Below are 140,016 nucleotides of genomic sequence, written 5' to 3' on the forward strand. Positions count from 1 at the left end.
CCTTTGTGCCATTACTGGGGCTTGAACTCACGACCAGTTCCTTAGCTTTCTTGCTGAAGGCTGGTGTTCTTCCACTTGAACTACAGCACCACTTCTGGATTTTTTTGGGGGGGCGGGGTGGCTAATTGGAGATAAGAATCTCATGGATTTTCATGCCCAGGTTGGTTTTTTTATTTTATTTTTTTACCCAGATTAGTTTTAAACCTTGGCCCTCGGCGCTCAGCCTCCTGAATAGCTAGGATTACAAGCATGAACCACTGGCATTAGGCTCAAATGTGTCTTAAAAAAATGAAACAAACAAAGCACACAGCTTGAGGTGTGGGCTCCAAGGAGAAAGGCTTGGCTGGTGTTTCAGGTTTGCATATTCTTCTTGCATGAGCTGAGACTCTCCTTGTCTGCTCTCTGCAAAGCAGTAAGCATTCATGCTGAACAGTCTCTGTTTCCCATACTCCTCCATGGGGAGATGGGAAAAGCCATCTTATTGCCTTCTTCTCTGACAGGGACACCAATGGGACCTCATTAGAGAGGTCCCTCAGCCCCAACACACTGTGCTGGTGAAGGAATCTGATAGAAGCTAAGCTAAACACAGCATGCCCGACCAAGTCTTGCAATTCCTCTCTTCCTGTCTCCATGGGATTCCTAGCTGGAGTGGGACTTCCACTCAGCTGAAGGGCTGGGACTTGTCTGTCCACAGGGACTTCTCTACCCTTACATCTGCTCAGGTGTGGCATGGTGGGAGGGGCTGCCCAGCCAGCTGGGGGGAGGTTCCCATGGAGCTTGGACAGAGTACTGCTTTTTCCCAGTGTTACCTCAACAACACTCCTCGCCCAGCTACCTGCCACCCCCACACTGCTGGTCCCTGGCACCTAGATCCAAGTGTGGAGCACTATAGCGATTCTGAGATGGCCCAGAGTACATTCCTGTCTGGCCAAGCCCTCCTTCACAACACAGCTGGAGGAGGATGAATAGAGAGAAGAGAATGCCCCTGTCAGGAGGTGGTGAAGCTTCCCAAGGGCAGTGGGAATTGTACCTAGGACCTGTCTCTGTGTGTGGCAGGATGTGCCCAGATAGCCATCTGTTGGGGAAAGGAGAGAAACTCTTGCTAGGAGTCCTTACACACACTCGCTTCAAGTTGGGATCTGTTCTGTCAGGGCTGAAAGCATCCCAGTATGTCTCAGACACTCACATCTGACCTCTAGGAGGCAACTGGGAATTAAATTGTAAACTAAGGGGTTTCAGCCATAGTTTAGGCAGGGAGCCATCCAAACCTCATTGCCTAAAACCTACCGGGCCGGCTCTGGCCACTGTGTGACTATAGAATCCACCCATAGGCTGCTCTCTCCCCACAGCCTCTGGTGAGCACAATCAGCGTCTCAGCAGATCTCCAGCACCAGGAAGTCATTTCCCACAGCCTCGATTTCCTTGTGGCTCAGCCACAGGCCCTGTGCCTGAGCTGGGTCCTGATTTTGTACTTTAGAGAACATGGCCCCTCAGCCTCATGGCTTAGAACCCTTCCCCTAGCTTCCCCACTCCCTCACTCTTGTAAGGGGGAGGCAGAGGGTGATTTCATTTAAGTCTGCAGCCAGAAAGGGGTGTGGTTTAGGATAGACACTTCCTAAAACCTAACCAGAATCCCCTTTCTTCTACATGGTCCCACAAATAGCCCAGACCAGCTTGTCAGAAGAGCCTCTGGGAGCGTTCCTGAGAGTAGCTGGTGGAGTGTGAGGCCAGCTCCCTGGTATCCTGAACCTGCTCTGTCTAGCCTCTCTGGCAATCAGTCCACATATAGAATTCAGTTTTCCATCTCTTTGGCTCTGAAGAAGACTGGGCCGGAGCTCAGAGGAAGCAAGGGCCATTCCCGCTGCTCAGAACAGGATGGTTCACCGTTATAACAGGCCCGCCAATTCTCAACATGTTCCCTGATGAGATTAGAAGCTCCTGTAGGTATGTGTTTGTGGCAGCCTTCAGCCTGTATCAACAGATACGATGACTCATTTCTCCCCTGGTGGAATAACTGAGAGCTTGCTGGAACACACCTGGGGGGAGGGAGTTGGGGGTAGCCAGCAGGACAGCTCCCCCTTGAAGAGAGACATGCCTGCCAGCCCAGTGTCAAGATGTTTTGTAAAGGGTCACAGAGACCCCTCATTTCCTAAACCCCCACAGGGTTCTGCCAAGGAAAGATCAAGGGGAAGTTCAGAGAAACACAAAATGCTGAGTTAGGAGGAGCTGTAGAGGGATAGGCCTGGCTGTAGAGAGAGCAGAGTGGTGCACTACAGGGCTGTATGTCCAGACTGGAGAGGCATTCTCTAGTCCCCAATCTCTGACCCTGTGAGAGCCTTTCTGGCCTGAATTTTGCAGACAATTCTTCCTGGTGGGGTTCTGGAATAACTGAGCTTCCCCCACCGGTGGGGGTAGGAGGGTTCTACTGGAAAGACTGGATTCCATTTTGCTTTGGGTACATGCTCAAGATATAAGGCCACAGATCACCTTTCTAAGAGCTGAAGGCCCTTCAGAAACTTCCTGCCTAGCTAATGTAAGAAGAGTAGGGAAGGAGAAACCAGGGAGGGACTCACTTTGGGTTCCACTTATGGACAATATCCCCTAAGCTGAGTAGCCAGCATTACCACGCAGGGATTGATGGCTAATGTCCCTGGTTCTGTGTGGATCTTTAGGACAGTAGCCATTGGCAAATGCCCTTACTGTGGGGTCATTCTTGGGTGCTCACAGACCCCCCCCTCCTCAAGTTCCATGGGGAAGAGAGACTAGCTGGCTGTCTCAATGCCAAAAGATGAATGCTGCAAGGCAAGGTTATTTCTACCTAAGCAGAGCCTGCCAGGAAGAGCGTTTGCACCCCACACTACTGTGCAGGTGTGACGGGGTGAGCTCACAGCTGCCCCCCAGGCATGCCCAGCCCACTAATCATTCACAGCTCGGCAGCTCTCCCGCCCAACCCATGTTCTGAGGGGATAAAAGGGGCATTTCAGTTCCCAGGTAACAGAGCCACCCACTGCGTTCCGCTGAGCTCCGTTCTTTCCAGCACCTCCCAGCCCACCAGTGTCCGGTACTTCTGCCCTGCCAGGAACAAGCCATCATGTCTCGCCAGTCCAGTGTTTCCTTCCGAAGTGGGGGCAGCCGCTCCTTCAGCTCTGCCTCTGCCATCACCCCATCTGTCTCTCGCACCAGTTTTAGCTCCATGTCCCGCTCTGGGGGTGGTGGTGGCCGTAGCAGGATCAGTCTTGGAGGTGCTTGTGGACTGGGTGGCTATAGCAGCCGGAGCCTCTACAACCCGAGTAGCTTCAAGATGTCCATCAGCACCGGAGGAGGCAGCATCCGGGGCCGCAGTACTGCTGCTGGTGGAGTTGGCTATGGCTTTGGAGGTGGAGCTGGCAGTGGATTTGGTTTTGGCGGTAGTAGCTTTGGTGGTGGTTTTGGTGGTGGATCTGGCTTTGGTGGTGGCTATGGGGGTGGCTTCGGTGGCCCTGGCTTCCCCGTGTGCCCCCCTGGAGGCATCCAAGAAGTCACCATCAACCAGAACCTCCTGACTCCTCTGAACCTGCAAATTGACCCCACCATCCAGCGGGTGAGGACAGAGGAGCGTGAGCAGATCAAGACCCTCAACAACAAGTTCGCCTCCTTCATCGACAAGGTGAGCTGTGGCCCTTAGGAATATACCCTGTGAGTGGAGGGTAAAGGCCAAAGGCAGAGGGAAGAGGGAAGATCCTCTCAGCTTTGTGTAGATGCCTTCACCAGGTGCAGCCCTTTTCAGTTGTTTCTGTGTCTTGACCTCAGACACTCTTTCTGAACTGCACTGGCAGGCTAGGGACTGAGTCTAAATTGTTCCCATCCAGAGGCTGCCCTCTAGGGGTCCTGGTTTCTGCAGGGCCCCGATGAGCTCCCAGCCAACTGTGAGGTGTGGGTTGACCAGCAGGGCAGATGTGTTTATCAAACAGAAGCCTGACAGCCTTTGTAGAAAAGCAAAGGACAAGGCCATGCTGCAGCCAGTGGTTCCTGGTACAAGTGGGCCCCACCTGCCCAAAAGAGAGGCTGGGGTCTCACCCTAGACTCTCCCAAGTGGCTCTGTGAGGCACCCTGTGTGGGAGGCACAGCAGTGAGTCTGTCATAGACAAAAGAAATCTAAGGGCCTCTTCACACTTGTCTCCCTCCAGGTGCGGTTCCTGGAGCAGCAGAACAAAGTCCTGGATACCAAATGGGCTCTGCTGCAGGAGCAGGGCACCAAGACTGTGAGACAGAACCTGGAGCCTTTGTTTGAGCAGTACATCAACAACCTTAGGAGGCAGCTGGATGGGGTTCTAGGAGAAAGGGGCCGCTTGGACTCAGAGCTGAGGAACATGCAGGACCTGGTAGAAGACTTTAAGAACAAGTAAGTTGGAGCTGGGAGGACACAGGCACTTTGATGTCTTCCTGGTACCAAATAAACTTTATAAGCAGACTTCTGCATGCCCCTTGCCTGTGGGCTAGAAGTCCATAATGTCTATGATATCTACAGTAATTTAAAAAACCATATCTGTGTTTGGAAAATTTTAGCCCAGCTCCAGGCTTAGAATCTGGACAAGGCATTTAGCTAACAATCAGAGCAGTCCACGTGAACTCAAAATTTTTGGATGGTTGCCCCTCAAAGCTGGAACTGATGACAGAATCCAACTTGGTGAATCTAAGATCTTCTTTTGTCATGTGAAGCAGTCTCTGAGCTGCTACTGTTTGCTTTCATTTCTTTACCTAAAACCATTCTGAAAGTTAACTAAAAGCCCCAAAGATACAAGGTTGGGGAGAAAAAAACACAGCTTATCCACAGGAATATTCTTGAAGCAACTGAATGGTAGTGATAATAGAATGAATATCTGAAACTGGGTATATTCCTAGCTACTCAAGAGGCTGAAATCTGAGGATCATGATTCAAAGGCAGCTTAGGCAGGGTAGGAAAGTCTGTGAGACACCTGTCTCCAAATAGCCAGCAATTAGCTGGACGTGAAGCTGTGGCTCAAAGGAGTAGAGTACCAACCCTGAGTGAAAAAGCTAAGGAGAGTTCAAGTGCTGAGTTCAAGCCCTGGTAATGGCACAAAAACAAAACATAAAACAAAAAGAATGAATATCTGCTAGGTAGTTAAGGAGAAAGTAGCATGCTAATAGGTCAGGTCCTTGCTCTGGGGCTCATCCTACCGGAGTTCAGCCTGTGAGATGTGAGAAGACTCTTCCCAGGGTGAAAGCAGGGTCAGTAAAGATCCCTTTACTGTTCCTCGTTGTCTGATGAGCATTTCCCCTCCCTTAAAACCAGGTATGAAGACGAAATCAATAAGCGTACCACTGCTGAGAACGAGTTTGTGATGTTGAAGAAGGTGTGTGTGTCAGAGTCCGGAAGCCTGGGGCTATGATCTCCTGGGGGTGGAGCCTTTTAAGTTAGAGAGACATCCTTCAGTGCCATCACCTCTCTTTTTCCTTAGGATGTGGATGCTGCCTACATGAACAAGGTAGAGCTCGAAGCCAAGGTAGATGCTCTGATGGATGAGATCAACTTCCTGAAGATGTTCTTTGATGCGGTGAGAAACATCCCATGATGGATGGAAATCTGAATGGAACGGATGTTAAAATAATACAGAATCAGGGGGTTGATTTCAAGTGTTCCCGCAGGAGCTGTCCCAGATGCAGACACACATCTCAGACACATCTGTGGTGCTGTCCATGGACAACAACCGAAGCCTGGACCTGGACAGCATCATCGCTGAGGTCAAGGCTCAGTATGAAGACATCGCCAACCGCAGCCGGACCGAAGCTGAGTCCTGGTACCAGACCAAGGTGAGTGCTCTGTGTAACTGCCCCCCTAAGTGAGCAGGTGAGCCCGTCGCTAGGATTGCAGGCCTTGACAGTGCTAAGGGTGGAGCCATGGAGGCCTGCTCAGGCCAATTAGGATGAATTATGGGAATAGCTACATAGAGATTTTCCAGTCTGAAAAGCATTTCATATCAGTTTCTAAGAGGAGAGGCAAGGAAGAAGAAATGATCTAAGTCAGGCTCTTACCTTGGAACTACTGGAACCAGCTCCAGATTGGAGATCACAGTACCACTTGTTACGGCTTAGGAGCCTCTACCCATGAACTTGGGGAAAGTTCTCTTTACCTTCAGGTAAGTGAGATCATTCCTTTTTTTTTGCTGGCTTTAGTATGAGGAGCTGCAGCAGACCGCTGGCAGGCATGGTGATGACCTTCGAAACACCAAGCACGAAATCTCTGAGATGAACCGCATGATTCAGAGGCTGAGAGCCGAGATTGACAACGTCAAGAAGCAGGTAGGGCGAGGCTGGAAGAGGACAAGGGAAGGGCCTGAGCTCTGAATGGGATACTTATTTGCTTTACTTCTGCTAAACACACACACACACACACACACACACACACACACACACACACACACACACACACTTAGGACTCTGATCATTGGCTTTCTCTGTAACTCCAGAAAGTTTGTCTGACATTGAATCTCAAAAAGAGTCATATCCAAGCCATTTACTGAGGTCTCTCCACTCTTCCTTTCTTTCCCTTTGTAGTGTGCCAACCTGCAGAATGCCATTGCTGATGCCGAGCAGCGAGGTGAGCTGGCCCTCAAGGATGCCAGGAACAAGCTGGCTGAGCTGGAGGAGGCCCTGCAGAAGGCCAAGCAGGACATGGCACGGCTGATGCGTGACTATCAGGAGCTGATGAACGTCAAGCTGGCCCTGGATGTGGAGATTGCCACCTACCGCAAGCTGCTGGAGGGCGAGGAGTGCAGGTGGGCTGACATCACTGGCCCAGAGGGGCCTCAGCTTTGATAAAGGGGAGCTTCTCCACTTCGGGGTACAAAACCCACATACAAGGGGCCACTTGTACAAGTATGCATCATAATCACACGTCATCTATGCTGTTTCAGTCTTACACATGGGCAGTTTGTAGGCCTCGGTATCCTTTCTGACTGATTCTCCACATCAGTATTCTTGGGCCACTACCTCTCCTTCAAACCACTGAGCAATTTAGTAGGTGCATGGTGAAGGCTGTCTCCTTTCTGCTAGACTTCTATGATGGTGCCACACTTAGCTCCACCCTTCCCTTCCCCATTTTTCAAGTACCTCTTCCTTCAAATCTTCTGTGGTTAGTCCCTCTGACTTGAACTTACTAGCCTTTGAGTTGTCCAACACCATTTCCTTCTGTCTTCTGACCCTGTGTATGGCTGTTCTATTCTTTGTTTTAGGGATTTCTATCTGTGCTGAGTTCTCTCATACAGTATAAACCCTTACAAGGCAAAAATGCTTCATACATATTCGTATTTCTCAGAACTCATGACTCATGTTTCTGTAAAATGGGTGGGGGAGAACATGAATTGTGCTCGTTGACAACCTGGTTGAAACCAAGCTTTCTTCATTAGAAAGTCCCTCCAGAGAGCACTCCCTTTCTCTTACTTAAGGAGGTATCTAGACGCCTGACCTGGGATTAAGCTCTCATTATGACTATGAGAGTTATCCAAAGAGACTAATACTACCTTTGGGAGAAACTTGAACTCTCATTTCAATGTTTTTCTCTTTCAGACTGAGTGGAGAAGGAGTTGGACCAGTCAATATCTGTAAGTAATTTTGAACAGGCATTCATAATGATGGATACTTGATGCTATCTTTGAATCCCACTGAGCCAGATATTCCCCATCCCAATATATGCTTATTTAACATGGGAAGCAAGTGATGGAGGGGCAGAAGACAGACAGAAAAGGACATGAAGCGATGTCACTCATATCTTATCTCTTAAAGTGCAGGGCCCTGTATCATTCACATATTGGACCCTGTCCCCTTACCTTACCCCTGTTCCAAGGCCCTGGGACTAGGGCCTTAAGCAGATGACTCAGTTCCTCTGGCCTCTATGGCTTCTGAGTGAAAGGGGCCAGGTGTAGCCCTCTTCCATGGACCACATCAAACAAGTTGGTCGCATAAAACCAATCTCCTCGGAGTCTTAACCTTCTTCTTTTTTCTGCAGCTGTGGTTACAAACAGTACGTCCTCGGGCTACGGCAGTGGTTCCTTCGGCGGTGGCTTGGGCTACGGTTTCGGCAGCAGTCTTGGTGGAGGCGGTGGCAGTGGAGGCTACTACTCCAGCAACAGTGGAGGCGTGGGAGGCGGTGTGGGCCTGGGGGGCGGGCACATTGCAGGCTTCAGTACAAACAGTAGCCGAGGGATGGGGGGAGGCTTAAGCAGTGGTGGGGGCAGCAGCTCCAGTGTCAAATTTGTTTCCACCACGTCCTCCTCCCGGAGGAGCTTCAAGAGTTAAGGAGAGTTGCAGCAGCAAGCCCCTGACCCCTAAGGGCAGTTGTTCCCCATCCCCCCACCTCAGGACAACTGTCCCTGCTAGGCAATTGTCCAAGCCAAGTTTTTCCCTTTTCTGGAGAGTAGTCTAGTCCAGGTCTACCATGGAACCACCTTTGCTTTCAAGGTAAAACCCCATTTCCAGTCTACTCTCCCACATCATCTCTTTCTATTCTGCAGCAAATTGGTCTTTCAGTCCCTCTAGCATGGTTCCTGACAATATAAAAATCCCAACTCTTCTAGAATGTAAGCTAGTGAAACAGAATCCCACCCCAGCCTCCACCTCAATTTTGTCCTAATTCTGACTGTCTCCAGAATGTGTTCAATAAAATGCTTTTATAATATAAGCCGTGGCATTGACTTGGTTTTTTAGATTTACTACAACCAGCCTAGAGGCTCCATGAGGACCGATCTACCCACATGGGATGGGATCCTTTGATGACTTACAGGAATGGTGGGAAGACCTTGAAGGGGTGGTCTATAGGGTCCAAGAAGAGGGGAAGGAGGTTGAAAAGCCTCTGCAAGAAAGAAACGTCTGCAAGGCATTCATGGGGGTGTCCTTTGCATTGCATCTTGGGTGGATTTTAGAACCTTTAGCCTGTTTGCATAAATGTATAAATGTGCTGAAGTAACAATGGATAAAAAAATATGTTGCCTCTAGGACCCAAGAAAGCCCAAGATTTTGGGTCTCTTCTAATATTGTAGGTGCTGAGAGGGTTACTAGCTATTTCTCGGCAGTATCAAGGATGGAGCAGCCCCTAGTTTACCAAGGAATTTCAGGAATTTAACTGAGATGGCAGATCTCTTGTTGTATATAAGAGAAAGCCCTTCTCCTCCCCTCTCTTCCCTCCCCTCTTCTCCTCTGTCCCTTTCCCCCTCCCCTCCTTTCCCTTCTCGTCCCCTCTTTCTCCCTCCCCCTCCTTCCCTTTTAACCTTTCCCTCCCTCCCTTCCTTCTCTCCTTCTGTCCTTCCTTCCTTCTTCCTTCCATCATTTCCTGTCTCTCTTTCACCCTTCCTCTCTATGTTTAAACCCTTCCTTTCTTTCTTGTTTCAGGATGTCCTTTTAGAAAGGAATTCTGCTCATATTTCTAAATGTCTTTCTTCCAATTAATGCAATCAAAGCAAGAGGCCTCTCCCACAGAAGTATCTGAGTTAGCGCCTTGGCTGTGGCACCTGAGGATGCTGGTCCCTTTTGTGGGAACAGCAGCAGCAGTAGCTTCAGTCAAGGTATTTTATAAGATCCTAGTCAGTCATAAGACCGCAGGACTGTGGTTTCAGCACTCTGTATAGGAATTGTTCTTCCTCTACATGGACCATGAGCTGATAGGACCCTGTATGGCACATGTTATAAGTCTTTTCCCTGAACATTCCATTTTTAAAAGGCCAGCTCCTACCTTAGATACAACATCAATATCATGGGGGGTGGGGTAGGAGACCTTTCCCTGAGCTCAACATCAACTTTGGTTTATACTGGAACTGAGAATCACATTTTTGTAAGATGTACAGATAGGTCTGCTCTGAGCCAATAGGACCCAGGGCCACTTTAAAGAGAGACTTGCCTGATGCCTGTGGCTCACACTTATAATTATTCCCAGCTACTCTAGAGGCTGAGCCCTGAGAATCACAGTTTGAAGCCAGACTTGGCAGAAAAGTCTCTGTGAGACTCTTATCTCCAATCAACTATTTTTAAAAAGGAAGTGGAGTGGTGGCTTAAAGTGTTAGAGCACTAGCTTCAAGCAAAAGAGCTCAGGGGCTGTGCCCAGGTCCTGAGTTCAAGCCCCAAAACTGGCAGAGAAAGAGAGAGAGAGAGAGAGAGAGAGAGAGACAGAGAGAGAGACAGAGAGAGAGACAGAGAGAGAGAGCCCTCACTGCCATCTCATGGGCATAAGCCATGAACAGAAATCTCTATAGGAACCAATACCTGGGAGGAGAATGGATATTGCAATGGACAAATTGCATCCACACTTTGTGAGTTTTACCTCTAGGGGCTCTACTGTGCTTCCTAAAGAAGACTAGAGAAAAACCCCCTTTTGCCTCCAGCAGGGGGAGTGAAGAAGTGAATCGCTTTGGAATAGAGTACTCTGTTCAGTCTATCCCCTAAACTACTCCACCACAGCCTAACCTGCTGAGGTTCTATCAGCTCCTAATCCACCCAGGGTAAAAATGCAAGAAATACAAAATAAATTCTATAGATCAATCCTAACTGATAGGAAGACTGTTGCTGATATGTACTCATTAGAAAATTGAACACAGTGAAGAGTTCTTTGGCCCAGATTCTCTGAGATTGAGGATAGGATACTTACACAACTGAAAAATAAAAAGACTGAAGAAAAAAATGGAACAGAATATGCAAGAACTGCAATGGTAAGAATATGTGTAAAAATGAGAATATTGAAGAAAAACGCTGTCACTTGAGTGAGCCACCACTCCTCTTCTGGCTTTTTATGGGCTTGTTATGGGCCTTGAATCTTGTTTTGGTCTATAGTATTGGTTCTTATGGTTTTCAGGTCTTGGAACTGGGTCCAGAGCAAGATTATTGCTTGTTCTGGGACTCTGTACAGATCTTGGTATTTGTTAGCCTCCAAATTTAGATCTATTAGTTCTTTCTCTCCTCCCTTCTCCTTCTCTTCCTTCTCCTCTCCTCCTTTTCTTTCTTCTCCCCTTCTATTCCCTTCCTCTTCCCTTCTCCTTCTTTCATTTCCTTTTTTTTTTCTTTTCTTTTCTTGTGGCACTAGAGTTTGAAATCAGGGTATGAGCTTATAATGTTCAACTCACCTTCCTTCTTTCCCCTTTCCCATCTTTTTTTTTTTTTAATTTTGATCTTTTCTTTTCTTGAGGTACTCAAGTTTGAACTCTGGGTAGGTGCCTGTTATGTTCAAGTCTTTTATATTCAGGGTAACAACAAACTGGAAACACCCAGAAACTTACCTGTACGACTGAGTTCCAAACTGTGATTCCTTCATCTAGGGCACATGGCTTAGTTGCAAACACAGTCAACTGCTAACACAACAACCTGGATAAACTGCAGTGCATTTGGTTGAGTCAAAAATTCCAGACACATCCTAGCTGCTTGTAAGCTGGAGATTGGGAGGTTCAAGACCACCCTAAGCATACAAGTTTATGAGATTTCATCCCAATCAATGACTGGGCACAGTGGATTGTACCCTGTCATCACTGAAAATTAGGAAGATTATAGACCAGGCTAGCTCAGACTTGTGAAGCCCATCTTGAGAATAACCAATGCAAAAAGGCACTAGTGGAGTGGCTCAAATGGTAGAGCACCTGCTTAGCAAGTGTAAATCCTTGAGTTCAAAGCCCAGTATTGCTAAAAACAAGAAAAAAGTAAGGTCCAAACAAAAGCAAAGAATATATAACACAACATAAAATAATAAATATAAATATACTGCGTGTGGTATATGGTTCAGTGGAAACATTCTTTGCTTAGGACAGTGGGATACATAGGGAGGAGGCTCAAAGGAATTTTTTCCAGAGAAAAGGTAATAGTCAATAGAGAGAGAGAGAGAGAGAGAGAGAGAGAGAGAGAGAGAGAGAGAGAGTGTGTGTGTGTGTGTGTGTGTGTGTGTGTGTGTGTGACTGCCTTTCCTGGGGCTTGAACTCAGTGCCCAGGCACTGTCCCTGAACTCTTTTTTGCTCAAGGCTAGTGCTCTACTGCTTGAGCCACAGCTCCATTTTTGGCCTTTTGTTGGGTAATTGGAGGTGAGAATTTCATGAGCTTTCCTGCTCAGGCTGGCTTTGAACCTTGATTTTCAGATCTCAGTCTCCTGAGTAGCTAGAATTACAGGCGTGAGCCACTAGCACTTAGTTCAAAATGATAGTGTGTGTGTGTGTGTGTGTGCGCACACCTGTCCTGGGGCTTGAATTAAGAGCCTGGGCACTGTCCCTGAGCATCTTTTGCTTATGGTTAGCACTCTATAACTTGAGTTAGCACTCTATAACTTGAGTCAGAGTTCCACTTTCAGCTTTTGAGGGAGTAGTTTATTGGAGATTAAAGTCTCATGGACTTTCCTACTTGAGTTGGCTTTGAACTGTGATCCTCAAATCTCAGCCTCCTGAGTAGCTAGGGTTACAGACATGAGTCACTGGCACCCTGCTCAACATGATATTTTTAAAAAGAGGAAAATATTTTTTCCCACCTTTTCCCAGTGCAGATGGACAGAAGGAAGCTTTCTGGGAATTGAGCCTAGATTGGCCAGTCAACCATTCTTCACTGGGTTTCTTCATTCTTCACAGGCTTTCCTAGTGATGTTGTGTATTCTTCTGTGCCACTCTCAAAAGTCCTGGCCTATTTCTCTTTAAGGGCTGAGAGAAGGGCAGAGGGTGAAGAGAAGGAAACGATCAGATCTCCCTGAGGCTTCCATTGCAACATTGATTCCACAGACTGCGCCAGAGTTATCAATGATCTGTCATTAATCCCACCCCGAGGCTTCAAATGAGATCATGAAGGATTAAGGCTCGAAGAAGCCACTGCATGCCAAGACATCTCAGCAGATGGCTAGAGGCTTGTTTGCTGTCTAGGATATTGTACAATGGGGAATCAAATGGCTTTTGACATAAATAGTTTTTTTGGGGGGGTTGTATTACATCTCTTGATAAAATCATCTCTTGATCCCCATTAGAAAAGGTGACTGAGAATCTGGAAGTTTGGACCCCAGTTCCAGAAGAACATTAAGGCCTAGAACCAAGTATCTTGCCAAGCCCTGTGGAAAACATCTTTTCAATGACCTCTGGATTCTCTAATCAGGCTAACCTGATATAGACTTCCATTGTGCTGGAAAATGAAGTTGTCAGAGACTTTTTGCAATGTAGAAAAATCTACTTAAGAATCCTTTCCAGGAAATGAACTCCAAGTTATGGAAACAAGTGGTTTATCATTGTTTTTGTTATCTTCAACATACTGTGTGAAATTATTCCCTTTTTCTTTTGTCTTTCTTTCCCGTGGTTTTACCTCTGTTATCACTGTAACTGATTTTAGTACCCTGGATATTGTACATACATGTATTGGAACTAAGGAAGGGAAAGGGAATACCAAAATGGAGAGACAGGATAAAAAAGACAAACCAATGCAGCAGCAATACTTACAAAATTATATGGTGTAAACCAATTGTACATCACATGGGGGGGAGGAAGGAAGTGGGGAGGGGGAAGGAGGGGGAAAATGAGGGAGGAGGTAACAAGTTGGATAAGAAATGTGTGTACTGCCTTATATATGAAACTGTAACCCCTCTGTACATCACTTTAACAATAAAGAAATGAAAAAAAAAAGAATCCTTTCCAGATACTTGAACGGGTATCCATCTTGTCTCAAAAAAAAAATGGCAGACAGGTGGGCATGAATGCATGTGTGTTGAGAAGTGAAAGGAAGTCCTTCTGTTCAGTTCACATTCGGTTCACAAACAGCCTAGTTACTACTACATGATATGGTTTTGTGAATGTCAATGCTTTCGGAAGCACTCTATTAGGAGAGTGCGCACTGCACTATTCCACCCCTACAGCTGTTCCTAGCCTCCTCACGGCTGTCTGAGCTTCTCTCTCCCTGGAGCTCCCCAGGGCCTAGACCAGGTCTGTGGGATTCCCTCTGGACAGTGTCATGTTCACTGTTGCTTGCAGGGTTAGGCACTTAGTGTTCAGATCTCCATGATGGTGACCATAGCCTGTCCTTCCTTCTCATCACCAGCTCCACCCAGGCATGCAAATCATCTGCAGGTGACTTTCCCATGGGCTCAGGCTTCAGGATCTCCCTCCTGCCCTCCCTTCAGGCTGGGGACAATGGAAATAGGGCAGACGGAACCCTAGCCTGAGAACCAGGCTTTCTGCATTCCATGGCAAACACAGGTGGCTCCAGACTAGATTGAATGAGGGGGTTCTTCTAGCAGAGCAAAGAAGCTGGGTTCAGCAGCCTGCTAGGGAGGAGGCCCGCTGTCATTGACTTACTCACGCTGCTTTGCTTCCCTCGCATACATCCTTGAACTATTGTCCTTTGTTCTATGATGAAGGGTGGCCCTATCTCACCTGTTCCTCTGGGAAAACAGAGCTCCCCTGGGCTCCACCATGAGGGATGATTCAGGGTCAGCGTATTTTATTTTAGAAGGTAGTTCTTGAGCCTCCTAGGGGTCCCCACTGCCCAGGACCACGTCTAGATGCTAAGGCTGGAGAGAAAAGGCAAGACTGGCAGATTCCACAGGAGGAGAGAAACAGTCCAGACAGGATTGCACGATGAAAGTAGGCTGGGAAACATTGAACAGTTCCCACGCCCAGTCCAGGAAAGACAGAAAACCAGCAGCAAAGGAGTCAAATACACCTGAAGGTGGTGGGCTGTGAAGAAATGGATCTGGGTTCCTGCCAAAGACTGGTTCTCTCTGATCATCTTGTTTCCTCCAGATATCCAGTCAATACAGTCCATCTTTTGCTCTGTGCTGCTGCTCTTGCAAGCTTGCAAGTTCCTCCTTGGATCCTGTTTGCTCTCCTGCTTGCTGTGGCTCTTGCAGGTACAAAGGCAAACTCTAACACACGCTTCTTAGGTCCTTAGTACCACACCCCAAATGTGCATGGTTGGACTTCTTCCACTATCTTTCAACTATCCCCTAATACATATACATGCTGCATCTGCAATCCTGTTCTTTGAAGCTTTTATACATCAAGCTTTCATCCATGGTGCTCCTTTTCTTGAAGATGCTACTACATCCAGCTTCTTTGTGATTCCTTATGGTAATGAGTAGCTCCTCCTCACTGAGAACTTAGATGCCAGACATAGTGCTGCGGGTTTCACATCTTCTTCCAGCCCCACAACATTGGAGGGTAGGTACTATTTCTACCCCCATTGATGAGTATCCAGCATAACACAGAAAGGTTCTGTGATTTGCATAAAGAACCCTGGTCTGACTTCAGGGCTCATGCTCAGAAATAAGGCTTGACAAAGTGTTTTTTTCTTTAAAAGAATAGAATACTTTCAGCTTTGCAAGTCACAAGCCACAATCATTGCCCTAAACTACTCTACCCTGCCCTAGTAGTAAGGAAGTTGCCATTGACAATGGACTCTGACAATGATATAGAACCAATGCGGGTTGCTACCACCACCCAACTTGCCTATGATTCCTTCCCTTCCTAGCGCCATCCATGCCACAGCTAAAGCCCCTGACCCAAGAGGATAGAGTGAATCAGTGCACTGGACCATGAGATGGAGCACTTGTTCCCAGAACTGGGTGGGAACACATTCTTCCTGAACCATTGTGCAACAGGTGTGGAGGGAGGACAGCTGCTTCCGTTGTCTGGAGAAGGTGTCTCTTTCCTGCCAGATACTGAGTTAGCAGGAAACTCCCTCCTCTACTGAATGCTGTGTCTCCAACAAGTTGGGGAGAAAGATCTGCATATCAAACAGCTTCTGTAGTCTCATGTTGATGTGGGTAGCCACATGGTCCTAGAGAAGAAAGCACCTAGAATTGTTCTCAGTTCCCCCCTTGTACTATATGTACTTCATGGGTGCACTGGAAAAAAAATGAATCTAATTCTTGCCATAAAGCAAGTGCTATTTCTCATTGGATAGCCTGCCTTCCCTTAGAGAACATGTCTAGAAGATTTCAGATATCCAACACGGAGTTAGAAATGTCGGTTTAAAACTTACTTGTGAAATCATTGTACTTGTAAGAACACATTTTGGTGATTCATTGCTTCTGTGTACCCCTCAATATTTGATACACACCCTACTGATTCTTGATTCTTGTCTCCTAAGAAAGTCAAAATTCTTGGGAATTCCTTAATGATTTTTTTTATCTTCTTCACTTATGGGTACATTAAGATCTAAGCACACATTCCAGAACACCAAAGAGAAAATTGCGTATGAGTTTCCACTAGGAAGATAACTTTCCATGAGAATCAGACTGATGTATGAATGGACAGTGGTGAGAGAGGGGCCAGAGGATGGAGACTTCCTCAGAGGTCAGCCAGCATCTACTCCTGTCCTGAAAATCCCAGGTGGGCAATGTATCATACAAGACACGGAAAAATGTTGCTTAGAATGAAAAAGGGATCAATGTCATCTCAAGGAGGATTATAGCTGTAAACAATCCGCAACTCCATTGCAATCCTCCAGGAAGAACCACCAAGAACAACAGAAAGGACTGGTTCAAACTTGGTGAAAAAGTTCCGCAGGCCATTTCTTGTTCAGTTCCTTGTGACAGAGAGTCCCACTCAGATGGAAAGGGAGGTGCAGGTGGAGGAGAAAACCTGTGTGGTAAGGGGGTACACAGGGAGTGGCTGAATAAGCAGAAGGAAGGGACAATTATCACAGATCAGCTCCTTGTCTCCTTTGTTTGAGAAGTGACTAACTCATGACTTCAGTGACTTTACATCCAGGCTCATTGTGTTAAGATCAAGTCAAGGCTGGAAGGCAAGAGAATTTCTCCATGACTAAAGGAAGCCAAAAAGCAATCTGCAGTTTCATTCCTTTCTAGAAGGTGGGGGTGATCTCATTATTTGTAAAGCCAGGCCCTTCCCACTGTGCAAGCTCACCTTCCAGGACTCAGCCCAGCCCATCAGCACCCCATATAAGCAGCTGTCCAGGGCACAGCACATCCATCTGTTCCTCAGCTCGGCCCTGCAGTCTCTCCGCATTCTCCAGCCTCCAAATCTCCAGGAACCATGTCTAGCAAAACCACCATCAGGAGCCAAAGCAGCAGCCGCAGGGGCTTCAGCTCTGGCTCAGCCAGAGTCCCGGGGCTGAGCCGCTCTGGCTTCAGCAGTGTGTCTGTGTGCCGCTCCAGGGGCAGCGGTGGCAGTGGTGTGGGAGCCAGCTTTGGCAGCAGGAGCCTCTATGGCCTGGGCGGCTCCTCGCGGATCTCCATGGCAGGGGGCAGCTGTGGCATCGGTGCTGGATATGGCAGCAGAGTTGGAGGCAGCTGTGGCTTTGGAGGTGGAGCCGGCAGTGGATTTGGTTTTGGCGGTGGTAGCTTTGGGCTCAGTGGTGGTGGAGCTGGCTTTGGTGGTGGCTATGGGGGCTCAGGCTTCCCCGTGTGCCCCCCTGGAGGCATCCAAGAAGTCACCATCAACCAGAGCCTGCTGACTCCTCTGAACCTGGAAATCGACCCCACCATCCAGCGGGTGAGGACAGAGGAGCGTGAGCAGATCAAGACCCTCAACAACAAGTTCGCCTCCTTCATCGACAAGGTGAGCAGAAGGATGAGTCCTGCTCTGGGCATTCAGACTGCCCGGCTCCAGATACAACAGGCCTCCTGCGGAAGGAAGCTAGGACAGGGCACCTCAGAATGTCTCCTCAGATGCTGGACATGAGCCCAGGAAAGGGAACACGTAGACCTCTTCAGGGTCCTTCATGGATCACAGACCTGCTGATAATGACTGTCACTACTGACTGTCCAGAAGTGCCGAGGAGGCAGAGATGATGGAAAAGGCGACATCTCCCTTCCTCAGTACCTAAGAGATTACAGAGATGCCAGTGTTTTGGGGGGGAGTATGTCTACTCAGGGGTCTTACAAGAGAGAGTTAAACAAGAAAGAAAAGCAAAGGTAAAACAAGCAAAGGATTTCTCTGGCTACATTAAGGGAAAGATAAAAACACTTATTTGATATGTGGGAATGCCAATCTATTCTAGAAACAGAGGATAACTATAAAATGAGATATAATGAGTCTATTCTCAAAGAGACACAAGCACTCACTGGGAAAGGAGGCAGGAACTTAATCCTTAGGCCATTTTGCATTCCATATACCTGAGGTGCCATCTGTAATAATAATAAAAAAACCACCTTTGTACATTGATGTAAATATGACTTTAAAACTAGACTGGGCCATGTGCCTAGGAACCAGGAGACAAAATTGACTTCATAACTGGGAATGTGAAAGGCCGTCAGTGGTCTGTAGGAATTTCTCTGGTCGGTTTGTGTGATGCCAATATAAAAAAGATTGGCAAAACAGAGCTCTCAGCCTGAGCCCAGGATTGTAGATGAAAAAACACTGAGAACCTGCTCACAGACACACTATTCTTCTGATCTTTGCCTAACAATTGACCACCTTCTTTCTCACACTCCCTCCTCCACCTTAGGTGCGGTTCCTGGAGCAGCAGAACAAGGTCCTGGACACCAAATGGGCTCTGCTGCAGGAGCAGGGCACCAAGACTGTGAGACAGAACCTGGAGCCTTTGTTCGAGCAGTACATCAACAACCTCAGGAGGCAGCTGGACTCCATCACTGGGGAGCGAGGCCGCCTGGACTCAGAGCTGAGAGGCATGCAGGACATGGTGGAGGACTACAAGAACAAGTAAGCTGAAGGGAGAATGGCTGTTTCCAACACTCACACCTCACAAACAGTGGGCTGCATTCCAAAGTGAAGTATGCTCATAGAAAAGAAAATGAAACACTCTGACCAGAGAGTAGTATATGTAAGATCAAATATGGTTAGGAGAAAATAAAGAAGTGAAGTTTTAGTAAAAATTAATTATCTTCTACATTTTGTGGGGGCAGACGGATGGGCCTAGACAGTGTGGGATTGCAGGCTTTCCTTTTCATCCATCCCTGGTTTAAACATGTTAACCCCTTCTTCTCTTAGATATGAAGATGAAATCAACAAGCGCACAGCAGCAGAGAATGAGTTTGTGACCCTGAAGAAGGTGAGCTGATTGACTCACAGGTTCAAGTTCTCTGCTGAAGGAGAAGCCATGGCTCTGTCTTTCTGGCCCATCCCACAGGAAGGTGGCCAGGGAGATAGAGATGGGGCCTGGGCTGGGCAAGGGGCGGGGTGGGGGGGCTCAGCTGACTCCACCTGGTGGGTTCTGTCTCTAGGATGTGGATGCTGCCTACATGAATAAGGTGGAGCTGCAAGCCAGGGCAGACAGCCTCAGGGATGAGATCAACTTCCTGAGAGCCTTCTATGATGCTGTAAGCTGCCCACCTCTCCTCTATTTACTCTGCACAGTGGGAAGAGCTGAGAGTTGGGATGCTCTGGTTCTTCACAGGCAAACTTGACCATTGTCCTTTGTGTTGTGCAGGAGCTGTCTCAGATGCAAACCCATATCTCAGACACTTCGGTGGTCCTGTCCATGGACAACAACCGTAACCTGGACCTGGACAGCATCATTGCGGAGGTCAAAGCCCAGTATGAGGAGATTGCGCAGAGGAGCCGGGCTGAGGCTGAGTCCTGGTACCAGACTAAGGTGAGCAGGGAGGTGGCACTCATCAGGGCCTCCTATGTTTTTCACTCTGAATAATGGAAAGATCTGACTTCATTCAGAAAGGAAGATGAGTCTTACCATAAAAACTGTGAGCTGACTTTTATGGAGTTGAGTCTTATAACACTTGTGTCCCTGTCTAGGAATAAAAAATGAACTCTGAGTCAGGATGAAAGCCACTATAGATACGGACATAGATATCTTGAAGATTTACTCTGAGGTCTAGCTCTCAGAACACAGTGCAGACTCTGTGAGCCCCAGGAAAACTTTGCTCTCCATGGTCTCCCAGTTATGATGCCTGTGGTTTACACCTGTGAATTATTAAATGCCCACATCACAGGAGCTTTCCTAAATATTTTATTTTTAGAAAACTTAATTTTGTTGTAAATTTCATAAAATTTCTCGAGGAGAAGCCATTAGGTCCACATGTTGCATACCTACTTCAAGAGTAAGACTCTTCATCTGGAGGGGGCGGACTGCTCTCATTGACTTTTTTCTTTCCAATTGACTTACAGTATGAGGAGCTTCAGGTCACAGCTGGCAGACACGGGGATGACCTGCGCAACACCAAGCAGGAGATTGCTGAGATCAACCGCATGATCCAGAGGCTCAGATCTGAAATCGACCACGTCAAGAAGCAGGTACTGTGAGCAGAAACATTTAGAGGTCATTGTTAAATCATTTCCTTGGACTCTGTTGGGAATGAATATCCAAATCTAACCACCCCAAGCACCCCATGTAAGTATACCTCCCTTGTTTCCCCCTCCCAGTGTGCCAGCCTGCAGGCCGCCATAGCCGATGCCGAGCAGCGAGGCGAGCTGGCCCTCAAGGATGCCAGGAGCAAGCTGGAAGGGCTGGAGGATGCCCTACAGAAGGCCAAGCAGGACATGGCCAGGCTGCTGAAGGAGTACCAGGACCTCATGAATGTCAAGCTGGCGCTGGACGTGGAGATCGCCACCTACAGGAAGCTGCTGGAAGGCGAGGAGTGCAGGTGGGTGCCACACACCTTCCCCAAATTCTGAGACATCTCTGGTATGTCAGGCACAGAACAGAGCACCAAAGACCATGTGACTACTCTGATATAACCCTTTGGAAGATGGTTCCTGGTGGGCCAGCCCTAGATTGCATCTTCCTACGAGGGTGAGGTGACAGCTCCCTGGGCCTCACTGCTCTGTTCTTCTTCCAGGTTGAGCGGTGAAGGCGTGGGACCAGTCAACATCTGTAAGTAGCAAGTTCTGTGTCTCCCTGTCTCAGCCCTTGTGACTGACTAGGTCAGCCACAGGGAGCTCACTGTGTGTGTTGTGTCCTTGTCCCCTCCCACAGCCGTGGTGCAGTCCACAGTCTCCAGTGGTTATGGCAGCGCTGGTGGTGCCAGCAGTGGCTTAGCCCTAGGCGGAAGTGGCGGCTACTCCTACAGCAGTGGCCACAACCTCGGAGGTGGCTTCAGTTCCAGCAGTGGCAGAGGCATCGGAGGAGGCCTGAGCACTTCTGGGGGCAGCACCTCCACCATCAAATACACCACCACCTCCTCCAGCAGGAAGAGCTATCGGCACTAAAGTCCACCGCTGGACTATGGTCCCTGGGTGCTCTCCTTACCTGTGGCTGCGGAGCCCTCTGCTCAGGTGCTTGTCCTTCCCTGTTCTCCTGCCTCTGCTCTCTAGTTGGAGCTGAGAATGCCACAGGCCTTCGGTGTTCCTCTGTCTGTCCCCACCATTCCAGACCTCATGGCTCACTTGTAGAATGTCAACCTCTGACTACACATCACAATTCATGTACATCTGGTGCTCACTTTGTTACTAAGTCATCAAGCTCTCACCTTCTAGTTCTATGTGTGAGGCCAAACCTGACAAGAAAAAGGATCCCTGACCACTATATTCTAGAAATCCCTCTTGGGTCTTACTCCAGAACAAGGAGCTCCTCTATAATTCCCATTGGCCCAACAATGCCCCATCAGACACTCGTGTGAACCACCTGGGTGATGGTTGTGATTGCACTGTGATGAGTCCTGTGACTTAGAATCTCTCTCCTTGTGATGTTGTCTCTTTGCTTTGCTTTCTTGTAATTGCTGAATAAAGCAGATTTATAATATAATTCACCCCTCATTGTTGCCTTTCTTTAGTTTCAAAGGTTCTTAACTTTTTTGTAGAAGTGGTTGCTTAAAAGGCTTCTCCATGTTCCATGAGCTTGTCTTCTCTCCTTTAGAGATACTTAATACTTTAGAGATACTCTGGAAGGTGTGTGGATGAAGATGTGTATCTCAACATTCTCTACAACCCAGTTTGCTTGCTATCCTGATACTCAAGATCCCTTCCCAGATCTAGATTCTTAACAAACAAATGGAAGAATCTGGTTAACTTAACAGTCAGTGGACATTCTGTTTCAACTTTCCATACTTGTGATTCATAGCATATTCCCTCTCAGGTGAGCTCTAGGAGCTTTCCTCTTTTGTCAGTCAGTGCTTGATCATTATGTTCAATTTGAGAACCATATCTATGGTTAATTACAACATGTCAGGTGACCAGAGTATGAGATATTAGCTGTATGATGATGTATTCCCTCATGACCAAAAAGCCTACCTGATGTCAAGTAACAATAGTCACAAATAGCTTCTGAGCTGGAGCTGTACTTCTAGATATGATCCTATGGAAACAGTATGAACTCAGAAAGGTGTGTTCATGGGGATGTGTATCTCAACAGTCCACAACTCAGCAAACTTGGAGTCATTGGAGTTGGTCATATTAAGGATCCAAATAGTTAGGTAATATTCAACTTCTTATTTCTTCATGTGGGAACAAGTAAGAGAACATTCTCTGCTTGTCCTACTCTCAGCACCTCATGGACACACACACACACACACACACACACACACACACACACAAAAAACTTATTTTCCAGTTGATAGATCAGAAAGGATAGTTCTATTCCTCTCACAGGAATGATGATTTTTCCTGGTTTAACTTCTAAGAAATGGCTAAGTGAAAATCAAGAACAAAGGTTGGGATAGATCAGCTGGCTTTGTCTGTCTTAGGGTTGGCCAGTGACTTTTGTCATCCTAACTTTCTGATTCTCATACCCACACACAAAATACTAACTCTCAGATTCTCATAAAAAGTAAATAAACTCTCAGATTCTCATATCATAGGATGTGACTAGTACTTCTGGATCTTTCTGTGTTATTATCTGCTGTGTTCATATTTTACTGCTTCCCAAGTAACATGGGCTACTCCTTACTTTCTGCCCAGACCTTCTCTGGCAGCAGAACCTAAAGAAGGTTCTGAGGAAGCTACATAACGGTCTCTATAAAGACCGTTTCTGAAATCTAAACCTGTTTTCCATATGCATGTTTCTATGAGAAAGAATAGAAAGGAATATTGTCTAATAAAAAGATTATTGTCCAGCAAGACACCAAAAGGAAGTTATTAATATATGGGTGTACATAAAATTAAAAATTTACAGCCCATGAACATAAAAATATAATAAAGGGATATAACAAAGAACTCGATGTCAAAATCTGGTGACTTATATTAAACAGGCTATGTTCTAGAAGGTACAAAATACCAAATTTCACATCAGCATAAATCAATTGCCCTAATGTCCATAGAGCTGTTGAACATATTAAGTCTAAACTCTACATGACTCTAAAACTAAGCACTGGGTTATATTTTGTTATTTAAAAAATCAACATTTTTTAAATGAAGTTGTACCAAACCGTGTGTGTGTGTGTGTGTGTGTGTGTATGTGTGTGTGCACGGACGTTCGTGTACATGTATGCTGGTTTTGAACTCAGGGATTTGAATGTTGACTCAGCTTTGTCAATCAAGGATGGCACTCTACTACTTGGGCCACACTTCCAATTCTGGCTTTTTTTTTCTGGTTAATTTGAGAAAAGAATCTTTCCAATTTGTCTTCCTGGATTGGCTCCAAACTTCAATCATCAGATCCCCGCTTCCTGAGTAGGTAGGATTACAGGAACTTCTGGCATCTGACCATACTAAGTCTTCATAATGTCACAGGAAATAGAAACAGAGGGAGCAATGGCTCATCTCCACAGTGTCACTATAACACCAAAACAAGATGGTAACATTCCAAGAAGAGCTACAAACCAAAACTTCTTATATAGTCACAGAAATGTTCAATGAAATGTGTCAAATTGAATCCTGCCAATATACAGAGAACTAGATACCATGAATGAGTGTTATGTATTATAATTATGTGAAGCTATTCCAACATTCAAAGCAATCAACAATGCCTAATAGGAGTTATTGGTGTGTGTGTGGGTGTGTGTGTGGGTGTGTGTGTGCACGCGCACGCGCCAGGATTGGAGCTTGAACTCAGGGCCTTGTGTTCTTGCTTGCTTTTCTACTTGAGACTGGTACTCTACCATTTGAGCCACACTTTCACTTCTGTTTTTCTGTTGGGTAAGTGGAGATAAGAGTCTTACAGAGACCAGGTGCTGGTGGTTCATGCCTGTAATCCTAGCTACTCAGGAGCCTGATATCTGAGGAAAGTGGTTCAAAGCCAGCCTGTGCAGGAAAGTCTGTGAGACTCTTATCTCCAATTAACCACTAGAAAACCAAAAGTGGCACAGTGGCTGTAAGTGGTAGAGTGCTAGCCTTGAGCTGAAGAGCTCAGGGACAGCACCTAGGCCCAGAGTTCAAGCCCCATGACCAAAAAACAAAAACAAAAAAGAGTTTTACAAATTTATCTGCCATAGCTTGGCTTTGAACCCTGATCCTCACATCTCAGTCTTCTGAGTAGCTATGATTACAAGGTATGAGTCACCAGTGCCCAGCTTAGTTATATGTATTATAACTGATGAATATACTACAGTGATATGTCATTACTATCCCAAGTCCATAGTTTGCATCAGAATTCAATCTTGTTTTGCCTTTTGGGGGTATACATTTATGTATACATTTAAACATGTATCACCATTATATTATTGTACAACAGAATCTCATTATAGTATAACAACATCATATAGTCTCATCCTAAAGTCTGCTATACACAATCTACACATCCCTCCCTCTTCTAACCCTGGTTGTTGTTCACACTTTTATCATCTCTAGTAAAATTTAGGATTGCATAGTTCATAGACTTTTCAGATTGGCTTCTTTCACTTAGTACTATGTGTGTCCTGTCATAGATTGGTAACTCATTTTATAATGTTTCATAATACTCCACTGTCTTGATGTCTTGATTTATGTATCCATTTACCTACCAAAGGACATTCTGTGCCTCCAGGTTTTGGCAATTAGGAGAAAGCTGCTAAACACACACACACACACACACACACACACACACACACACACACACACACCCTGCACAATATCAGCAGGTAGGTTTTCACCTCATTCGGGAGGACTGTGGTTGCTGGGCTGTCCAGCACAAGTAAGCTTAGGTTTAGAAGAAACTGCCAAGCTGTCTTCCATTATGGCTGTGACACCTTGTGCTTACCCAGCCATGAAGGAGAAAGCTGGTATCTCTCAGCCTCACTAGCATTTTGTGCTGTCATGGCTTTGGAGTTTGGACATCATAACAAACACCATGTAGTGATATTTCATCATCATTTTCATCTGCATTTCTCTGATGATCTATTGAGCACCTATCCATAAGTTAGCATATGCTAATTTGTCAACTCTCTACTTTGTTCAGTGAGGTGGGTTGTTTTTTTTTTTTCTTTTTTTCTTTTTTTTAGCTAGCTCATTTTGCTGGGATCTGGTAGCTCATGCCTGTAATCCTAGCTACTTATGAGATTAAAATTTGAAGATCATGGTTTGAAGCCAGACCAGACAGGAAATGCTGTGAAACTCTTATCTCTAACAAACTGTTCAGAAAAAGCTGAAGTAGAGCAGTGGCTCAAGTGATGGAGCACTAGCCTTGATCACAAAGAAGCTCAGGGCCAGTGCCCTGTCCCAGAGTACAAGCCCAAGGACTAGCAAAAACAAAAACTAATGAAAAAATCTAGCTCATTTTATAATTGCTTTACATCCTTATTGTTGCATTTTAAGAGTTTTTTGTACATTTTAAATAATAGTCCATCATCAGCCAATATTTTCTTCTAGTCTGTAGTTTGACTTCTCCTTTGCGTAACATTGACTTTCATAGAGCAGAACTTTTAATTTTAATGAAGTCTAATTTATTGATTATTTTTTTCACAATTGAAGACTTTCTTGGCCATGCAAAGATCAAGACCCAGTTCAAAGATAGCAAAAGACAAAAGGTTGGGGCCATGGCCTGAGTATTAAAGCATCTGTCTAACAAGCACCTACCTTGAATTCAAACCCAAGTACTACAAAAAGACAAGATAGGAAGAAAAGGAAAGAGAATAAGAAGCAAGCAAGAAAGAAGAACTTGTAGATCTAAATGAGGAGGTTAATGAGTCCCAATATCTGCACACAGTAATCTAGTCCCATAGCAATCAATGACCCTCTTCCGGACTGAATCCTAAGACTGGAAAACCAAAGCAGTCAGTACTGCAATCCAAAACACAACAGGCACAAGACCAAGAACAAGCCAAGGTTTAAGCTTAAGTTGATGGTAGAAAGAGCAATGTCTCCGCTCAGAGGTGGCCCCACAAGGAGGATTATCACCTAGCCTTTTATTATAGTCATGCCTTAAACAGAGTAAAACAGCCTATCCACATTAGGACAAAGAGGCGGCCTTACTCAGTTAACCAGTTCAAAATTTGATCTCATCCAGAAATACTCTCATAGATTTACCCAGAACTATGTGTAACCAAATATCTAGGCACTCCTGGGCCCAGTCAAGTTGGTGTATCGTTGCTTACAAGCAGCTTTTTAATGATGAGGCAAAGAAAGTAGAGAGTCTGTGAGATACAGTACAATGATCTTTGCTGGGTTAGCTGAATTAAACAATGAAAGAATTACTCAGCTGTGTGTCATATGAGAATTCCTGTTAGCCAGGACATAGCCCTGGTTCTTCCTTCTGAAGCCCTAGCTCTTCTTGCTTCTGAAACTGATGGGTCCACAAGATGTCTGTTTCAAAAACAAGAATGGCTCAGAAAGGAGCCATTGCAGGACCCACAAAAGAGCTGTGGATCCAGACAAGAAAGCAGTAGACAAAACAAAAGACACTTAACACTCAAGAAAAAAAAGGCACAATGAAATATTGGCAAGAGATCTAGTAAGTTATTTCAACCGCAAAGTAAGAGAATAAAAGAACAATACACTGAGAGCACAAAAGATTAAACATTAGCTAGCAGAGTTTAGAAAAAAGACAGAGAAAAACATGAAGGCACAATGGATGAAGACCAATTTGAAAGCAGCATGAAGAGAAACACAAGGCTGAATGCCACTGAGGGACATGCAAGGAAAGATACACAGTTTACGAAAGTACACAGCTCAAAAAAAGGGATCCAGGATGCTTAAAGCACGCAGAGAAAATAGAGAGAGCGGATACAACTAGCATAACTGGAAAAGACAATATACATAATATGTACTTATGTAACACATTTTCAATATTTATACATCTATGCAAATGTATATACCTGTCAAAAAAACAGCCCAACTCATGCACACACATACAAATGACCACATCTCATATATTCTGGAGAAAAAGCATAAAAATATAACCAACTGAAGTTCCCAGAAGGATGCATGAGGAGCGAAAAACACTGTTTGCTGACATATGCAGAAATTGGATTGGTGAGGATGACCTTAGCACATATTTTGATCCTTAAACACTTATTACATACTCAATTTGTAAATAGATAAAAAGAATAAATGTGCATTTAAATATACTTCTGAAGCATTTCAATAAACAGGAGAATCTTTTATTAAGCTTCATATTTTGAATATAGGAAACAGGAAAGAAAGAGTAGCATGCTAAATAAACAACATGAACAAGTAGACAGATACAAAGATTAAACATTGCACAGAATAGTTAACTTGCAGTATTTTTCCAAATAAACTGCTAGGAAAAAAATATGAGGGGTGGAAATTGTAAATGATTTAAGTGGATATTGTTGATCACATGAAGCTTATTGTGCTGATTTGGGCAACCAAAACCATTTTTTTTAATCAGTAAAACTACCAGTATTGGTGGCTCACACCTATAATTCTAGCTACTCATAAGGCTGAGATCTGAGGATCGCAGTTCAAAAACCAATCCGAGTAAGGAGTCCTTCAGATTCTTATATCCAATTAATCAGCAAAAAAAAGCTGTAAGTAGAGCTGTGGGTCATGTGGTAGAATGTCAGCCTAGAGCAAAAACGCTAAGGGACAGTGCCCAGGCCTTGAGATCAAGCCCTAGTATCCACACACACACACACACACACACACACACACACACACACACACACACACAGTAATATTTAGAAGAATACTGGAATATTAGTTGAATAATTCTTAATATTATCAGACTTAAAGGTGTAAAAATGATTTAAATCTATTTTGTTAAAGAGGCCATCTTTACTCATAATATTAAAAAACAATCTGATTTCTCCTGGAAAAACAATCAGATTTCTGGGATCTGGTTTCAAGTAATTTATGGTCAGTGAGTAAAGAGGAAATTAATGTGGAAACAGTAGGACTGGAGATGACCTAGCAATTGTTAAAATGAGGTGACAGGTATATAAAGCTCATGATGTGGCTCTTCCTCTTTCCCTCTGTTTAAATATTATCTAAATTAATACAAGTCATATTTAACATTCTGAGTCGCTGAAAGACAATGGTCAGCTTTCTGTTAGCATAACTTGATCTCTAGTATCTTCCCTGGGAGAAAAGATGCCAGGCAGCACAGTCAGTTGTTGGCACACTCGGCAGCACCAGGAGAATAGGCAGCACCTTTGTGTCATCAGTGACTAACTCCGAGCTACGGAGAATTAAGAACTGACTTAGCGTATTCAGATCAAGTCAAAACTGGAGTCATGAGCATTTCTGCCTGACTAAAAAAAGTCAAAACTGCAACCTCAATATTTCATAACTTTTCTAGTAATCCAGGTGTGATCTCATTATTTGTAAAGCCAGGCCCTTCCCACTGTGCAAGCTCACCTTCCAGGACTCAGCCCAGCCCATCAGCACCCCATATAAGCAGCTGTCCAGGGCACAGCACATCCATCTGTTCCTCAGCTCGGCCCTGCAGTCTCTCCGCATTCTCCAGCCTCCAAATCTCCAGGAACCATGTCTAGCAAAACCACCATCAGGAGCCAAAGCAGCAGCCGCAGGGGCTTCAGCTCTGGCTCAGCCAGAGTCCCGGGGCTGAGCCGCTCTGGCTTCAGCAGTGTGTCTGTGTGCCGCTCCAGGGGCAGCGGTGGCAGTGGTGTGGGAGCCAGCTTTGGCAGCAGGAGCCTCTATGGCCTGGGCGGCTCCTCGCGGATCTCCATGGCAGGGGGCAGCTGTGGCATCGGTGCTGGATATGGCAGCAGAGTTGGAGGCAGCTGTGGCTTTGGAGGTGGAGCCGGCAGTGGATTTGGTTTTGGCGGTGGTAGCTTTGGGCTCAGTGGTGGTGGAGCTGGCTTTGGTGGTGGCTATGGGGGCTCAGGCTTCCCCGTGTGCCCCCCTGGAGGCATCCAAGAAGTCACCATCAACCAGAGCCTGCTGACTCCTCTGAACCTGGAAATCGACCCCACCATCCAGCGGGTGAGGACAGAGGAGCGTGAGCAGATCAAGACCCTCAACAACAAGTTCGCCTCCTTCATCGACAAGGTGAGCTGTGGCCTGTGAGTGGAGGGTAAAGGCCAAAGGCAGAGGGAAGAGGGAAGGTCCTCTCAGCTTTGTGTAGATGCCTTCACCAGGTGCAGGCCTTTTCAGTTGTTTCTGTGTCCTGGCCTCAAGGCACTCTTTCTGAACTGCACTGGTAGGCTAGGGACTGAGTCTAAATTGTTCCCATCCAGGGGCTGCCCTCTCAGGGATCCTGGTTTCTACAGGACCCAGATGAGTTCCCAGCCTCCTGTGAGGTGTGGGTTGACCAGCAGGTCAGATATGTTTATCAATCAGAAGCCTGACAGCCTTTGTAGAAGCAAAGGACAGGGCCATGCTGCAGCCAGTGGTTCCTGGTGCAAGCGGGCCCCACCCGCCCAAGAAGATAGAGGCTGGGGTTTCACCCTGGCCTCCCCTACGTGGCCCCAGGAGGCACCCCATGTGGGAGGCACAACAGTGAGTCTGTCATAGACAAAAGAAATCTAAGGGCCTCTTCACACTTGTCTCCCTTCAGGTGCGGTTCCTGGAACAGCAGAACAAGGTCCTGGACACCAAATGGGCTCTGCTGCAGGAGCAGGGCACCAAGACTGTGAGACAGAACCTGGAGCCTTTGTTTGAGCAGTACATCAACAACCTCAGGAGGCAGCTGGACTCCATCATTGGGGAGCGAGGCCGCCTGGACTCAGAGCTGAGAGGCATGCAGGACATGGTGGAGGACTACAAGAAAAAGTGAGTTGAAGAAGGGAAATAGGCTCACATTTCCAAAACACAGTATGAACGCTAATGGGTGTTCCTGTGAGCATGATTCCTTAGCAATCATGTCCATGCAAGTAATAATCAATACTAACAGAGGAGAGTGTAGATGGATGGGGGAAAGCAAAATAAGGAAATATGAATCATGGGGAAAGACATCTTCCAGCATCTGTGTGGATTAGCAAGATGGATTTATACACTTGCAATCACAAGAAGTGTGGGATCATGGGCTACCTTTGATTTCATCCAACACACTGATTTAAACGTGTTAACCCCTTTTTCTAGATATGAAGATGAAATCAACAAGCGCACAGCAGCAGAGAATGAGTTTGTGACCCTGAAGAAGGTGAGCTGATTGACTCACAGGTTCAAGTTCTCTGCTGAAGGAGAAGCCATGGCTCTGTCTTTCTGGCCCATCCCACAGGAAGGTGGCCAGGGAGATAGAGATGGGGCCTGGGCTGGGCAAGGGGTGGGGTGGGGACTCAGCTGACTCCACCTGGTGGGTTCTGTCTCTAGGATGTGGATGCTGCCTACATGAATAAGGTGGAGCTGCAAGCCAGGGCAGACAGCCTCAGGGATGAGATCAACTTCCTGAGAGCCTTCTATGATGCTGTAAGCTGCCCACCTCTCCTCTATTTACTCTGCACAGTGGGAAGAGCTGAGAGTTGGGATGCTCTGGTTCTTCACAGGCAAACTTGACCATTGTCCTTTGTGTTGTGCAGGAGCTGTCTCAGATGCAAACCCATATCTCAGACACTTCGGTGGTCCTGTCCATGGACAACAACCGTAACCTGGACCTGGACAGCATCATTGCGGAGGTCAAAGCCCAGTATGAGGAGATTGCGCAGAGGAGCCGGGCTGAGGCTGAGTCCTGGTACCAGACTAAGGTGAGCAGGGAGGTGGCACTCATCAGGGCCTCCTGTGTTTTTCACTCTGAATAATGGAAAGATCTGACTTCATTGATTAGCTGGATATGGAAGGAAGGAAGAATCTACTGAAAGAAATTTGTGAGTTTCTTTCAGAAAATAAATATTCACTCTGAAGTGTTTAAAGCAGATTTTCTCCTAGCTGTTAGTGTTGATTATCATTCACATAGAGTTGTGTCCCCATCTTGAATGCATAGAGTCCAGAAGCAGGAGGAAAGCTGACAGAAATAAGAATCCAGGCATCTTTGCTTTCAGCATCATCCTGCATGCTAGTTCTGAGTAGACAGCACACGCACTTTCAGTTCCTAGCACGTTGCCATAGTCCTAATTAGGATGGTCTGCAGACCTCTGTTTTACCCAAAGATCATGTAGCATCAACTTGTCCTAATATATCTTGAGAAAAAAAAACAACTTAGGTTAATGGCATTAGATGTCTCATTACAAAGTAAAAATCCTCCTTTGCATGTGCATGATCACATAGATTTCTCTCTCTCTCTCTCTTTTTTTCCAAGTATGAGGAGCTGCAGGTCACAGCCGGCAGACATGGGGATGACCTGCGCAACACCAAGCAGGAGATTGCTGAGATCAACCGCGTGATCCAGAGGCTCAGGTCTGAAATCGACCATGTCAAGAAACAGGTAGGCTGGGGCACAATGGTGAAGAAAAGCCTCAATTCTTTCTAGGCCATCCAGGAGTTAGTTACCAACTACCACTTGGGAAAAAATTTCCTAGGGATTAAAGAAGCTAAGAGAGAAGATCCACTGGTTAAAAGACATAATCATAGTCTCAGCCTAGGGACAGAACCAGTTGCAATGGTCAACGCTTTAAGTAATATGTATGTAAGAAAGTTGCTTGGCTTCTGAATTGCAGAGACAGGCTGAGAAATAGAGACACAAAAAATTCATAACAGTGCTACAATTCTACTCAGAATCTCAGGTGAGAGAGAATAAGAACAGTGTAGCCCATATTCTTAGAGCCTCCCCAATGGGAAGAAGACTAAGGCCCCAGAATTCACATGAAGACCTATTCTCTACAATGGTGTTCTCTGACAATGGTGATCATTTGTATAACTGAGTCTGGCATCTCTATGTGATCACCAAAATGGCCCATGGATGTCTTTGGAAAAAATAGTTCATACAACTAGTAAGATTTAGTTCCTCCAGTACTTCTAATTTTGCATTCACTATTGCATCTACCATGGCTACTATCTACATCAGCATGTGGATGGTTAACCCAAAGGGTAATGGCATGATTCACAAGACTAGACCAAATCTCATTCTGCATACACATTAACCAGCAAGGGTGAAAGTGCCTAAGTTCTGAGTTCTAGGAACTTTCCTCAATGGGAAAGAAGAAGCAAGGCTACTGTCCTGTGAGGATTGGACTCTTAAGTCCATTGAGCTTGTTTCCTCCTCCCAGTGTGCCAGCCTGCAGGCTGCCATCGCCGATGCAGAGCAACGAGGCGAGCTGGCCCTCAAGGATGCCAGGAGCAAGCTGGAAGGGCTGGAGGATGCCTTGCAGAAGGCCAAGCAAGACATGGCCAGGCTGCTGAAGGAGTACCAGGAGCTCATGAATGTCAAGCTGGCGCTGGACGTGGAGATCGCCACCTACAGGAAGCTGCTGGAAGGCGAGGAGTGCAGGTGGGTGCCATATACCTCCTGTCAACTATGAAGATACCTCCAGTATGTCAGGCACTAAGCATAAAATTTCAGAATACTGGCTAGGGCCATAAGTAGTATGGGAAGAGTCCCTCTGCAAGGTGGTTCTTCATGGATCCTATATTGGTCAGGACTTCCCTCAAAGTCCAGGTGACAGCTCCTTGGGTCTCACTGCTCTGTTCTTCTTCCAGGTTGAGCGGTGAAGGCGTGGGACCAGTCAACATCTGTAAGTAGCGAGTTCTGTGTCTCCCTGTCTCAGCCCTTGTGACTGACTAGGTCAGCCACAGGGAGCTCACTGTGTGTGTTGTGTCCTTGTCCCCTCCCACAGCCGTGGTGCAGTCCACAGTCTCCAGTGGTTATGGCAGCGCCGGTGGTGCCAGCAGTGGCTTAGCCCTAGGCGGAAGTGGCAGCTACTCCTACAGCAGTGGCCACAACCTCGGAGGTGGCTTCAGTTCCAGCAGTGGCAGAGGCATTGGAGGAGGCCTGAGCACTTCTGGGGGCAGCACCTCCACCATCAAATACACCACCACCTCCTCCAGCAGGAAGAGCTATGGTCACTAAAGTCCACCACTGGACTATGGTCCCTGGGTGCTCTCCTTACCTGTGGCTGCGGAGCCCTCTGCTCAGGTGCTTGTCCTTCCCTGTTCTCCTGCCTCTGCTCTCTAGTTGGAGCTGAGGATGTCACAGGCTGTAGGCATTCTTCTGTATGTTTCTGCTTCTTTCTACCCCATGGCTCACTTGTAGAATATCATCTTCTAACCAAACATCATGCTTCACTGACATTTGATGCTCTCTTTCTCACTTGGAATATTTTATCTTTGAGACCCAGCATGAAAAGAAAAGGATATCTTCCCCCTTCATTCTAGAAATCTCTCTCTCTCTGGGTCCTTCTCCAGACCCAGGCAGGCAGCTTTGTTTCAATGCCTACTGGTCCATGTAAATCTGATCTGACCTGTGTGAGAGCCTCTTTCACAGTATCTAATGTGAACAAATGAAAAGCATTATGATGTGCTGAATCTCTAGCCATGTGGTGTTTTGCTTCCTTTGCCTTCTTGTAATTGCCAAATAAAGCAGATTTATAAAATAATGCACTGAAGGGTTTTCAATTTTTTTTAGAGTGACAATATATTTCTTATTTTTGATCCACATTATGGCCTCCTGACATTCAGGGCTCCTTCGCAGACCATAGTTCATCCACATTTTGTATTAGAGGAGTTGGAGGTGTGGGGCCCTTTCACCCTCACGCGTGTTCCGGAACAGCTGGAGTGCGGCCCCACGTGCAAGCCTTGGGCTGTGTGTAGACGCGAAGACGACCCTCCCCCCTCTTAGGCTTAAATGAGGACACAGGGCATGCGGGCATTCTCGGGAAAAGATTCTTGGAATTCCGACTATTTAATCAGGGGAGGGGTTTATCTGACAGTAATGGTGGCAGGAAGGGATGGTATCTGGAGTGGCTAGCTAGACACTAGTGACAGGCAGCTCTGAGCTGTCCATCACAGTGATGTCACGGAACTTCCCCCAGAGGCAGAGATCACAGCCCACAGGACCGCCCCCTGGGTTCTGCCCGGTGCCATTTTGACATACATGTGCTCCGAGACCGGAGGCGGGGCTAGTTAGAACCGCCTTTCCGGTTCCAGACCCGGGGAAAAGGTAGGAGTAAATAACAGCCATGCAGCCCCAGGGCGGGATAAGGGGGGCCTCTCGGGACTGCCCCCTCAATGCCTAGCCGATGCCCAATAGGAGGGATTTATCTCATACTACTGCACACAATTGTATCTCAGTATCCATGGCAAGTTGGTTATAGTTCATGTGCAGATACCCAGTCACTGGGCCTCTGCTTTGCTCCATGTCCTTGTACACAACAGCAGAGTATTTTCAAAACACATGTGCACATTTTCCTACATTCTTTACATATGCTCTGCATCTTATAACACCTAACATAATGTAAATATGTAGATAATCCTGACAAGAAGACTCTTGAGGCTTGAACTAAGGTCCTGAGTACTGTCCCTGAGCTTTTTGTTGTTGTTGTTGTTCAAGGCTAGTGCTCTACCATTTGATGCATAGTTCCACCTCCAGCTTTTTGGTGGTTAATTAGAGATAAGAGGTTCACAGTTTTCCCATCTAGGTTGACATTGAACCACAAGCTTCATATCTCAGCCTCCTGAGTAGCTAGGATTACAGGTGTGAAACATCTGTGCCCGACTAGATAGAGTTATTAAAAGCATTTTCCATGCACTGGTGCTGAATTTGAAGAATTGACTCCACATATAAAGGATCACTGACTGTGATAATTGGAGCCAGGAAGTAGTGGTCAGATACAAGGTCAGATGCCTTGGTCTCTGAGACCACCACAAATGGCAGTGTTCACTGCAAAGACATTGCTCTTGTCAGTCACATCAAAAGGCATCTGAGATGAAGAATACACTTTTAGTTTTTATTTAAAATTGCCTTAGGACCAGTAAACTTACCTGACAACGAATCGGAAGAAGGATTAAGTGTGCATACTTCAGAGCTGCAGTTGTACTTCCAGAATGCAGTCTGAGGAAACACCAAAAATTCAGGAAGATGCACACACCTGGATATGCACTGCATAATCTCTGGCACAGGAAACACTGAGATATTTCAGTTTTAAAATCCAGGATTAAAAGAATCAGATACAAACTCAGATAGTTTTTTTCTTTGGAGTAGGGGTGCACAAAAGCAAAACTAGTATGGGAATCCTCTCTTTCTCACTCTCTAAACTCTCAGAGACTCCAAAAAAAACCAAGTTGGTGTTATCAGAAGAGATGACCCCATTCCCCCACTGAGAAGTGGATCACCTTGGTTTCCACCTGTGACTGAGTAAGGAAAACCTCAGGTCATGTTATATGGGTCAGTCAACATGAACTTTTTTTTTTTTTTTTAAGTCATATAAGCTTCTTTTTCCCCAATGCATGACACTTGTCTCCCTAAAATTCTTGAACTGGTTAATTTATAGAATGTATTTCCTTATTCAATTCTATCAATATCTTTTTCTGTTATTTATGATTATCTCCTCAGTGATATGGAGCACCCTCTTACACTGATAGCAGCTTCTCACTTCTTTCTATCCAGACTTTCCTAACAGCAGACATTAGATGACTCATCTAAAGACCCCGCTGCCATGTGCTGTCATGGATCCTTGACAAACAAGAGAAAAGAAAATAACTTTCAAGGGGCAATCATCTTGTGAATGGCAATATATGAAATAGGTTTAAAAAGTTTGTGTAGTGAAAGAAACAACCAAGATTCAGAACACTATAAGGAATACTTTTCCAACCTTTATGCTAAAAATTTGAGAATCTGGAAGAAAGGGATGGATTTCTAGCAAACATTGATATGCCCAAACTTAACCAAGAAGATTTAAACCAATAAATAGACACATATCAAGTAATGAAATTGAAATGGCAACAAGAGAATTCACATCCAAGGAAAGCCCAGGTCCAGACAGATTCACAGCAGAATTCTACAAGGCCTTCAAAACAGAACTTACTCCAATACTCCTCAAACTCTTCAATGAAATTAAAAGTGAAACTTCATTACCAAACTCATTCTATGAAGCCAGCATAACCCTCATCCCAAAACCAGACAGGGTCTCATCAAATAAAGAGAAATATACACCCATTTCTTTGATGAACATTGATGCAAAAGTTCTCAACAAAATGCTGGCCAATAGACTTTGACAGCTCATAAAAATATTATACCCTATGATTAAACTTGATCCATTCAATAGTTGTAAAGCTGGTTCAATATTTGCAAGTCAATTAATGTAATTTATCACATCAATAGGAGCAAGGACAAGAACCACATGACCATCTCCACAGATGCAGAAAAACCATTTGACAAGATCCAACACACATTTATGATGAAAGCTTTGGAGAAACTAGGAATCCATAGAACATTCCTCAATATAATAAAGGCTGTGTATGACAAGCCTACAGCTAGCATTATACTTAAAGGTGAAAAGTTAAAGCCATTTCCTTTAACATCAGGAACAAGACAAGGATGTCTGTTCTCTCCACTCCACTTCAATATAGTACTAGAATTCCTAGCTAGAGCAATAAGGCAAGAGGCAAATATAAAAAGGATCCAAATAGGGACAGATGAAGTAAAACTCTCTCTTTCTTTACAGATGACATTATTCTATATTTAAAGAACCACATAGACTCTACTCCCAAGTTACTGGAGCTGATCTAAAACTTTGGCAAAGTAGCAGGGTATAAAATTAATCCTCAAAAATCAATGGCTTTTCTGTGTGCCAACAATGAGAAGAGCCAGGCTGAAATCAGGAAAGCAACTCCCTTTACAGTACCTAGGAATATACTTAACTAAAGAAGTGAAAGACATTTGTGATGGAAACTTTAAAAACCTGAAAAAGGAAATTAAAGCAGAACAAAGGAAGTGGAACCTCCCCCCCCCACATGTTCTTGGACTTTCACATTGTGAAAATGGCAATACTGCCAAAGGTTATCTACAAATTCAATGCAACACCCATCAACATCCCAACACAATCCTTTCAGGACATAGAAGAAGCAATCTAAAAATTTATATGGAACAATAAAATACCTAAAGTAACAAAAACAATTACTAGCAGGGAGAACAGTGCTGGAGGAATATCAATACCAAACTTCAAACTCTATTACCAAGCTATAGTAATAAAAACAGCTTGGTACTGGCACAATAACAGGCCTGAGGACCAATGGAATAGAACTGAAGACCCAGAAATGATCCCACAGACCTATGCCCATCTAATCTTTGATAAGGGAACAAAAAAAAATGGGATGGAAGAAAGACAGCCTCTTCAACAAATGGTGCTGGCAAAATTGATTAAACACCTGTAGAAACACCTGTAGTTAAACACTTGTAGCTATCACCCTGCATCAGAATCAATTCCAAATGGATCAAAGATCTCAAGGCAAAAGCAGATACCCTGAAAACATTACAGGAATGAATAGAAGAAACACTACGGCTCTTTGACACAGGTAGAAACTTTCTAATACAGATCCAGAAATACAACAAATCAAAGAGAAGTTGGACAAATGGGAGTGCATTAAATTGTAGAGCTCCTGCACGGCAAAGACATAGCTAGCAGGATAAATAGAAAGCCCATAGATTGGAAGACGATCCTCAATAGCCATACAACAGACAAAGGCCTTATATCTAAAATATATTTGGAACTAAAAAAATTAAATCCCCCTAAAACAAATCTTCAAAGAAACCATGAATAAATGGGCTAAAGACTTAAAGAAAGACTTCCCTGAAGAGGAAATAAGAATGGCTAATAGATACATGAAGAAATGCTCAACATCTATGGCCATAAAAGAAGTGCAAATCAAAACAACATTGAGATTCCACATCACTCCAGCAAGAATGGCCATTATCAAGAAAATGAATAATAACAGACGCTGGTGGGGATGTGGTCAGAAGGGAATGCTACCACACTGTTGATGGAAATGTAAACTTGTTCAACCATTCTGGAAAGCAGTATGGAGGTTCCTCAAAAGGCTAAACATAGAGCTCCCCTATGACCCAGAAAACCCGCTTCTGGGCCTTTACCCAAAGGATCACAAACAAAGGTGTAGGCGATGGCTATACCTTTAAGACCTGGGGCTGCTTGGCTGCTAGCCCCTCTACCCCCTTCTGGGTTCTTTCCGAAGAGATAGCAAACCAGCCCCGCCTTCCACCTTGGCCACGTGTGATATCATAATGGCTCCAGGCCGAGCCCAAGGAGGCGGTTCTGTGGGCCGTGGTCTCCGCCTCTGTGGGAAATTCCGTGACATCACTGTGATGGACAGTTCAGTAGCCAATCGTTAATACCCAGTTAGTCCCTCCCCTTTCTGCCGCCATTACTGTTATATAACACCCCCCTCCCATAAACCCGGTGGGAGTTCCAGAAGCTCACCCCGAGATGCCCGCACTCGCGTCCTGTGTCTTTCTTTAAGGGACCGAGGGGAGGAGGGGCGTCTTGCGACTACACAACCCCAAGGTTTGCACACTAGGCCGCACTCCAGCTTTTCCGCCTGGCGGGATGGGGTGGGATATGCGCGAGGGTGAAGAGGGGAGCCCAACAGAAATGGCGCCCTATGTGTGGCACACGGCAAGCCTTTGGGTATTGTCCGGTATTGTCCAGGCATATGTGTGTGTAGTACCCCCAAATGGTGGGGCAGAGCTCAAGTTGATCCACGCTCCAAAGATACTGGATCAGACTTGTGGGACCCTCGGGCTGAGGACTGAGGGATTTCAAAACATGCTGCTGGCCCTTTTGGACGGGCTACTAGGGAGAGGAGAGGATTTTCCACTGTCTGGGGCAGATGGACTCATGTGCAGGTCCCGCCGAGGCCTCACAGCGAGCGGGGAAGGCGATCCAGGTCCCGCAGCCGGCGTGGCAGGGGGGCGCTGGGGATGGCGGCGCCCGTGGCAATGGCGGTGGCCGCTTCTGGCCTGGCTGCCTGTACTCGCCCCTCCCCCTTTCTGCCAGTGGCGGCCCAGGAAAGCGGCGGAAGCGGAGGGAGCGGGTGGGCGCGAAGGGCCACCTGGGCTCTGCGCAGCCTCAGGCGGCGGCGGTGGGCAGGAGCCTGACCTGACTCACCACTGCTCCCTCCCCACGCTTCTGCGCCTGGCCCCTGCTGCGGGCATGGTCATGCAGGGTTCGTGTGCCCGGTCCTGGCAGGGAGTGGTGGGGCAGAGTCAGCCCAGGGGTGCCCTTGCCCCGGAGCAGCTTGTCCTCCCGCGATGGGCGTGCCAAATTCCTGGAGGCTGAGCAGGGACTTGGAGTCTCCAGCTCCCGGTAACCCTACCCCCACTCTGAACTCTGTAACTGGGCCTTGCATTTCAGGGGAGTCTTGCAATTTCCCTGGGCTGGGCAGGGGCTTAAAGATATCTTGCTGTGTTAAGCCGTGCCATGTGTCTGTGTTTTATTCATGTCCTGTCTCCAAACTGGTTTTTTTTCAAAATGTGGCTTCTTCATTGCCTTGCTAGATAAACTGAAAGTTTTTACCTCCTAGAAAAGGTTTCTCTTGTCTTTTTATCTGACCATGTGGTTCTGTTATGGGCAAAATAATATCATTTGCCACTGGAATTCCAGAAAACTTATATGGCCAATCAAAAAAACAATTTTAAGAGCACTCAAAGTTTATGCACATTGTCTGTATGTCCATATGTCTATGTCTATCTGTTGCTAAAACTTAAAAGCAAAACATAAACAGGTATTAAACCCAAACTGGTCATGTTTGGGTACAAGCAAATGTGTCTAAGATGCAAAACCAGTGTGTTAAAAGTCAAGTGTGCATCTGATACTGACAATTCTTTGGTATAAATTAAGATTTTACGTTCCCATTTTTCTCTCCTGTGCTCTCATAAATTCTTAAGATCGAGGAATCAAAATCGTTTTATACAAGTGTGACTATTAACCTAAATTTTCCTGATCCAAAATTAACGTTTTGCTTCACAGAATACAGGTTAAAAAAATGTGAGCTAGCCGTGTGGATTTTGTGATTAGAAAAATCCTTTTACCCTGCTTGAACCAGAAGGGCATCAGCCTTCAAAAGGCAGAGAATACTCAGAACAACCAACCAGGAAATGCTGGGGGATTTTAAATGTCTTTAACCAGTCTGTGTAGAATTTTGCAGGTAATCCAGCAGGAGGTGACGGCCTGTCCAGAGGGTTCTGAGAGGTGCCAATACAGTCTTACCCAGATCCAGCTCATCTCTCCTGCCTGACTCCATCACGCATGGCATGAAGCCTGCTAATTTGTGATGGAAGACACAACCACTGCTAAAGCTGAGACTTTTACATTTTTCCTGAATCTTTTCCCTCTCAATTATTATTCATTTGTGCTCTTTTCCACCTGCCGGTAAGATCAAATGGTATGATTTAAATTGATGGCACATAGATCTCATGTTCTCTAAGTGTTAGAGCAAAACTTTGACAAGTGGTTTCTGGTCAGTTCTCAACAAGTTACAGATGGGCTCTATTCCTGGTGCTCTCCTCATTGCTAAATGGATATAAAAAAGGGCTTATGACTAGAACTCCTCGGAATGCAGTTCAAAGCCAGGCCGGGCAAAAGAAAATCTCTCTAAAATTCCATCTCCCAATTAACCAGCAAAGAGCCAGACTGGAAGCTTGGCTCAAGAGAACCAGCGAAATGCTGAAAGCAGCACCGTGGCTCAAGTGGTAGAGCACTAGCCTCTAGCAGAAGTACTCAGGGACAGTGCTCAAGCCCTGAGTTCAAACCCCGTGAATGCGGATGGGAGCATGCCATCCCAGCAACAAGTACCTGAACTCCTGGGACTCAGCCAGTCCAGGAAACAGGGATATGGAGAGGAGTAAGAGGAGAATGATGTCACATCCTAAACGAAGTTGCCTTGTCTCACCCTTTCAAAACTAATCAGAGCCGGGAGATCAAAAGGAATAGTTACCTGTCCATTTTCCTTTTTCCTGCCAGTTGTGTGTGTATATATATATATATATATATATATATATATATATATATATATATATATATTTTAGCCTCTGACTGGCTACTCCAAACCGGTTCACTAGCAGTAAACATTTCCTCCAGTTATTCCTCCTTCCTTGTAATTGACCACAATTGGGGTTATGTTCTGAATGGAACTTTCCTGGCTTATGCCCAGGGTATGTTCTCCTATGCCATTCTTGTTAACTAGCTCTGAGAACTTGTCAGTCTTTTACTTGATCTTTTCAAAAGTCTCTTCTAACAGAATAACATCCCTCACTGAGGTCACCACCTGGGAACTTGCAGTTAAAGGCCATCATCTTTCTACACTGCTGTGCCCAAACTACAGGAGCTGGCCGGGAGATCATGACACCCTGGCCGTGATGACCATTCTCGTGGTAATGATGAGGACTTTTGCCAACCAAACTGGACGGTGCCAGGCAAATCAGAGGCCCCTGACCACTTCGCCCCCTTTCAGCAGGAAGTAGTTTCAGAAGAAATGACCTTCACCCACACTCCCAGCCTGGTGCCCTCCTGTGTCATTTAAAAAAAACAAACAAAAAAACAAAATGAGGGGACAGCCCCCATAACTAGTTAAGGACAGCTATGCTTACATTAATATCTTAATATTAATATTAATATTTTAATATCTTAAATTTACACAAAAAAGAAATTTTAAATCTTCCCAAAACAGTGCGGGAAGGAGCATTGTATGTGCCTTTCCAGATTGGGAAATTAAGCCTGGAGCACTTGCTCTGGAGAAATGTCTCTCCTTGCTCTCTCCCTAGGAAAACAGAGATCATGGTGGATTTTTCCTGTTCTCTCATGGAAGTGTGCAAAGCCTGCCTATGTACATTTGAAGTGCCAGACTTTGAAGTCAGGCCCCACTTTACCACGCAAACCCCACTTTACCACGTGAACCTGGGATAAGCAGGCCCTGTGAGCAGACCAAGGGAAAGCTTATTAGGGCCCAGCCGGTCAAGAACTCTAACCGCTGGGAATGCTTAACTCTGCCCCCAGAATGCCTTGAGCCCTGAGCCAATCAGATTTGTACCTGTGTCCTAATCTTGCTTGCTTGAACACCTGATTGCTGTAACTTTGTTTTTGCCTTTATAATCCCTGTGTAACTGCAGCTGGAGGCTCCCTCCTAACCTCCGCTGTGTCAGTGGGTAGGACGAGGCCCAAGTTGCAGCTCTCTTGAATAAAGCCTTGCCTTGCTTTTGCATTTCGGAATGTCTGAGTCTCGGTGGCCTTCTTGGTGGTTGTCTCGTGACTTGGCACAACACATTAGAGGTGGACCAGTGCCAGCCCTGCTTGCTCCCTGGACCCCGCCTGGCGTCCCTGGTGCTGGGCTCAGGTCGCCTCCCCTGGCGCAGGGATTCAGGCTCTGCTCTCCTCTAACCGCTCCCTTTCTCACCCTCTCCCCTGGTCACCCGACCTGCAGGTAAGGCCAGAGTGGAGTGGGGGGGCTCAGGAAAGACCTCAGGTGCACACGGCTGTACGAGATTGCTTTACCTCCCTCCTTACCCATGAAGAAAGCCAGGCATACGTGGATCTCAGAGATGCTTCAAGAGCAAATATGATTTAATAAGGGAGGGGCTAGCAGCTGATATAGTAGATAGTGATGAGAAAAGGGGTCATCGACCAGAGAGCTGGCGATAGGCTGGCGAGCTTGTCATAGGACCCCCTCATGAGCTAACGTCACTTGGATAGCGCCACCCCAGGGAGAAAGCCCACGAACGGGGAGCACATGGGCTGGCGAGAAGGTTTGGGGGCTGGTTGCAAAGCCAGTTCTTCTGGTTCCGGACCCAGAGAATTGTGGCCTGCTTCCGCATTCCCCCAGGGCTGGGGGAAGGGCGGCGTCTCGGGCGCGCTCTCTGTTGCCCTTCCCCCTCAAGGCCAAAGCTGAACCCCTACACCTTGGTGCAATGTTTTGCTGTGACAATATTGCTCACAGCCTTGCAGAAAATTGGAATGGAGTATTATTACCCTGTTGTTTCCCTTTTGCCTTTCACCCTGCTGCTGAGTTTAGGGGCACACGTTGGAAAAAGATAGGTGTGAGGATTTAGACACCTTACTTCAATGTTTATGATAAAAATGTTTTACTAACCACATGTGTTAAGTTACCAGCGGTGGACCAACAGAGATGCCAAAGCTTCAACCTGCTTTTACCTCACTGCCAGAAGAGGGAAACGATGCCTGCATTATCCTGAGTGGCGCAGAAACGGGCTAAGAACTCCAATTTCTCCAGACTGAGCCAAATGGATGGCCCCTTCACCTACCCCTTCCCTTGTGGAAGGGGCCCCATATATATCTTATGTCTGCATTTGCCTCATGCCTACATATGCCATAAGTTTACAGTATCTCCAGCTAATTAAAAAAAAAATCAAAACAGAGGGAAATGTAGGTGCTGGCTATACCTTTAAGACCTGGGACTGCTTGGCTGCTATCCCCTCCTACCCCCTTCCGGGTTCTACCGGAAAAGATCGCAAACCAGCCCGCCTTCTGCCTCGGCCACGTGTGATATCATAATGGCGCCAGGCCGAGCCTAAGGAGGCGGTTCTGTGGGCCATGGTCTCCGCCTCTGCGGGAAGTTCCATGACATCACTGTGATGAACAGTTCAGTAGCCAATCGTTAATACGCAGTTAGTCCCTCCCCTTCCTGCCGCCATTACTTTTATATAACCACCCCCCTCAGTAAACCCAGTGGGAGTTCCGGAAGCTCACCCCGAGATGCCCGCACTCGCATCCTATGTCATTCTTAAGGGACCGAGGGGAGGAGGGGCGTCTCACGACTACGCACCCCCAAGGTTTGCACACTGGGCCGCACTCCAGCTTTTCCGCATGACAGGATGGGGTGGGATATGTGCGAGGGTGAAGAGGGGAGCCCGACACAAAGGATCACTAAAGCTACTGGCACAGTCATATTCATTGCACCATTATTTACCATAGCTAAAATATGGAACCAACTCAAATGTCCCTCAGTAGATAAATGGATCAAGAAAATGTGGTATATATGCACAGTGGAATTCTATGCTTCCATCAGACATTGCTCAATTCAGAAGGAAATGGAAAGACTTAAAAAAAATTAAGCTAAGTGAAGTGAATCAGACTCAAAGAATCATAGAGTCTATGGTTTCCCTCATTGGTCATAATTAGTATATGTCTAGGATTGTCCTAGTGGAGGATCACAATAGCTCAATAGTTATGTACATATGATTATATAAGATGATGCTAAGCTAAATGAACTCCAAAATATGGAAACAAGAGGTTTTACATTGTTGCTGCTTTTTGACGGCCTTCGCTCTGCCCCCCCCATCCACGTGGGGGGTCCTGGGCTTCTCTGCCTCTCCCATATGGTACTCTCTCACTCTCTCACATTCCCTGGTCAGTAGGGATTAATCGCGGGAGCGGAGACCCCAGGTAGCCTCAGTTCGCGTGTGGTTGCAGGACGCCCTGTCCCCTTCCCATCTCAAGGAAGACATGGACCCGTGGGTGTCCTGGAGAAAGCCTCTGGGGCATTTCTGGTTTAAAAAAGGGAGGGGCCAACAATTTATACCCCCAGTGGAGAGGGGCTACTGGATCTTAAGGATTGGCTTGATGGACTGTCCATCAGGTGATGTCACGGAACTTCCTCTATGGGCGGAGACCACAGCCCCCCAAGGACCGGGTTTCTGGGGTCCCTGCCATTACACCCGTGGTCGAACTGAGAGGCAGGGGCTGCTTTGCTTCTCTTCCAGTTGAAGCCGGATGGTGGGGGCGGGACGGGCTAAGTGGGCCATTCCCTCTTAAAGGCGCAATTGTGCCCAACATCTGCCTCTTTTTTGTTTTTTGTTTTTGTTTTTGTTTTTTAAATTAGCAGTGGCTGCTGTAAACATATAGCATATATAGGCATGAGGCAAATGCTGACATAAATATATATATATATATATATATATATATATATATATATATATATATATGGCCTCTTCCACGAAGAGAAGGGGTAGGTAAAGGGGCCATCCATTTGGCTCAGTCCAGAGAAGTTGGAGTCCTTAGCCTGTTTCTGTGCCATTCAGGATAAGTGCAGACATTCCTCTTTTGGCGGTGAGGTAGAAGCAAGTTTAAGTTCTGGCATCTCTGGTAGTCCACCACTGGTAACTTTAAACACATGTAGTTAGTAAAACATTCTTTTCTTGTAAACATTGAGGTGAAGGCGCTAAACCTTGTGCTTACTTTTTAAAACATTTTTTTCATGAAACATTGAGGTTGAGTGTCAAAACCCTCAGCTCCTATTTCCCTCTAACGGGACCCCCCTAAGATAAGCAGCAGGGGGAGAGGAGAGGAAGAAACACGGTGCAAAATTTCTTTAGTTTTTGTACAAAACTGCAAGCAACATTGCCACAGCGAAATATTGTGCCACGAGAAACGCTCATGAAGAGTTTAGAAAGCAAAGAGGGAGAGGAAGCGGGTTGCCTCCTACTGTTACCGCTGTTGTATGCAGGCAGACTTTCTATATTCCCTTTGGAAGAGCAGAAGAAATCCAGCATTTCCTTGTTTTCCTGAAGAGAATAAGAAGAGACATTTCTCCAGAGCAAGTGCTCTGGGTTTAGTTTTCCAATCTGGAAAGCATGTACAAGGCCCTTTCCCATTGTTTTGGGAAGATTTAAAATTTCTTAACATATTTCTTAAGATATTTAATATAAGCATAGCTATTATCCTTAATTAATCATGGGGGCTACTCCCCCCTCTCTTTTTTTTATTTTATTTTTTTCCATGACATAGAAGGGCACCAGGCTGCTCTGGGAATATGGGCGATCATAAAGAATAACAATAAATAATTATCTGCCAACAAAATTTTGAGTTTTGATTAAAAAAAAACAAAACACCAAATCCTTGAAAAATACCAGGTTTCACATGGGGAATGAGAATCAGAATATTCATATGCTAATTACAAAAACTAAGCCAATAATACGTAACCTTGTAATGGGACAGCACCAGTCACAGATATTTCCACTGATGAATTCCCTAATACTTGAAAAATTAAATGGCACCAGTTCTCCACAAGCATTGACAGGAAATAGAAGCACAGAGAAGTCTTTTTGTCTCATTTTATGGAAGGAACTTTGTTTTACCACCGGAGCTGCATAAAATCATTTTGAGAAAACAGTAAGTATCTCCTATACACAGAAAACAAAAATCTCAAACACATAGCAGCAACTTGTACGAAGTATTGAATGATGCATCTTGGCTGAGAAAGATTTATTCTAATTATGTGAGTCTAATTTAATATTCAAAAGAAAACAATACAATCTAGTTCCAGGGAGTACTAAAAAGTACTGTATGATCATATTAATCAGGGCAGAAAAAAGTATATAGCATGTGATCTGCAAATGTGTTAGAAGTTACATTAACTTAATTGTAACAATTTAACAAGTAACAACTTAATGATAAGACACTAGACCCTCCTCACTAAGTCTGACATTGAGACAAGCATATCCTGTCTCTCCACTGTTAGTCACATTGAAATATTTAGTCTATCTAGAGCAATGAGATGAGAAAAAGACATTAAAGTTACACACGGTAGAAGTATATTTTGGAGGCAGAGACGTGGTTGATCTAAGGAGCACTGGGAACTGGGGTTTGTTTAAGACTACAATCCAAGGAGCTCCGTGTAAGCACTGTGTCGTCAGTGGGATGGCAGCTCTCCTGGGGTTATGGCTTAGAAATTCTGAACCTACTGTGCATGTGGATTAGTCAGTGTTCCCAGAGAAACAATATATTAGATGTATGTACTTGTATACATATAATACATCTATGTGTCTATATCTATATTATATATGATTGTGTGTATATATATATATATATATAATCCATATCTAAATGAGAAATTTAGACATCAAAACCAAGACAGAGAGATGACAGAGAGAAAGAGAGAGAGATTTATTGTAAAAAATTGGCTGATACAACTTTCAAGACTGACAAGTGATAAGATTTGCTCTCAGCCAGTTGGAGGCACAGAGCAACCAGTGTTTAATTATGAATCCAAAGGCAGGATAAAATCACATCAGAAATCAGTCAAAAAGGCAGCAGGCAAAAGGGAATATTTTCTGACTCAGTCTTTTTTGTTTTCTTTTCTCCCTGTTTTACTCATGGAATGAAGCCTGCTCACATCAGCTGGGGCAATTTGCACTACTCAGTCATCCAATTCACATGTTAGTCTCAGAGAAACACACTCAAACACACCCAGAGTAAGGTTTCTTTCATGTAAAATTAACCTTAGCAACACAGAATGTGCAATAGAACAGTTAAGTAAACAGATGGCAGATAGCGGGAGCCAGGTTTCTCCCTGATTTGAGGGAGGGTGCCAATAAGCCAGGGAATTAGCTAGAAAGATCTCCACAATGATTTGGAACTGGACACATCGACTTGTGTTTAGCTTCATAGAAACCCAGTAGGATACAAAGAGCAATAGACAGAATTGTGAGTGTGTGCTCAGGTGAGACTATGGACACATGACCTCTTCTGCTAGCTCTCAGGACCTAGACTGTAGAACCACAGACTGGATAAAGCAGATTGACTAGCATCATGAGTTCAGTTGAAGGCCTGAACAGGAGAAAAGAGTGACTCTTCTCTTAGGAGTAGAGAATATTGAAGCTCCTGATCTTTGAACCAGCTCACTAGTAGCATCCAGAACTGGTAGAGAATTTGCCTAGTAAAACAAAAATGTGATGTCTTTTCATGTTTAATATATAAAGAGATGGCAACATGGAGCCTTGTATATACACTTGGCATGTCAGACTATGTGGGTTTTCCTGCCGCAATACAGTGTGGGTTGATTCTTTAAGTAAACTTCGGATTAACAGTTTCCACATAAGTTCCAATATGTTCATAAGAATGTGAAAACAATTTAAATAGGTGAGTGCAATAAGGTAATCATTTAGCCTCTTGATTAATATGAAGTAAGACTGTGACATTTAATGTTAGGTAAGACTGTGAGATACATGTGCAAAGTTCACACATGTTCTTTGGGTTGTTATTTCTAGTAGAAAGTTTGGTAAAAAAATCTTTTCTATTTACACAAAATGAGAATAAAGTCTCATCTTCCAAGAAATGTATTTAACTCTTAAAAAAAATAAAGCAAGCCTCTGCACAAGCTCATGTCCTGCTGGTTGTGTGAAGAATGCTGGCTCACATGTGGTAGGATCCTTTGGAGATTGGCTAGGTATAAGGCCAGGGAAAAAATGTACAGGGGCTGGGAATATGACCCAGTGGTAAAGTGCTTGCCTCATATACATGAAGCACTGGGATTGATTCCTCAGCACCACATATATAGAAAAACTCAGAAGTGGCAATGTGGCTCAGGTGGTAGAGTGCTAGCCTTGAGCAAAAAGAAGCCAGGAATAGTACTCATGCCCTGAGTTCAAGCCCCAGGACTACCCTCCATATGTGTGTGTGAGTGTGTGTGTGTGTGTGTACATGTATGCATATATACACATGTATGTACACATGTATACATATATGTACATACACACATATGTGTATATATGTGTATACATACGCACACACACGCACAAGAACCTGGAGTATGTAGCTATGGTGTGAAGTAAGGAAGAAATTGCATTTCACTTTTTGTGTTGTTGCAGTAAATTACACATGTCAACTTGAACATTGAGCATGAAAACACACCCAGTCATTCATTAGAATAAGAGTGAGTTATGCTTTTAGAAGGGGAAAAAAAAACAACCCTATTTTCCCAAGGGCAAGTTCCAGCAGTAGCAGTAACATAATTTAATTTTTGTTTCGTTTTAGAACAGAGGCCTATCTGTGTAGCCAAGGCTGGCCTTGAGACCAAGATCCACTTCCTCTGCCTCCCTGCACCTGGGAGGATACAAGCAGGCACCTCCATGCCTAGCCCCACACACAGTTCCCTCCTTTAAGGACCACTGCTGGTCCTCAAAGACCACTCAGGAGATGCCTTGCTCTCTCCAGGACCATATACAGTGAGGAACTTCACTCTTACAAGTGATGAAGCACCTCTGTAGGCCTAGGGCCTAATTCACTTCTCACAGAAGTAGCCCCTGTTTCCAACACATTTGCATTTTCAGACACATTCTCTGCTACTCCACTTCTAGCTTCACTATGAGGTTTTGGGAACACAAGGCCAGGGGTTCACTCTGTATTTTAGACCCACCTATGTCCTCCAGCATAGCTGAAATGACAGGAGCATGCCATTACAATCAGTGAATTTGTGGAGATGAGGGTCTCACTATGTTTTTTCCAGAGCTGGCCTCCCATAGCCATCCTTCTGATGACCATCTGGATCTGTATTACATAGTTTTTATACACAAAGCAGATACTCAGATATACACAAATATAAGTAACACTGATTTACTTGTATAACTTTCTACAACTACAAGAAGGCACTTCTTCTGCACAACACGACCCACATACTTTTCTTACATGGTCTCTGTGTCTCATATACTATACATATGAATGCACACATGGGCACATATACATGCATGCAGGCATATCACACAGGTCTTAGGGAAAGCAGAGCAACGTACCTATCTAGAGCTATTCCAAAGACATATGAGGAACTGATCATTTTCCTTGCCTCCATCATAAGAGCTGGGTAGCTAGAAATGGCCTTGAGATTTATTTTCCCCTTAAACAGGTACTTTGGGAAAGAATGTAGTACATTTTTTTCAAATAAACTTATGTGACTTATTTGTAGATACGTAAATCAACATAACTTTCGTATTACTCAAAGGACCAATGTATTTAATATATATATAAGCATTTCACATACATACTATGTTTAACATACATTTATTAAATATATATTGAATTACTAAATATATATTGAAGATATACCAATAGATGTGTTAATAACATTATTCAATACTAAATAGATAATTAACTGTATCTATGCTTGTAAATTTCTAATTGTCACTGTAAAAAAGTGGCAGGAAATGTGAAGGTGACGGTAGCATATTAAGTGATCACCATGAGCACACAAGTGGAAAAGCCCAAAGGCTCCATAGGAAAATTGTCATGATGTCTTGGACAAATGTATCACAAGGAGAGAAATACAGAGAGGTCCCAAATGTTTATTGTTTAAAAAGATAGGATGTCCTCTGTGCCGGGCTAAATCTACCCTCTCCTTTGTGGAGAGACCAAGCCTTTTATCCCCTTATGTGTTCCCTATCACTCTCTTCCTTGGCCGCCTGACCTGTGGGCGATCCAAGGTGGAATGGGGCCACAGGTAGCCTCGGTTGCATGTGGCTGCGAGAATGCCCTCCCCCTCCCTATACTCGCCAAGGAAGACAGGTACACGTGGGCCCTCGGAGTAAGCTTCAAGAGCTTTCTGCTTATTCAAGGGAGGGGCAATCAAACTTATAGCAGTAATGACAAGGGAAGGAGAGGGACTGACCAGGTGCTAACGATAGGCTGGTGAGCATGTCCATCATGGTGGTGTCACGGAACTTCCCACAGAGGGGGTGGGGGATTACAGTCCCCCAAGGACCGGCCTCTTAGCTCAGCCGGCGCCATGGTGGCACACATGCTCACAGATGAGAGGTGGGGCTAGTTTGGCTGCCTCTTCCGGTTTGGGACCCGGAAGGAGGTGGGAGTGGCTAATAGCCACACAGTCCCAGGTCTTAAAGGTATAGCCATCCCCTACACTCTGTATATCAATTTTATAATGACACACACACACACACACACACACACACACACACACAAATAACACAATGATTCTCCAATAGCACAGGCATAAAACTTACTTGGATCTTGTTAGGTCCTCTCCCTGAGGGCTACATGCAGATGCCCCCACCTCATTAAGTCTCCACCCAGTTACCTGGGTAACCTGCAGACCTGGAGGCAGTTACCTCCCCTTTCCCTGAGGTGACATCCTAATCCACCTGGCCACACCCCTTGCCCCTGCCCTAGATGTAAGGCAGGGCTGGGTGGGGGTCGCTCTCTCTCTCTCTCCCTTCTCTCTGGCCATGGATCATCTTGGCCACAGGCCAGCAGTTAGGTAATAAACTTTCTCTCCTGCCTGAATACCGCGTGGCGTTCTCCTTTACCGGCTACCTACTTTAAAAACCTAACAGATCTTTTATTTTCTGAAAAAAAAATCTGATTTATTTTCTGAATCAAGAAGAAGTCTATCAGAGTTAAATTTCGAAAGTTTAGCTTTCCATTGATCTTTCTAGATACAGTGCTCAGAACTGTGCAGTTAGCATTCAATACCACGTTTTCTAAGAACTCCTTTACAGCATTGGTGATTATAATTGAACTCAAAGAATTTAACCATCATGGAAAATCTAAGCAACAATGGGTTTCAAAAGTTAAAAACCAGATGTCTTTTAAAACAGAACTTTTTTAAACTTCTGAGTGACCCCTGTCTTGACAAATCCAACTGAACACAGTACCTCCTAAACCCCAAATGCATTATTTTTGTATCTTGATTTAAATAACGAAAGCATAAAACAGGTGAACCCAAATGCGTTATCCACTGACGTGAAAGAATGCTTAAGAATTTAAAGTACAAATTGTGACTTGGCTATATTTTTAGGTTTTTATCACTTAGATACTAATACAGAATTCCTTCCTGAGGGAATCATATGGTCTCTGAGATTCTTTCCTTTCAAATAGTTTAGAGCTGATGAAGGATGAGGGAAGAAGCATGGAGCAAGAAGGCTGGCAAAGGGACCCTGGTGGCTCAAGATCAGTGACATGTGCCCTTGCCTCATGGTTCCTTCTACTTCTCTAGCTGACTTACCTGTTACATAAAAGGCAAACAAAGTTGATGGAACACGTGAAATTATTGCGGGGAAGTTAAGCCATCTGTGGAGGCATGTGCAATCCATAATTTTATGATCTCTGCTATCTCTGAGGCAGAAAAGACAACTTCACAGAGCAGAGGACACCTAATATGTTTAGACAGATGGGGGAACCTTTGTTAGGAAGATGACTTAACTACTTGCTACAGAGAATGAGATAAAGTCAAAACTGGGGGCAGGAGTATTAGCTCTCAATAAAGTAGACCAAAGCTGCAATCTCAATATTTCATAACCTTTCTGTTCATCCAGATGTAATCTCATTATCTGTAAAGTTCAACTCTTTGCTCTCTGCAAGCTCAGGACTCAGCCCAGCCCATCAGCACCCCATATAAGCAGCTGCCAAGCACACAGCACATTCATCTGTCCCTCAGTTCTCCATGTGGTCTAGACAAATCAACCTTAAGAGCCATGTCTAGACAAATCAACCTTAAGAGCCAAAGCAGCATCCGCAGGGGCTTCAGCTCTGGCTCAGCCAGAGTCCCTGGGCTGAGCCGCTCTGGCTTCAGCAGTGTGTCTGTGTGCCGCCCCAGGGGTAGCAGTGGCAGCCCTGCAGGATCTGGCTTTGGCAGCAGGAGCCTCTATGGCCTGGGCGGCTCCTCGCGGATCTCCATGGCAGGGGGCAGCTGTGCCATCGGTGCTGGATACGGCAGCAGAAGTAGAGATGGCTTTGCCTTTGGAGAAGCAATCAGTAGTGGAGTTGGTTTGGGGCTCCATCATAGAACCAGCCTTAGTGGAGTTTATAGGGGCTCAAACTTTCCCGTGTGCCCTCCTGGAGGCATCCAAGAAGTCACCATCAACCAGAGCCTGCTGACTCCTCTGAACCTGGACTTTGACCCCACCATCCAGCGGGTGAGGACCGAGGAGCATGAGCAGATCAAGACCCTCAACAACAAGTTTGCCTCCTTCATCGACAAGGTGAGCAGGAAGCTGAGGTCTGCAAAGGCATCTAGAGTCCCAGCTACAAACACCAATGTCCTGTGAGGGTTGGCTACAACCAAGAGGACCCCAGACCACCTCCTCACAGGGATGCTAGAGTGGGTCCTGGTCAGAAGAACATAGGAAATAGCTCTGATTCCTGCTGTCACTGAGGCTCACTTTATTTTTTTCAAATTTTTATTATCAAACTGATGTACAGAAAAGTTACAGTTTCATATGTTAGGCACTGGATACATTTCTTGTACAGTTTGTTACCTTGTCCCTCATACCCCCCTCCCTTCTCCCCCTTTCCCTCCCCCCCCACCCACGGAGGTGTTCAGTTCACTTACACCAAACAGTTTTGCAAGTATTGCTTTTGTAGTTGTTTGTCTTTTGTTACCCTGTGTCTCTCAAATTTGGTATTCCCTTTCAATTTCCTACTTCCAATACCAGTATATACGGTTTCCAACATACTCAGATAAGATTACAGAGATAGTGTAGGTACAACCACAGGAAGGTGATACAAGAACATCATCAATAATAGAAGCTACAGATAGACATAGGACGTTGAAAGTAGTTACAACTGTTTCCAAAACATGGAGTTCATTTCACTTAGCATCATCTTATGTGTTCATAAGGGTATAGCTATTGGGCCTTGTGATGCTCTGCTATGACTTGCCTAAACCTGTACTAATTATTCCCAATAAGGGAGACCATAGAGTCCATGTTTCTTTGGGTCTGGCTCACTTCACTTAGTATAATTTTTTCCAAGTCCTTCCATTTCCTTACAAATGGGACAATGTCATTCTTTCTGATAGAGGCATAAAATTCCATTGTGTATATGTACCACATTTTCCTGATCCATTCGTCTACTGAGGGGCATCTGGGCTGGTTCCAGATTCTCACTATGACAAATTGTGCTGCAATGAACATTGTTGTGCTGGTGGCATTACTGTGATTTTGTTTGTGGTCTTTTGGATAGATACCCAAAAGTGGGGCTGCTGGGTCATAGGGGAGTTCTATATTTAGCCTTCTGAGGAATCTCCATACTGCTTGCCAGAGTGGCTGAACCAGTTTACATTCCCACCAACACTGAAGTAGGGTTCCCTTTTGGCCACATCCCCTCCAACAATTGTTATTGTTAGTTTTCTTGATATATGACATTCTTACTGGGGTGAGATGGAATCTCAATGTTGTTTTGATTTGCATTTCTTTTATGGCCAGTGATGTAGAGCATTTTTTCATATGTCTCTTGGCCATTCTCATTTCCTCATCAGAGAAGTCTCTTTGTAAGTCTTTAGCCCACTTGATGAGGGGGCTATTGGTTCTTTGCGGTTTTGTTTTGGAAAAAGGCAATTTTTTTAGTTCTGCATATATTTTAGAGATGAGGCCTTTGTCTGTTGAATGTCCGGTAAAGATCTTCTCCCAGTCTGTGGGCTTTCTGTTTATCTTGCGAGCTATGTCCTTTGCCGTGCAGAAGCTCTGCAGTTTGATGCAGTCCCATTTGTCCAACCTTTCTTTGATTTGTAGCCTTTCTGGGTCTTTGTTAAGGAAGTTCCGTCCTGTGCCAAGGAGCCCAAGTGTTTCTCCTACTCCTTCCTTTAGTGTTTTCAGGGTGTCTGTTTTGATTTCAAGGTCTTTAATCCATTTGGAATTGATTTTGGTGCAGGGTGATATATAAGGATCTAGTTTTAGTTTGTTGCATGTGTTGAGCCAGTTTTGCCAGCACCACTTGTTAAAGAGGCTATCTTTCTTCCATACTATTGTTTTAGCTCCTTTATCAAAGATTAAGTAGGCGTAGTTCTGTGGGTTCATTTCTGGGTCTTCAATTCTGTTCCATTGGTCTTCAGGCCTGTTCCGGTGCCAATACCAAGCTGTTTTTATTACTATAGCTTTATAATACAGCTTGAAGTTGGGTATTGTAATTCCTCCAGCACTGTTCTTTCTGCTTAGGAGTGTTTTTGCTATTCTAGGTCTTTTATTGTTCCATATGAATTTCTGGATTGCTTCCTCTATTTCATTAAAGAATGGTGTTGGGATATTAATGGGTATTGCATTGAATTTGTAGATAGCCTTTGGTAATATTGCCATTTTGATTATATTAATCCTCCCAATCCAGGAGCATGGGAGGTTTTTCCATTTCCGTAGTTCTGACTTAATTTCGTTTTTCAAGCTTTTAAAATTCTCATCAAAGAGGTCTTTCACTTCTTTGGTTAAGGTTATTCCCAGGTATTTTATGTTTTGGGGGGCTATTGCAAAAGGAGTTGCTTTCCTGATTTCAGTGAGGCTCACTCTTGACAGCCCCTCTCCTTAGCATGTAAGCAATTACAGAGGGATGCTGGTGATATTGGCAGTGGTTATCCCAATGGTAGTTATTTAACAGAAAAGTGAAGACTTCTTTAACTGCATTAGAAAAATGAAACTAATTGTCTAATATGTAGAGATGCTAATTCATTGTAGTTACTCATAATGAGTACGAAATTGAGCATAATCCTTTGGCAACATTGGCGTCCTCTCTAATTGAGATTTTTATCCCCAATAAAGAACCCTTGCATGTTTGTCAGTAGTCCCTACCTTAAAACTAGATTTGACATGGTGCCTGGAAAGAGAAGAAATATTGAAAACCACTGATTGGCTCCTTCAGCAGCAGTGTGAGTTCCCTTTGGTGGTCCTTGGGAATTTTTCTAGTGTGTTCTCTGTGGTACCCTGGAAGAAGCCAAGGGATGTGGCAACCTCAGCCTGAGCCTCTGCATAGGTCAGAAACAGCAACACCAGAGAGAAGCCCACAATGGCTGAGAACCTGCTAATTGTCACTCTGTTCTTCTAACCTGGGCCTCACAAATAAATGTCTTATCTCAAATGCAGGTGCGATTTCTGGAGCAGCAGAATGAAGTGCTGCAGACCAAATGGACTCTGCTGCAGGAGCAGGACACCGAGACTGACAGGCACGGCCTGGATCTTTTGTTTGAGGGGTACATCAGGAATCTCAGGAGAAACGTTGACGCCCTCTCTACAGAGCAAGACCACCTGGAATCAGACTTGAAGAACATGCAGGGTGTGGCAGAGGACTACAAGAACAAGTGAGTCAAAGAGGAAAAATGGGCTATTCGTTAAATGTTACACCTCAGTACAAAGGGTGCTCAGGTCAAGAGGTGAGACCAATCCTTAATAAATATGATCATGAATAAAGCTGAGAAATGACAGCAAAATACCCAAGTGGGCTATGGGACTTTCAAAGGAGTAGAGAAGTAAAAAACCAAGCCACACAAAAATCATCTGAGCCTCTGTGGATCAAGAAGGATGAATGCTGTGGTATATCTTACAGATGGATAGATATCTATCTAAGATAGATTCACTACAGCTTTCACATCTATTGATATATTGATGGATAGATAGGCAATTGTACAATCCATCTGGAAGAATGATGCCTGTTTCTGAAAATAAATGGATAGATCTGGAAAAAAACTACATTAAGTGAACTAAGTCAGCCCCAGAGGAACTAAGGTGTGTTCTCTATGTAGAAGTTACATCTAATTTGTAAACATACAGAAAGACATATACAGGATCAGATGCATATATATATATATATACACATATATATATATATATTTACACACACATATGCTAACTAGAGTATGGTATATGCAAAGGAAATTTCCAATCCCTTTGAATTACTAACCTACAGTCTAACAAAATGAATGCCAGGAAGCTAGAACTTGGTCTCAGAGGAGAAGAGGTCAAGAAGAGGGGAGTACCTCCACAGATTAATGGATCCAAAAAATATGGTACCTATACACAATGGAACACTACATAGCGATTAGGAATGGTGAAATATTGTTATTCGCAGGGAAATGGTAAGAACTTGAACAAATAATGTTGAGCGAGACAAGCCTAGAACACAGAAAACAAAAGGGCATGATCTCCCTGATATATGACTGTTAAGATGGGGTGTTGGGGAGACAGTAGAGACCAGGTCTGTGAAACCAAAAACTTCTTGTCAAATGGTATTTCCCACAGGATTGGGTCAGCGACCCAACATTATGTAACTAAAACCAAACAACTACTCAACACATAAAGGTCAAAAATTGACCTCTCGGGGCTGGGGATATAGCCTAGTGGCAAGAGTGCCTGCCTCGGATACACGAGGCCCTAGGTTCGATTCCCCAGCACCACATATACAGAAAACGGCCAGAAGCGGCGCTGTGGCTCAAGTGGCAGAGTGCTAGCCTTGAGCGGGAAGAAGCCAGGGACAGTGCTCAGGCCCTGAGTCCAAGGCCCAGGACTGGCAAAAAAAAAAAAAAAATTGACCTCTCAGTGGAATACAATAGCTCAAAAGCTATGCATGTACGTTCATATAAGACTATTGTCGACATATTGTCTAATGTCGACATTACATTTAAAGCCCTAGGTGAATTTTCTTTGGCGTAGGCCATGTGGCTACTGTATATATTCTTGGTACATTGTGTATTGTATATATGTCTACCTGACCTAGGGAAGGGAAAGAAAAACAGGATGTAAGATATCACAAGAAATGTACACACTGCCCTACTATGTAACTGTACCCTTTTTGCACAACACCTTGTCAAAAAATTGTTGTTTAATTAATAAATAAATTACAAAAAAAAGAAGAGGGAGTAGGCAAAAAAGAGAAAGGGTAAGAGAATGTAGTCATAATATTCAATGTATATACGTGAGAATGGAGTGGGGAAAAGTCCAATAGACTCAGAAACTGACATGTTGAATTAAAACCCCTTTGTAAAATGACTTGAAGAAATTTGTTTTTTTAAAAAGAGGGATGCATGTGGATGTTTCCATTTATGGAAAGGAGGATCACAGGCTGTCTTTGATTTTATCCACTACAGGCTCAAATGTGTTATTCCCACATTTCTCCCAGGTATGAATATGAAATTGACAGGCATGCAGCAGCAGAAAATGAATTTGTGACACTGAAGAAGGTGAGCTGATTGAATCAAAGATTCAAGTTCCCTGCTGAAGAGGAGTCATGGCTCTGTATCTCTGGCCCACCTGAGAGGAAGTTTGCCAGGGACCTGGGGCTGGGGGCTGGGCAGGAGGGCTTGGCTGACTTCACATTATGGGTTCTGTATCCAGGATGTGGATGCTGCCTCCATGAAGAAGGTTGAACTGCAAACCAGTGAAAATGGGCTTAGAGATGAAGTCACCTTCCTCACATCCATCTTTGAAGCAGTAAGGATTGCCACCTTCCTTCCATTACTAAGACAAGACTGCACAGTGGGAAGGGCTGGGAGTTGGGCAGCTCTGGTTCTTCACAGGCTGTTGTCCCTCATGTTCTGCAGGAGCTGTCCCTGATGCAAACCCACATCTCAGACACGTCCGTGATCCTCTCCATGGACAACAACCGAAATTTGGATCTGAGTAGCATCATTGCGGAGGTCAAAGCCCGGTATGAGGAGTTGGCTCAGAGGAGCCGGGCTGAGGCTGAATCCTGCTACCAGACCAAGGTGAGCCGGGAGGTGGCAGAGTTCAGGGGCCCCCATGCCCACCCTAAATACTCCAAGGCTCTGAGCTCATTCAGGGTGGTCCAGTGAAAGGAAGGCAGGGTCTTATCACAGCAAATGTTCCCTGCTCTGTTAGAATTCACTTTCATAGGATTTATATCCCTGTCTAGGAATCAAATCACTCAGAGGCAAGAGGAAAGTTACAGTAGATAAGGACTTAATCATCTTTGCTTTAAGATTCACCCTAAATTCTGGCATTCTGAATGCTTTTCAGACACTGTGGGTCCCAAGAGAACTTTGCTCTTTGTAGTCTCTCAGTTAAGATGCGTTGTGCCTTATTTATAGATTCAAGTGGCCGTGTGACACCATTGTTGCCTAAATGTTCATAAAATTTCCTAAACAGAAGTTCCCATTCGCATGTGCATGTTCACATTTATTCACACCTACAGTATGAGGAGCTTCAGGTCACAGCCCGCAGACACGGGGACGACCTGCACAACACCAAGCAGGAGATTGCTGAGATCAACCGCATGATCCAGAGGCTCAGGTCTGAGATTGGCCACATCAAGAAGCAGGTACATTTAGAGGTCATTGTTAAATCATACCCTTGGACTCTAGTAGGAATGAATATCTAAATAACCATCCCCAAGTACCCCAATGTAAGTATACCTCCCAGTGTGCCAGCCTGCAGGCCACCATCGCCGATGCCGAGCAGCAAGGTGAGCTGGCCCTCAAGGATGCCAGGAGCAAGCTGGAAGGGCTGGAGGATGCCTTGCAGAAGGCCAAGCAGGACATGGCCAGGCTGCTGAAGGAGTACCAGGACCTCATGAACGTCAAGCTGGCACTGGATGTGGAGATTGCCACCTACAGGAAGCTTCTGGAAGGCGAGGAGTGCAGGTGGGTGCCACACCCCTTCCCATAAACTCTGAGGACATTTCCAAGAATCAAGCCAAACACAGAAGAGTATGAGATACTGGCTGTTTATAATAACTAATCTATCACAACCCTTTGGAAGGTGGCTCTTTGTAAACCACTCCTAGTTTGGGTCTTCCTGCGGGTTCTGGGTGACCCCTTCCCTCTCTCTCACTCTTGTGTGCTTCTAGGTTGAGTGGTGAAGGCCTGGGACCTGTCAACATCTGTAAGTACTGAGCTGTGTGTCTCTCTGTCTCAGCCCTTGGTGCTGTGGGGTACTGGGAGCTCACTGTGTCTGTTGTGTCCTTGTCCCCTCCCGACAGCTGTGTCGCACTCCACTATCTCCAGAGTTTATGGCAGTGCCAGTGGTGCCGGCAGTGGCTTCGCTCTGAGTGGAAACAGCAGTGGCCAGAATCTTGGAGGTGGCTTCAGTCCCAGCAGTGGCCCAGGCATTGGGGCTGGCCTCAGCCCATCAGGGGGCAGCACCTCCAACATCAAATATACCACCACCTCCTCTAGCAGGAAATACTGAAGTCCACTGTGTCCCTTGCTCCAGGGTGCTCTCCTCAGCTCCAGCTGCAGAGCCCCCTGTTCAAATGGCTGTCCTTCTCTGGTCTTCTGCTTTCTTGCTGGAGCTGAGGCTACCATAGGCCCTTGTTATTTTTGTCTGTGCCTGCTCTCCTGGCCCCATGGATCACCTTCAAAATGACAACAATTATGAATATCTTTTTGATGTTTTATGCATGCTAGTCTGCCATGATCCTGAGATGATTATATCATACATTTTCCTTATGAATTGATATCAATCTCGTGAAAACAGAGAGTCCCCCGTGACACTGATGATGTTGATGTCCAGTGTCAGGGTCTCTTCCTTGTTATCTGTTCTCTCTGTTTCACTTTTCTTTCTTTTAAATAAAGTAGATTTAAAATATGAAATATCTTGTTTGGTTGATTATATTCCTCTTTTGATTCAGAAACTTCATCTTGAAAGCTCTGTCCCTCACCATGGACAGCTGTTGCTGCTTCTCACCCAGCCTCTGACTAGTCAACACTGAATGACTTCATAGAAATTTTCTAGGTGGATGGTCATCAACTCAGTCCCCCGTACTTGGGGCTTTTCTTCAAAGTAGTCTTTGTAAAGCACTAAGGAAGAAAGGCAAGCTGGACCCTGGAAGGGAAAGCTGCACAATCATAGTTGAGTTTTTATTTTCTTTTGGCCACTATTAATTGGTGGCTTGGTGGCCTCCCCAGCATCTGAATTAAGCTGGCTAAACTCAGAACCATATGCCTAAAAGCAGTGAATTTCACTGTTTGTTCTTTACACCCCAATATCCCTGAAAAGGAAAGCTGTCCAAAACATCATGTAATAATATTCTCATAACAGAGAGCTCTTTCCCCCTCACATCTCTTTTCCACTGTATTGAAATTTTAGTCAGAGTAATAGAAGCCATGACAATAGGAAGAAATGAAAGGGATGCCAAATTCCATCTCCTGGGAGACTCAAGGCATTGGAGTTCTAATTATAAGTAACCTATAAGACCAAAAAGAAAATTACACACGAGAGTTTTTGATTTTAAGATTTGGTGAGAGAATTTTGTTTTGAAGTGGCGCTGGCAGAGATGAGATTAAAAGATGCTCACCTTTGGTAGACAACACTGAGAATCAAGGCCTTGCTTAATTGAAGTAGAACTCCTTTCCTGCAGCCGCAGTGGTGCATACTTATCATCTCCATTGATTTGTCAGCACAATGTAACCATCAAAGCTTTATATGACATGTTGGTTTCTGATACAGAAAACACTACTTACTGTTTTGTTTTCAGGTTAGTCTCCTTATTATTGTTAGATACACTTTGGTGTCTTAGCATTTTTATGTGTGGGATAGAACTTTTTTCTCCATTATTTTTCTTATTAAAAGGTAGTAGTACATGAAAAATCATTGACCTTGTAACCCAACCATCTCAAACTTCATCTTCATTTTCAAGATAAGAAAACCAGAAGAGATCACATTAATCATGATGCATTGTACTCATAAAACTGACTTGTTTACTTTGAAACTTCTTTGGACATCTACTTAATGATAATAATAAAAACAATAAATTAGCTGGATATGAGTGGCTCTTGCCTATAATCCTAGCTACTCAGGAGGCTGAGATCTAAGGATTGTGATTCAAAGCTATCTCAAGCAGGAAAGTCCCATGAAACTTTTATCTCCAATTAATCAGCAAAAATCCAGTGGTAGGGCACTAGCCTTGAGCAAAAAAGCTCAGGGGCAGCAACCCAGGCCCTGAGTTCAAGCCCAAGGACACACACACACACACACACACACACACACACACACACACACACACACTAGTTTAAAAAATTAAAGTAGGAAAGACAGAATGGAAGAGAAAGAGAACGAGAGAGAGAGAGAGAGAGAGAGATAAAGAAAGAAAGACCAAGTCCCAGAAAACTAAGGTAAGTATGGTAGGATCTAAGGGCTGATTGGCCTAAATTTTAGAATCTATGCTCTTAATACTGGGGAGGCATGATTTCACCATAAGCTGCTCCATTACTTCCTCTGCCAGCTGTTGGACCTGGAAAGTGATTGACCTGTATTTTATCTTCTGCTCAGCCCTTCTGTCTTGCTTGCCATCTGGTGAAGATATTAATGCCATGGGGTGCAAGGGCAGAGGAAGGAGTGGGCTCCTTACCTAAGTGGGGCATGATGACATCAACTGATGACATACCGTAGGCAGACACCAAGCAACGCTTCCCTTTACCCTGGGAATTCCAGCCCACACTGGGAGGAAGATAAATGTTTGCTTTACCCAAGCGAGTTCTGTTGCCACTCTCTCCTTCCTATGCTCTGGGTGAAAGCCCAGCTTTATTTTTAGCTTTCTTCTTTAGGGAAGTCCTTACATCTCTGAAGCCATAGTTCTTCTACTTTTGGTTCATCCTTGGAGATGAGGGAGTTGGTTAGTGACCCGTGACTGTCATCAGCCTTGGTTACGTTGCTCAAAAAATACCTTCAGAAACTTATTATCTGCTTCTTTGTGCCCTCAGCCATTCAGCATCCCAGTGGTCACTCAGCAAGCCCAACTTCAGACAAACCACGTGGGTACTAGCTTCCTCAAGGGAAAATTTGTAAAATGTAGAGAGACCCTACATCAGTAGCAAGTCCATAAAATCCTGATTCGAAACAGTATCAAGAGGATAGGAAGTGTAGATGCTTATATGGTAGAAACATGAAGAATGCTTAGAGTCAAAAATGAACAAAGTACACACTTCCATTTACTACAGAATCATATCACCTAAATCATCCTAGAAATAACAGACATAAGTCTCTACCAGAGAGATTATTTCCTGTTTGCAATTAGAACACAGAAAAGAAGCCCTTTTTGGCACTTAATGGAAGCCTTTTTTGGTGAAGTTCAAGTGCCTTTCCTGGTGGTTTCAATAGCAACGAGAAACAAACAGACTTGATCCCCTGTCATCATTCCTTTTCCCTTTCCTCACACCTGTTTCCCAATTCATTTGTCATTTTCATTCATTGCTGGGCTCACTCCAGGTTAGCCAACCCTTGCTTAATAAATCAGTGCTCAGGGGTGAATGAAACGTACTTTCAGGAATTCCCTTTAAAAGTCTTTCTCATTGGCCTGCTGGGAGCACCGCCAAAATGTGCACGCGTTAGAAGTGACACAGAAGGTTCTGGTATATCTCTGCACTGGAGTGTCTTCCCATGGGGTCAGGAACCATTTTGATCTTTCTCAGGGAGAGAGGGGAGTGTAGTGTATTGACCCGTCAGATGTACCTTGGTCTGCTCAATGGATATAATTTCCCCCATTAGATCCCAGCAGTGTGTCTGGTTTTTCACTTTGCCAGCTACATGTGGATCAATTATACTTCGATTGCACACCAAGAGGGCTGACTAATTGTAAAAAATCCTCCCTGGCAAGTCTTTGTTCAAAGAGGCCAATTCTCTTGTAATCATGAGTCATTCGCCCAACCTTTCCATTCCTTTTCATCCAGGCCTTTGAATATGTACCTCTTAAGGCAGTACAGGGAGAGGCTCTCCTTCTCTAGTTACCTCAAGGAAGTGCAGGTGTGGCTCAAGTGGTAAAGCATCAGCCTTGAGCAAAAAGCTAAGAAACAGTGCAAAGTCCTGAGTTCAAGGCCCAGTCCAACAGTTTTTATTTTAAAAGAGAGAAAGAAGAAGAAGAAGAAGAAGAAGAAGAAGAAGAAGAAGAAGAAGAAGAAGAAGAAGAAGAAGAAGAAAAGAAGAAGAAGAAGAAGAAGAAGAAGAAGAAGAAGAAGGAAAGAGAGAGAGAGAGAAACTATCCAGTTACTTCCAATTACCTCCCCCGCCCCCAACACACCTTAATGGCTCTCACCATTGTCCTTATCATTATCATTGTCTTTGTATGCTAGTTTGGTTCCTGCATCTCAGCTGGGCATCATGCAGGCAAAAGGAAATTGGGGACTTGGTACCTTATATTTTTATTTATTTATTTATATATTTATTTTTAATTTTCAAACTGATGTGACTTGGTACCTTATGAGACCACTTTTCCTGGGGATCATGGAAAATACAGTCCCACCTCAAGATGCTCCTGTCCTTAGAAGTACAGGTAAATAGCACACCATCAGCCTGTGACATGTAGGGGTCAGATTGCACAGGCAAGCCAAGCATGCATTTAGCAAATGAATGCAATCCCATCTGAAATGTCTGTGGGTGGATTCACTCTGTGATTTATCCATGATTTAAGCCAAGCTGGCCACCTCAGCCTCCCTCCAATGCTCAGGGGCTGCTTCCTGCCTGGCTCTAATCTGTCCAAAATGAGACATTTGAAGCCAACAGGAAGAGCAAGGCTCATCTAAAGACACCCTCCTCAAAGGGATTGGTCTCTTATCACTCACTCCAAATGGCTTATGACATGTCACGTGACTCTATTGTTTTCTATAGCATGCTTTTTGTTTTTGTCTTTCTTGTAGCCTATCTAGCCCATAGCAATGGGAACTTGGGAAAACACTAGGGCAGGTGGGGGGGAGAGGGGCGCCCATGTGGCATGGGAATTGAGGTTTTGTGAACTGTGCTGGAGTCTTTGAACAGCGAAGGCCTGGATACCAATCACATGATGGCACCTGGTCATGAGACGCTCTCCCAGTTTGCTGTGCACCACCAGGGTCTTCTTCTAAGGTGATGCCCTATTGCTATGGCTCATGAGGGTGACTGTGCCTCCTCCACTGTGTTCCAATATCTAGGATATCATAGGCCCCCAATCAACACTTCTTGAAAGAATAATGAATGAATGCACTATGCAGCTTGCTTAAGGGCTCAGGCTAGAAGTGTCTCTCAGCTGTAATTTGGGAAAGAGGGGGCCAGAAAGCAAAGAGGAATGAGTTTTCAGGATGTCTGTTTTCCCGAATACTGAGCCCGGAGGTGGGGGATGAGGCGGGAGAGTGCAGCTTGGGGCTCTTCCTTCCCAACTGGTGACACACAGCCCAGCCCTCAGAAGCTGCCTCCAGACCTGTTGCAAGCCAATGGGGTGGTGTCAACAGCGTCTCTCCATGAGCCAGTATCGCCCGGCCCACCCAGTCTGTGCCCACAGGCAGTGGCTCCGTGCCAGTGTTCCTTGTGCTGGGTTTCTAGGTATTGTGTTTCTCGCTGCCTTCAGAGGGTTGCAGGGCTCACATCTCTGAGGAAGAGTGGAAGCACACCCCACTTCTCTCCTACTTTCCTCTCTCTTCCATTGCCCTATTTGGGCAATCTCCACATCTGCAGGAACCAGAGAGGAATGACAAACAAAGTATTCTGATCTTGAGGACAAATAAAGCCAGGCAAGTGGTCAACTGAATAGCCAAGGCACAGCTGGAATCATATCTAAAGCCTCCCGGTGGCTTCCTGCTGGGTTGCATAGAAGAGCCCAGGTATGTGTCACAGGCAATAGTAATTCTCTCTGGGCTTGCCAAAGTAGGAAAGCAAAAGGAATCAGGCAGGTCTGGCTCAGCTACCACACAGCTATGAGACTCTCAACAGTTTTCTTCCCCTCTCTAATCCCTGGTCTCCTTGTCTGTGTGGCTCTTTCAGGCTTTCTTTTTATTTGTTTTTTATTTTTGCCAGTCCTAGGGCTTAAACTCAGGGCCTGAGCACTGTTTCTGAGCTTCTTTTGCTCAAGCCTAGCACTCTACCACTTGAGCCACAGTGCCACTTCCTCCTTCAGGCTTCAAGGATTAATTTGTCCCTTCACTTCATTTCCTTATACACATGGTTGCCTTCACATTGGTAGGTGAGTTGCTGCTTTGTGAGTGTTCTTAAGATGTGGGAAGCCAGGCGCTGGTGGCTTCCCTGGTGGTAATCCTAGCTTCTCGAGAGGCTGAGATTTGAGGATCCAGGTGCAAAGCCAGCCTGGGAAAGAAAGTCCAAGGGGCTCTTATCTCCAATTAACCACCAGAAAACTAGAAGTAGTGCTGTGGCTCAAAGTGGTAGAGCATTTGCCTTGAGCAAAAGAGCTCAGGGACAATATGTAGGTCCCAAGTTCAAGTCCATGATAGACAACCACAAAAACAGATGTGCAAGTCTGTGTGGAATCTTGTACCACTGACATCGATGTGTGCTTCGGGTATGTTCAAAGCACTTGATTATGGGGCTTGGGACTGCTCCATTTTGCCTCTTGTGAGCATGTGTTTGAGTGGAAAGAGCACCCCATTTTGCTGCTGAGATGGACGGAAGTGACCTTGGGGCCTGAATTCCCATCTACACAGAATTCTGCCCCTGCCCATCCATGCAGGTTCATGTGAAAAGCCAGTGGAAGGGAGCAGACTAGGTGAGTCTGGCACACGTGGGTGGATGTTCCAAGTCATGAACTTGACAGATGGCTGAGACTGACTGGACCATCCAGTCCTTTTGGAGAACAATTATAGACATTGCAGGGAGAGCAAAAGGGGACCTGGAGGTAGAGAGTCTGAGCTCTTACAGGCAGAATGGCAATGGCTCATAGACCCAGTGAGTACTGAGGAAGTACAGATCCCTCACACACTATCAAGGTGGAGAATAACTTCTGGCCTGGCTTCCCTAAGTACCACCCAAACAGAGTCACCTTCACCATCCCCAGACCCAAGGGGTATGTCAGCCAGGTGTCCCTGGAGGGACAGTACCCCCAGACCATCCCAGCTCCCCTTTCTTTTCCAGCATAAGCTCATGGAGGGAGGGGAGCCCTGTCTGCTTTGCTCACATCTCCATCTAGAAAGAGATACCTGGAAGATGAAAAGTGCTGATGAGTAACTGCTCATTTAAGCCATGACCCCCCTAGTGAGCAGAAGGCCAAGAGGGATCTGCCATGCTGGACAATGGAGGAGCTGGTCTTCAGATGCTGTGATTAGGACCCAGTCTGCTCTAAGGCGGCCGACCCCTCAGTTCCAAAGTGCTACACATAGGTTCCTTCCTCTGCCCTAGCTTGACTGAAAGCTAAAGCTCCCTAAGGCATCCTTGACTTCTCATCATTGTGGGGGTGGGTGGGGAGGGTGCAGATCTTCTTCCCTTCCCCATCTCCTTCCACACCTCACAGTGCCAGTTACCACCTGGCCCAGCATCCTTGCACTCAACCACCTGCCATGGGTCATGGGCCTCTAAGAAAAATGGTCATCTCCCCTTGAGCAAAAGGGAAGTGTCAGGGTTTGGCTCTCCCAGTCTTTGAGAGCAGAGTAGACACGTGTCCTTAGATTCACCACTCCCAACCCTTTCCCTCAAAGCTGTAGAACACTGCTAACAGATGGGTTCAGTCATGGGGTCAGGGAAACCGAGGAATGCCGTGAGGGAATTTGTAGTTCTCCTTAAGAGACCATCACATGACCTCTACCCCAGTTTTATTTGGAGAGCTTAGGAGGCATACTGAACGAAAAGACACACCCCAAGTCACAAAGGTAGACTTATACCAGACCACCAGTAAACCAACTTCTTCAAGTGCATCCACCCACAGGTGTCTCAAGATGGGGACAGGTTGTGGTGTCAGCACTTGGGCCCACTTTACCTGAAGAGGCTTCTTGGAGGTGAGGGTTTTAAAAACATTTATTTATTATTATTGTAAAAATGATGGACAGAGAGGTTACAGTTACATAAGTTGGCTAAATGTTCTTCTCTTGTTCTTTCCTAGTTTTTCCCTCCCATCTCCACCCACAGTTGTATAGTGGATTTTCAACATAGGGTCTAATGACTATCACTGATGCATTTGTTCACACCCATTTCTGCACACCCCCTTACCCTCCCAAAGATAGATAAATGAACAAACAAGACAAAGGGAAATGAAAACAAAAACAGCAGCAAAGAAAAAAAATCCCTCTTGTTTCCACTTCCTGGAGTTCATTTTGATAAATATTATTTTTTATGATGAGCTGCACATAGCTACTGCAACCTATGTGATCATCTCCTAAGAATATTCTCCTTTGGTCTCACTCTGTGTGAATGCCTAGAGACCTGTAATATATATGGAATTCTACACATCCATCAGAAAGAATGACATTGTGCCATTTGTGAGGAAATGGAAAGACTTGGGGAAAAAACGACACTAAGCAAAGTAAGCCAGATCCATAGGTTGCATGGTTTCCTTCATTTGTGGTAACTAGAATGTGCCTAGAAATCTACAAGTAGGGCTGGGGGTATGGCCTAGTGGTAGAGTGCTTGCCTTGCATACATGAAGCCCTGGGTTCGATTCCACAGCACCGCATATATAGAAAAAGCCAGAAGTGACGCTGTGGCTCGAGTGGTAGAGTGCTAGCCTTGAGCAAAAAGAAGCCAGGGACAGTGCTCAGGCCCTAAATTCAAGCTCCAGGACTGGCAAAAAAATTTCTACAAGTAAACACACTGGATGGTAAAAGACCAAAAAAGGAAGTGGTGCTGTGGCTCAAAGTGGTAGAGCACTAGTCTTGAGCAAACAGTTTAGGGACAGTGCCCAGCCTGCAAGATCCAGCCCAATGATCAACAAACACTGGAGTAAGTTTTAAGTAGAATTACAAAGGAGTTTAAAAACAATACACAAAGAAAACTTGCCTTTGCAGAAAGCAAAGATAAACAGGTTAGTTTAACAAAATGAATACCAGGAAGACATGTTGAGGAGGGGGACAGATGGGTGACATACAGAGAGGTTACAGTTACATAAGTCAGGGGGCATTGCGGGGAGGGGCATGGGATAGAGGGGAGGAAGGGTAAGCAAATGCACTCCTTATATTCATTATATATTATGTAAAAAATTGAACTACATAATTGGAGGGTAGAGATGGGATGGGGGAAATGGGAGGGAACAATGGAAAAGGTGACATCGATCACAATGCATTGTACTTATAACCCAACTTATGGAGTTGAAATCCCTTTGTATAACTACTTTTTGAAAAAAGATAAAGGGATTAACACTCAGTAGATTTTTTTTTGTTTGTTTTTGTTTTGCAGGTTGTGGGACTTAAACTCAGGGCCTGGGTGCTGTCTCTGAACAATTTTGCTCAAGGCTAGCCCACTACCACTTTGAGCTACAGTTCCACTTCCAGTTTTTCTGGTGGTTAATTGGAGATAAGAGTTTCACAGACTTTTCTACCTGGGCTGGCTTCAAAACACAATCCTTAGATCTCAGTCTCCTAAATAGCTAGGATTACAGGTGTGAGCCACCGGTGCCTGGCCTGTTACGTGTGTGTGTGTGTGCGCGCGCGCACGCACATACATGCATACCTCTACAAGGACTTGAATACAGGTCCTGAACACTGTCCCTTTTTCTTCTTCTTTTTTTGCTTAAATCTGGCACTTTACCACTTGATCCACAGCTCTACTCCTAGTTTCTTTTCAGTAAAATTATTATAAAGAGGATGTGTAGAGAGGTTAGTTACATAAGTCAGACAAAAAATACATTTCTTTTTGGACAGTGTCACCCCTTCTCTCGCTCTTTCCCAATTTTTCCCTCCCATTCCCACCCACAGTTGTATGGTTCATTTTCAACATAGTGTCCAGTGAATACCCCTGCTGCATTACATCTAGGTTTTTGCTGGCTAACTGGAAATAAGAGTCTTCCTCATGTTAGTGAGCTACATTGAGAGAAGGTATCATTCTTTTAAAGGGTGATCCTCAGATCCCAGCCTCCTGAGTAGCTAGGATTACAGGCATGAGCCATTGGAGCCCAGCTTTTGTATATTTTATAGAAGATGGGCCTAGCATGTGGTAAGGTTCAGGTTGGATCCTCAGTACCACAAAACTAAGATTACTAAAACTAAAGGGGTTGACACAAGCTGCCAGGGAGATCAGGTGTCCTTGGTACTCACTGTCCACTAGGATCAAGGTCATTGTGAACGTGACAGGTCAGAGAAGGGAGACAGGAAGAAAGAGGAAATACATCTTCTCTCAAAGTAGCTCACTAACATGAGTGTGTGATGTAAGCTGGCTTGGGAATCCACCATCCTGGTGGGAAAATTAAGAGAGAGGAGGGGTAGAAAGAGCAAGCAAGCAAGAGAGCAAGTGAGAGGTGCCAGCTGGAAGAGAAAGGGAAAGGAACAATGAGATGACAGGGCCTGGAAGTGGAAGTTGGGGACTTGAGGAAGGAAAGGAAGGAGGGTACTGGAGGAAAGCAGGCTAGAACTGGCTTTGCCTTGGGCATCTGGGAGGGTCCTATCTTGTGGGCCTGTCCCAAAAGCTGCTTCTGTGCTCAGCCTAGCACCAGCTTTTGTTCTGCTGAAAGCTCTTCAGGGTTTACTCAGCAAGCTCCGGAAGGAAGCAAACAAACAAACATCTCTTCTTCTGGGAGACAGATTATCATGTAATAAAGACTACAGAGCACAAAGATGTTTATTCTTTCCACTTGAGAAAACATGCATGTACCACCCTTGCTGGGGTCTGACTGAATTGACACCCTAAGGAGAGACGCCTGAGCTCTTCTTGGCCTGTGTCAACAAAAGCTGTGATTCACAAATTCCGAGGTGCAAATGAGACTCCTTCAGATAACTCCAGCCAAAGGTGAGGCCCAGCCGCCTCGGTTGGTGGGGGGGGGGGGGGGGGGGAGGGGCGAGATGGCTCAGAGGCCCAGGGCTGCTGTTCTAAGTGCTCCTCTTCCATTCCAGGCAGGTGAGAGAATCTTCCAGGGACCATTTACCCTTTTTACCGTTGTTCCCCGCCCCCCCCCCCCCCCCCCCCCGCCCAGAGGATAGCCGTCAGGAAGGACCAGAGCACCTGGTTCTGCTTCTTACCTGTGGGACTGTGTGGACCATCTCCAAATTAATCTTTTTTTTAAAATCTTGTTTCCTCATCTATGAGATGGAGACTGATTACCTGTCATTTCCTCTGTTGCTCTGCCATCCTCCAGAACCACAGCAAGAAGCAAAAGCCAGCAAGACCCAAAGAGTGAACCATTTCTCTCCCTGACTACCCCATGGCAGAGACTAGAAGAGGAAAATACAAAAAAAATAATAATAAAAGGAGAGGGGTGGAGGTCCTGTAGACACCCTGTGCATCTGTACACTAGCGGGGATTGGAGAGCATGATGGTGCATGCCTGTAATCCCAGCACTCCGCAGGCCGCTGAGGCAGGGTCAGCAGGGGCTAAACAGTAAGACCTTGTCAAAAAGAAAAGAGAAAAGGAAGCAAAGGAAGGAAGAGAGAGAAGGAAGGGAGGGAGGAAGGAGGGAGGAAAAGCCAGATGGAAGGAGGGACAATGAATAAGGCTGTGGAGGCAAAGCTCCACAGGATGCAACATTGGAGCTATTTTGATCAGGAAAAGAAGAATTGGAGGTCTCACCTCCCAAGAAGGGGGCAGGCATTCTGGAAGAAGGCAGCCTCAACATTAGCTGGACAGTGACCCGTGATGCTTTATTGTACACCATCTTATTCAACAGTTACCAGATATCCTTCTAACCTGTCTTTCCAGTAGAACTACAAGCCTGGTACTGAGGGAAAGAATGTGCATTGTATTTCTTTCAAATCTGCATGGGACTCACTGCAGGATGAATAAACAGCCAACTTTTTGTTAATATTTATTTATTTATTTATTTATTTATTTATTTATTTATTTATTTATTTTGGTGTTGTAGAGAGAGGGATGACCCTAAAGTTTGTACTCTAGGCCTTGTGATTTCTCAGCAGGCACTGTAAAACTTGAGCCATACCTCCAGCCCGAAACTCACTTGTGAACACTGGCAAAAGAGAAGACTCAACCACCATTTGCTCCACAGCTCACTGGTCAAGGGCATTGCAAAAGTTGTCTGCAGCATGTATACTCAGCACAACCCCTATTTTATAGACACATGCATATTGAGGTTCAGCAAAGTTACATAACATGTCTATGTCCCACAGATGCTCATTGGTGGGCTGGGATTCATACTCATGTCTTTCTACTCTCACAATTTCCTGCCACAGAAGATGGAAGTCTGGCTGGCCTTAAAAAGTCACATATTGGAGTAGGCTCAGTGTATACACATGTGAACACACATACAGATACCTCTGCCCCCAGAAAAGTATGCATGATCTACCCAACAGATATGGAAGCTTTCTAGCAAAAGAAAGGGTCCATCCAGGCTGGGTGAATGATGAGTGTGAAACAGGATTTTCAAGATCTGGAAGACCACCCTCATTGCTAAGAGTTGGGGAGGGGAGGAACCTTCACAGCTGAGAGCATCGCCAGTCAGGGGAACAGGAAACAGTAGACGGCTGTCACTTGTATTGACACAAGATGTTTGGACAGGAGTTGGTCCAGGGCCTAAGAAAGCGGTTTAGAAATGAGCCAGTGTTGCTTGAGTCCACTAGAAGATGCATGATTAGGACATGACTGAAAGCAATTAAGTTGCTTCTCACTGGTCTGCTGATCAAGTTGCGACTGGAAAGGAGTTTCCACGTGGGGGAGGGAAAGAAGGGAACCAACCAGTGGCTCTCCTTGCCATTTCCCCCAGGGGTGCTGAGTGTGAGCTCAGGGTTGGAGAATGCCTAGGGGATGCTATCAGCAGGGCCCCCTCCGTTCATGTTGCCCCGCCCCTCAGGGAGGCCCATAAAAGCCCAGGAGGCCCCGCAGCACCCCAGCTGTCTGGCTTCTCCATCTCCTTCACCGCCTACCTCAGGAGCTCCTCTGGCCAGCCATCCTTGCCCATCATGTCCCGGCAGTCCACCATCACCTTCCACATGGGCAGCCGTCGGGGTTTCAGCACCGCCTCGGCCACCACCCCAGCTGCTGGCCGCTCCCGATTCAGCTCTGTCTCAGTGGCCCGCTCTGTGGGGAGCAGCGGGGGACTGGGCAAGATCAGTGGTGTTGGAGCTGGCTTTGGAAGCCGCAGCCTGTACAACCTCGGAACCAAGAGGGTCTCCCTTGGTGGGTGTGGGGGCAGTGGCTTCCGAAACGGCTTTGGTGGCAGGGCTAGCAGTGGGCTTGGAGTCAGCAGTGGATGTAGCTATGGTGGTGGCATTGGTGGGGGCTTCCCGGCCTGCCCCTCAGGAGGCATCCAAGAAGTCACCGTCAACCAGAGTCTCCTGACACCCCTCAACCTACAAATCGACCCCACCATCCAGAGGGTGAGGAAAGAAGAGCGTGAGCAGATCAAGACCCTCAACAACAAGTTCGCCTCTTTCATCGACAAGGTGGGGTAGGCCCCTCATCCATGCCAGTGGGCAAGCCCAACCTGGAGAGGACAGCAGGTCCACTAAGGCAGGCCTCCAGTGGGAAATTGGCATGGGCAACTGATTCCAGCCATGAGTGAAGGCATTTTCAAGCCAGGCTGTAGACCACCAGGACCTGGTGGAAAACCTTCCCGCCCTTTCTGAGGTCCTCATGGGCTGGTGCTACCACCAAGAGAAGAGTTCCATGGAGTCACCTCTCCTAACCTAGAGCAGGCAGAGTCCCCAGACACCCAAGACTCCCTCACAGAGGCTCTTGGCCTCTGAACCTTTTCCCTGGAGGCCTGAGGGCCTTTAGGCAACCTGCATAAGCTTTGTATATCCCTTCCTTCCTTCCTTCCATCTTTCTTTCCTTTCTCCCTTCCTCCTCTTCCCATCTCTCTCTCCCTTCCTTCTTTCATTTCTTTCTTTCTTTCTCTTTATTCTCCTTCCTTCCTTCTGTTCTTTCTTCCTTCCTTCCTCTTTCTTCCTTCCTCCCTCTTTCTTCCTTACTTCTTCTTCCTTCCTTCCTTCCTTCCTTCCTTCCTTCCTTCCTTCCTTCCTCTTCCTTCCTTCCTTCCTTCCTTCCTTTCTTTCTTTCTTTCTTTCTTTCTTTCTTTCTTTCTTTCTTTCTTTCTTTCTTTCTCTTTCTCTTTCTCTCTTTCTTTCTTTCTTTCTTTCCCTCCCTCCCTTCCTCCTTTCTTCCCTCCCTTCATTCCTTTCTTTCTTTCTTCCTCCTATACTGGGCCTTAAACTCATGGCTTGGGCCGTGTTCCTTAGCTTTTATGCTCAAGGCTAACAGTTGAGTCATAGCCCCACTTTCAGCTTTTCTTTGTTTGTTTGTTTGTTTTGTAGTTAATGGATGATATGTGTCTCACAATCTTTTCTGCCTCTGCTGGCTTTGAACCAGATCTCAGCCTCCTTCTTTCAGCCCCCTGAGTAACTAGGGTTATAGGCATTGTGTCACTGGCAGCAGTCTTTGCATAGGTTTTGTCTCATTTTATTGTCGCTGTTTGTTTGGGGCTGGAATTGTCAATTATACAGTTGCCATCTGGGCATGGGGTGAAAGAGCTGGCTACCTTTCCAGCTTCTCAAGTTCTGTTTCCTCTGCTCCCCTGCAGGTGCGCTTCCTGGAACAGCAGAACAAGGTCCTGGAGACCAAGTGGAACCTCCTGCAGGAACAGGGTTCCAGGACCGTGAGGCAGAACTTGGAGCCCATCTTTGATGCTTACATTAATGACCTCCGACGGCAGCTGGATGGTGTCACCACGGAGAGGGGAAGGCTGGATGCAGAGCTGAGGAACATGCAGGAGGTCGTAGAAGATTTCAAAGTTAGGTGAGCTAGAGATAGACTTCTGGACAGACATAACCTCCTAGGTTTCTATTCTCTGAGGACCAAAGGTGCTAAGAAGCCAGGGCCAGAGTCGGCTGAGAGCTTTGGAACCTGTGATCCCAGTAGGTGAAGGCAGGTAGAGGGTAACAAAGAGATTTCATCTCATACCTGACATTAACAAGTAGCCTATTCTCTTTTGTGCTGGTACTAGGGTTTGAACTCAGTGTTTGCTGGTACTAGGGTTTGAACTAGGGTTTGCCCTCTCACTTGACTTTTTTTTTTTTTTGGCCAGTCCTGGGCCTTGGACTCAGGGCCTAAGCACTGTCCCTGGCTTCTTCCCGCTCAAGGCTAGCACAGTGCCACTTGAGCCACAGTGCCGCTTCTGGCCGTTTTCTGTATATGTGGTGCTGGGGAATCGAACCTAGGGCCTCGTGTATCTGAGGCAGGCACTCTTGCCACTAGGCTATATCCCCAGCCCCCCTCACTTGACTTTTTGACTCAAGACTGATGCTATACCACTTGAACCACAGATCCACTTCAAAGCAGCCTGGTCTTATCTGTCTATATGATTTTAATAGGATACCAGCATCATCTAAGCAAATTTTGCCACTCGCTCTAAAATTATAGTATTATTTAGTACCCTTGGCCAAATTATTTATCTCCATTGTATGTGGGCTCAGTGACTGAGATGGCTTGATTTTCCAAGATGGCACTTGCTCAGGGGTGAATGGAGTTAAAAAGGAAGAAGTTAGGTTTGGCCAAAAGCCGAGAGCTCACACTTACAATCCTAACTACCCTGGAGGCTGAGATCTGAGGATTGAGGTTCAAAGCCAGCCCTGGTAAGGAAAGTCCTTGAGACTCTTAGCATTAATTAACCTCCAAAAAGCCAGAAGTGGAGCTGTGGCTCATGTGGTAGAACATGATCTTTGAGCAAAAAATATAAGGGAGAGAACCCTCGCCCTGAGTTTAAGCCACAGTACTAGCACAAAAAAGAGAAGAGAAAAGAAAAGAAGAATTGGAGTTTGGACAAGACAATGACAATCTGATCTTTCTTTCAGAGGCTATCTTCAACTGTATATCATTCAGGCTGCAGAAGGAGCCCAGCCCTAGCTAGCTCTTTAGCTAACACAGCTTCGGGTTCTGAGCTGGAGCGAACCCCTAGTCACAAACAGCAAACTGTGCAGAATACTTCCCAGGGTACTTCTAAGTATACTCAGTACTTCCATGTGCATTCAGTACTTTCAGTATACTCAGTACTTCCCAGTGCACTGAACAAATGACGATCACCCCACAGTTCACAGAAACTGGAGGCTGTAGTTTTTTGATGACTGGAACTGCACATCTATAAAGAGAAGGAATTGCCTAAGCATGTATTTCAACTCCATTAGTTCCATGTTCACCTCCTAGTCTTATAAAAGTTTTAAAATAACTGGCAGAAGAAATGATTCCCTTTTATAGAGGAAGAAATAGAGGCTAAGTGAATCACTCCAGGTCACACATAGGTCAGTGTTGGAAATGCTGGAAAGGATTTGAAGTCTCTTAATTCTTGCTACACCGGCCTGGGAAGAGTTAAATACAAGCCTTGCTCAACAGCTTCCCTCCCCCACTCTCCTCATCCTTACAGGTACGAAGATGAGATTAACAAGCGCACAGCTGCTGAGAATGAGTTTGTGGCCCTAAAAAAGGTGAGTAGCAATACTTGCAATCATATTCACAGACAAACCTGCATGTGAATATTTATAGGGATTCTTTGCCTAAACTGGAAGCAGCCAAAATGTCATTCACTGGGTGAGTAGGATACACAATCAATAGTTTGTGCATGCAGTAGAATACTACTTAGTAATGGAAAGGAATGCAGTAGAATACTATTGTCTAATGAAGGGGAAAACAAGCAGTTGCATAAAAGTTATACAAAGTATGATTATATTGGATATAGTATTTTTGAAAATAAAGTAAGTTGTTTTTTTTTTTAAAAAACAAAACAAAACAACAAACCCTGTGTTGGTGGAGAACCAGTTCATGGTTGCCAAGACAGGGCTGGGGGAAGAGGAGAGGACAAGAGTGACTGTCTGTGAAGGAACTGTGTGAGCAAAGTGTTTGGGATGGTAGAAATGTTTTGTATTCTATTTTACATGGATCTACAATTCATTTTAAATGCATGCTTTGTATGCTCATATATGTGTTTGGTTGTGCCTTACTGCCTTTTTTTCCTGGTAGTATACTTGGACCAATTAGTAACTGGCAATTTAGGAACTGATGCTAACTTGATTAAAATACATTTTATTTACTTATTCTTATTTTACTTTATTTATTAGTTTAAAATGAATGTTAGTGTGTATATTCTTTTAATTTTTATTTAATTTAATTTTTATTTTTTGTTTTGTTTTGTCATGGGACTTGAACTCAGAGCCTGGGCGCTGTCTCTGAGATCTTCAGCTCAAGGCTAGTACTCTACCACTTTGAGCCACCTCTGGTTTTCTGTTGGTTAATTGGAGATAAATCTCACAGACTTTCCTTCCTGGGTTGGCTTTGAGTCGTGATCCTCAGATCTTAGCCTCCTGAGTAGCTGGCATGAGCCACTGGTACCTGGCTACTTTTTTTTTTTTATGAGCAGAAACATCTCTGGAAGGAGATTTTGACACCTCAGTCTTTATGGGGTGTGAGCATGGGCCACCTAAGAAATGCCACATCAACCTTGAGGCCATCTAGAAAGCTTATAGCTGCAAAATATATCTCTGTGGTTGAAGATCCCACTCTGGTTTCTGGCAACCCAGGGAGCTCCAGCCGCAGCTCAGTGATCTCCTGTCTCCAAATCCAAGCTAGAACCCCAGCTAGAAGGGCCAAGCAGGATTCTTTCTTGCCAGCTTCTTTTCCCTTCCTGCTCAGAGCTGGGGTCTCAGAGGAGCCTCCTGGATTTTTGTTGCAGGATGTGGATGGTGCCTACATGAATAAGGTAGAACTGGAAGCCAAGGTTGACTCTCTCACGGACCAGCTCAACTTCCTCCGGATGGTCTTTGAGGCAGTAAGAGTCTGAAAGCATTCCCTTTCCCCCAGCCCCCACCCCAACCACCCCAGCCAGGTCTAGAGTCTAGAAAGAAAAGGAAGCTGCAGGGTGTCATTTACTTAGTTCTTCCGCCCCACACCTTGTCCTAGACACCCCAAGCTGGGCCCTGAGGTAGCCTGAGGGCCAGAAGGAACTTCATGGAACATTGTCACACTGAACTATCTGGGCTCTGGGGCTCCGTAGCAGGACAGCCCTAGCAAGGAGAGAGTGCTTATGCTCACATTTTAGGTCACTGGCTACCTATTCTCAAAGAATCAAGAATCACCAGCTCCCTTCTCCCAGGCAAGTTCGGAGCTGTCCCTCGGCTATTGGGATGAAGGCTTCTTGCTCTCCAAAGATAGTTCATTCTAGGTCCTGTTCCATGGAAGGCAGGGACCTGGTCTGTGGAAAGGGAGAGAGAGGTAGGGAGTGATGAGGTCATGCTATGTATTGGTGGGGGTGAGGGCTGGTCACAGAATCCTAAACATCACCAGTTCCGAACAAACCTTTTATGCAGAGTATGAACAAACACATCACATGCAAACCTATGTGGTTTGGGTCAGATTTCCCCACCTAGATCCAGGAAAAGCACACCAAAGGGAGTTTTGAGAGGTGATACTGGGGGATACTCCCACCACATCTATCAGTAACCCAGAAACTTCTCGGGATAGGATAGGAGCCCCTGCTTGGCTGGGAATGCCTGCTGGACAGATGGAAGAATTTCTACCAGGGATCCCAAGAAGAGGACTCCTGAGCTAGGCCCTTAGCTATCATAGGAATTCACAGTTTCTTCTTTTCTGTGCTCGCTTGACACCTCGATGCCCTTACAGGAACTGTCCCAGATGCAGAACCAGGTGAGCGATACATCCGTGGTGCTGTCCATGGACAACAACCGCAGCCTGGACCTGGACAGCATCATTGCTGAGGTCAAGGCTCAGTACGAAGACATTGCCAACCGCAGTCGGGCCGAGGCAGAGTCCTGGTACCAGACCAAGGTGAGCATGGGTTCCCCCTGTGACAGGTCCCAGCTTGGGGATCTCTGAGTCTCCATATCATCAGCTCTCTCAGGAAGCAGAGAATTCCTGTTGCTTTCAGCTTGCCAGGAATATCTTTGCTACTCTGAAAAACTAGCTGGAACTGCATGCAAAAACTCAATCATACAACCTAATTAATATGTTGCCCAGGCAATTCTGGGTACAGAAGGATAACCATAGTCCCCATGTCATTCACAATCTGAGTAGGCTGGGAAAGACTCTAAAACAACTAGAAAACAGTCATCTGCTCTTAAGAGACCTATCAGGTCCTTGCATATTCATTGATCCCTGTTACAGGGTTATATATGAATGATACATTACCATTAGCTAACACACAAATAATACCAATTAATTCTACTAACCTGAAGAAACTAAATGATATGTAGTTAAAAAATAATCACCCTGCATTTCCAAAACAGAGAGCTCAAGGTCTGGGGGACAGGACATTAGTAAATGGACAATCACTATAGGGAAAATAAAAATGAGATTAACAATGAGCTCCAAGGACCTTCAGTTCCAGGTCGTTAGAGCAGTAGGAAAACAGTGAAGAACAAAAGATGGGAAGGAAGGGCTGGGTGCTGGTGATTCACCCCAATCATCCTAGCTACTCAGGAGGCTGAGATCTGAGGATCACAGTTCAAAACCAACCTGGACAGGAAAGTCCATGGGACTCTTATCTCCACTTAACCACTAGAAGTGGGGATGTGCTTCAAGTAGTAGAGTACTAGTCTTGAGTAGAAAAGCTAAGAGATAGAACTCAGGCTCTGCTTTCAAGTCCCTGTACCAGGACAAAAAAAAAAAAAGATCGTAAGGAGGGCAGAATGATTAAGGCCAAGCAGCTGGACGGCAGGAATGTATACTTTGTGAAGCAAGAGCGTTTCTACCTGAAGAAAGATGTTGAGACTATCATAGAGAAGGTTTGCTTTGGAGGTTTGGCTTTGGAGGGGTGTAGCAAACACATGAGATCGGCTCCTTGCCAAACCCAAGGACTTACAGGGAACCACTGCTCACACGCGTGCTGGCCTCAAATCCCTTGCCCCTCTCTGCACACTGCCTCTGCTTTATCTGCTCTGCTGGGGGAAAGAAAGGAAAAGCAGCCAGGGGCCTGGGGTACACTGTGTAATTCGTGACAGAAAGCAGAGCCCCAAAGTGAAGTAGTTAAAATTCAACATTTCCCCAGCAATTCCCCATGTTGCGGGTCAGTTTCTTCTTCTAATTGTGTCTGGAAACAGAAGCTGAGCCATCCAGCGCCTCTACTAGACAGATCTCAGCTCAGGAAAGGGCTCTCCTTCTGTCAGAAAAGGTGTCTTCCTTTCCCATCGGCTAGGGGAGAACGTGTGACAATTCCTCCCAAAGTACTGTGTCTGGATGCTCAGCCTTAGACTGAGAACCACTGAGACCAAGGGCTTGTAGGAAAGGTCACACTCGTGCCCTGCCCCGACCCAATGCTGTACCGATGCAGCTCCTCCTCAGTTCCCTGCACTGTGTCTGGAGGCCTACCAAAATTCATAGGCACGGTTGGTCTGGACCCACGTACCCAAGATGAGGAGCCTCCCCAGTGACAGTGACCAGGTCACCCCCTGACCCCTAGAGCTCAGAAGACCTTTTGGTTCTTCTCACAGGCTCTTTCCTCTATTTGGAATGTTCTCCCCAATTTAGCCACTCAACCCCACCTTTGTAACCTTCAGGCCACTACAGAGTAACTCCATGCCTGGAGAAACTTCTTTACCAACCCTTCATACTTCAGGTCTAAGGCAAGCTCCTTTATGACCCTCTCAAGGACCCTGTTTCCCCCCCCCCCCCCCCCCCCGTCCATTTGGAACTACAGAATCAGTAATGTATTGATTTTATTGATGCCTCTGTCCTCCAATAATCTGCAAGCTATGTTCGTGTTGCCTCCTCCTCCCACAAGCTCCTGAGCTCAGGAAGTGCCACCAGAATACAGTCAGTAGAACTAAACACACATTTTTCCTGGTAATGTTAAGCAAGTACCTACTGGTCTGGTTCTAAGTTAAGTACTATTATTTATCTTCCTGGGTGGCTTTGCAACATCAAAAACTTGTTTGTGAACCTAGAAAATAGGAGCCACTTAATAAATATTTGTCAACCTGAATCGCAAATAATATACTAACTGTTTTGGAAATGCAGGGTGATTATTTTTTTAACTATGCATCATTTATTTTCTTCAGGTTAGTAGAATTAATTGGTATTATTTGTGTGTTAGCTAGTGGTAACAGAGGCTTGTTAGATAACGATGGGAGAGAAAATTTTTGAAATATTTGCATTTGCTAATAGTTAATTTATAATGAATAATGTAGGTGAAAGTACTCTCAGCAAAGTTTTCCCTACCTTTTTAGTCATTGCTGTATTACTAGGGCTTGAACTTCGCATTTCAGGCTCTCTCTTTGGGTTATTTGTTTGTTTATATCAGTACGGAGGCTTGAACTCAGGGATGAGGTGCTGTCCATTAGCTTTTCCACTTGAGACTAGTGCTCTTCCATGTCTCCATTTCTAGCTTTTATATAGTGGTCAATTGGAAATAAGAGTCTTATGGACTTTTGCTCAGGCTGGCTCTGAATTGCAATCTTCAGCTTTCAGCCTCCTGAGTAGCTAGGATTACAGGTGTGAGCTACAGGCACCTGGCTTTACCTTATTAATTTTGTATTTGCTTAAAGTTATAGAATTTTCATGAATAATAATATCTTTAAACTTAATTGTAAGTATCTGAGATCAAGAGAGGCTGCCCAGTGAATGAGGTGTCAGCTTGTGGCACACAGAACATGCCCAGGCCAGATGTTTAAGTAGATGACTGAGTCTGCTCTGGTCCTATTAGTATGAGGAGCTGCAGGTCACAGCAGGCAGACATGGCGACGACCTTCGCAACACCAAACAAGAGATCTCTGAGATGAACCGGATGATCCAGAGGCTGAGAGCCGAGATCGACAGCGTCAAGAAACAGGTAATGCACTGGTAAGGCCAAGAGCTCCTCCTGTGGGGTCACCTGCTTTCTCAGAGGGCTCCAGGGGAGCACCCCACTTCCAGGGACCCCCCAAAGGGCTGAGGACATCCTCCTGTCCTCTCAGTGTGCCGGCCTGCAAACAGCCATCGCTGACGCTGAGCAGCGTGGAGAGCTGGCCCTCAAGGATGCTCGGGCCAAGCTGGTAGACCTCGAGGAGGCCCTGCAGAAGGCCAAGCAGGACATGGCACGGCTGCTGCGAGAGTACCAGGAGCTGATGAACGTCAAGCTGGCCCTGGACGTGGAGATCGCCACCTACCGCAAGCTGTTGGAGGGCGAGGAGTGCAGGTAAGGTGGGGTGTGTGTGTGTGTGTGTGCCAGCTCATCCTCAAAGCACACTGAGGCCACTAAGATGCCTGGGAATCATAAGGGTGCAGGTTGCTGGGCTTCTTCTCCACCACAGGTGTCCTCAGTTGTGACAGAAAGTACAGATATGATCTCCTTCCCAGCCAGCAAAACATTTGCTTGTTTTGTTTTTGCTAGTTGCGGGGCTTGAATTCAGGGCCTGAGCACTGTCCCTGACTTCTTTTTGCTCAAGGCTAGCACTCTACCTCTTAAGCCACAGAGCCACTTCTGGCCTTTTCTGTATATGTGATGCTGAGGAATGGAACCCAGGGCTTCATGCATGCTAGGCAAGCACTCTACCACTAGGCCACATTCCCAGCCCAGCAAAACATTTGAAATATAACTGTCTAGTACCTCTTAGAAATCTAAGACCTGAGCAGATCTAAGTAATCTCGTTCTATCCAGAAAAGACATTGGTGACATGGAAGATCTCAAAATGTGGTCTAAGGATGAGTGCCGGTGACTCATGCCTGGAATCCTTGCTCCTCAGGAAGCTGAGAGCCGAGCATCAAGGTTCAAAGCTGGCTCAGGCAGAGAAGTCTGTGGGAACTCGGTGTTCTGACAGTTACCAGTGGTATAACTGAAGGCAGATTCCTTACCCTCTTTGCATCTTAGTGTTCATACCTATAAAATGGAGATAATGATAGTCCTGCTTTATGTGCTATTAAAAGGGCTTAAACGGGGAACTATACCTAAAGCTCTTAAAATAATGCATGGTATGAAACAACAAAAAAATGTTAGTGGCCAAAGACAACTCAGCTTTGTGACCATGGGGAAGCTAATTAGCCACTCTGAGCGTCAATTCCCCTCCATCCCCAGCGTAAAATTGAGATAATAATACCTACCTAATAGGGTTGTTGAGAGAACTAAGTGGTATAATGTAGGTAACAGGTTCTCAAATAATGTTAGGTCTTGTTCTGAGTATGTGTTTAAGAATGAATGCTAGTTGCTAAGACAATAATAGGATTGTTGCTATTGTTATTTTTATGAGACAGACTTCTGTCCACACCTGCAATAACCACAGTACATGAAACGAGTCCCTTGTTGAAAGAAATCTTGTTAAAGCTCAAGCCTTGCCTTTCCAGTAGATGCCAGTCAGTGATTAGGTTTCTTTCCCTTAAAGTGTTTAGCTTAAACAAAAAACGTGTGCCTGAGATGATAGGTTTTTACTCCTATGGATCCCATAAATAATCTAGATTATTCCATTTATTAAATTATTATAATTACCGAGACTACTAGTATTTTTACCACTGAAAATTATTTCATCATAGCACCTACAATAGAAACACCCAAGGGTTTTACAGTACATTGAAAACCATTGGGCTGGGGACATGGCCTAGTTGCAAGCGTGCTTGCCTTGTATATGTGAAGCCCTGTGTTCAATTCCCCAGCACCACATATACAGAAAACCACCAGAAGTGGCACTGTAGCTCAAGTGGCAGAGTGCTAGCCTTGAGCAAAAAGCCAGGGACAGTGCTCAGGCCCTGAGTCCAAGCCCCAGGACTGGCAAAAAAAGAAAAAAAAGAAAACTATTGTCAAAAAAAAAAAAGTCTTTGCAGTCAAGTTCTGGTGGCTGGTGGCTCTTGCTTAATATCCTAGCTACTCAGGAGGCTGAGATCTGAGAATCACCACCCCCACGCCACCAAAATAAAATAAAACCAGAAGTAGAGCTTTGGCTCAAATGGTAAAGTGCTCCTTTTGAGTGAAAAGCCTAAAGGACAGTATCTAGGCCTCAGCACTCAATATCTAAGCATGTGCCCCCATCACCCCTCCCCCATCATTGCAAAGGCCCACAAGCTACTGGCCACCACAGTAACCTTCCTTTCCCTCCCCCCACAGGCTGAGTGGAGAGGGGGTGTCTCCAGTTAACATCTGTGAGTATGACCCTCTTCTTGTGTCGTTTGGAGGGTGTGTGGCTACAGAGAGAGGGTGGGCTTGCCCCCCGGGCTACCATTAGAGGGAATCCTGCAGCCACAGGCAGGGCTCCTTTTAAGAAGATTGGAGGCTTTGAAGAAAGCTGTTTTCAGTGACAGACTTTTAATGTCACAATTCTTTGTCTTTGGGAGTAAGAGTGTCACGCCATGCCTTGGGAAGCATGATTTGATGTTGGCTGTCATTGTTCTGCAAAGGTTTAGGAAGTCCTAGCCACACCACACTGTCTTGCTGGAATGAGAGTCTAGTCAGACACCTCAGAGATGAGCACTTGATGTAGATAGGACTTATAAATGCTGGGGACCTTCCTGGGGGCTTTGGAACAAGCACTTACCACACTATGTCCCAAGGCATGGACAGTGAGCTGTCCTTTTCCTTCCAACAATTTGAGAAGAGACACACGGCTCAGCACTTCAGAGAACAGCAGCAAGAAGGCAGACTGGACAGTGTGGGGCGGGAGGGGTATTACTAGCCTGCTGCACTCTGCCATGCCAGGCTGGTCAGGTCAGTGGGTGGAACTTAGATCTCAGTGCTGGCCAACAGAATGATTTTGGCAACTTATACTGTACAAGTGAGTTTGCTTTTCTTGATGGGAGATCCGTAATAGCAATTAATTATTCTAGCCAGTAGTTTTAGAGGGCAGAACTTGCAGAGCCACAGGGCATCTTTAATCTCTATCTTGTCTAGTGTTGTGGAGACCCCAGAACCAATTTGGGAAGCAGATAGTGTAACCTTGAGGTTTCGTTGCTCTTTGAAGATACCTGGAGGTCTAAGCTAGCTTCCTAGGGTTGACTGGGTGGCTTAACAGGAATACCGTTGCCCAGGTGTGGAGGCTATAGACAAGATGTCAGCAGGCTCTGCTCCCTGTGAGATTTGGCAAGAAAGAAAGTGCCTGGCCTCTCCCTAGCTTCTGGTCACAGTCCCGGATCTTTCCTGGCTTGTAGTTACCTTCCTCCAGTCTCTGTCCCTGTGGTCCTGTGACCTAGCCCCTGAGTGTGCCTTACCCTTTTTGTAAGGACTGTTCACTCTGGCTTTGGGCTCACCTAACAGCCTTTGTTTCACTTGCTTGCATCCACAAAGAGCCTCTTTCCAAGTAAGGTTGTGGCCACAGGGATTTGGGGTTCAGATGTCAGTGTAGCTTTTTAAGAGAGCTCAATTCATATGTAACAGAGACCATCTTTCATTTGTCCTTCTTCCACAAAGCCCAAAGTCAGATACTAGACTGTTGAAGGAGATTGTTAAGTTGGAAGTAGAGATTTGTAGGAGAAAGGGGGACAAGGTTTATTTTTGGTGTATAAACAAGATTCTGGCCTCCCTTCCCCGGGATTCAGAGTGTTGACACTGGGGGACACCAATGTGTGCTCCCCAGAAGGGAGAGTCCAGATCCAGGCCCAAAGAGTGAGAGAAAGTGAGAGAGGAGAAAGAGCGAATCAGATGAAGCAACAGGGAGGCTGTGGCAGAATCACGGAGAAAACTTCGTGGAGAAGCCTCCAGAAGGTTCTGGAAGGAAAAGAGAGGCCACTGAGTTAGCAAAAGAGAGGCAAAGGCCCTTTCCACCTGGGAGGTTGCTGGTAGGTGTTACAAACTGTGGCATAGAATAGTGTCTTGTCTCCAGCCTGAGATTCTGACATTGCCTTTCTCCCACAGCTGTGGTCACCAACACCGTGTCCAGTGGCTATGGTGGTGGCAGTGGCATTGGAAGTGGAAGTCTGGGTCTCAATGGGGGCAGCAGCTATTCCTTTACCACCAGTGGTGGGCATAGCCTGGGCACAGGCCTGGGGGGCTCTGGCTTCACTGCCAGTAGCAGCCGGGGCCTGGGAGCCAGTGGTGCCAGCGTCAAGTTTGTATCCACCACGTCCAGAAAGACCTACAAGCACTAAAGCATTGGCAGCCAGCTAGCTCCCCCAACCCCTTCCCTGAAGCCTGTTTATACTTATACCTGGACACCTGGGTCTTTCTCCTTGTCCACCTGTGCTGCCGGAGAACCTGGCGTCCTGGCTAAACTCCATTCCTCCACTCTCCTGACTAATCTCCAGGCTGCTCCTGGCACCTCTCTGTGCTAGACATGCAAATCCAAAGCTTCTTTTCCTCCAGAGTTCATAGCCAGATGATTGGATCCACCAGGCCCAGGTGGTCTTGCAAACGTCCTTCAGCCCCCCCTCCCTCCCTCTGGACACAGAGCTGAGGAGTGGAGATCTTTGTCTCCCAGGCCAAATCACTGCCAGGCTGGCCCTACCTGTCTCAGGCTGCTTATAAACTGCCTGCTGGAGTGAGTGTTTCTCTATTCCCTCCCTGGAATAAATGTATGCGTAATATGTTTGGCATCCAGCCCTTTTATGTGATGATGATGATGATGATGATGATGATGATGATGATGATGGGCCTGGCCCATTTCTACCAGGCTGCCCACTGCCAGATTCCCCACGAGCAATCCTCAGGGCACATCAGCTGTTGCCCATTCCCCTTGGAGCCAAGAGGGAGATGGGGAGGGGGGAGGAGAGGGGGCAGGAGACTAAGAGTCTTTCTCCCTCTTCTCTCACTTCCTCTTACCTCTCCTTGGAACATCTTGTTTGGAAAGCTCTAGCCCCTGGGCAGAATCCTGGTCCAGCCTCCTTTGTCCCTTTGTATGTCATGTAGGGTGATGCCTTCCCCTCCCATCTCCTCCCAAAGCCAGACTGTGTCCCTGGGACATGGGACACTGACATAGAGAAGGCAGCCAGCCCTTCCCTACTTCCCCAGCATAGGGGCCAGATTGTTCCCTAACAGTTTCAAACTTGCAGACCAGGGCAGAGAAATAACAGGAAAGAAGTTAAAAGTCAGCCCTGGGGCCAGAGCAAGGTGCAATTTGGCCTGTAATTGCAGGCAGTAGTGAGACATCCAGGAAGCTCCCACATTCCTGAATTTATGAGTCCTCGGGACCCCTCCTGCTGGGCCTGAGTAGTGGGGTCCAAGGTAGCTTGGAAGGAGGGGCTCAGTGCCCAGGAGTGAACAGGGCACCGAAGAGGGCCCCGAAGAGGGCCCAGGAGAATCGAAGACAGGAAACCTCAAACTCTCCAGGGGGTTGAATGGCAGTGAAGGGAGGGGCCACAGGACAGAAGAGAGGTGAGGATGATACTAGAGGACACAAGTTTACAAGTTTACAAGTTTACAAGTATGGGGTGAAGGCAGTGACAGGAAGCAAAGAAAGGATACCAGGAATGACTGCTGAGTCCTCTGGTCCTATGAGAAGGGCAAGGGAAGATCAAGGAGGGGGGCAATTGAGGCAAAGGAATGTGGGGTGACATTCGGATTGCTTCTCCTGGCTAAGCTGCCTCTCCTTTGCGGGCCCCATTTTCCCAGCTGCAGGAAGTACAAGGAGTCAAGACACATAACCTGGCCAGACCAGCAGGGTCTAATATGAGCCCCAATGTTCACTAGTCACATCGCCTTGCAACTTTGTCCTCTGATTCTGTGAAACTAGAACCTGTGAGACTAGAACAAGAATAGCTGATGTTTGCCCAGCACTGGGAGCTCATACCTGTAGTCCTAGCTACTGAGGAGGCTGAGGCCTGAGGATGGAGGCTCAAACTCAAAGCCAGCCGGAACAGACAAATCCAGAGACTCTTGTCCTCTTATCTCCAGTTAAGCAATAAAAAGCTGAAAGGAGAGGTGTGTCTCAAATGGTAGAGTCCTAGCTTGAGCAAAAGAGCCAAGGCAGCACGAGACCTTGAGTTCAAGTACACACACACACACACACACACACAATAAATACACATAAAAAGATGTATGTGCATGTACACACACACACACACACACACACACACAACCCACCCAAACCAAAACCAACCAAACAAAAAAGAATAGCTAATGTTGAGGGTAAACAAGGAGATGGTTGCTGGGTGACTGGGCAGCTATTCACCAGAGCTACCTGCTTCCAAAAAAATGTTGGTAATTACTGCTTTTATCATCTACCCTCACAAAGTATGAGAATTAGCTGAAATAATGCTTGTAGCTGACATGCCACACATTATGACACAGATTCAATCCTTAACAGATTTTTAAAAAAATAAATCATAAATCTCAGAATGTACAGGTCTAGTTAGATGGCTGGGGTCACAGTCTAGGAGGAGGAGCTGTAGGGGTGCAAGGGGACATCCATGCAGGGTAACTGGGATTCTGGGTGGTGGTGAGGCTCTTGACACCCAGGCCTGCCCCAGGCCGGACTCCCCAGGCCTGATCCTGCCCAGGGTAGGGTGTTCCACCAGTGATTAGTGGGGTAAGACAATGGGCTGTGGCCAGACATGCCATTGAGGTGAACTCAACAGAGTGGTCTTTGATCTCCTCTGACCAAGCCCAGTTCTTGCAAGGAATAAAAGACAAGGAGAATCCCGGAGAACTACACTGTGAAGGCTCTTCATTCCTTAGACAGTTTTGCGTCTCCAGTCTCTTGGCACCAGCTCCTACCATGGCCCAGAGATCTTCTGTGACCATCAAGTCGGGGGGCACACGGAACTTCAGTGCCTCCTCTGCCAGCCTCCTCTCGGGATGCCGGCCGGCCTTCAGCTCCGTCTCTGTATCCCAGAGTGGGAAATGCTTTGGAGGCAACTTTGGGGGAGGCTTCGGGACAAGGAGCCTGCACAGCATGGGCGGTAGCAAAAGAATCTCTGCCAGTGGGGGCTATCGCTCCAGCCGGGCCAGCTATGGGGGTGCTGCCTGTGGGCTGGGCATGGGTGGTATGGGGTACAGGATGGGAGGAGCCTATGGCGGGTATGGAATTGGAGGTGCAATGGTGCCTGGAGCTGGGGGCATCCAGGAAGTCACTGTCAACCAGAGTCTCCTGACCCCCCTGCACTTGGAGATCGACCCATCTCTCCAGAGGGTGCGCAAGGAGGAGCGGGAGCAGATCAAGACCCTCAACAACAAGTTCGCCTCTTTCATCGACAAGGTGAGAGGCAGGTGTGGACCCCCTTGAAAAAGCAGCTGCTGTCGAAGGGACCACAGCTATTTGTGCTTTTCTGAGTTTATCTGTGATTTCCCAAGTACTGCTAAGCTGGGGGCTGAGCAGTCTGCTGGTGGGGTGGGAGCAGGGAAATGTCCATCTCCATTCCTGGAGCTCTGAGACCCAGGAGAAAGTCCTAATGGCCAGTGATCATAAACTTGACTGACAACTAGATAGCAAAGGAGATCAGTCTTGAGGGAAAGAAATTGAGATTCTAAGTTCATAGACATAGGCTATCTCTGGCAGTTAGTGGTAACTGTGTCTTCCCAAGACAAGGGCATCTCCTGGTGACCTACTCTTGGGACAGGAGATGTCTGGAAAGTTGAGGGACAATGAGGAGGCACTCAGAGCATTTAGCATGCGTCCTTCGGTAAGCCCTTCCAGAAACCTAGTGTCCAAGGTCTCGGGGAGAGACTCCATCATGTGCCTCTCACATGAATGCATTTGCCTGGGAGGAGCAAAAGATCAAGATCAAGCCAGGTGCTGGTGGCTCACATCTGTAATCCTAGCTACTCAGAAGGCTGAGATCTGAAAAATCACAGGTGAAAGTCAACCTGGGCACGAAAGTCTGGAAGACAGCCTGAGTTCCAGCCCCAGGACCAGCACCAAAAATATATATGAGAGAGAGGGGGAGAGGGAGAGAGAGAGAGAGAGAGAGAGAGAGAGAGAGAGAGAGAGAGAGAGAGAGAGAGAAGAGAGAGAGAGAGAGAGATTAAGGACTTGGATCTCCTAGGTTGCATTCTGGAAGAGAAAGTGCAGCACAGGTTCCATTTTTGCTGAGAAACCCACCAAACTTCTCAGATGAGTTGGACAGATGGACAGATAGACTCACAGATCCCTTGCAGATCTGCCAGATGATAAAAGCTTCATGATATGGTTGATGTGGAGATGTATCCAAAGGCATCACAGGGACACTGGTTCTTCATTATTTTAGAAAGGAAAAGAAAAACACCCACAGGGACACATTCTCAATTGGTAGATGCTCTACCTCTCGAGCCACACCTCCAGCCCCTTAGTGCTTTAGTTATTTTCTGGACAGGGAGGGCCTAGAACCAAAATCCTTCTACCTAGGCCTCTCAAATAGCTGGGATTGCAGGCATGAGTCTCCTTGTCCAGCCAAGACAATGGTTCTTTAGCTTTCTACCACCTGTCCCTCTCTACCTAGCCTGGATGGTACCAACAGAGGTGAGATGTTCTAGACGCATGGCTATAAAGGGAAGGTCCTGAGACTCGTTTTTCCCTGATTCATCTAAGTGGGGGGGGCGGGGGCGGGGGATGTAGGGTATGAAGGTATGGGCATGGAGCCAGGACACCTTTCTTCCCCCAATAAAGAGAGAGCTAAAGGGGAAAGGAGGCACTTTCAAGAATCTGTCCTGAGACTGCCATCCGTGCATGATGGGGACACTGCCATCTCCAGAATTGTGGAAGCGTTGTTCCTTTATTCTCTAGGGTGGGTGGCATTCCAGGCCTTCCTGTGAGGGACTTCATGGTTGGGGGTAAGATTAGGCATACTTCCCAGACTCAGAGGCAGAACCGAGCTAGTTAAAAAAAACAAAACAACAACAACAAAAAACAAAACAAAACCAAGCTAACAGCACATCACCATGAGACTTGAGAAAATACAGAGAGGAGAGAGCTTGCTCATGGTGAGAGACATAGCTGAGATCGTGCCTGTGTCTCAATGACCCTGTCCAGTGTGCAGACCCCCAAGTCCAGCTTCTAGATAAGGAGAGACTTGTCAGAAAGAAAATGAGCAGATACAATTTTCTGCCATGCACCTTCTCACCATGTAACAGAAATCAAAATTTCATCAGTAACACCATGGTGGAGTGCTTTTCTTTTTTTTTTTTTTAGTAAATTATCCCTTACTGACATGGTTGGAATGTTCAGATAAAGAGGCCCCTGGTCCTCTCTACTTCTTCCAAAGAAAACCCAAAGACTACTATGCCCACACTCACTTGTCTGTCTTCTTCGTGGGCTCCTAGCTGCCAAGGAGAAGAGGAAGAGTCTACTGCCTGGACTCTGAGATCATGGAGAGCCACTTGCTCTATTGGTGGGGGGCTGTGGGGGGAGGGGGAGGGGATGGAGACCCTGATATCCTGGAGAATCTGGGAGACTGTTACATAGGAGCCCTCACAGTCTCTGGCCTCTGACCTGGACAGGTGCGGTTTCTAGAGCAGCAGAACAAAGTCCTAGAGACCAAATGGAGCCTCCTGCAAGAGCACAAAACCACCAGGACCAATCTGGAGCCCATGTTTGAAGCCTACATCACCAACCTGAGACGGCAGCTGGACTGCCTGGGAGGAGAGCGGGGCAGGCTGGAGGCAGAGCTGAAGAACATGCAGGACGTGGTGGAAGACTTCAAGAACAAGTGAGTGGGTGCTGGACTGGCTGCTGGCAGGCCAGAGTCCTGTCCTGGTGCTCTGGGGGAAGGCTGGAGGGAGAGGAGGAACGGATTCTGCTCTTCAGACGTGCCAGTGTATGGGAAGTGGACCGCACACCCCAAGGATAGAATCAAATAGACATTTACGTAGAACTTGGGCCCCCATGGTCAGACATGTTGAGGCTGTAGGGAGATGCAGGGAGTTCTGAGGATGATGACTAGCGTGATCACCAAGAGCTGGGTGCACCCACGGCCTTTGAGACTCTGCAGATGAGGAAAGGTCTCACAAGTAAAACATCAGGCCTAGATAACCCCACTCCTCATTTAGTCAATTAAATGTTCATTTACCTTGTGCATACACCTCAACCCAGGCTAGGAGGTGGGAAGGGCAGAGAAGAAAGAGACACTTGTGTGCATTCTCTCAAGACACATGGATACATGCAACACTCACATGTGCATACATGAACACCCATGCACAGATGCACACTCATATGCACACACGCACACACGTATACACTCATGGATATGCACACTCACACCATGCACACCAGTGCGCACCCAGATGCACACCTATATAGCACTCACACTTGTGGCCATGCACACTATTTCACACACTCACATATGTGTGCACAGCACACTAACACATACACATTTGCACACACACACCCTCAGAGACTCATGTATGCACACTCCCATGCACATGCAAACTCTGCACAAAACATGTACATGCCTGTACTAGTGGCTAGCATCACTTTTTATTTTTTATTGCTTTTTACTCCTTCTTGTTCTGACTGACTTCTAATACACTTGACCCAACCAAAATTTAATAACTTGGTAACTGACTTTGGTCAAGTCACTGTATAATGCAGTAAGAGCATCAGGTTTAGTCATGGTAGCCACAGGTAAAATCTAAATTCTACCTCCTCTGTCACACCAGCCATATTTCAAGTGATCCATCACTTGAAATGGGTTCTCTAGTGAATGAAGACGTAGAGTGCCCCTATTGTTGCAGGAAGTTCTATCCGACAGTGCCACAGAACCTAGTCCATAGTGCTTACCAGCTAGATGACTGCAAGAAAAACATTCAACCACGCCAAGTCCTAGTTTCTTGATCTGTTAAAGGGGATATTAGTAATGCCCACCCCCACCCCATAAGGGAGGTTGAGAGCATTATATTAAAAAAATACATAAGAAGCACTTGCTAGGATGCCCATGACTGTCATATAGGAAGTTGCTCTGTGTATGTGTGTGTGTGTGTGTGTGTTGATACAGTTCCAGATGAGGGCAGTGAAAAAAGATGGGTAATTTATAATAGGTATGCAAACATAGGGTGACAGTGTTTCCATTGGAGAAGGCTTCCTGGCAGAGGAGACTAAAGCCTAAGGCTGAGAGACAAGGCACAGGGGAGGGATGAGGGAGGATGTGTGGAAGCACGGGACTCCTGGCTCACCACCAGACAGTGTTCCTGTGAGATCTAAGTAGCCTGTGTATCAGAGGGAGCATGGGCTGAGAAGTAGAAGGCCAAAGCAGTTGTGAGAAGCTAGGTGGAGAAGAAAAACGTTCAGATTTCATTTTTAAAAGGAGACGACAAGGACAGTCACATTGGCTTTCCCATAGAACAGGGAGAAGGCCTAGGATTGAGAAGCTCATGATGGGAAAGACTTGCACAGATCCTCTGGGTCACAGAGACTGGGGGGACAGTGAGAGATCCTGGCTCTACTCATGATGTCCTTTGTAGCTTGATAAGAATATACCCTGCTGCTTCATTAGCTGGGACGGAGTCTTGGAGAAGCGAGAAGACCTGCCAGTCCAGTGAAGGGGGTGGTATTCCCGATTGGTGGGTGGGGCATGGTCACATGGAGCAGAAAAAAGACTTCCTCCTTTATGGCTGGCAAGGAGGGGCACCGCCACTCGGCCTGATCTGGGTTGCTGCCCAGGGCAAATTAAAGAACGAGGAAGAGGGGTTTCCATTAGCCTGAAGACAACCCGCTCCTTACCTTAGGGCATAGTTCAGTGTGTCTAAGAGCAGTGTGCAGACAGGGAGCATCATGGGGTCCCAGCCCCAGGGACTGCCAGTCTCCACAGCTCTCCCTGCTCTTCCTCTCACTATTGGCTTGCGATGGGACATGTCCCTTTGTGAAACAGGAAGCATGCATGCTTGTTTAGGGCGTCCCAGGGACTCCAAGACATTTCAGGAAGATTCCACCTCAGGGGTGGGTCTGTTGTATTGTTTTCTGCCTAGTTTGGTTTGGTTTGGAGTAGGGGCTGTTTGCTGATGTGGAGTTTGAGAACATATATGATACAGGGTAAACGTAGTCCATGCCTGCTCTGAAGTCCCATCCTTATCTGTACACGGTTATCTCATGTTCTGACCTCACTCCCAGATACCCACTCTTCTCTGCCCTTCCTGCAGATACGAAGAGGAAATCAATCGACGCACGGCAGCTGAGAATGAGTTTGTGGTGCTCAAGAAGGTGAGAAGGCAGACATGCCCACTGATTCCCGACTCCCTGGAGGCCATAGAGCTGCCACTTAAGCCAGTAGCACTACTGACCAAGGGGCCTTTAATTTGCACAAGAAATCTTGGAAACAAGTTTTACTATTCTTTTCTTTCTTCCCTCCCTCCTTCCCTGCCTCCCTCCCTCCTTCCTTCCCTCTCTCTCTCTCTTTCTCTCCCTCCCTTCCTCCCTTCCTCCCTCCTTTCTTTCTTTTCTTTCTTTCTTTCTTTCTTTCTTTCTTTCTTTCTTTCTTTCTTTCTTTCTTTCTTTCTTTCTTCCTTCCTTCCTTCCTTCCTTCCTTCCTTCCTTCCTTTCTTTCTTTCTTTCTTTCTTTCTTTCTTTCTTTCTTTCTTTCTTTCTTTCTTTCTCTCGCTCTCTCTCTCTCCCTCTCCTTCCTTCCTTCCTTCCTTCCTTCCTTCCTTCCTCCCTCCCTCCCTCCCTCCCTCCCTCCCTCCCTTCCTTCCTTCCTTCCTTCCTTCCTTCCTTCCTTCCTTCCTTCCTTCCTTCCTTCCTTCCTTCCTTCCTTCCTTCCTTCCCATTACTGGGGCTTGAACTCAGGATCTGGGCACTGTCTCTGAGCTTTTTTGCTCTACCATTTGGGCCATAGCTCCAGTTCCTGCTTTTTGGAGGTTAGCTGGAGATAAGAGTCTCATGGGCCTTTCTTGCCTGGACTGGCCTCAAACCATGGTCCTCTGATCTCAGCCTCCTGAGTAGATAAGATTACAGGCATGAACTGCTGGCACCTGACCATGTTTTGCTTTAAAAGTCAGAAAACTGAGGTCCAAGCAGATCAGGTGGGCTGCCTAGGTTACCCAAATAATCAGAGCAGGTCAGGATCCAAAACTCCAATACTGAGCTGTCAATTATGACACCAGCCCCTCCCTGCATGGAGTTTAATGGAGAGAGAGGGATAGGAAAATGGGCCTTGTCCTGAGCTCAGTCTCCTGGACATGGAGTCTATCCTGAGCCATGCACCTAGCCTGAGCTCAGGGGACAGGGCAGAACAAGGACCAGGCCACAGAGGCCTGGGCCTTCCTGCTTGATGGGCCTAACAGAGAGAGGGAAGAATCTACTCTGAGACTCCACTGGAGGAAGAATAGAGAAGCAGCCTACGAAGGGGATCCAGGTAGAGGAAGGACACCATGGAAGGAAAAAAAAACAGTGGAGCCCAGAGGTTTCGCCCAGACAGTCCTCACTGCTGAAGGTGACATAGGAGACCTTTCTATGTAGCTAATGAGCAGGTGGGCAAACCTGAAGGCCTACATGCCATCCCACCTCAAGCACATCCAACAGTTGGAGATGTTCCTTCCCTGGGGGGCTGAAGCTATCTCTCTGGCTCATGGACAGAGACAGCTAGTTAACCCAGGAAGGGTGAACTGATGGTATATTCTGTGCCCAGGACGTGGATGCTGCCTACATGAATAAAGTAGAGCTGGAGGCCAAGATGGATGCCCTGATGGATGAGATTAACTTCCTGAGAGCTTTCTATGAGGCGGTGAGAGGGGCTTGGGGCTCTGTGCGGGGCAGGGGCCGGGGCGGGGGGGAGGGAGACATCAGTTGGATCAAAAGTTGCTGGGCTTTTCCCTAGCCTGCTCTTGGCTGTTGGCTCTTCTTCATATCTTCAGGTTGTAATTGATGGGGGTGGATGCTCCCCCTACCAGGGAGAAAAATGAGATACCTGGGGGGTGGGGCGGTGTAGGTGGCAGGTCAGAAGAGGTAAAATAAATAACAAACAGCTTTGCCCACTAGGACCAAGCACTGGACAAAGAATGGCTTCTAAGCACCCATATGCACACGTAGTTCCCATAGAACCATCTGAGACAGCGGTCTCGCCCAGCCCAGCCCCACCCAGCCTAACCCAACCTGCAGCTCTTCCTAGAAGACTGCAGAGTGAAACGGTTATGCAAATCGAGTGGCAATTAGTGAGCCTTGCAGGTGCTTCAGTAAGGGCCTGACACAACTCAAGTGTCTGCTTCCCTTGAAGATACAATGGTCAGGGACAGGGACAGGCAGGGACAGGACTGAGCATACACAAGGGAGCTCCCAAATTCCTAGGTTTTTCATTGTAGTTGTGGATACAGGCAAAGATAATGATTCCATTTCTGCTGTGATAGGGCAATGAAGAAAATGGACTATAGAGATAGAAAGACAGGCAGTGTGTGTGTGTGTGTGTGTGTGTGTGTGTGTGTGTGTGTGACATGTGACAAGAAATCTGATGGAATGTAGATCATAAGTCAAGAAGACATGAGGCATGAGAGCTGTAATACTAGTGCACCTACCACTGGGGCAGGGCAGTTACTATGGGGAGGGGAGTTAGAATGAGGAGAAAGGACCGTAGTACGGAGGTGGGGTGTAGGTTGGATTGTGTACCTCCAGGTACACCTCCAGATGGGAGAGGTGATGTGCCCATAAGGTTAGTTATGGTTAGTGCCTGACTGATGTCTGTCATGGTGAATCAGGACCAGGAACAGTGGCTCTGAATTCTTGGGCAGGCCCAGTAAACAATTCACAGCCCACAGGGAGGGGAAAATGGCTTCTTTATTCTGCATACCCACTTCACTGTGACAATCAGTTTGACCCTGGCTAATTCTGTGCTGGTCCACTACCCATCAGGCCCAAGGTTCTAAGACCTTGCAGGAAGAAATTACCTAGAAAAGGAAACTGTAGGAAGTAGATCAACTAGTTTCTAATAAAGAGAACAAACGGGTACTCTGGATTTGACAATTCCCAGTCTCTACAGCACTGAATTCTCTGGCCATCCCATTAACGTGCTAGGATGAAGCAAGTCTGAGGGTCAGAAGGTTGCATCTCAACCAAAGTTCAGGGCAGGGGAGGCTTCTGCTGCCAATTTAAAGTTATACTTGAGAACCACTCCTTGGGTAATTCTGAAAAGAGATCACACACAAATTAATCACAGGTTTGCTTTTCAAAAAAAGAATCTATCTTGTCTGACCATGACTTAATCACAGAAGTCACTCATGCCCTGAACAGTGATCAGCTGCTCTAAGACTCAGAGTACCCCATCTAAACTGGCCCAGCCTCTCCGTCTGCCTTTCCTTTTCCCATCCCTGAGGAGCAAGGAGCATTGAACTTTGGGGAGTGGAGAACAGGATAGGATGTAGCCAATTTGTGCCACTCCTCTGGGACTTAGCTAACATTTCCCAAATGATGTCCTTACTGGGTGTGAGGGGCTGTAGAGCATTTTTTTCATATGTCTCTTGGCCATTCTCATTTCCTCATCAGAGAAGTCTCTTTTTAAGTCTTTAGCCCACTTGTTGAGGAGGCTATGGTTCTTTGCAGTTTTGTTTTGGAGGAATGTAATTTTTTTAGTTCTGCACATATTTTAGATATGAGGCCTTTGTCCGTTGTATGGCCGGTAAAGATCTTCTCCCAATCGGTGGGCTTTCTGTTTATCTTGCGAGCTATGTCCTTTGCCTTGCAGAAGCGCTGCAGTTTGATGCAGTCCCATTTGTCCATCCTTTCTTTGATTTGTAGCATTTCTGGGTCTTTGTTAAGGAAGTTCCATCCTGTGCCAAGGAGCCCAAGTGTTTCTCCTACTCCTTCCTTTAGCTCTACATCACTGGCCATAAAAGAAATGCAAATCAAAACAACATTGAGATTCTATCTCACCCCAGTAAGAATGTCCTATATCAAGAAAACTAACAATAACAAATGTTGGAGGGGATGCGGCCAAAAGGGAACCCTACTTCATTGTTGGTGGGAATGTAAACTGGTTCAGCCACTCTGGAAAACTGTATGGAGATTCCTCAGAAGGCTAAACATAGAGCTCCCCTATGACCCAGCAGCCCCACTTTTGGGCATCTACCCAAAAGACCACAAACAAGAGCACACTAAAGCCACCTGCACAACAATGTTCATCGCAGCACAATTTGTCATAGCTAGAATATGGAACCAAACCAGATGCCCCTCAGTAGACGAATGGATCTGGGTGTGAGGGGCTGAGCTTTCTTAGCATGAGACTGACTGTCACCATGATGTGTTCCCCTGGCAGAATGTCAGTAAGTTCTGGAGAATTCTGGCTTTCATGACCTGTACTACTGCTCTCCTGGGCAGATGAGCTGATGCAGAGTAATGCTTGTTTATGGGCTTTTCAGGCCAAAGCATTAAGCTCTACTACTACTACTACAGTGCAAAAGCCTACCTGCCAGGGCCTGTTCTGGATGGGTCACTGTCTTCCAATATATATGTAAACGCATGCACACACACAGCACACACACACATATACACACATGAGTGTCCTTCCTCAACTGTCCCCTTTTGTCCCAATAACAGGAGTTGGCTCAGCTTCAGGCTCAGATCTCCGAGACTTCTGTGGTCCTCTCCATGGACAATAACCGCAACCTGGACCTGGACAGCATCATTGCAGAGGTCAAATCTCAGTACGAAGACATTGCCAACCGCAGCCGGGCTGAGGCAGAGTCCTGGTACCAAACCAAGGTGAGATATCAAGTTAATTAAATAAGCCCAGAGACCAGACCAGAGGTTTCTAGGCACCTCAGGAGCTAGGGGAAGAGCCAGGTAGAGGCAAATGGTCTGTCGCTTTGCTACGATGGATGGGCACATACTCATTGCTCTGTGTCTGACAAACAAACAGAACTGGACACTTCTGGCCATCAGTACCATGAGGAGGAAGAGAGGGGCAGGAATCAGGAGGATGGGCTAATGCTTTCTAAAGCACTAGACTGGGCTGAGGCTCTGGAAGGCAAAGGTTCAATATAGATTACAGAATGAGATTTCCTGGGTTAGAGCAGTCACTGAATAGCAAGTTACAGAGAAGGATGATTTCATTGTCAAGACGAACAGTTATGAAGGAGTTTCCTGATCAAGGATTGTGAAAAGAATAAGTACCTTGCTGATTTGGGAGAAGACACATAGAATGGAGAGAAAGGGAACACAGGCCAGGCCTAGGAAAAAGGGGGATAGCAAGAGACAATGCAGGTGAATTTGAGGGAATGGAAAATGGCAGAGCCAAGGGTCTCCAAGTAGCACATCCAAAGCCTGCTGGGCCCTAGTGATACCCAGCCTTCTCTCCCCTGCCTGCCTGTTCCCACCCACTGAGCATTTCCTTCCTTCCTTCCTTCTTTCCTTCCATCCTTCCTTCCTTCCTTCCAGTATGAGGAGCTGCAGCGATCTGCTGGCAGGCATGGGGATGACCTCCGCACCACTAGGACAGAGATCTCGGAGCTGAATCGAGCCATACAGCGGTTGCGCTCTGAGATTGAAAACCTGAAGAAGCAGGTACAGCTGAGCTCCCAAAGGTCATCCAATCTCTGCCCCTACCTTGGGCCAGATCTGGCCTGGACCTAACGTAGCCCAATGCAAGAGAAGTCTCTCACACAGTGACTGTAAGAGTGATCCCTGCTTCTAGAGCCACAGAAGGCCATGTTTGGCTTGTGTTCATTACCCACTGTATGAGAAGGGCAACCTGGAAGGACTTCAGAAGTCCCCTTCTCCATCCTGGTGAGGGATAAATTATCCAAGAGGGACAGAGTGATTATTAATTTATTATTTCTAGTGCCAGTCCTGGAGCTTGTACTCAGGGCCTGAGCGCTATCACTGAGCTTTGTTGCCCACAGCTCATATTCTACCACTTGAGCCACAGCACCACTTCTGATTTTCTGGTGGTTAATCGGAGATGAGAGTCTCACGAACTTTTCTTCCCAGAGTTGGCTTCGAACCATGATCCTCAGATGTTAGCCTCCTGAGTGAGTAGCTAGGATTGTAGGCATGAGCCACCAGCACCAAGTGAGCCATTTCTTTTTTTCTTTTTCTTTTTTTAACATGATGCACAGCCCTGTGCATTAAATCCTTTTCAGGGAAGTCTTCCTTATTTTAACCTACAGTCCACATGTTACTGCCTTCTCTGTGAGTAGTCTCACAAATTCTTATTTCTGGTGGCAGTGTGCCTCACTCCAGGCAGCCATTGCAGATGCCGAGCAGCGCGGGGAGCTGGCCCTCAAGGATGCCAAGAACAAGCTGGCAGAGCTGGAGGAGGCCCTGCAGAAGGCCAAGCAGGACATGGCGCGGCAGCTCAAAGAATACCAGGAGCTCATGAACGTCAAGCTGGCACTGGACATCGAGATCGCCACCTACCGCAAGCTGCTGGAGGGCGAGGAGTGCAGGTGGGCCACCTTCTGCTCCCACCATGGCCCAAACCATTGTCACCAGAGAATGACAGCATGCCAGAGGCCACAGGAGCCCGCAGGGCTCCAGTCAGGCCTCTGGGTAGAAAGGCCAGAGTCAGAAACAGGTGGAAACGTGACTGATCTTTGCAGGTTCTCTTTGGTCACAGACCTTCCCACAGCTCCCGCTGTACTCAGAGCAGGGCTAGCGTCAAGGTTCAGGAAGAGCTGGTTGTGACCACTGGAAAGTCCTTGCTCCTGGGGTCCTCATCTCCCCAGAGATGCTGGCAGTCTTACAGCCCCAATCTACTTCATTAACATGGAACCCTCTTCCTATTTCTCTATGTATCTTTTTTTTCTCTCAGTAGGGCACTAGGATTTGAGCTCAGATCCTCATACTTGCTAAGCACTCATTCTACCACAACAGCATTTTGTGTTGGTTATTTTCAAGATAGGGTCTCCCTTGAGGCCAACGGGTCTGGTCTACCATCCTCTTATTTGTGCTTCCTTTTGTCGATGGGATGACAGGCACGAGCTATCATACCTAGCCATTGGTTGAGATAGATTTCATGAATTTGAATTCCCTGGCTGGCCTTGAACCATGATCCTCAAATCTTGTCTGGCTAAGTAACCAGGATTATGGGAATTTTTCTATATAGCTTGACTTGTTCTCTGCTCTACATTTCCCCCCACATAATTTGCATAGCACTGTAAAGCTGATGAGTGTGATGCTCATTAGGCACACACAGTCCTACTTGACGCTGTCAGTATAAAGAACCAGGGTTCTCTAACTTCTCAACAATGGCATGTCTTCTTCTCTCCCTGCATGCCACAGACTCACAGGAGAAGGCGTCGGATCCGTGAACATCTGTGAGTAAATGTCTTGGGAGCATAGAAAATCCAGAGGTAACATGGGACCCGGAGGAATCACTAATTAGGATTCACTAAAGGAATCGCTAATCAAGTCACTAATAAGGGACACAGATGTCATTAAAGTCCTCTTAGGGGTTCTCTGAAGGCCCCTGTCTTCTCTGGCCCATCTTCTCAGTGGGTCAAGAGAAAACTCAGAACAAGAACATTCTCTGTCCCTAAGGAGGGAGCAGGTGGTAATCTCAGTGACTTGTTCTCATTCGGAATGATCTCTTCTGAAACTACAGGTGTCTTGCCCAAACTGAGTGTGGTGGCAGTAGGTTCATACATCCATGGGAATGTGACTCTAGCCTGGCCCCAAACAATCCCTCCTGGGATCGGGCTACCCTAACAGCCTGGAGGCCCTACTTGAGTACCTGACTTCTCGGCTAATCTGGCAACTGAGAATTCAAACTAAACCCATTAACAAGAGGCTAGGAAGCGGGTTCAATGCCACCTTCAGAAATGAAGCGAATAAACTGGCAAGTAGAACAGCCACTGGCATGGAGTAGCCCCAACTGACCACCAGGAGGAGACCAGGAAGAAGAATCTCAGGGTACTTTCCCACTCAGACTTAAGGACTGAGGGAAAGCCTGTCATCTTAGGTGGCACTATGGAATGTTGAATGCTAGGCATAAACGTGAATACCTTTGGCCCCAGGTGGGTCAGACCAGTGATAGGAGCAGTAGGGTTTCACCTGGAGAAGCTGGCCCTCAGGAAAGGTCAGGCAAGGGCTTCCAGTGTTGACAGGCAGAGAGTACTGCCTCCAGGGAGCAAACTCTCCATTACTAGCAATGTCAGAGCTGATGTTAGAGAGCTGCCTCTCCATATCAACACTGAAGGCTCATTAGGGCGGCCTTTGGGCCTGTTTCAAGGGAGTCTATATGGTCCCTTCTTTGAATCTGAAGCTTGCTATTCCATCCCACATGAGAGGCCACTGGTACACAGCAGCCTAAAGCCCTGCTTTCTGGCAGGCATGATCTTGGACATGCTGTTTGATTTCCTTATACCTCCATCTTTTATTCTATACAGCAACATGATGGTGTCCCCTCAGGCCCGTTGGGATCAGTGTGGTTATAGCTGTGGAAGTCACAGAGCCCTAAGGCAGTCTGTAACAGGTGTATGAGTTCGGGTCAACCCCGCCCCTTGCTGTCTCAGAGATGACTGCTGTCCCAGGCGTGGACGGGGGAGGGATTGCCTGGAGCCAGGTGCTGTGGGAGGGATCAGGGTGGTGCCTAAGTACATGCTCATTGTGGCCTTTTCTCCACAGCTGTGGTCTCTTCCTCCGGGGGCACTGGCTACAGTGGCGGCGGGGGCCTCTGTGTGGGTGGGAGTGGCTACAGTGGTGGCAGTGGCCTCTGCTACAGCGGCGGGAGCAGCGGCTTCAGCTCCACTAGCGGTCGCAGCGTTAGTGGCAGCAGCTCTAGCATGCGTATCATCTCCAAGACATCATCCACCAAGAAGAGTTACAGAAGCTAAAGGGCCTGCCTGGCTACCCTGCCATCCCCCTCAACCGAATGCCATGAGTTTCCCTAGCTCCAAGGCCTGATGCTTTGCCAACACCCCACCCCACCCCGCCCCAAACACACACACATAAATCACAGCGGGAGGCACAGGGCATAGCAAGTGCCTTGCAGTTTTTAAGATCATCTGGATCAGTCTTTTTGCCTCCAGACAGATTCCCTGCAGAGGTACCCCACCTGCTCCCCATCTCAGAGCTCTCCAGGGCTCAATCCTACCCACACTGACTCAACTGCTCTCTGCTAGAATTTTGCCATCAAGTAGCTGGGCATGGGGTCTTTCTCCTGTCTGATTCCTGAAACTACAAAATGTCCCTCTTGCTACATGGGGCCTTAGAATTGGCCTGGGTGCCCCCTCCTCTGAGAAGTTAAGTGCAGTCAAGGCTAGAGTTCCCACATGCCTTATTTCTCCCTGAAGACAGGACACTTCCTATGGGCCTCAGACCAGGAAATATGGCTCCAAACCTTGCCTTATATATTGCCTCTTCCCCTCCTCTGTTGTCCTTACCCAGGCCCCCAACCAATTTTCCTGGCAGTCCCCACCAACAAAATATTTGAATCAGTACTCTTCAAAATACTACCAGCTCTTAGCCAGGAGTGCTAGTGCATGCCTGTAATCCCAGGATTACAGGAGGCAAAGGCAGAGGGATAGAGAGTTCAAGGCCAACCAATGCAAAATTAGTGAGAGTTTCTATCAGATGAAACAAAGAGGAGGGGGCTCTAGGAGTATGACTGGAGAGATGAATTGCTTATGCAAGACTTTGACTCAATCCCCAGTAGCTTCAAAACAATAATGAAAAAAATGATCAACCTTTGATTATTCATACTTAGAATGGGCTAATTTTATTAATAACTCAAAAGTTTCCAGGAGCTGGTGGCTCACACCTATAATCCTAGCTACTGGGCTACTGGGAGGCTGAGGTGTGAAGATTGCAATTCAAAGCCAACCAAGGCAGGAAAATCTGTAGGATTCTTGTTTCTACGTAGCCACCCAAAAGCCTGAAGTGGAGCTATCGTTTCAAATGTTAACCTTGAACAAAATGCTAAGAGGCAGTGCCTAGGCCCCAATACTGGAACACACACACACACACACACACACACACACACACACACACACACACATTCTCCATGGCCTTTGGCTGCAGCAAATAATAATTCATAGCCAAATTCCTTTCAAAATCAGCCTCTGTGAAGCCCTAATCCTAACAGAGATGTCCTGGTGAGGGGAGGTGGAAGTCAGATTCCCATGGGAAGTGTGGGAAGGAAGCTATACCCCAAAACATCTTCAAAGAAGTCAATCATCCTGTGTGAAGAGCTGCCCCAGGCTTCCTGATTCTACAGAATGCTCCAAATGGCAGCCTCTTTCACTTTCCTTTGTGCCATTCACATTTCTCTTCTGGAAAGTTATTTTTTGCTTCATTTTCTATTCATGCTCTGCCACTTCTGTGTCTCCTGCCTCTCAGGACCCACCTTTCCTCTGCTCTCTTCATTCCTCTCTGCTTTCTCCATTTGGCAATATTTCCTGCTCCCTCTCCTCTTCTCCCAGTGTCTGAAGTTTCTCTGTACTGTGGAGCCTCCTCTGTGCCCAGATGGTATGACACTGCAATCATATTTTCTGTTTCATTGGAAGAATTGCATATCCCCAAATACCTGCCATGAGTTTAAGACCATCATGCATCCCAAAGGCAACAGGGCTGTCTGCTGGAAGGGCTGTGTGAAGACAGAGAACAGTTCCAGAACACCAGACAACTCCCCCTTCCCCCCCAATGTCTCACACTTCTTACGCTTGCCTATTTCTGGAAATAGTTTCAATAAAAGATCACTGAGCATTCTGGGTCTTGGCTGAGTCTGTCCTGTCTCTTACTCAGAAGGCAACCAGAGAATGAATAGATTCTTGGGAACAGCAGCTTTCTGTCCATCAGGAACACAATGTGTCCTATCTTCTGTTCCTGAGGCTCTGGTCCTGAGCTCCTGAGAGCCACGGACACATAGTCACTGCAACCATCAGCTGGCCTAAAGATGATGTAGTGACCTTTCTTGTATTTATGTGGTTCTGGTGAATCTCCATCTAGCTCCACCCACTATTAAGTCTGTAGCCAATGTTTGCTCTCTCATTGGGCTTCTCAGCAGGGCCATTGCCATGAACATTTTTCTGGGCTCTCCAGAGCAAAGTAAGCATATTCTTTCCCCCATGCCATGCTACAACCATGCCCACCCCAGCCTCTACCTTCACATGCCTAGTCTCCTGTTACACCCTGTATTCTAGAACCCCAAATCAAGAGAAAGTGGTCAGTATAAAATGACACAGTGAAACCAGTCATTCCCAAGCTTCTGTCTTCTGGAGCTGCAGAACACAGTGTGGTCAGAAAGAATAGGGCTCATTTCTAGCCTCGCCACAGTCAAGCTGGGTGACTTGGCCACTCTGCGCCTCACTTTCCTTACTTGTAAAAATGGTAATATTCTCTTAAGAATTAAATGAGACAATGGCTATAAAGAGCTCAGGGTTGGCCAGGCAATGGGTAGCTCATACCTATAATCCTAGCTACTTAGGGGGCTGAGATTTTTTTTTTCTCAAATTTTTATTATCAAACTGATGTACAGAGAGGTTACAGTATCATACGTTGGGCATTGGATACATTTCTTGTACTGTTTGTTGCCTTGTCCCTCATGCCCCCCTCCCACCCCCCTTTCCCTCCCCCCCCAGGTGTTCAGTTCACTTACACCAAACAGTTTTGCAAGTATTGCTTTTGTAGTTATTTCTCTTTTTTTAACCTGTGTCTCTCAAATTTGGTATTCCCTTTGAATTTCCTACTTCCAATACCAGTAAACACGGTTTCCAATATACTCAGATAAGATTACAGAGATAGTGTAGGTACAACCATAGGAAGGTGATACAAGAACATCATCAATAATAGAAACTACACATACACATAGGACGTTGAAAGTAGTTACAACTGTGATATATCAATTGTTTCCATAACATGGAGTTCATTTCACTTAGCATCATCTTATGTGTTCCTAAGGGTATAGCTATTGGGCCTTGTGATGCTCTGCTATGGCTTGCCTAAACCTGTACTAATTATTCCCAATAAGGGATGCCATAGAGTCCATGTTTCTTTGGGTCTGGCTCTCTTCACTTAGTATAACTTTTTCCAAGTCCTAGGGGGCTGAGATTTGAGGACCATGATTCAAAGCTAGCCTGGGCAGGAAAATCCATGACACTCTTACCTCCAATGAAAACTATTTTTTTAAGCCAGAAATGGAGCTGTGGCTCAAGTGGTAGAGTACTAGCCTTGAAGAGGGACAGTGACCAGACTCTGGGTTTATTCAAGCCCCAGGATTGCCCCAAACAAACAAATCAGGCTTTTCTTTTATCCAACATAGTTTTGGTTTGCTTGTCAGAAATTAGATAGCTGTAGGTATATGTGCTTATTTCTGAGTCTTCCTTCTAGATCCAGCAGGAAGAATTATATTATGGCATTTGCAGGGAAATAGATGAACCTAGGAAAAATTATGATAAGTGAAGAAAGTCATACCCAGAGAGACCAAGGACACATGTTTTCTCTTATATGTGGTAGTTAGATCAAAATTATAAATATTCAGGTAAACATATACAGGGTGCATATATATTTATGTATATATGTGTACACACACACACACACACACACACACACACACACACACACAAAACCATATACCTAAAGTATGGTATAGTCTGGGGAAGGATTCCAGTGGTTAAATCCTTTGAACAACTAACTTGCAGTTTAACCAAATGAATACCAGGAAGCTGGAACATGGGTTCTTGAAAGGGGCTGAGGTCAAGGGGAGAGGAACAGACAAACAGAGAGAGGAAAGATGGGCAAATGAAGTCATAATATTCAATGTACATAAATGCAGCCAGGAAACTTGAGGAGATTGGGAAGGGCTGGGAATTATGGAGGAGAATGATGAAAGAGGTGACATTGATCAAGATGCATTGTATTCACAAACTGTCATGGTAAAATCCCTTGTACAACTACTTAAATATAATTTTTTAAAAGAAATTAGAAAGAGCCCAGGGTGATTCTGGCACATTGCAAACTCCATATCAGCTTTGGGATTCTTATAAACCAGTGCTAGCATTGGTTTTGACCTAGAAACAAGTCTTAGAGCAATAAGACAAGGCTGGTCATTCAGCAGATGCTACAAGGCTCAGGCAGGCAGAAAGAGGCAAAAGAAGATGTGGAGAGGGCCTGCCAGCATCTCCTGAGAGCTGCATATGGGACAGGTGCTGAGGGGCAAGTCTGAGTCCCAATTCTACCCAGAACATTCCTCAGAGCACAGGTTATATCCTCCTCTGTGAGATACCAAGAGGCAGTGCAGAACCCCAAACTCCATGCAACTGGGCTTGGGTGACCACAGGGTACTGGAGAAAACACCAAGTCTTGCCTCTTGAGTCCTTTCCAGTCTTTTTTAGCCAGAAGAACAGTCCTTTCACCTGCAGGACCCCTGGGGGGAGGGAGGGGGATGGAGCACCAGCTATTGGGCTCCACCTGTCCTAAGGAGGAAGGACCCACCTGCTGTAAGGAGGTGTCTCCCTCCCCCCACCCCAAAGCCTTCTTCCCGGGGAACATCTGGTACTATCTAGGAGCCTGTGGAGGGCAGCTGGGTCTGGAGGATCTGTGGAAAGACAGAGATAGCCTTGGGCAAGGAGAGCTTTCTCAACAAGTCTACTCTGTGATGGAATCCCAGGGAAGTTGGGTGTACACTTCTTTTCCCTCGGTCACACAGACTCATTCTCCCTTTCCTCCAGCCTGTGCCACTGGATACCACAAGCATATCTGTCCAGTTGGCCTCTTTATCGCCTCCATAAACAAGGAAGGAGGACAAATAGGATTTTTATAGGGCCCACCAGCATTAACCATTGGCTCTTTGCTACCCTAATTATCCATCTTGCTACTTAGCAGCTGCCAATATCTCAAGCTCATAAAACCTGATTTAATGGTCATTAGGGGGTTTGACCCAGCTCAACCTTCCATCTCCCTGCCAGATAAAAAGGGGGAAACTAGACCATGGCTTGGCCAATCCTGTCTCCAGGGCTCCCCTCCAGAGTTCATCTCTCCGGCCCTCTCTTCTGCCATGTCGTGTCGCTCCGTCCAGGTGGGCGCCAGGTGTGGCAGTCGGAACTTCAGCTCCTGTTCGGCTATCATACCCCAGATGGTCACCCACTATGAAGTAAGCAAGGCACCGTGCAGGTCAGTGGCAGGTGGGGGCCTCCGAGCGCTGGGCTGCCTGGGTTCCCGGAGCCTGTGCAATGTGGGCTTTGGGAGGCCCCGGGTAGCTTCCAGGTGTGGCCTGCCTGGCTTCGGGTACCGAGCAGGGGCCACCTGCGGGCCTCCTACCTGCATCACCCCTGTGACCATCAATGAGAGTCTGCTGGTCCCACTGGAGCTGGAGATCGACCCAACGGTACAGAAGGTGAAGAGGGACGAGAAGGAACAGATCAAGTGCCTCAATAACCGCTTTGCCTCCTTCATCAACAAGGTAAGAGGGGGGCCAAAGAGCACAGGTGGGGTGGTGAGGACTTAGGGTAGAGAACCCCCTGAGTCTGTGGGAGAAGAGCCATCCTTTGTTGTTCGGCTTCTGGAACATTCCACACCACTTATGGTTGAAAGTTAATTAGATCTGTGTCAACACAGAACATTTCCTTTCTGTTTCCTAGTCCGTGTGTGTGTGTGTGTGTGTGTGTGTGTGTGTGTGTGTGTGTGTGCCAGTCCTGGGGCTTGAACACAGGACCCTGTAGACTTTTTAGCTCAAGATTAGGCCTCCACCACTGGAGCCACAGCTCCACTTTTGGCTAGTGGTTAATTGGTGATGAGATTTTCATGGAATTTCCTGTTTGGGCTGGCTTTGTACTTTGATTCTCAGATCTCAGTCTCCTAAATAGCTAGGAGTCTAGGCAGGAGCCACCAAAACCCGACATTTTTTCTGTTGTTGTTGTCTTGTTTTAAGTATGTCACTTTGCTCAGGATAGCATCTGACAAAAATCCCCAAAGGTTGCCTGAGGGTGCACTGTATGAGGAACTTCCAAAAGGAATATTCAAAGAGGCAGGGAAATGCCCGTTCATAAGAGACCTTCCTTTGAGCCAGAAGTGCATCAAGATTTTTGGACTTGAAGGCAGAAATGGATATCATGACCCCTAAATCTGCCATCATTTTAGGCCTGGGATGAAGAAAAAGTGGAGCAGTCCGAGTTGGGGGCGGGGGGCACAAAGCGGCGATTATCCACCTCTTGCATCTGTCAACGCCAGAGTGAGAGGCTACAGGGAATAGTGACAGGATGCCTGCCTTTAAGAGGCACGAAACTGGTCTGCCATCCCTTAGCTGTCCCTAGGCCTATCCCCACATCCCAGACAGACTCATGGGGGTCAGGATTCTTGCATAAGGCTGAGTTGTTGGTTCTGGTAGCCCCAGGGTTTAGGTGCAACATTCCTGGGTCAGATCAGATGTCAGAGGTCCTGGGTCCCGGGTCTGGGCATGGTTCTTCAGCCTGTGAGGAAGGATGAGAGGCAGTGGTGCTTCCAAAAGGAATTGGCTTGCTTCTACTTACAGTTAAAAAAAAAAATCTCAATGATAAGCATCTCCATAATTTGGACCCCAGCTTTCAGCCTTCAAAGTAGGTCGCTGACCAGAAATAGGACAAGATCCCTAGTATGCAGCGTTCTTGGTGGGGGGGGGGGGGGTGAGGCATGATATGGAAAACCCTAGGGCAAGTATCCAAAAGCTCTGTGCTGATCACTAGTTGGGTGACCAGGATCAACTCCCTCACCTGCTTCTAATTTTTTTTTAAAGGAAGTAAAAAGAAAGAAAGAAGGAAGTAGATCTAGCTGTCCTTGTTTCTAAGACCTGGGTACCTTCCATGTGCAACTGGGCAGGCCAGGAGTGCTCAGGTGGACCCAGCTCACCCTTCCCCCCCCCCTTTGATCTGACTTTCTGCTCTGGGTGCCCATGGGCTCAAGCATCACCCCGCGGCCATACAGGTGTGCTCACAGCTTCCCATCCATAACCCAGGCTCCTGCTCTGGAAAGCAGAAGAAGAGGTCGGAGGCTTAATCAAGGCCATGTCTCATGGGAGATGGGTTGGAAGGCAGACAGGGTTGAAATATGAACCTGTCCCAGCCCTGCCAGAGAAAGATTGTCTCCATTTCAACATGCAGCCCCTGAGTAGAAGGCAAGGGATCCTCTACAACTCCCTCCAAATAGAGGAGACATAGAGACACATACCCACAGATGCCAGTCTCTGCAGTGACCTTAACTGTTGCAGATTCTAGGGCATTCATTGATAGGGAGGGGTGTGTTGGGAGAGAACCTCAAATCATTTCACTGCTTTCTCCAAGGCTTGGTCTCCAGGACTCCCCCTGCTTGCTGACACCCTCTGCTTGGCTGCAGGTCCGGTTCCTGGAGCAGAAGAATAAGCTGCTGGAGACCAAGTGGAACTTCATGCAGCAGCAGAGGTGTTGCCAGAGCAACCTGGAACCCCTCTTTGAGGGCTATGTCTGTGCGCTGAGGCGGCAGCTGGACTGCGTGTCGGGGGAGCGTGGGAGACTGGAGGCCGAGCTCTGTGCTCTCCAGGATGCACTGGAGGGCTACAAGAAAAAGTAAGTGGGTTCTGCCTTCCCCGAAAAAGGGAATGGAGAAGCCAACCACAGAAACCACCTGGGCTTTAGTTTCTCCAGGTATACACTGGGGGACCTAAAACAGTTCACCCAAATGGTAGAGATAAATGGGATAAAATAGACAGAGCGTCAACATTATCCTATATTTTGATATGAAAGCTGGCATTTGTCTTTGTCTCCTCACTTATGTAAGACCTTTGTTATCTCTCTTGCTATGAAAACAACTCTTCCACCTACTATTTCAGAAGCACCAGGTGTCTGTTCTAAGCTATTTACTTGTCCTTCCATAGACCCCTTTGTAGACCTCAGAGCAGGAACCACTTCTTCATTCCACAGCAGAACTCTAAGATTCCCCCCTACCTGGTGACCTGGTGTGTGTGTGTGTGTGTGTGTGTGTGTGTGTGTGTGTGTGTGTGTGTGTGTGTGTGTATGTGTGTTAGGGGGGTGTCACTGCCTCTTAGCTTTTTTGCTCAAGGCTAGCACTCTACCACTGGAGCCACATCTCCACTTCCAGCTTTTTGGTGGTTAATGAGAGATAATAGTCCTCAGATCTCAGTGTCCTGAGTAGCTAGGATTATAGATATGAGCCACCACTCCATGCTAGCGTACCAGTTGTCCCCAACACTTAATAACCCCTGTCTCAGCATTTCCCTCAGTTCATCAGCCTGAACTTCTGGCTCCCCCATCTTGCTTTGTCACAGCTGCAAATAATCATGGTTCCCCCCCAACCTCCATAATCAAGAGCTCTATCTTGCTTTCTAGTACTTTGGGGTTTGTGTCATCAAATTACTCCCCACACCCTGGCTCTGGGTCAGTTTCCCAGCCTGGCATAGGCTGCTGATGATTTCACTGCTTTCAAGAGGCTGAGGTCTATATACGTTAGGGTCCTCGGTAGATCTACATGGCCCCACAGCTCCATGGAAATGCTTGCTAGGGCTGGGGTAGAGGCAGACATTTCCATTGAGGAGAAACAATGTGAATACACTGAGAGCAACAGCTCATAAGGCATTGGGCCAGTGAGTAAAGTAGAGCTATGTTGTAGGTATTAACTATTGGTCTTTTCAATGGTGGGCCTTGTATCGGGAAGTATGGGTGCTCTTGAGAAGCAAGGGTGGTAAGCTGTGCATACTCCAGTGCAGTAAATACACACCACCTGCCCTTCCATGTGAACAGCTACAGAATGGAACCCACAGAGAGAAGAAGAATCCTAAGTGAGGGAGTGATGGGAAGGGGCTCCAGAAGTCTTCCTGGAGGAGGCATCATTTGCTTGGGGCCTCAAAGGATAAAGGTTCTTCTAATAGCTTCCTTTTTTTTTTTTTTTATTTTGCCAGTCCTGGGCTTGAACTCAGGGCCTGGGCACTGTCCCTGAGCAGCTTTTGCTCAAAGTTAGCACTCTACCACTTGAGCCACAGTGGCATTTCCAGCCTTTTCTGTTTATGTAGTACTATAGTATCAAACCCAGGGCTTCATGCATGCTAGGCAAGCACTCTACCACTAAGCCACATTCCCGGCCCTCTAATAGCTTCTTATAGAAACAGGTGACAAGGAGGGGCAGGATGTGTCAAGTGAAGAGACAATTCTAGCTAACTGTGATAGGCTGTAGGAGGGCAGAGCCTTGAGCAGAAGCCATGCCTATTTTGGAAAGTATAGAAGAGAGATGAGGAGACAGATTACAGCTCAAGATGAGAACTTTTGTGTATGTGTGTGTCAGTCCTGGGGCTTGAACTTGGGGCCTGGATGCTGTCCCTGAGCTTTTATGCTCAAGTCTAGCCCTCTACCACTTGAACTACAGCATCACATCTGGCATTTTCAGTGCTTAATTGGAGATTAGCGTCTCAGGGACTGGACTGGCTTTGAACAGCGATCCGCAGATCTCAGCCTCCTGAGTAGCTAGGATTACCAGCCTGAGATACTGGTTTCTTGTCTCAAGATGAAAACTTCTGCTTCTGTAGAGAAGCCAAGAAGGGAAGAATGAGAAAGCACTAGCATTTTGAAGGTGACAAACCCTTGGCACAATACCTGCCATCTGCCCAGAACTATTTTATTGCTTTGCAAATATCAATCAACTCAAAACAGCCCTCTGAGGCAGGGCCAAGGAGACACATCTACAAATGACAAGAGGCAGAGAAGCCAAGTCATTTATCTAGCTTGGCCATGACCAGTACATGAGAGAACCAGGATCCAAGCCTAGTTATGAGGCTCCAGGGCCCAGAGCCAAAGCAGGGCAGAGCTCTGCTGGACAACGGGGAGATGGGCGTCAGGAAGCACAGAGGTGCTTGTAATGGATCAATGTTGCTCATCAAACTGAGTCACTCTGATTTCCCTGTGCCTTAAGGATCCCTGTGTGGGTTGAGTAGCTCTCAGGGAGCTTGGGGAAAATAATTGGGCTATCCCCTTGGGTTTGGTAAAGTGTGTAATTGCTACCTCTCTACTGAGCTGCAGGAAGGGAGCAGGCTCTTCCTCCTGGTGAGGAGCAGGTATGGAGGTCAGCTGGCAATGTCAGGGCCAACAGCTAGCTCAGAGCTGATAGTGAAAGATGGAGTGCCAGCAGCACAACTTTGCTGCAGTCCTTAGAAGGGAAGGAGTAGAGAGATATTGGGGTGGAGGGTGGGGGGGGGAGACTTCTTTCACAGCAAGCCATAATGAAGGTAGACTTCAGGAGGCCTATGAAGAGAATGACTCATCATCAAAATAGGCAACAGGAGAACCAGAAGGAGGAAGGGGGAAGGGCAGCTGTGAGAAGCCTGCTAATAATTATCTGTCTAGGGTGAGGGAGGAGCTAGAGGTATGAGACAGAAGCAGGACCCCCAGCCCCCCTGCAGTTCCCTGGGACCATGGGCGAGAGACAGAGTGGTCCCCAAGGCCTGATTCCAAGCCCATTCCAAACTCCTCAGCCAAACTAAGGTTTCTCTCCACCATCCCAACAGGTACGAAGAGGAACTCTCCCTGCGCCCCTGTGCAGAGAATGAATTTGTCACCTTAAAGAAGGTAAGAGGGATGTGTAGGAAAAGAGCTGTCCCCTGAGCCACCTGACTAACTTTAGGATACCTAGTGCCCCACCCCCACCCCAAAACATCCATATACTCCCAAAGCGACCCTGTCCCCTTAGAATCCTGTGCCAGCCCTTGTGACCCTAGAAAGAAGTCCAGATCTCTCTCTCTCTCTCTCTCTCTCTCTCTCTCACACACACACACACACCACCCTTTGCCAAAGAGCTGAGATTGGCCAGCCTCCATCCTCTAGCTCACTTGGGCTAAGGCTGCCCACGTGGCTGGAGAAGTAGCTAATACCAAGACATAAGCAAAACAAACCCCAAAGATGAGTTCCTTCAGACAAGTGGCTCCTATTTCCAGGTGGCAAAAGGACACTGGGAAGTCTCTAAGCTCTGCTTCTTTCAGAGCCAGATGCCAGGCCCAGCTATGAGATCCTGGAGCTGGAGACCCCCCTCCCAGCCCTCTCTTCCATATGCGCCCAGTGGGAAGAGGTGGTCCCCTGCCTGCCACCTGCTACCAGCATGCCTGGTCAGGTGTCTGACGTGTGGAGAGCGTGGCCCTGGCTCTCTCCTCAGCCCCGGGCCATGACCCCACAGTGATAAGCGCTCTGTTGCAGGACGTGGACACGGCTTTCCTGATGAAGGCTGACCTGGAGACCAACGTGGAGGCTCTAGAGCACGAGATAGACTTCATGAAAGCCTTGTTTGAGGAGGTAGCTGCAGCCCCACTGCTCACTAGGGTTTGGTCAAGGCCATTTCCAGGGCAAAGGGGTGGCAGGTGCCCTTTCTAAGCAGTTGTGGGGAGGGATCCCCCATGGCCTTAGAGAGTGAGTCTACCGAAGAGGGTCCCTCTGGGAAAGTTCCAGGTTATTTGAGGGTGTCACGGGAGCTTGCTGGTGACCGAGGACTTTGAAGGAATTACAGTAGACTGGCGGGCAAGTCTGTGGGGAGAAGTCCAAGCAGACATGGGGTGGGACCCTTAGCATCCCCCAGCCTCCAAGCTCATTCCCCCCACCTCTGGCCTCCCCAGGAGACTGCCCTGCTGCAGTCTCAGATCTCTGAGACCTCGGTCATCGTGAAGATGGACAACAGCAGGGACCTGGATGTGGATGGCATCATTGCCGAGATCAAAGCCCAGTATGATGACATTGCCAGCCGGAGCAAAGCTGAAGCCGAGGCCTGGTACCAGTGCCGGGTGAGGCTGCCCTGCAAAGGGGCAGGCTGGAAGGGTGGGGAGGGAGAGCAGAGCAAAAGAGAGAGATGAGGGAGGGGGAGGGAAGGAGGGAGGGAAGGAGGCAGAAGAGGTAGAAGGGCCCCAGATGTTCTCCACAACAAGTAGATAAGATGGCTAAGCTAGGCCACAGGGCTGGGGAACTCTGTGAACCCTGCACCTGTTGTCTCTGCTAGGCCCTTGGACAGGTCTTTGCAGAGTACACAGCAGGGACCCATCCCCACCCCCCAGCCCCCACCGTGGGCCAGGCCTGTCATCAGAATGACAGGTGTTCAGCTGTATTTACCTACCAGAAGTGGTCCTCTAAGCAGCATCCAATAAATCTAATTGGTGGTGGTGGCAAAGAAGACTCTGGGCTTTGAAGCGTGGGAGGAGGCCAGTGGCCTGGGTGGTTACTAATGGTGGAGCAGAAACGGTGATTAAGGTGGCCCCAGACTCAGTAATTAGGGGCTTTCTGGGAGAATGGGGGCACCCTAGGGACAACTTGATTTAACAAATGCTATCATCTGGTCTTACTGCACCCTGCCTGAGCAAGGCACCACATCTGTATTCATTCCCTGGTGCGCTGTTTGTGGAGGGTCCACCATGTGCTGAGTACAGTGCTAGATGTGAAGGAGCCAGTCTGCAACAGGGCATATGGCTGGCCCTGGCTTTGTGATTTTCCTCCCTCTTGGGGCCAGCGGAGGGTGGCAGGCAATCAACAGGACAAAAAGAAAACACAGAGGCCAAGCTCACATCTGTAATCCAAGCCACTCAGGAGACTGAGATCTGAGGATTATAGTTCAAAGCCCACTGGGAAGGAAAGTTGATGAAACTCTTATTTCTTAACCACCAAAAAGCTGGAAAGGGAGCATTCAAGTGGCCCAAGTGGTTGAACACCATCCTTGCACAAAAAGCTAAGGGAAAGTGGCCAAGCCCTGAATTTAAACCTTGGTATGAGCTCATATAGCAAAAGGAAGGGAGGGAAGGAGGGAAGGAGGGAGGGAGGGAGGGAGGGAGGAAGGAAGGAAGGAAGGAAGGAAGGAAGGAAGGAAGGAAGGAAGGAAGGAAGGAAGGAAGGAAGGAAGGAAGGAAGGAAGGAAGGGAAGGAAGGAAGGAAGGAAGGAAGGGAAGGAAGGAAGGAAGGAAGGAAGGAAGGAAGGAAGGAAGGAAGGAAGGAAGGGAAGGAAAGGAAGGCAGGGTAGGCAGAACTAAAGCCCTGGCTCACTGAGAAAGATGGCTAGGAGATGCTGTGGGATGGCTGGGCTGGGGCTCTGACTTCTCTGTCTCCTCAGTATGAGGAGCTGAGGCTAACAGCTGGAGACCACTGTGACAACCTTCGAAACCGTAAGAACGAGATCCTGGAAATGAACAAACTGATCCAGCGGCTGCAGCAAGACATTGAGTCAGTCAAGGCTCAGGTAAGGCAGGACCTCTGGCTATGACAGTCTACCAGTGACCAGAGCAGAGGCCACTGGACCACTAGAGATGGGGGCCAGGCCCAGCCCTCCTAGTGAGCCCTGCCAAAGGAGACAGACATGTGCCACCTTGCTTAACAGGAAGCAAACCTTTTCTATAAGAGCTACCCATCTGATGAGCAGCCTCAGGATACAGTCAGGTCCCCAATGAGGTGAGGTGACTCCTGGCAGAGATGAAATAGCAAGGGAGTAGGGACCATGTTCTCCTTGGCTCCTTCAAACCCAGACTCCAATCCTGTGATCCTAAAAATTGTTCTCCTAGGCTAAGGAAGACCAGTTAGGCATTAAAATCTATTAGTGTTAGATGCCATTGGCTTATACTCAGACTACTAACTACTCAGGAAACTGAGATCTGAGGATTGTGATTTGAAGCCAACCCCGGGCAAAAAATAATAATAAAAAAATTCATGATACTCTTACCTCTAATTAACCAACAAAAGGCCAGAAGTTGAGCTGTAGCTCCATTTGGGCAAAAATGCTAAGGATCAGTGCCCAGGTCCTGAGTTCAAGCCTCATTACTGGCACACGAATGCTCTCATACACCTGTGCCAACACACACACACACACACACACACACACACACACACACACACACACACTGCTGAGTATTTTCAAGAGGAAATCCTATTTTCACACAGAAAATAGTTCTCAGTACCAGAAGGAACAGATGGCCCAATCCTAGTCCAATCCTACGCTCAAATCTACTGTAAACACAAACCTGGCAGCTTCTATGACTTGTTCTTCCTGTTCTGTGTGGATCCAGCTCAGGCCCCCAAGAGTCTAGTGATGCCTTCTTGTTTGTGTGTGTGCCCTCTCCTCAGCGCTGCAAACTCGAGGAGGCTATAACCCAGGCAGAACAGCAGGGCGAGGCAGCCCTCAGCGATGCTAAGTGCAAGCTGGCGGGGCTGGAGGAGGCCCTGCAGAAGGCCAAGCAGGACATGGCCTGCCTGCTGAAGGAGTACCAGGAGGTGATGAACTCCAAGCTGGGCCTGGACATCGAGATCGCCACCTACAGGCGCCTGCTGGAGGGCGAGGAGCACAGGTGAGCTGAGAGATGAGGAAAAGGCATGGAACGCTTTCTTCCTCACTTGGAAGGCTTCTGCTGCCATAACCTATCTTGTGGTCATGGAATATTTAAGACAGCAGGCAACAGAACAGTCCTCTTGCTTACTGCACTGAAGGTTGGAGGGGGAGAGGTGCTGCATGGATCAGCCTTGTTCTCTTCAATGCAACTAATCTTGCCTTCCTTTTCCTCCTCTCAACAGGCTGTGTGAAGGCATCGGACCAGTGAATATTTGTAAGTAGACGAGCCATGCTACTAGAGCTCTGGGTCTTGGGAGTTGATCAATCAGTGTAAAAGTCCACACCACTCCACTCAGACCTCTGGAGCCATCGCTATTCCACAGGAAGACATCTTATTCCCACAAGTTTTGTTTTGTTTGCCTGTCTTGGGCTTGAACTCAGGGCCTGGGCACTGTCCCTGGCTTCTTTTTGCTCAAGGTTAGCACTCTACCACTTGAGCCACAGCACCACTTCTGCCATTTTCTGTTTATGTGGTGCTGAGGAATTGAATCTAGGGCTTCATGCATGCTAGGCAAGCACTCTACCACTAAACCACATTCCCAGCCCTCTCACGAGTTTTGACTGATGGAGACCTCTAGCTAGCCTGTCCATCTCTTTTAGGGGTTAGAAATGAGAGTAAGCCAGGCATTAGTGGCTCATGCCTGAAATCTAGCTACTCAGGAAGCTGAGATCTGAGGATCAAAGTTAGAAGCCAGCCTGACAATGAAGTCTTTGAGATGCTTATCTCCAATAGACTACCAAAAAGCCAGAAGTAGAGCTATGGCTCAGTGGTAGAGTTCAAACCTTGAGTAAAAAAGCTAAGGGACAGTGTCTAGGCATTGAGTTCAAGCCCCAACACTGGCACACACCGAAAGGAAGGAAGGAAGGAAGGAAGGAAGGAAGGAAGGAAGGAAGGAAGGAAGGAAGGAAAAGAAAGAAGGAAGGAAAGAAGAGAAAGGAAGGAGGGAAGAAGAAAAGAAAGAAGGAAGGAAGGGAAAGAAAGAAGTAAAAGAAAGAGAGAAAGAAAGAAAGAAAGAGAAAGGAGGAACAAACAAACTAACGCATGGAAAGAAAGGGGAGCAGACTTGCAGTGTCAGAGGCTCTAAGAGGATACTTTAAAGCAGGCTTAGAAGGGAGAGACAAGACAAATTGAGACTAAGAACACGTCAAGTAGGCACCAGGCTTGGCCTTATCAAGGCTCTGGGGAAAGGGAGAAGGACATGGGCTGGACGGGGAGGCATGGAAGTGGGCAGCTGGGATCGGGGGTCTTTGGAGGGGAGTGGCAGCTGCCTGGAGCAGAGGCCTGGCTGAGGAGCTCCTGGGAAAGCCTGTCAGTAAATGGGCTGGGGCCCTGAGCATCCTTTCCCCTTCTTGTAGCGGTGAGCAGCTCCAAGGGTGCCGCCCTGTACCAGCCATGTGTGGTCAGCACGCCCATGCTGAGGACGGAGTACTGCACGGGGCCCGCTGGCACCCTCAGGAGCAGTGGGGGCTGCAGCGTGGTGGGCACTGGTGAACTCTACATCCCCTGCGAGCCCCAGGGCCTCCTGAGCTGCGGGAGTGGACGGAGCTCCAGCATGAAAATGGGGTCTGGGAGAAGCTCCTTAGGCCATTAGAATTAACACAGGACCAGAGGCTGGGAACCCAGGGATTGGAGCCCAGGATGTCTCACCCCTACACATACACACACACACACACACACACACACACACACACGCACACACACACACACACACACGGCTAAAGACTAGAATAGACCAAACCCCTACTTCCCCACACTGATTCCAGATTCCCCTAGGATTCTCACAGGGAGATGAGCTGTACCTCTCCGGCCCATCATTACTTTCAAGAGACACTTTTGACACAGCTGGATACAGGCTCTGAGCTAGGCCCTGGGCTGGGGTGCGTGCAGAAAAAGAAAATTCTAAACTCTTGTCCTCTAGGCTGGTGATGGACAGCCTCAGTATGATGGAGAGAATGGCAATACCCCTTAGTGCTTCTCTTCTGGGTAAGAAGGGCACGTTACTTCTGCTTTGTTGAAGGTCCCAATCTACTCAGTCAGTCAGCCCTGCCCTCCTCACCCCACCCAAACTTCCCCAGTGGCTCTCACACACCCAAGAAAAGTGAACGCTCCTCAGTACCCACCTGAAACCGGTACTATTGTGAACACCAAGAGTCACCCCTACTCCGATACTGATGACTCACACCTGTAATCCTCAGGAGGCTGAGACCCAGAGAATCAAGGCTCAGAGTCAGCCCATACAGTTAATCTCCAATTAGCCAGCAAAATGCCAGACCGGCAGTGTGGCTCATGTGGTTGACCACCAGCTATGAGCAAGCAAGCCCAACAAGTGCCAAGTCCCGAGTTCAAATCCTGATGCTGAGGGCAGGGGAAGAAGACGGGACACTCCAAGTCCCATTCTGAGTTTCAGAGCCATCTCAGGACTTCAGGCTCACCTGGAACTGCTAGTATCTAGTCTCTTCCAGCACAGAGACCTGAGACCCAGTCTTTGGGCAGCAGATTTACTGGTTCAGGTATGATGAACTCAAGCTATAAAAATAAGAGTATTTCCCAAGCTTACATCTGCAGGTGCTATAAAAAAATACCTAGACCAAAGGGACACAGAATAGTTACTAGCCAGACAGATATCAAGAGCTGACACTCGTTTAGTGGGATCAAAACCCACTCTCATCTCACTTTCTGTTCACAGCCTCTGCTTCCTGCTCCCTCTCCCTTTAGTTCCTCTGGCTTTGGGGCTTCGGGTGTCTTATAAATATAGGTTTATAAATTTAAATATAGGCTGTCGCAATAACATGGAGACCAGAGAAGGTGCTAAGCTGACTCCACTTCCCAATGCTCCTCCTACAACCCCTGCCACCTGGGACCCAGGTTCTCTGCCAGGAACCTCTACCTGTTCCTGGTAATCTGACTCTGTTTACATCATGGGAATGTAGACAACTCATCCTTCTGTGTATGGAGGATGAGAGGGGCACCATAAGACTGAGGGGAATCAGAAGCAGCAGCCTTTGGATACTGGAGGGTGGTGATGGAAATAAAGGTTGTTAAATCAGTGGAAAACCACTCTACATGATTTGCAAGTGGAATAAATACAGCTGTATATAAATCATACTTCAACCCCACCCCAATAGTTCACAAGTCACTTCCCATGTGACAAACACCAGGACCACTGTACATAGGCATCCTCCCTTTATGGGACCCTGTGTACTCTAGAAAAACCCGTGGGGTCCCCTGTCATGTCTAATCTTAGCAGTACCCAAGCTATGGGCTCTGATCCTGTTCTGGACCATTTCCAGGGCCTGGGCAGCCCTCGTTGGAGAAAGCAGTGAAGAGGTACAAGACCAGGATGCTCCAGTCACCTCTTGCCATTTAGAGAACCCCAAGACCTGGAGGCAAGTGGTTCTAATCCTCTGTGAGGACCCCCCAGTACTCTTCCAGCTGTCTTTGGGATCCCCCAAACAACCCCACCTCAGAGGCTCTCTCCCCCTTGTGGTGACCCCTCCTGAAAACATCCTTCCCCATGGCCAGACACAGCGGCCCTGTCCTGTGCTAAGCCCTGGGCTAGAGGTTGGAAGTGGTTGGGGGGATGATGAAGATGCCCTCTTAATCCTAGAACAGACCCCAGCCACAAAGAGGAGCCATAACTAATGATGTCAGCAAATAGGAGGGCAGCACAGAGCAGCTAATGATTAGGTTGGAAAGGGAGCTGAGAAATCCATGGTGAAGATCACAAGAACAGAATCCCCAACAGGAAGTCTGAAGTTGCAGATCTGTGGACAGTATTCAAAAGAACCTGTTCATTCCCCTTTTCATCCACAGTGTATGGGCTCACAAAGCATCTTCTTGGGTCAGGCCACATCGGAGCTGTCAGGACAGTAGGGAACCAGACAGTCCTGTGAGTACAAGTACAATATACCCAGTACCTAGGGCCTGAGAGAGACAATGTAATATGGCACAATCACTGTGGAAAACAGTCTGGAAGTTCCTGAAAATCTTCAACATAGAATTACCATATAGCCAGGTACTGGTAGCTAGTGGCTCACATCTGTAATCTTAGCTACTGGGGTGTAAGGATTACTGTTTAAAGCCAACCTGGGCCGAAAAGTCCATCAAACTATTCTCTCACATTAGCTAGCAAAAAGAAAAAAAAATCCAGAAGTGGAGGTATGGCTCAAGTGGTAGAGTGTTAGCTTGTGCTGAAAAAACTAAGCAAGAATATGAAACTCTGAGTTCAAGGCCCAGTTCCAGCACACACAGACAAAAAAGTTATTATATGACTTTGTGATTCTATTCCTTTGGTCCATACCTAAGAGAAGTGAAAATATATGTCTGCATAAAACACACAAAAACTTAGTACATTATTTATTACCCCAAAAAATGGAACTAGCTCAGCTGGGCTATCCATCAACAGATAAACAAAATGGATCAACAACATATGGCATATTTATACAATTGAATTCTAGTCTGACAATAAAAAATAATGGACTATAGGGATTGAGCATGGTAGAGAACCTGCGTAGCCCAGGATCTGAATCTCAGTGCTACAAAATAAATGGAATAAAAGAAAAAGGAATGGCGAACTGATGCCTGTTATTACATGGGTCAGCCTTGAAAGTATTGTTTGAGGTGGAAGAAGTCAGTCACCAAAGACTACCTATTATATGATTTCACTCATAAAATAAATGCAATTAAAATCAAGAGTAGGAAATGTAATAGAAAAGCAGAAAACAAGGCAGAGGTTACTTAGAGGTAGAGATAGGAGCTAGGGACAGCTAATGGGTTCCTTTCAAGGTGATGAAAATATTCTAAAATGGATTATACTGTTGGTTGTGGACATCTGTAAATATGCTAAAAAGATGCTAAGTCTACTGGATTCAACTGAGCAAACCATATAGTAATATGACTTATTCTGTTGGGAGAGGGAACTGCATCCCAACACAAACACAGACCTGGAATAGTAATTACAGCTGTAAGGATTGTCATGAAGATGATAGTGTAAAGGGTCATGAGGAACAGAACTGAGGCTCTCACTTTTGTTGTGGGCATCCAGGAGGAGAGGCAGGTGGCAGGCAGGACTGAACTCTAAAAGCTAGCAGGGTTATGAAGGGGAAGGAAACTCAACAGGGAGATCAACAGCCAGGAGTCAGCCTCGCACCTGCTCTAGGAATGTCAGGGACACTCTGGCCTAGAGACAGGTAGACACAGAGATTCCAGGGAGGCTGGCCGTCTCTGTCCCACAGATACTACCTGGAGTTCAGGAAAGAACTCACATAGGTGGTTAGCTGAGGTGAGAGTAAAAATTCACTCTCCCTCCCTAAAGGGGCACCAGGCCTGACAACTATCAGTCACTTTGAGACTTGAGTTCCACAGCACCCTAGCCCTAGTGATCATCTGCTTGGGAGAGGAGAATGTTGAGAACCCTCACTAAGTACTACTCATCCCAGACAGGGCGTGGCTGCTCAGATCTGGACACAAACCCAGAGGCCTGAACACACCTTCTCCTAGGTCCACAGGATCTCCTGCTGCCCCACCCATTCAAATCCAGTTTCACAGTGGCCCATTCTCCCTTCCTCCCCACTGAGCCATGACTCAAGGAAGGTAGGGCAAAAGTGCCTCCTGGTGGTAGCCCAGTTGGTAGCCTTCATTTCATACAACTCAGCTAAAAAGTCCAGTCCCGAGCTTCCCCACTGAGCCTCTGGAGTGGGGAGAGGGGTGTCTACACAAAGCCAGTACTTTCATGTACCAAATTTCATCCAAACCCTCACAGAGCACCCCAGCCCAAACACCACTGGAATAGCCAAAAGAGGCCTGGGGAGGGTGAAGCCTCAGCATGGAGCGCTGTCACTCCAGAAAGTCCCCGGAGACCCTGTCTGTCCTCCCCCACATGATTTCCCTGCCCCACTGGCCCCTCCCAGGCACTCCCCCCTCCCTCATGGCCCTTCCTTTCCCAGTCCCTGACCCATAGCCCACTGACTGCTGCCTCTCCCCAGCTAGGGTTCCCTAATGTGCAGAAAGATTGCTGGGAGGGATTCAGGTTAAGGACAATGGCTTTGGGAATGACACTGTGAGTAGAGGTGGGGACCCAGGTCACTGAAACACATGAAAATAAGAGGCTGCCCTGGACGGCTACTGGTAGCTCACACTGGCAATCCCAGCTTCTGGTGAGGCTGAGATCTGAGAATGGTGGTTAGAAGTCAGCTTGGGCAAACCAACCCAAGAGACTCTTGTCTCCAGTTAACTAGCAAAATGCCCAAAGTGGAGGAGTAGCTCGAGTGGTAGAGTGCCAGCCTTAAGTGAAAAGCTATGGGACAGTGGCCAGGTTCTGTGTTCAAGCTCAATAATAGCAGAAGAAGCAGGAGGAGAAGGAGGGAAGGAGGAAGAAAGAAGATTCTTGTTGCCAGTCATCTCAGCACACATGAACACATGACAACAAAGGTTTGTGGAAGCAAGCAGATGTTCACCCACCAGAAGCTGTATTGTGGACAATCTGAAAAAACTCATCCTCCTGGGAAAAGGGGGCACTCAATAAGAGGGACCCTCGGGGACACTTTACTTCCTCTCTGGAGACCTTTGGCACCTGAATAATGCCTCCCCAACCACAGTCTGATTGGACAAAGAGGCAAGTTGCTGGTAAGGGTGGACTCAGCCTTCCTGCCAGCCCGGCCTCATCTCTGGTACTAGGGGACTCCCAGCCTGCTTTCCCAGAAGGGCAAGTCTCAGCCTGAGTGCTTCCCTGGCCAGTGTCCTGTTCCAGCACCAACTTGTCTTCAGGATGAACAGAAGCAATTTGCAGGAAGCAGCTTGCAGCAGCCGCTGGGGTTCCCCTTCCTTTCCTCTTCACACACACACACACACACACACACACACACACACACACACACACACACACACACACGCCCAGACACAGAGCGCCCAGATTTCTCGGACAGCCAGAACTGGGGTTTCCCTCCCCTCCCTCTCAACCTGTCTCTTCCTCTCTCTGCACAGATGGCATCATGATGACCTAGCAATTAGGGCATGGTAACAACACAGAGGAGTGCGGCAGCAGGGTGTGCAAAGCCAGCAGATCTCAGGGATTACACGCAGGATGACTGAAGACAGCAAGACAAACTGGCAGCAGCCGAACCTCCAGCCCAGAGTTTCCAGGGCAACTCCTCCCCCTCACCACACCCTCCACCCCCGAGAAAGTGGCTGTACTGCATTGTCTGGCAAAATTATGTCTCAGAACCATAAAATGCTTATGGTGACACAGTGATGCTTGACTGCTCCCAATCACCCTCCACCCGCTGGCCTGCTCAGAGTCCAAGGAAGCCCAGATTTGGGATAGCCTGGTAGAAATACGTGTCACAGCCATGGAGGCAGTAGGGGGATGAGGGGTGGGATGAGATCAGACAGGTATGCTCAAAAGTGGAAGAAGGACAGAGAGAGATGAGAGGAGGGAGCACAGAACAGCTAGCTGCCAGGTTCCACACACCCCACATCCTAGAACATTCACAATCAAATACTCCATGTCACATGTAAGGAAACTGAGGCTCAGAGAGGTAAATGATTTCCCAAAGGTTGCTGGTATGCCATGGGGGGGCAGGGTAGTATTTGACTACTAACACGATTTAGAATGGTCAGGCTGTGGTGAGAATTAAAAGCAGATGGGGGAGCCTGGTACCTGTGGCTCACGCCTGTAATCCTAGCTACTCGGGAGGCTGAGATCTGAGGATCTAGATTCAAAGCCAGCCTGGGAAGGAAAGGCCATGAGACTTTAACCTCCAATTAACCACCAGAAAACCAGAAGTGGTGCTGTGGCTCAAGTGGTAGAGCACTAACTTTGAGCTGAAGAGCTCAGGGACAGTGCCCAGGCCCAGAGTTCAAGCCCCATAAGCATAAGGTCCTGAGTTCAAACAAAGCTCAGTATTGACCAAAATAAATAAGGTTGAATGTTTTAAAGATGCAGGGGACAATAGCTGTAATTCTAGCTACATGGGAGGTCAAGATGGAGAGTATCAGGGTTCTAGCCTAGCCAGGCAAAAAAAAAAAAAAAATTGGCAAGATCCAATCTCAGTCAATAACATGAGCATGGTGATTCAGACTTATTATTTGAGTTACCTAGAAGGCAGATCACAGTCTGAGGTCTGTCCCAGGGGAAAATAGGAGCTGCTAGGTGAAAAATAACTAAGGCAAGAAAGAGCTGGGGCATGACACAGTGGTATAGTTCCTGCCTCATAAGTCCTGGGTTCAAGGCCCAGTTCTGCTCCCTCCCCCAGATCAGAATTCTTGTTGATTGTGTGGCGCTCCACAGACATGCTCCCTATTGCCTGGATCCATCAGGAGCAGAACACTCTTCCCACCTGACCTTCAGCACAGCACTGCACAAGGTCACCCTGCAAGAGGTGGCAAGTGTGGTCAAACGCAGGTTCCCCTGACTCCAATGTCTGTACCAATGTCTGCTCTCTCTGCCAACTCTCTCATCCCCTTTCACCTCCAGCAGATGTTCTTTGGTTCTCCTCTTGATCTCCAGGAGCCACTTGCCTGCCCTCACAGGAGTGAGGTACATTCCTCCAAACAGAAAGACCTGATAGCTTCCCTGCTGAGAACTAGAACAAGGACCTGCAAATGAAGGCTGGAAGAGTTGAGGAACCCAGCCAAGGAACAACCTGAGGTAAAAACGTGGGCAGTGGAAACAGCAAGTGGGGAAGTATCTGCCTACATGGTGGACAAGCAGGAGGCTAGGGTTGCTCACTGGAGAGCAGTGGGGTCAGGAAAGGAGGCGCAGCAGAGATTTTTTTTGTTGTTGTTTTGGTGCCAGTACTATAGCTTGAACTCAGGGCTAGGGTGCTTAGCATTTTCACTCAAGGCAAGCACCCTACCACAGGAGCCACATCAAAAAACTACTTCTGGCTTTTTGGTGGTTAATTGGAGACAATAATCTCAAGGACTTCATATGCCCAGGCTAGCTTCAAACCATGATTCTCTGATCTCACCCTCCTGGGTAGCTAAGGATTATAGGTGTAAGCCACCAGCACCTGGCTCTAGGAGTCTTGTTTGTTTGTTTTAGCAATTTCCCATTATTTAAGAATCCTCTCACTGCTGTGTTGAGAGTAATCTGAAGGGGTCAAGGAGACAGCTGGGAAGCAAACTGGGTGGATGACTCTGTAAGCTGAATGAGGAGAGATGGGCTTGATTCAGTACACCAGTGGGGGTGGCAGAAAGTAACTGGGGCAAGACAGGTAGGTAGTTTTTAAGGTAGGTTTGCTAATAAATGAGAGATATGGCAAAAGCAGGAGGGGGGTATGATTCCAAGATTTTTTTACCTGAACTACCATAGAAGAATGAGATTAGCATGTGGACAATACTAATTAGGAACAATTAAGGAAGCATTTTTGAGTGTGTTAGGTTTCATATGCCTATTTAATACCCAATAGATATACTGGTTAAATATCAAGGCTCAGCATAGGTGACCCAGGTTTGAAATCTTAGCTAATTGGGAGACACACTACCAATACACACTAGGGACTCAATGATGGAGTGAACAAATCTCCTTTGTGTATCTCAAATCAGAAGTGTATCTACACTAGTTCAGATGAGTTTTACTATAGATTCAACTCTTATGTAAACACCCCAACCAGCTCATAGAGGCTGTATAAAATAATGCAAAGACTTTCCAGCTGATTTAATCTATCTACAATAAGCAACAGTCTCTCCATAGCATTTTTTAAACTTGGAACTGAGAAGACCCCATCTCTCCTCTGCACACCTCCTTGTCTTTTAGACCTGCACAGGTGCATTGCTTGTGAGCCTCTGGCTGGAACTGTCACCATCCTAACTTTTTAGTGGTTAGCCACATTTGAAATGAATTGGGAAAAAAAAAGATGTGATTTATGGCCAAAGCAAATTAATGTCCCCATAATGGCAATTGTGGTGGACTTATGGGGGATATATAGGACTATAATATTGATGTGTTTATGTGTTTTTAATGTTTATAGGTTTGATGGTACAGTCTTCATCCTGATGAGAATAGGTGTGTCTAGTTAGCTCATTGTGAAGGAGGTTATACGCATGAAGAGTTTCTGCTAACTACCCAAGCTCATAAATGCCTTCAAATGGATTTTTTTTATTTTTATGGGGCTAATCCTCAGGTCCACACACACATAAAAGGGGTGAGAGGGATCCACTAGCCTCAAAGGGACTCCCAGCTCCAGCTTACTCTACTGTCCAACTGCTCCTCAGTTCTCATCCAGAAAAGCAAGCTACCATGTCTTATCGCTCCTACAGAGTCAGCTCCGGTCACCGGATGGGCAACTTCAGCTCTTGCTCAGCAATGACCCCCCAGAACCTGAACCGTTTCCGGACAAGCTCTGTCTCTTGCAGCAGTGGGCCTGGCTTCCGGAGTCTTGGTGGCTTTGGTAGTCGGAGTGTCATCAGCTTTGGATCCTGCTCACCTAGAATGGCAGCTGTGGGGCCTCGTCCCATCCGCTGTGGAGCTGGTTTCGGAGCTGGCAGTGGGATGGCCTTTGGCTTTGGTGATGGACATGGTATTGGTCTGGGCGTTAGGGCCGGCAGTAGTGTGGGTCTGGGGTTTGGAGCTGGCAGTGGCCTTGGCTATGGTTTTGGTGGCCCTGGCTTTGGCTACAGACTTGGAGGAGCTGGAGTCCCAGCAGCTCCATCTATCACAGCTGTGACGGTTAACCAGAGTCTGCTAACACCTCTCAACCTGGAGATTGACCCGAATGTCCAGAGGGTGAAGAAGGATGAGAAGGAGCAAATCAAGACCCTCAACAACAAATTTGCCTCCTTCATTGATAAGGTACTGATGCTAGTTGAACCTCTGGGTTGGGGATGATGAGAGGTAAATAGGACTTTTCCCCCCCTGGAAAAGGTTTGGGACATAGCCTTTGACGCAAGTCCTGTAAGCTTTTAGCAGAAGCATTGAGGGATGATTCCCAAGACGCTCTGCTGCAGAACCAGAACAAGCCAGAGAAGAAATGGTGTGGTGAGATAGATTGAGACACCAGTCATGTCTTGGAGAGGAAGGAAGGACATTCAGACAAATCCAAGGGCATCTGGGCCAACTGAGACCCATGAATTGCTCACTTAGAAGTGACTCCCACACAAGCCTATGTTTCTCCTTTGAGATCATTATGCCCTTTATGAGAGTTTCAGAGTTTCTGAGGCTGGTGGCCTGGTCTGTTCAGGCTTAGGAAAGTAAAGGATGCAGTTGAGTAATTTTCATAAAAACCAAAGGTTTCAGCTGGGTGTTGTGGCTCACATCTGTAACCCTAGCTACATAGGAAGCTGAAAACAAGAGTTCAAGGACAGTCTGAACAGAAACGTTCACAAGATCCCCCTCTGTCCCTGTGCACAGTGGCACACATCTGTCATCCCAAGCTACATGGGAGCTGAGATTGAGAGTATCCTAGTATCAGTCCAACTGAGGCAGAAAAGTCAATGAGACTCCATCTTCACAGAGGGAAGTGGGACGCAGTAGCATGTATCTGTGGTCCCAGTGAAACAGCAAACCTAAAAGGCAGATCATGGTTTAGGCATGTGCTTGCTCAGGAAGTAAGACTCGATTAAAAAATAATAACCAGTGAAAAATGGGGCTGAGGGGTGTTGCTCAGTGGGATAGAAAGCTCAAAGACCTGAGTTTGACCCCAAGTACTGCCAAAAAAAAAGTATACCCCAACTCCTATGGGGTACTAAGATTTGGCCCAAAGTGGGAACAGCCTCTGGTGGTCACTGATCTCCAGGATGCTGTAAGACAATATGGGCGCAGTCATGTGTATTCATGGTCTTCAGGCTGCTGTTCAGAGGAACAGCGGTGTGGCTCATCCTACACGTCCACATAGAGCTGGGAGTTGGGTTGTGTCTGTCGATGATGAGGAACCTTGGTTAGCTAGCTTGATTCTCTCAAACACAAAGTTGGAGCAAAGGAGCTGTAGACTCTCTTCCAGCTCTACTTGTCACCGCTGATGGAATATCTGAGATGGTGGGTATGTCTGGCTTATGATCCCAGAATCCCACTTCCTAGGACCATACCCCACCCCGAATGTTCTTCCCTCTTTTCCTTAGGCTCTTCCAGCATGGCTGCCATTCATTGTCAAACATAGTAGTAGGTGGGCACAAGCAGTGTCAACCTTCCCAACTTCCCTACGACCTGGTTTATACCTTGCTTGGGGGCAGGAGAGGAAAATGGTACTGAAATGTGTCTATCAGTAGCCCAGCCTGGCTGATCACAGGGAGGTCATAGACCTGCTCTTTCAGACTCCCCTAAGTTAGAGTACACAGAGGGGACACATGGTGGGAACTCATCATTAACTACTGGAGGAAGTGACACTTCAGATGCCATTGAATTGTCCCTGTGGATTTAGGTGCGGTTCCTGGAGCAACAGAACAAGCTCTTAGAGACCAAGTGGAGTTTCCTCCAAGAGCAAAAATGTGCCCGGAGCAACCTGGATCCTCTTTTTGAGAACTACATCACCTCACTTCGGAGGCAGCTGGAAGTACTGGTCAGTGACCAGGCACGGCTGCAGGCAGAGAGGAACCACATGCAGGATGTACTGGAGGGCTTCAAGAAGAAGTGAGTGCATCCGGGCTGGATGCATCAAGGACAGTCATGGGCTGGTCCTCAAAGCAGCAGCCCTGGTCACATGAGAGAGGCTGGAAGGATCCAGATCATGCACTGGTTACAAAACCCAGTCTGGAAACATATGGGGGCTGGGAGGTAGGGATGTGTGAAGGGGGAGAAAGAGAAAGTCTTAGAATTTGGCGGTGATCCCTTCTAATACTGCTGATGAGTGAACTGACCCCAAGAAACAGGAGCCCTTCTCTGGTCTTGAAAGCAGTGCCTACATTCAGCACCAAATTCGGTCCTGCCTCTTATAGGAGTCAAATACAATGACCCTAAGTTGTTTCTAGCAGAGTAGCAGAGCCATGGGTAGGTTTTCAGATCCCAAAGCCGAGCTGAGAAAGTGAATAGTACTAAGATTGGAGGAACTCGAGGACCACTGTCCTTTCAGAGGCTCTGTGGGGACTTGGGGAAGACTGGCTGTCAGCTCAGAGTGAGGACTCACCGTCTTTGTCATTACCATTCCAGGTATGAAGAGGAGGTAGGATGCCGAGCCAGTGCTGAGAACGAGTTCGTGGCCCTGAAGAAGGTAAGGGAGATGAAAAGTCCAGATATATGTCTCCTCTAGGCATGCAGAAGTTCTCATTACCCCATCCTCCCCACTGCCCTGAAATAAAACTTCCTAGGCAGCTCCGTAGGTTCCAGTACTCAGCACAGTAGAACCCTAACCATCACCTTAGGTTCCCTTTGAAGTTCTGGTTAGGCTTCAATTATTTAAGATTGACTTCTGCAAGAGCAGAGGTCAGAAAAACATGATCTTTTCTGTCTTGAATTATCCAGTTTCTTTGCTATTAAATAAGGACTGGAGAATGTCCAGCAGCCACCAGAGGAGTTTCCACATCGTATCAAGCTTTGTTTCTACCCAGTGACTTCCTACCTATCTCCAGAGCCTGCCTAGGTAGGAAAGGTAAACAGCACACAACTAATGAGCATCTGATCCCTCTCTTGTGCAGGATGTGGATACGGCTTTCTTGAATAAATCGAGTCTAGAGGCCAATGCTGATACTCTCAATCAGGAGATCGAGTTCCTGAAGGTCCTGTACTTGGAGGTAAGACTCTGCTTCCCTAGGCATGCAGAGAAATGAGCACTCAGCCTGGACTTCCTAAGGGCTCAGTCAGGCTGGAGTGCTTTTAAACACTGGCAACAAATATCCTGCTCCCACTCAAACATATGTGTGGTCTTTGTGGATGTGTCTACCTCTGGAGAAGCTCGGGGAAGCTGGTGCCTTTGACTCAGATCTTCCTTGGTCCATCTAAGGACTAAGGCCTAGGAAGGTCCCTGCCTACCTATGTACCAGGAATTCCAGAAAGTTGGCTTGCTGGATGTGAGGTTTATGTTTGGTCAAATTGACCACACTAATTGGCTCTCTTGTGCTTTGTTAGTGATGTTTCATCTGGAGTAGACATGGCTAGAGCATGACTTCTAAGACAGAAAATCCTCCAGGAGCCTTCACTTTACCTCCACCTGGGTTCCATGAGGGACTTGGGATGTAGGAATCCCTGGATTACCATCTTCTAAAATGTTGCAGGCTCTCTGTGGACCGTGAGTCGCACAGTCACTTGGTGCATAAGCCAAAGAGAATCTGAAGCCTCCCACAGGCCCCACTCCTCCCACTAAGCCCCTAGGTCTCCATGGTTTGATGCTCACTGAAGCCAGGTAAAGTGCTAGAGAGATGTCACCAAGGATTTTAGCAAGGGTTTTAGACTTTTCTTTTTTCTTTCCCTCCATTTGAATAGTCTTTCCTTGTCATAGACCCCTCTGTCCTTGGCCTCGCAATCTGGGGACCCCGTGGCACTCTTAGCCATCTGTCTACTGCTTCTCCAACAGGAAATCCAGCTGCTCCAGTCACATATCTCTGAGACTTCAGTCATTGTGAAGATGGACAACAGCCGGGACTTGAACCTAGATGGGATTATTGCTGATGTCAAGGCCCAATATGAGGAAGTGGCCAGGCGCAGCCGTGCTGATGCTGAGTCCTGGTACCAGACCAAGGTGGGCAAGAAGAGGTCTTGGGGGAAGACTAGGGAGGTCTAAAGTTCTCCAATCCAGTGAGGCCTGTGGTCTTGAACCACATGTCTTTGAATCCTCAAAATTCCTCTTTTCTCCTCCCCCATCCTCCCAGTATGAGGAGATGCGGGTGACGGCCAGCCAGCACTGTGATAACCTCCGTCACACGCGGGATGAGATCAATGAGCTGACCCGGCTGATCCAGAGGCTCAAGGCAGAGATTGAGCACGCCAAGGCTCAGGTGGGCAAAGGAAGTGAGAGGAAGCCACAGGGGAGGAGGGAAGGCAGGGCCCCTAGTTTGGGGGAGCTCTGAGTCTGATGATGGAGGATTTGCTCCAGAAAGATTCCTGTAAGAGAAAAATACAGAATGGAGGGAGAATTTTCCATGCAGAAGGAAAGGCCCCAGGTCGACTCAGAGGGCAGAGGAGGCAGAAAGAGGAGGTGACTCAACTACCTGGGTCTCAGGGCAGCAGAAATCTGGAAGGGTAGAGTCAGAGGGGATGGAAACTGAAGAATAGTGTTCCTGGCAATGGCATCAATTTCCCTCCCCTCTCCTATCAAGAAGGATAGTGTTTCTAACCCCACATGGAAATGCCCCTACCAAAGCCCACAAGTCCCCCGCTCTCCCTGCAGCGTGCCAAGCTGGAAGCCGCAGTAGCCGAAGCAGAGCAGCAGGGTGAGGCAGCCCTCAACGATGCCAAGTGCAAGCTGGCAGATCTGGAGGGCGCCCTGCAGCAGGCCAAGCAGGATATGGCACGGCAGCTGCGGGAGTACCAGGAGCTCATGAATGCCAAGCTAGGCCTAGACATCGAGATCGCCACCTACCGGCAGCTGCTGGAAGGGGAGGAGATCCGGTGAGTGCACCCTAGAGGCAAGAGGAGGAGGTGAGGGCAGACTTAGGTGTCTACAAAGACTAACCAAGACAGGGAGGGAACTGGGTGAAGAAATCCTGAAATGAGCAGTCTCGACAGATGACAATACATTTTCTGCAAACATCAGTGGTTGCCCTTGACAGAAGATTAGAAAGTGGCTCCAGCAGGCTACCCAGTGGCTCACACCTGTAATCCTAGCTATTCAGGAAACTGAAATCTGAGGGTGATAGTTCAAAGCTGTCAAGATTGGTGCTCTCAAATCCAAATGTGTATACAAGCTGGAACCAGGTCATAAGGAGTTTTGTTTTACTTGATTGGTTAGATTGTTAAAACTATGGGAATATGGCCTAGTGGCAAGAGTGCTTGCCTCCTACACATGAAGCTCTCAGTTCTATTCCCCAGCACCACATATATGGAAAACGGCCAGAAGTGGCGCTGTGGCTCAGGTGGCAGAGTGCTAGTCTTGAGCGGGAAGAAGCCAGGGACAATGCTCAGGCCCTGAGTCCAAGGCCCAGGACTGGCCAAAAACCAAACCAAAATAAACAAAAAAACTAATAATAACTTACCTTGAATATTTGAATTCAACACTACCAGAGGAGTCTCTAGAAATGTGGTGTTTTCCTTTTCTTTCTTTATATAGTGTTGGTACTGTGTCTTGAACTCAAGGCCTCATGTTCTCACCTGGCTTTTTCAATCAAGATTGGTATCCTACCACATGAGCCACACCTCTACTTCTGTCTTTTTGCTGGTTATTTGGAGATGAGAGTCACACAGAACTTTCTTCTTGGGGCTGGCCTTGAACCACAATCCTCAGATCTCAGGCTCCTGAGTAGCTAGGATTGCAGGTGTGAGCCACCAGTACCCAGCAAACGTAACATTTTCAATGCTCCTCAAATGTGTGTAGAGCCAGGATGAGACCCAATGGTCCCCTGGTCCACCCAGGCCAGAAGCCTGGCCTCCAAGATTCAGGGGAGGACGTGTGAGCTGATTTGTTTTTTCTCTCTCTCCAGGATCTGTGAAGGTGTTGGACCAGTAAATATATGTAAGTCACTTGTGTCTTTTCCTCTTCACATTTCTCTCTCCTTCAAATTTTCTTTAAACTAAGACTCAACACTGGGATCAGAAGGCTATCAAGGTAGCTGGTCTGGGCAAGTAGTTAAGGGGAGCGGGGAATGGGTGCCCATGGTCTGGAAACATGTCTTTCCAGGGTTTGGGGATGGATCACCTAAGAAGGGCTTGCCTACCAGGTGGGAGAACATTCTAGAAGAGAGTCAGCTCTTTTTACTTTGAGTAGTCTTGTCCTCAGAGACTTAGAAATATGGGGAGGTCTGTGTTAGAGAGAGGGCACTTCTCCAGGTGGAGTGAAAGTTCCTGGTCTTGCCATTGCTGATAGCAGGGAGTGTGGTGGGCAGGGGGCCTGGACTTAGCACCGATTAGAGAAACTAAAGTCCTGTATCATGGGTCTGTGCAGCGTGTCCCCACTGGGCTCCATAGCAGTCTCCATTGGGGCAGGAGAGGGATAACAAAGGACTTGGATTAAGCAACTTCTTGTTTGCTGGTACAGGGCAAAGATGTTGGAGAAAAGCTGTGTGTGTGTGTGTGTGTGTGTGTGTGTGTGTGCACGCGTGTGCATAGGTGTGCACGTGAGGGCATGTGCCTGTGTGCATGTGCACATGCTGGTATTGAGGCTTAAACGTAGGGCCTGGGTGCTGTCCCTTAGCTTTTCCCTCAAGCCTAGAACTCTACCATTTGAGCCATACCTCTACTTCTGACTTTTTGGTGGTTAAGGATCTCAGAGACCTTTCTGATCCTCAGATCTCAGGCTCCCAAGTAGCTAGGATTACCAGCCACCAGCTGTGGATGCTCAATGCCGTTACATAATGCACACAGCTGTGCATCCTAGGGCCCATTGCTCACCTCCTACACCCCACCAGACCAGGGCTATGTGTAATGACCATCTATGGAGGTGTGCAGTCACTGACTTCCACAGTGAACTGATCTGCTATGTCTTCTCCGCAGCTGTGAGCAGCTCACGGGGAGGTGTGGTATGCGGCCCTGAGCCCTTCGCCAGCTCCACCTTCTCCCGTGGAGTAAGCAGCAGCAGCAGCAGCAGCAGCATCCGGGCCACTGGAGGGGCCTTCACTTCCTGTGGCTCCAGCCTGGGTGGGGGCCGGAGCACTCTGGCCAGTGGGGACCTGCTTAGTGCAGGCAGCAGAGGGGGCTCAGTGCTGGTGGGCGATGCTTGCGCCCCCAGTGTCCCCTGCCCACTGCCCACTGAGGGCAGCTTCAGCAGCTGCAGCGGTGGCAGGGGCAATCGTACCTCCAGCGTCCGCTTCTCATCCACCACCACCTCTCGCCGGACCAGATACTGAGAGCCAAGCCCCGAATGGCCACTAGGCCAAGAAGAACCAGCTGGGCATCCCATTTCTTTTGCTGAGGAGCATGGAGCCTGGGCTTAAGGGGTCTCCAGCCACATTTTCTGCCAGGATGCCAAGCCAAGGCTCTTGCAGGATCTTTTCATCACAGCCTTAGCTTTTCCTGACTTCCAATTGGATTTCATTGGCTTCTTCTCACCCCCCACCCCCACCCCCAGTCACAACCCAGAGAAATGCAGGTTCAGTACATTTGTGAAGAAGCAATGCAACCTGGGGAGAAAATAGACCACGCAGAGCCCCCAGAAAGCGTGTGTATAGACACCATGGTCCCCCGTACCTTGGGGAGTCATCTCAGCAAGCATCCTTAGCCCACTCCTCCCCCTGCTCCTCCCTCTTCCTTTCCCTGGCAGAGATGCCTTCTTTCCTTCTCTTCTTGGCCCAGGTGGGTGCAGAGCCCTAGTGGTCTAAGGATTCCTTGTGATGGTTCTTCTCCCAGAGGCCTGTCCTGGCTGCTTATCTTTGCTGGTTGTTGGTTGCCCTGTGAGCCCCAGAGGCTTGGTGGGGTGTGAGTGGGGAGGTGTGCAGCCACAGCAGTATTTGTGTCTATAAGCTCCAGAAGGCCTGGGGGTGGGTGGGTGCCTGTTTGTACTGCTCTTGGTGTTGCTGGGTTTTCAATAAACTTACTAAGCTAACTTCACAAAGGCTCCCGCCTCTCCTTCCGGGCCACACCCACCAGCCCACCCATGGAAGGTCATGCCCAGGAGAGAGATTGTTATCCTGAAGAGAAGACTCTGGGCAAAGCGAGTGCAGGGGAGTGCAGGAGGGGATCACAGTGGCAGAAGGCAGAGGTGATTTAGACTAGAGTCTCTGAACACAAGGGCAAATGACCTTCACTGCTCTCCAGGCAAGGCCTAACGACTCAGAGGTGCCCCGCTGAACCCTTCCACGGCTCCCAGGTTTTACCCCCACCCCTGATCATTTAGAATCATTACATTTCTGTCCCTGCTCTTGCCCCCCGGCCAACTCAGTTATCAATAATACTGCTAGAGAGGTTTTTCCTCCCATAAAAATGTTGATCATGGCTCTCCTTGCTTTGAGCCCTCAGTGGCTCCTTTAGTTTTTTTGTTTTTTTGTTTTGTTTTGTTTTGTTTTCTCAAGGCTGATGCTCTACCACCTGAGCCACATCTCCATCTCTGGCCTTTTGCTGGTTCATTAGAGATAAGAATCTCAGGACCCTTTCTGCCTGGCTAGGCTGGCTTCTAACCACCATCTCAGATCTCAGCCTCCTGAGTAGCTAGGATTGCAGGCATGAGCTTCTCTTAAAGAATGGAAGTATAGTTTGTATCTTCATATCTTCTGCCTGGCCCAGCTAACATGAAGACCTACAGCTGATTTTACTCCCATCTGGGGTATACCTCGCTAGCTCTGGACTCATTAGCCACCAGCTCTCTAACGGACTCCTGATATTCCATTTTATTTCCCATGCCCAAACACATGCACACACACACACACACACACACACACACACACACACTCACACACATACACCATGGGGGCAGTAACATCCCCACGTGACTTTGGTGTTTCTTTCAGTCAGACTTTCACCTATCTGGTACCAGTGACCAATATGTAGGCTCAGCCCCAAATTGACCCTTAACTGTCTTCTCTGTGAAAACGGATCTTATCTCCTTACATATTCTCTCTCTGTGTCTATCTCTCTCATTGTCCTAGTGCTAAACTATGTCAGTGGACATTATTTTTTGAGCTATGTGGTCCTGGGACTTGGACTCAGGACCTGAGAACTGTTTCGGCGCTTTTTTTTTTTTTTTTTTTTTTTTTTTATTGCTCAAGGCTGGCGTTCTACCACTTAAGCCACAGCTGCACTTCTGGCTTGCTGGTGATTCATTGGCAATAAGAGTCTCCCAGACTTTCCTGCCTGGACTGGCTTCAAATTTTGATCCTCAGATCTCAGCCTCCTGAGCAACTAGGGTTATAGGTGTGCGCCACTGACACTCAGCTCAACAGCTATTTCCATGGGTATTAGAGAGACTCTTCTTCACCCTGGTTTCCCTGCAAGCCCCATGTGCTTTCTCTAGTGCCTGGTTCCTGCAGCACAAATGGCTTCTATAGCAACAGATACCTATGGCACACAACAATAGCAGCACTAGGCCACCAGCAAGTCCAGCAGCCAGTGTGCCCAGCGGCTGGCAGTACCCAGCAGCCAGGAGCTTTCCCTATTTCCTGTACCTTCTTGGCAGTTCCAAAGCCTAGTGCCTCCTGCCAAATAACTATGAAAAGCCTTCCCCAATACCCAAGCCGGTGGATTGCTGGTGTACTCTGGTTAAAGATTTCCAACCAGTTACAGTGGCATGCCCCAACTGTGAGCAGCTACACTCTCTAGTGAGGGCTAGGTCCTAGCCTGCCTGTTCTTTGGGCCCTCCGCCTGACCCTAGAGATGGAAGTTGGACCTTACAACCAATATTTCTTTAGTGTGTTCTTTACTTCTCACTAGCTAATCCCCCACAACTCTCACCCCCAATACTATTTATCTTACACTTTCCCTGTTGATGTTACTATGTGGGACTGTCTCCTGATTGCCCCCGCCATTGATGGATACATGCTACTTTGAAGGCATTGCTTCCAATAGATAAAGCAACTCTTTGAGGTTGCCGAAATTGAGCCAGATATTTATTTCCTCTTCGCTTCTGTGGCTTTGGGTTGAGGGTAGATGCCAGCTGTGCAGGGAAAAGCCTCAGCTGAAACTCCTACAGTAAACCCACCTTTCTACCCAGTGAGAGGCACCAGAGAAAGAGCTTTTTGTGCGTGAGAAAACATGGAGGGGGGTGTGAGTTGCCGTGCTGCTTTCTCTTGTGGCTTTGCTCTGACGGCAGGTTCAGCAGCAGCATGTGACTGAAACTCTTGATCCCTCTGGCATGAGGAACCAGGAAAAGAGATTCCTGTGCAGGGTGAGAAGCAGTAGAGAAGGTGTATGGCTCCACCAAGACCGGTTTGCCTTCAATTTCATCCACATACACGAGACCCAAAGCCCCATTCCAAGGAAGGCAAACCTGAACCTCTACCCAAAGCCCTCAGTGGCATAGACACAAGACAGGCACGCAGCAGCCAGCCTGGACTAGGGGACACCAGAGCACATTTGGCCTCAGAAGAAGAGGCAGGGATTGCCCCATGAGCCTGAGTCCAGATTCCAGATTCCAGATTTAAACAACTCCCGGCCCTTCCCCCAACCCCCAAATTCCCCAGTGGATTTTAGCAGGACTCTAATGTCACATATCATCTTCAAAACACTTAGGATACAAGCTAAAATTCTCCTGCCATTCAAGGAATCAGGTAAACATGGTCAATTTTCAAGGAGAGAGAGAGAGAGAGAGAGAGAGAGAGAGAGAGAGAGAGAGAGAGAGAGGTCAGCAGATGTCATTGCAAAAATGATGCATGTAAGAATTATCACATAAACACCTAAAAGCAGCCAGGCACGGTGGTGGCTCACACCTGTATTCTCACCTCTCATGAGGAAGAGATCAGGAAGATCATAATGCAAGGCCAACGTGGCAACCGGTTAGCCATATCAACCTACAGGCTCATGTAGTGGTTCTTATCTGTCATTCCAGCTATATGGTTGGCAACAAAGGACTGTTGCTCTAAAGCTGGCCATAGACAAAACTATGACAACCAACTGAGAAACAGCTAAAGGAAGAAAGGGCTGAAAGTGTGGCTCGAGTAACAGAATGCCAGCCTAGCAAGCATAGGGTTCTGAGTTCAAACCTAGAACTGAAGAAAAAAAAATTTCAGATCTTTACCAAAAGTGTCACCCATGAGGCAAAGGTTGGCACATTAGAAACGAGTAAAACAAAAATGAGCAGAATTTAGAAAAAATACTATAAAAATAAAACAACATGGAAATTTTAGAACTGAAAAAATACAATATTTATAATGAAAAAGTCACTAATGATCCCAAAGGAGTATATCAAGGAAAGTCATTGTCTTGAGGTCTACCCTTTCCCATTTGTGAGGATAAAGGGAGAGGAAGATGGAACAGATATTTTTCTTTTCTTTTTCATTGTCCAAAACCTGGACTTGAACTCCATATCTGACCCTTTCACTTATTGGCTGACACTCTACCCCCTGAGCCACAATTTCAGCCACATGAAAAGATATATTTAAAGTAGAGAAAAATACAAGTTGCATAAAAACAGTAGAAACCTATCTTGCTTTTGTGTCAATGCTGGGACTTGAACTCAGGGCCCCAAGCTCTCACTTGGCTTTTTCAATCAAAGCTTCCACTCCTACCACCTGAACCATGCCACTATTCCTGGCTTTTTTGGTGGTTAATTCAGGAGTCTCATGGACTTTTCTACTCAGGCTGGCTTTGAACTGCGAGCCTCACTCAGATCTCAGCCTCCTGGTTGGCTAGGATTACTGGTGTGAGCCACCAGTGCTGAGCTGGAACCTCATCTTCAAAGTGCTGGGTTGGAAGAATAGGGACAGAATTTCAAGAAATAACTTTTTTTTTTTTTTAATACTGGAGATTGAAGCCAGGGCCTTAAACATGCTAGTCGAATTCTCTCACACCGAGTTATGACAGCAATCCTGTAAAAACAGAATTCTACAGCCAGGGGGCTGGGAGTATGGCCTAGTGGCAAGAGTGCTTGCCTCCTACACATGAAGCTCTCAGTTCTATTCCCCAGCACCACATATATGGAAAACGGCCAGAGGGGGCGCTGTGGCTCAAGTGGCAGAGTGCTAGCCTTGAGCAAGAAGAGGCCAGGGACAGTGCTCAGGCCCTGAGTCCAAGGCCCAGGACTGGCAAAAAAAAAAAAGAAAAAAAAAAAAAGAATTCTACAGCCAGCAAAACTATCTTTCAGAGGCAAAGGCAAACAAAATAAAACAACCAGGTGCCTCACACCTGTAATCCTGGCTATTCAGAAGTCTGAGGTCTGAGGAACATGGTTTGAAGCCAGCCTAGACAGACAAGTCCATGAGAATCTGATCTCCAATTAAGTAGCAATGGCTGGAAGTGAAGCTGTGTGGCTTATGTGGTAGAGCACCAGCCTTGAGAGTTCTCTTAATGCTAAGGGACAATGCTCAAGCTCTGAGTTCAAGACCTAGTACCAGCAAAATGAAGGAAGAAAGGGAGAGAGAGAGAAAGAGAGAGAGAAAGAGAGAGAGAGAGATTCTCTAAAGAAGGAAATATAAACAAATTTGCCTCCCACACACCTACCGGGAAGAAAGGTTTCTGAAGGAAAGAGGCCACACCCAGCAGGAAGGAAGATCTACCCAAACAGGAAGGACCTGGGCAAATGCAAAGGACCGTGTGCTCCTCTTGTATTTTCTAAAATCTCTGACTGTTCAAACAAAAAAACCCAGTAACCTCAAAAGGTGGGATTATCATGTATACACTCGTCCTCCATGTCAAACGTAAGTGATCTATAGCAGTTCTCTGAGAACACTGGGACAGATTAGATGGGGCACACTGTGTCTCAGTAGAAACAGTGAATGGAATGTTTCTAAGTATTCAAGTAAGGAAAAAGTACAAGAAAGGAGCAATATGCAAATCCAAAATCAGAAAGGCTGTGTATGATTGTCTACACTGTCGGTGGCCAGGTGTTGTACAAGGAAGAAAACATTCCTCCCTTAGTTCCCACTGTACAAAGGCCCAGGGACATTGAGCAATAAACCTCTCCTCTCATCCCTAGAATTGAGACATATGGCCTACCTCACAAAGTTGTTGTGGAGATGACACACAATGACCCATCTAGAGTGCTGAGTATTCAGCCTGGCACATAGTAGGTGTTCAAGAAATCATTGCTACTGTGTTGATAGCAGGGGTCATGTTGCCAGTACTAAAGCTTGAATTCAGGGCCTTGA

The 140,016-nt window shown here is 46.9% G+C and overlaps 8 protein-coding genes across 11 annotated transcripts; all 8 read left to right on the plus strand.

Moving 5' to 3' along the window:
* The first annotated feature begins 3,015 nt into the window (after positions 1-3,015).
* On the plus strand, positions 3,016-8,637 carry Krt5 (keratin 5). Its single transcript, XM_048363896.1, has 9 exons — positions 3,016-3,646; positions 4,167-4,381; positions 5,294-5,354; positions 5,460-5,555; positions 5,647-5,811; positions 6,175-6,300; positions 6,556-6,776; positions 7,567-7,601; positions 8,006-8,637. Exons 1-9 carry the CDS (start codon positions 3,092-3,094, stop codon positions 8,293-8,295), a joined length of 1,764 nt encoding a protein of 587 aa, XP_048219853.1. The 5' UTR covers positions 3,016-3,091; the 3' UTR covers positions 8,296-8,637.
* Positions 8,638-16,985: 8,348 nt separating this feature from the next.
* Positions 16,986-21,541, plus strand: Krt6a (keratin 6A). The gene is made up of 9 exons (XM_048363945.1): positions 16,986-17,510; positions 18,400-18,614; positions 18,903-18,963; positions 19,136-19,231; positions 19,342-19,506; positions 20,037-20,162; positions 20,292-20,512; positions 20,708-20,742; positions 20,845-21,541. Exons 1-9 carry the CDS (start codon positions 16,986-16,988, stop codon positions 21,075-21,077), a joined length of 1,677 nt encoding a protein of 558 aa, XP_048219902.1. The 3' UTR covers positions 21,078-21,541.
* Positions 21,542-28,612: 7,071 nt separating this feature from the next.
* LOC125364394 (keratin, type II cytoskeletal 6A) lies at positions 28,613-33,081 on the plus strand. Of its 3 annotated transcripts, XM_048363930.1 has the most exons (10): positions 28,665-28,881; positions 28,918-29,189; positions 29,698-29,912; positions 30,222-30,282; positions 30,453-30,548; positions 30,659-30,823; positions 31,375-31,500; positions 32,282-32,502; positions 32,712-32,746; positions 32,849-33,081. In XM_048363930.1, exons 1-10 carry the CDS (start codon positions 28,665-28,667, stop codon positions 33,079-33,081), a joined length of 1,641 nt encoding a protein of 546 aa, XP_048219887.1. The 3 variants fall into 3 exon arrangements, with proteins under 3 accessions (XP_048219866.1, XP_048219876.1, XP_048219887.1); XM_048363909.1 differs by having other exon boundaries at positions 28,613-29,189; positions 32,712-32,750; positions 32,808-33,081; XM_048363919.1 differs by having other exon boundaries at positions 28,613-29,189.
* Positions 33,082-52,233: 19,152 nt separating this feature from the next.
* LOC125364430 (keratin, type II cytoskeletal 6A-like) lies at positions 52,234-59,366 on the plus strand. The gene is made up of 8 exons (XM_048363995.1): positions 52,234-52,740; positions 55,606-55,820; positions 57,635-57,695; positions 57,850-57,945; positions 58,056-58,220; positions 58,667-58,792; positions 58,894-59,114; positions 59,321-59,366. Exons 1-8 carry the CDS (start codon positions 52,234-52,236, stop codon positions 59,364-59,366), a joined length of 1,437 nt encoding a protein of 478 aa, XP_048219952.1.
* Positions 59,367-72,215: 12,849 nt separating this feature from the next.
* On the plus strand, positions 72,216-85,296 carry LOC125364417 (keratin, type II cytoskeletal 75). Its single transcript, XM_048363970.1, has 9 exons — positions 72,216-72,698; positions 73,835-74,049; positions 75,671-75,731; positions 76,973-77,068; positions 77,920-78,084; positions 80,957-81,082; positions 81,207-81,427; positions 83,324-83,358; positions 85,064-85,296. The coding sequence occupies exons 1-9, from the start codon at positions 72,216-72,218 to the stop codon at positions 85,294-85,296; spliced, it is 1,635 nt and encodes a 544-aa protein (XP_048219927.1).
* A 2,564-nt stretch (positions 85,297-87,860) lies between these two features.
* On the plus strand, positions 87,861-101,806 carry LOC125364423 (keratin, type II cytoskeletal 5-like). The gene is made up of 9 exons (XM_048363983.1): positions 87,861-88,340; positions 90,557-90,765; positions 93,191-93,251; positions 94,675-94,770; positions 97,569-97,733; positions 98,409-98,534; positions 99,198-99,418; positions 100,254-100,288; positions 101,598-101,806. The coding sequence occupies exons 1-9, from the start codon at positions 87,861-87,863 to the stop codon at positions 101,804-101,806; spliced, it is 1,602 nt and encodes a 533-aa protein (XP_048219940.1).
* A 5,156-nt stretch (positions 101,807-106,962) lies between these two features.
* Krt82 (keratin 82) lies at positions 106,963-117,861 on the plus strand. Its single transcript, XM_048350504.1, has 9 exons — positions 106,963-107,370; positions 109,275-109,483; positions 112,429-112,489; positions 113,111-113,206; positions 113,524-113,688; positions 114,999-115,124; positions 116,003-116,223; positions 116,447-116,478; positions 117,621-117,861. The coding sequence occupies exons 1-9, from the start codon at positions 106,966-106,968 to the stop codon at positions 117,854-117,856; spliced, it is 1,551 nt and encodes a 516-aa protein (XP_048206461.1). The 5' UTR covers positions 106,963-106,965; the 3' UTR covers positions 117,857-117,861.
* An 8,644-nt stretch (positions 117,862-126,505) lies between these two features.
* On the plus strand, positions 126,506-134,130 carry Krt84 (keratin 84). Of its 2 annotated transcripts, XM_048350525.1 has the most exons (10): positions 126,506-126,711; positions 126,844-127,057; positions 128,622-128,830; positions 129,347-129,407; positions 129,832-129,927; positions 130,707-130,871; positions 131,002-131,127; positions 131,520-131,740; positions 132,769-132,800; positions 133,778-134,130. In XM_048350525.1, the coding sequence occupies exons 1-10, from the start codon at positions 126,506-126,508 to the stop codon at positions 134,128-134,130; spliced, it is 1,683 nt and encodes a 560-aa protein (XP_048206482.1). The 2 variants fall into 2 exon arrangements, with proteins under 2 accessions (XP_048206482.1, XP_048206473.1); XM_048350516.1 differs by having other exon boundaries at positions 126,506-127,057.
* Positions 134,131-140,016: the final 5,886 nt, after the last annotated feature.

Source organism: Perognathus longimembris, chromosome 1, assembly GCF_023159225.1.
Source record: "Perognathus longimembris pacificus isolate PPM17 chromosome 1, ASM2315922v1, whole genome shotgun sequence".
NCBI lineage: Eukaryota > Metazoa > Chordata > Mammalia > Rodentia > Heteromyidae > Perognathus > Perognathus longimembris.

Coding starts and splice junctions, on each gene's coding strand:
- Krt82 (XM_048350504.1), top strand. CDS start 106,966: ATGTCGTGTCGCTCCGTCCAGGTGGGCGCCAGGTGTGGCAGTCGGAAC. Junction 107,371..109,274: donor TTGCCTCCTTCATCAACAAG/GTAAGAGGGGGG, acceptor GCTTGGCTGCAG/GTCCGGTTCCTGGAGCAGAA. Junction 112,490..113,110: donor AATTTGTCACCTTAAAGAAG/GTAAGAGGGATG, acceptor GCTCTGTTGCAG/GACGTGGACACGGCTTTCCT.
- LOC125364430 (XM_048363995.1), top strand. CDS start 52,234: ATGTCTAGACAAATCAACCTTAAGAGCCAAAGCAGCATCCGCAGGGGC. Junction 57,696..57,849: donor AATTTGTGACACTGAAGAAG/GTGAGCTGATTG, acceptor TTCTGTATCCAG/GATGTGGATGCTGCCTCCAT. Junction 58,221..58,666: donor AATCCTGCTACCAGACCAAG/GTGAGCCGGGAG, acceptor TCACACCTACAG/TATGAGGAGCTTCAGGTCAC.
- Krt6a (XM_048363945.1), top strand. CDS start 16,986: ATGTCTAGCAAAACCACCATCAGGAGCCAAAGCAGCAGCCGCAGGGGC. Junction 18,964..19,135: donor AGTTTGTGACCCTGAAGAAG/GTGAGCTGATTG, acceptor TTCTGTCTCTAG/GATGTGGATGCTGCCTACAT. Junction 20,513..20,707: donor CTGGAAGGCGAGGAGTGCAG/GTGGGTGCCACA, acceptor TTCTTCTTCCAG/GTTGAGCGGTGAAGGCGTGG.
- LOC125364423 (XM_048363983.1), top strand. CDS start 87,861: ATGGCCCAGAGATCTTCTGTGACCATCAAGTCGGGGGGCACACGGAAC. Junction 93,252..94,674: donor AGTTTGTGGTGCTCAAGAAG/GTGAGAAGGCAG, acceptor TTCTGTGCCCAG/GACGTGGATGCTGCCTACAT. Junction 98,535..99,197: donor TTGAAAACCTGAAGAAGCAG/GTACAGCTGAGC, acceptor TTCTGGTGGCAG/TGTGCCTCACTCCAGGCAGC.
- Krt5 (XM_048363896.1), top strand. CDS start 3,092: ATGTCTCGCCAGTCCAGTGTTTCCTTCCGAAGTGGGGGCAGCCGCTCC. Junction 3,647..4,166: donor TCGCCTCCTTCATCGACAAG/GTGAGCTGTGGC, acceptor GTCTCCCTCCAG/GTGCGGTTCCTGGAGCAGCA. Junction 5,355..5,459: donor AGTTTGTGATGTTGAAGAAG/GTGTGTGTGTCA, acceptor CTTTTTCCTTAG/GATGTGGATGCTGCCTACAT.
- LOC125364394 (XM_048363909.1), top strand. CDS start 28,665: ATGTCTAGCAAAACCACCATCAGGAGCCAAAGCAGCAGCCGCAGGGGC. Junction 30,549..30,658: donor TGAGAGCCTTCTATGATGCT/GTAAGCTGCCCA, acceptor TGTGTTGTGCAG/GAGCTGTCTCAGATGCAAAC. Junction 32,751..32,807: donor GGACCAGTCAACATCTGTAA/GTAGCGAGTTCT, acceptor GGTCAGCCACAG/GGAGCTCACTGTGTGTGTTG.
- LOC125364417 (XM_048363970.1), top strand. CDS start 72,216: ATGTCCCGGCAGTCCACCATCACCTTCCACATGGGCAGCCGTCGGGGT. Junction 77,069..77,919: donor TCCGGATGGTCTTTGAGGCA/GTAAGAGTCTGA, acceptor ATGCCCTTACAG/GAACTGTCCCAGATGCAGAA. Junction 81,428..83,323: donor TTGGAGGGCGAGGAGTGCAG/GTAAGGTGGGGT, acceptor CTCCCCCCACAG/GCTGAGTGGAGAGGGGGTGT.
- Krt84 (XM_048350516.1), top strand. CDS start 126,506: ATGTCTTATCGCTCCTACAGAGTCAGCTCCGGTCACCGGATGGGCAAC. Junction 127,058..128,621: donor TTGCCTCCTTCATTGATAAG/GTACTGATGCTA, acceptor CTGTGGATTTAG/GTGCGGTTCCTGGAGCAACA. Junction 130,872..131,001: donor AGTCCTGGTACCAGACCAAG/GTGGGCAAGAAG, acceptor CCATCCTCCCAG/TATGAGGAGATGCGGGTGAC.